The 106,367-nt window shown below is 30.6% G+C and overlaps 4 protein-coding genes across 7 annotated transcripts; 3 read left to right on the forward strand and 1 right to left on the reverse strand.

Moving 5' to 3' along the window:
• Positions 1-10,204: 10,204 nt before the first annotated feature.
• Positions 10,205-32,908, forward strand: Ppt2 (palmitoyl-protein thioesterase 2). Of its 3 annotated transcripts, XM_075357339.1 has the most exons (6): positions 10,740-10,852; positions 12,101-12,539; positions 13,080-13,221; positions 26,161-26,268; positions 30,142-30,415; positions 32,586-32,908. In XM_075357339.1, the coding sequence occupies exons 3-6, from the start codon at positions 13,143-13,145 to the stop codon at positions 32,782-32,784; spliced, it is 660 nt and encodes a 219-aa protein (XP_075213454.1). In that variant the 5' UTR covers positions 10,740-10,852; positions 12,101-12,539; positions 13,080-13,142; the 3' UTR covers positions 32,785-32,908. The 3 variants fall into 3 exon arrangements, with proteins under 3 accessions (XP_075213455.1, XP_075213452.1, XP_075213454.1); XM_075357340.1 differs by lacking the exons at positions 10,740-10,852; positions 12,101-12,539 and adding an exon at positions 10,205-10,442; XM_075357337.1 differs by lacking the exon at positions 12,101-12,539 and having other exon boundaries at positions 10,487-10,852.
• Positions 32,909-43,958: 11,050 nt separating this feature from the next.
• Positions 43,959-69,055, forward strand: Prx6a (Peroxiredoxin 6a). Of its 2 annotated transcripts, none has more exons than XM_075357341.1 (5): positions 43,959-44,137; positions 46,480-46,636; positions 63,334-63,551; positions 65,760-65,832; positions 68,090-69,055. In XM_075357341.1, the coding sequence occupies exons 1-5, from the start codon at positions 44,052-44,054 to the stop codon at positions 68,216-68,218; spliced, it is 663 nt and encodes a 220-aa protein (XP_075213456.1). In that variant the 5' UTR covers positions 43,959-44,051; the 3' UTR covers positions 68,219-69,055. The 2 variants fall into 2 exon arrangements, with proteins under 2 accessions (XP_075213456.1, XP_075213457.1); XM_075357342.1 differs by lacking the exon at positions 43,959-44,137 and adding an exon at positions 44,359-44,905.
• An 11,116-nt stretch (positions 69,056-80,171) lies between these two features.
• On the reverse strand, positions 80,172-86,686 carry RpL35 (Ribosomal protein L35). Its single transcript, XM_075357344.1, has 4 exons — positions 86,530-86,686; positions 84,829-84,965; positions 83,628-83,709; positions 80,172-80,372 (listed from the first exon to the last, which is right to left on the reverse strand). Exons 1-4 carry the CDS (start codon positions 86,530-86,532, stop codon positions 80,223-80,225), a joined length of 372 nt encoding a protein of 123 aa, XP_075213459.1. The 5' UTR covers positions 86,533-86,686; the 3' UTR covers positions 80,172-80,222.
• Positions 86,687-86,897: 211 nt separating this feature from the next.
• On the forward strand, positions 86,898-90,735 carry Arpc5 (Actin-related protein 2/3 complex, subunit 5). The gene is made up of 3 exons (XM_075357343.1): positions 86,898-87,169; positions 89,451-89,523; positions 90,315-90,735. The coding sequence occupies exons 1-3, from the start codon at positions 87,024-87,026 to the stop codon at positions 90,552-90,554; spliced, it is 459 nt and encodes a 152-aa protein (XP_075213458.1). The 5' UTR covers positions 86,898-87,023; the 3' UTR covers positions 90,555-90,735.
• Positions 90,736-106,367: the final 15,632 nt, after the last annotated feature.

Below are 106,367 nucleotides of genomic sequence, written 5' to 3' on the forward strand. Positions count from 1 at the left end.
ATCAGTTGTGCATTTTTTTGTATAATTGAGATAAATGTTGGATTTTAGAAAATCTTAAAGTAAGAATAAGAAAAGCTCAGTTTCTCAAAACTGCAAGTTCAGAAAAAACAAAATTATGTTAACAAAGTGGCATGTTGTAGCATATTATCATCAGTGATGCACTTCATTAGTGAATCATAGCAAAAATTAAGATTCAGAATGATTATTTTTGTATTTCCATTACAAAAGGAAAGAATCTCAAGATAATTATTATAATAATTTATCAAATGTTTACCGATAAATTAATTTTCAATATAAAATTTTACCCTTTTAATAATAAAGGAATAAACATTTTGATGATTAGCAGGAAAAGTTATATTATGTAATATTGTATATACTACACGAAGGAATTAATATAAAGTGCAATTGATTTATATATCTATGGAATGAAAGAAGTCTTGTTAAGTGAGGTGATCTTAATACAAATAATAATTTAATTATATCTTATCCATCTATGTTAACAGATCAGCATATTCTGATGTTAAATTCCTTTTTTAAATGTATTGTTAACAAGCAGAATCATCTTTGTGCTTTTTAACCTTAAAAATTTTATTTAAAAAGTCTAAATTATGTAAAAGTTAATTCCATCCTGTGCTACTCATTCAAAAACAGGGTTTTAAATCCAGGTAAAACCTTTATCATATTTTTATTATTATAATGCTATATTTATCATCTGAGTAGCAACTAATTCTATTGCAATGCCTTTAGACATTTACGTCTAAAGAATGAAATTAATGACCAAGTTATGTTCTGACAGTCAAAGAAATCAGGCACTTTGTAACAGTGTAAGATTTGTAGAAATATTTTTAAGATAAGCTCAATTTTTTATCACTTCATTTTTCCATCTTTTTGATTAAAACTGTTTGGCGTAGCTGTGTAAAAAGATTTCTTACTATCTTCAAATTCCTTTTTATTTTTTGTATTATCAACTCAAGTTTCTCTTCCACATCTCATTTATCTTAGTTATTCCTCAGTGGAAGAGATCTTTTCAAATATACTTTGTGATATGCTTTCTTGTTCTTCATGATTAATTTTTAATTGTTTTTTAAATAATATAAAATAAATATATTATGATAATAAAATTGATTGTTTAAAAAATAAATTAAGTAATTATGAAAAAAATTTGTTGCTGAAAGATTCTATGCAGCTGGTCGTGCTTGGCCACAAGTCAGCAAACAAAAATTATATCGAAACAGCCATGCATACAGTTGTATTAAACACTCAATGAGGAAAATCTCTTCATTGCAGACAACACCACTGCTGTCTGAAACCACCTCTGCACATCAAGTGTTGCTACTGAATTATCAGTTCAATAAATTCTTACTTGGTCAAAATTTTTATTACTTTCTACTTAGTAACTTTGCAGGATCTGGTGATTTTGGTACTACTTACCATAATTACATCATTTTGATTACCAGATTATGGTTAGTCCTTTTATATTATAACATTATTCTTTAAAAAAATTCATATAAATAATTTCCAAAATATCTGACCTATAATTTTAGGTTGCTCATAGTCTGCTAAAGTTATTTAATTGTGCACAATATTTTGTTGAAAGTCAATATTATTTTAGGTATGCTAAAAGTATGTTGGAATTTACATTACCAAATAAAACAAAATTCTTGTTTATTTAAATTTGTGCATTTCTGAAAAAAAAAATCATTTTATATTCATACACACATTTAATTTTAAAATTTAAATCTTACTGATAATTGGATATTATTAACTGTTTCTTTATTTTCACATAATAAAAAAAGAAACTTGTTTATAAAGTTGACCTGTGTACTGGAATGATAGGATTTCTATTTTTTTCTGGAAGGTCTGGGTTTGAATCCCGATTAGGTTTGGCATTTTTCATGTACTGTAAATTCAATTACATGCACAACCTTTTATCCTGTTTATTCATTAAAAAATTGTTATTGTTTATCAGAAGTACAGGAGCTCTGGCTACTTTCAATATATTTGATGAATACATTTTATGTTGCCAATTATAATTATTTTAATCAGAAATGTTTTAATGATCTGAATAATGTTTGTGACTTTATGCTTAAGTATATATGTTGTGGAATACATATGTATATAAGACTTTAAAAACAATATCTTCAGTTAAAAAATGATTGCTGATGATAATGTAAATTTTGTTATTATGTGATTAATAATTTATAAACCCAAACTATCATCCATCACAGATATTAAAAAAAAATAATAATGAAATTTTTTTTTTGTTACGTTTGTTGATAATGTTCGTGAAACATAGATCTATCCCACCATAAAAATAGCCATGGAAATAATTAAATCCATAACCTTGAAAATGCTAATAACATAGTTAAAATAGTTATAATTAAAAAAAAAACTTGATAATTTTTCTAAACCTTCATCATATCTCTACATGTTTCACACATGAAAAATATTTACTAGAATAGTTTAAAAGAGAATAGATTTGATAAACATATGACTGTATGGGAGGCCATTCTAGCTCTTGGACTAACCTAGGAAGCAGTATTGCTTCCTAAGTAACATTGTTGTACAAATAATAACAATAATTTCACCTTTTCTCTAGAGCAATGTTTCTCAACTTGTGGGGTGCACCCCCCTCCCCACCGGGGGGCATGATATCACTAAATAGGGGGCACAAGAATATCAAAAAGGAAATATTATTAAAAAAATTTATTAATTTACTGAAAGGAAAGTAAAACAAAATACATTCTGACATAATAAGTAATAAAATAGACATTTACACTAATATAATACACTTATAAATAGCATTGCATCATTACTGCACAATGTTTGTAATAATTAACTTATCTAAATCAAAAACTAATTAAACTAAATTAATTTAACTAATTAAATACTAAATCAAAAACAAGTTTAATAATTATTAGTGACTCTCTTGGGCCTGTCTTGCACAGCAAAGTTTTTCGAAGGAAGTTTTAATTCTAGAAATAGACACCCTAAGTTCTTTTTCTTTATTTAGCAGAGATCTATATTTTGTCTTCAAGGCAGCCATAGCAGAAAATACAGTTTTGCAATGGTAGGATGTTGAAAATGGTAATAGTATACGAAATGCTCTTGATTTCAGTGCAGAAAACTCATCATCCACCCCTGCCCAAAATTCAAAGAGTGATTTATCACTAAATTATCTTTCGATTTCGCCACTTGCCATGAAAATTTCTTATTTGGCAGTTGAGAGCCCTTCGGGAGTATTTTGAAATGGATCCCTTACCCAATCATAACTTGTTACCAAGTTGTTGTCAGCAAGAAAATAATTTTTTTAATTCTTTGCCAGCATAGCTAAATGATTTTCAGTGGCTACAAAAACAACTTTCACGTGTTGTTCTTCATCCTTGTAAGTTTTAACACATTCATCCACATTTGCAAACATTAATAGGTTTTTTGCTTTAAATTTCTGTTTGCAGTGTTAGTTTTGTACACACTCTATCTAACAAAGTACAGAAAGAGAATGAATGCAAAGAATTAACGAAAATGGTACAGGCTTTGTCAAACCTAGTAAAATCGCTCACATTTGCTATTGCATCAGTGAGTACAAGCAAGAAGGTTACTCTTGCTAGAAAGTCCTAAAGTGGCTCATTGAAAATCACAAACAATCCACCATCAAAGAAAATTTCTGCTGCACACACAACACGGCAAACTACCAAGATCCCTATGAAGAGATCTACTAAAACCTTTTCGCCTGGTAAGGTGTCTCCAGCCTTCCCAAGTCCCCAGCACCTTACCGAGAATATGGAGACTGAAGAAATGAAGCACTTTTAAACTGTTATCAACAGCAAAAAGAAAAATTGGATAGTGTTAGATAAGTAATCTGCACACAGAGTTTTTTTTATTTATATATCATACTAGCTGCAGGGTGTGTCTATGGCATGCCTCCACAACTAGGTCCTGCGGGCGGCGTCTCGTAATGGGTGTTATGCAATTTTTTCTTAAGCGTGTTTGCCCCCTCCCCCCACTCTTTGGGCCATTCATCACGCATAAGAAAACATTGGCTAAAACATCAAATTTTTAATTTGAAGTCCTCGTTACTGCACTATTTGATAGAGCGAAAACGTTTGGTTACTCTTTAGGTCAGGTTCACTAACACCAACCTACCGTCCTGAGTTTATGAGGTATAAGTTGTTGGTAGAAAATGCTTTCTCTTGTCAATTACTACTTTGATCTTAGTATAATGAACAGAACACAAATCCAGTTATTTTGCAAAACAAATTTTATAACATTACAAACAGCCTTAATCCTGATGCTACAGTTTATTGGATGGCTCTAAAAATGTTAACTCTGTGGGCTATACTTTTGTGGTTGGCAAACATGTATGTTTGGCCTCCCCAACATCACCAGTATTTTCATCACTGAGCTCTTTGCTATTAATAAAGCTTCAAATATAATTAATCCAACATTTCAATATGTACTTGTTTGCTCTGATCCACGAGAGCCTTACAGCCAATTAGTGACATGTATTCTAAACAACCCCATTGTCTGTGAGATTCTGCGTGTTATTTCGCAAATGAACCACTTCAATTTGAAGTGAGCTTCTGCTGTATCCCCAGCCGATTGGGATTTCAGGCAATAAGCATACTGATAGTGTGGTAAAGGAGGCTTATTTCCAGCCTCCTTTCACCAATCGCGTCGCTTAGAACGATCTTATCTGTTTCCTGAAGAGAGTAGTTCATGATGAGTGGCAAAGTGAATGGAATACTACCATCAACAATAAACTTCACCCAATTAAGAACACTGTGTCACCGTGGACCTCCTCATGTAGAAATAACCGTCGAGAGGATGTTATTGTCGGCCGTTTGCGAATAGGGCATACTAGGATCATTCATGGATTTCGGATGACTGAAACAGATGCATCAGTTTGTGCTCGTTGCAACTGCCAACTAACAGTGTACCACATCCTTGTGGATTGTACCTGTTATGCGGCATTGCATTGCAAGTTTAAACTGGGGATTAATATGCAAACTATTCTAGGGGATGATGAAATGTTATCTTATATTTTACGACTTCTTAGGGCCATCCGTTTATATTTAAATATGTAAATTATTGTAGTACGTTCCAATTTTTCATGGTATTTGCTGTAAAGCAATGATAATTTTGTTATTTTGAGATATACAGAGTGAGCAACATAAAACGAAACAACATCAAATGCAAAACGAAATAGGCAACCTTCCATTAGGACTCCATAAGCAATTGCCGATATCGAAAGGAGAATTATTGCCAGTCCAAAAAAATCACTTAGCAAGTTATCCCAACAATCTGGTGTTAAATACACATCTTGTCTTAATTCTTCATGTATTAAAATTGGAACTACACTGCGTTACAACTGTGCAACAACTGAAGGAGTCGGACAAACCGAAACGACTTGATTATTGCAACCGACTTCTCGAAAATATTTTGTTGGCAGATAGAGTTGTCTACTTGCGATTTTTTCCTTTAGAGCTACTTAAAGGAGAGAGTTTATGCATCTAATCCCCACAATATTGATAAACTGAAGGTGAACATTCAACGAGAAATTAACGCAATTGATAACAAAGTTTTGCGTTAGGCGACTCTCAATATGATCATTCGAGCACAAAAGTGCATCGATGTTGGGATGGTCATTTTGAACATTTTTTGTAACAATAAGGTAAATAAATGCAACATAATTACATTTTATGTTATTCTTATTTAATGTATTCGTATCATTTATAAAATTTTATTCCAACATAACCTACCGATTTTGCAGCGGTTACGTTATGGGTTCGATTTTATGTTGCTCCCTCTGTATAAGGTGATATATCTTTGTTTTTATTTCGCTTTTGGGATGCGTACAGGCTTTTTACTTTGAAGATTTATTTTTGCGTTTCTGGGTTTTTAATTTTTAATTAACTATTTTTTACCACTATATCATGTCCAGGCAATGATAACACGAAAGCGTTTTTCCCAGAAAAAAAAATGTAAATCAAAATTTGAATATATTTATCTAAGCAAATCAGTAAAAAAGAAAGAAAAAAATGAATAGTACCCAAAACTAATGTTTTAAGTGAAATACTTAATGAATTTCAATAAAATATTTTAAAAAATATTATAATTACAATCATAATAAAACTTACTATCTCCAAAAGATATTACTTATACACTTTTAATCTGAAGGGGAGAGAAATTCATGGTTGAAAAATATAAAAAGAAGAACTACGTCATGGGGGCATTATTTAAAAGAGATTTATTTAATTTTAATAGAAGTATATATAGAAAATAAAGAATATAAATAAAATAAACACTACTAGAAAATATAAAACTCATAAATGAGATGTAGTAACTTTGTTGAGATTTAAAGAATATCTTGAAACAGGAATTTATACTAGAATAGCATCATACCAGCACTACTTACTGATGACTTGGAAAAACGTTTATCAGTTTTTTTTTTACTCGTTTCATATTTAAGATTATTAAAATATGATTCTCTTTTGCATATTTTGAAAATATCTGAAGGTTACTGTATACATTATAAAACGTAATAAAATGATTAAGGAAAGCCTAGTTTCTGTTAATTCTGAGTGCTCATTTTTTACTGTAACTATTTAGTTACTTGCTGAGTCATTTCTTTACCCATTATAAATATTTTTCAGAAACTATACCTACATGAAAAAAGCAGTTTCTAAGTAATATATGGGTGAAAAATCCCAATCTTAATATAAATAATAAAATGAATATAGATAATAACAAAAACTGCTAGTAAGCATTAGCTAAGGCTTTATTGAATGCAGAAAAAATACTTTTAAAATTGTATATTTAGAATCCATATGTAGTCATTTTTTATATGAATTTTTTTTTCATATAAAAAATTTTCCTCCTTTTATTTTCTGGAAAAATCTTATTACTGGACTAACAGAAAAACTTGCTCAAAAAAATAAAAATAGAATCATTAAAATCAATCTACTTGAATTAAAAAACTTTATTATATATAAATTATAGACATAAAATTAAAACTGAGAAAAATTCATTTGTTTATCTATTTATTTTGAAGTGTGTTAAAAATAATGGTTAATTGTATTATGTAGCAAAGTAATGATAAAAAAACTGTTATGTGAATAGGTTTACTATGGGTACAGTATCATACACACATTTCATTAATACTAATGTGGCAATTAAATACATCACAGTAAAATAATATAAACTATGAAAAATTTATTTTATGTATTTTATAGAAGAAATCCAAAAGATATTCTTATGGGATTTGTATGAAATAAATATGCAGTAATTAACCAATTTTAAAACTTTGTGACCTTGGTAATCCCAGATTAATTAAATAAACATTATAAGAATTGCACGTTTTGAGATTGAAATTTAAATGTTGTATTTAAAAACTAATGTAAGAAAAAGACTACATTTTAGTAAATAATTTATTTAGTTATTAAGTGAATATTTCTTTATACCCAACATTTCAGTGTTTGTTATATAATTTACATGACAATTTTATGTAATTATTACATAGTTAAAAACTTACTTTATTTCTTTTGTAATTTTTGTAACAAATTGTTATAGCATTTGAGCAAACTACCCTTGAATTTGTTACCTGAACTTAATTATTTTACAAAAATTTTATTACAGTTTACAAAAATAACTTTATCTCTTCATTTAAATTAAATAGTTTTAAAATATGTAGATTTTATGTCTGTTTTTAGAACATTCTTAAGAAAGTATACTTTTTTCTTTATTTAACGATAAATTATAATTTTATAAATCAATTTTTTAAACTAGTCCTTATCTCCAAGTAGTTTGAGTAAACAGTGCTTGAATGTATCTTGAAAGCAAATGGAAATTACTAATATACTTATGTTCTAATTTAACCACTGTTTATTTCAGAATATATATATGTATAAAATAATCTATCATGTGAACAAACAATGACAAAAATTAAAGTTACATTGCACCCAGTATTGTTTAACTTCATATTCTATAGTAAAACCAACAGACTGCTTTACTGAAATGTGGGTTTTGTTACTTTATCCTTTGACATCCAGACTGCTATTCTCTAAGACATTCAAAAGTGTTTGCAAAACTGTTTATAATGGAACAGAATGTAAACTCGTATCTTATTAACATGAAAACTCGTGTCTTATTAAACATTAAACTCATATTGGTAATACATATAACATGGAAAATTGTCATGCACAATTGAAAAACATTATTACAGAAAACCCTTCTATTATTCAATATTTTACAGTTTGGACTTCAATAGTGCAAAGGCAATGTCAGTTTGTCAGTCCAAACAAGTATTTAACAATTCCAGTATAAAAAAAAATCACTTTCGGCACGCCAGATGGTAGAGGTAGATTTCACCGATGCTAAGTAGGGGATAAAAATGATTTCCACTTTAAATTTAAGAAAAACTTCAATTTACTCAATATGAAAGTGATTCCATGTGAAAAAAGTTTCATATTTAGCATACGACAAGCCCCATTTTCTTACAATTCCAGCAACATTTTGGTCATCCCTTGTCATAAAGGTTGGTTATATCAAAAATTGTTTTAGACAAAAGTTTTAGGTAATGTTTAGAGAACTAATGACCACTTTAAACCGATTCGATACTGTCCTATTAAAGGAGGTATGATTCTTTTTTGTCTTCGAAACCCTATTTTTTCAACCCCCTGGCTAATAGTTGTTGAAAGTGGCCTCCATTTGCATAATGGAGGCCACTATGTAAAGTGCATCTTTACATAATTTAATGGCATGCTCTTAAATATATGTTGTAACATTTGTTAAGGAATTTCAGCATTACATCATTCAACTTTGCTCTGCAATTTAGGAATGGTGTGAGGATAAGTTTTGTAAGCAGAATCCTTAAGGTATCCCCACAAGAAAACGTCAGGAGGGGATAATCAGGAGACCAAGGGGGCCCCTTCGAAATCACTTGTCCATGAAAACACTGATCCAAGAAAGTCATAGTGTGCCATATTTCCCCAATTAAACCGGCAATAAAAGAAGGAAACGTTCTTCCATAAGGTTATGTCACTTTTTGAACAGTGTAATTAAAGTTGAATTTCTCAAATTTTTTTTTTTATCATTCTTAACCACCCCGGGGGTAACTGGCATCACCTTGCGGCATTACCTCACGTTACACCCACGTACACGTCACGTAGTGACGTGGAAGCAGATTCCACCCCTGGCTTGGCCTATTCAGGCCCCCATCGGGGTCCTCCGTGCATCCTCGAATCATCCGAAACTCCGCTTGTGGATGGTCCCGATGGCTCTCCGCAGGGAGGCTACCCATCCCGTCCCTAACCTATCAGGGTCCAGACACGCGTTTCGCGAGCCCTTCCCCTTTTTCGCGCCCTCTCACACCTTCAGGGTCCATCTTGCCATCATCAGAAGCAGCCCGACCCCGAATTTCTCAAATTTGGGTTGTCTAATTTTAACAAACGTTACTTACATAAATTTTCTCAGAATTTTATTCTCTAAAAAGTTAACTAGAAATTTCTATATGTTCATTGGTAAATTAACGAAGTTATTTTATCCGAAATCTAAAAATTTGTATTTTCCGACAAAACGTTTTCGTGTTTTACCCAGTTTTTCTTAAAATCTAAATAAGATAGAGGTCTGGGAACACTTTTACCCAGATGAAAACCCATAAGAAAGCACCAAATTTACCGATCGATTCGTGCCCCAATAATTTTAATTAGGTTTTATTTCACAGGGGGAGCAGAGAGCAGTGCTAAACGTTTGGCGAGCCAAAACTCTCTAACTAACGGTTTTCTGACCCATGTTTACATCAACATTTTTCTTATTTTTGGTTGTGTATCATCTCCCGAGAATTTGCTATTCAATATGAAATCACTCTATATATATATATATATATATATAATAAAATTTCTTTAAGTGAATAGTATTTTCGTACTTATCATACCTCAAAACGAAAAGAAAATTCAATTTTATCCCCCAATCACGCCGTGCGACCGAAAGTAATGCCGTACTTTTCTTCGGAAAGTCAGTAAATTATATTAATTCAACAAACAGTCTAAGATTAATTCAACATATGGGTTGATAGAAATAAAGAAATATTAATATTTTTTTGAACGAATATTTTTAAAAGATATTTTGTAAGCAAATTTTCATTTTTCATGTACTAAGAAAGCGAGTCTGAAATTATTTTCAGCTCTGTAAGAATATCGTTTGGTATATTACTGATTAAATGAAGTAGTGAAGAGAGTGCATTTCATTTCGCAGACATCAGATTTTTGAGACAATTCATATTATAAACAGTTAAAAATAAAATTACAAATGATTAAAAACATGCAAAATTATTCTTTATTAATTAATTGAGTCCTAATGCGAACAAGGAAAATAAATAATATTGTAGGGCTTATGACCTTAGAAGTCGGTGGCCATACATCTAAAAAAAAACATTGCTTAACAAGGTTAGTAATTTACTTCAGCTGATACTTGGTAGTATTAATAAAGAATTGGTACACCTGTATGTCATACTTATCGTTACATTTAATATTATAGTTACTGTTTTTACTTGTAGTGTTATGTGATGACAGCGCTGGTTTTAAAAGTGTTTGTGGAGTATTAGAAATTATAACATTTTTTTTATAAATAATACATTTGTCCCATGTTTGTGTTTAGTACTGATTTTTTTTCTTGAAGAAACAGGTCGTTAATAGTTGTTTGCATTAACTTTCTAAAGAGAATGCGTTTATTTCCATTGTTAAGTTTAATAAATATTATTTACGTCCACTGTAGTGGTTATCGACCTGTTGTGATCGTACATGGCATTATGACAGGAAATCTGACACTATTGCATTTGGCTTCAAAAATCAAATGGGTAAATTCATTCGTAATATTTGTTTATTATACAATATTAATATTGTTTTTCCATGAAACGTATATTATTCTCAAAGTAGTGAGAATATAAATCATCTCGCTGTTTAGAGATGATTTATCATCTCTAAACAGTTATAAATGTTATTTAATTAGATATTTATTATTACATTGTAATTATGCAGTTTCCAGTTTAAATATTTTTAAAATACAATATGTGATGCTGAAATACTATCAAACTCCTACAGTCCTACTTTCAAAGAAGTTGTGCAATACTTCAGGCAATTGCAAGCACATTTTCATCTACAGAGATACTTTCTATAAATTATTTAAATGTAATTATTGATATCTTATGGTAATATATGGCCCATTAATTTGTAATATGATGTCAATTAAAAATGTTAGGTTACATAAAATTTTAGCTGTACTGTAAATCAGATATTTTGTTAACAACATATCGAATTTATATGTTGTAATTAACATTTATACAGATTCATAAAGTCACACACTCACAAGTAAAAAAAATTATATTTATATAATGTCAAGTGTAATTTAATTATATGATACAGGAAACTAAACAGACTGTATTTTTTATTTTTTGCTTACATGCCACAGTAAATGTGCATAATGTCTACCATGAGTTGATGCAAATATAAGCTTGTTTCTTGTTGTTCAATGCACTTTCCCTAGAGTTGCTGCTCTGATGTAAAACATAATCTCTTCAATATTTTCTTTCAATTTATCGAAAACGTGAGGATTGTTCTTGAAAACCATAACTTTCAGATGACTTCATCCATTGAAAAATTCATGTAACAATTGCATAGTTGAATTGGGAGCATGGAATATAGCACCATCTTACTGTAACCAGCAGTTTTGCTTTTCACTTTTAAGCAAGAGTGTAATTTGTAATAATTCTGAATTATGTCCTGCAGTGGTTTTGTGAAATATTTGGTTTTTCCTTGGGAAATTGCACTAAACACTATTTTTTGAGAATGCAGTAACTTTTTGTGACAGATGTGAGGATTCTCAGAACTCCATTGTTTTGTTGGTAGTATTTTGACAAAGATAAAATCTTGCATTATTTGAATAAAAAACATTATTCAAAATACACACATCATCTCAAATGAAAATTTGAATCACCTACATTACCGAAGTCATCTGTTAAATTTAGGTTCTTCAAATTCTTGCTCTACCCAAATTCAGTACAGAAGTACAGAAGTAACTTAAGTTTTTTTTGTAATCTTGTGTACAGCCCCAACCAAACATCCAGTCTGCTGAGAAAGTTTCTTGGGTGACTCTCTGGAGAATGTATTAGCGACTTTTGAATGTTGTCCACACTGTCATCACGTAACATTAACAGATGGCCACCACACTTATGATGAGCTACATTTTCTGTTTCTCAAAATTTAGACATAAAGCAAACAATGACTGTTTATTTGGTTCTGCTTTATCAGAAAAATTAGCCTTTAAAATCTTCTGGCATTCAGAATAAGACTAAGTGATTAAATAATGATTCACAATAGACATTAACATTGGGCTTATGAAAACAGCATGCTTGTTTTACTACTGTGAAATTAATGGCAGAGACAAAGGAGTGAAGAGTCATATGATCTATGCTTTTTGACATAGTTTAATACAGTCGCAGTAAAATATCTGTCTCACCAAGAACCATATAACAAAAAAATTACAAGGTTAGTATCAGCATATTTTGGTTTGGGTGGTTTTATGATCACATTGTATATTGCTTTATTATATATTGTAATCTAGGGCATGAAAGGAAATTATTAAGAGTCCATGTGTTACAAAACCATTATTTCAAGTTGATTGCACTCAATACTAATATGGTCCATTGTATACCATTCAGTAAATTAACATTTATTTTAGTTTGTTTAGTTTATCTTGTGTTAAAACTAAAGAGAAGATATTATGAACTATAAGATATTATGATATCTTATAGCCACCCAGAAGGCATCAATCTCATTGATATTCTCAAATTCACGGAAGCCTGATAATGTAATTTAATTAAACAAATTAACATGTGGAGGCACAGCTCTTTCAGTAGTTGCATTAACATGATGGCTGACTAACGCTTGATATGGCTTAAGTAACAGAAACTTAAAGTTCTGCATAAAAGCTGAAAGTAATTTTAAATTACTACTTAATTTAATAATGCTAAACAACATTTTATTAATTTTCTATTCTGACAAAGAGTTTTTATTTTCTGTTATTAGGAACATCCAGATACCAAGGTTTATGTACCTGAGAGGTTTGCAGGTTGGTCAAGTCTTTTACCAATGTGGCGTCAAATCTTGGAATTAGGAGAAGATATTATGAACATATCTTATAACCATCCAGAAGGCATCAATCTCATTGGTATTCTCAAATTCATGGAAATCTGATAATGTAATTTAATTAATTTTAAAGATTTTTTAAAATGATTTTGTGTATACTAAAAGAAAAATTCTTATGAGATGTAAGCAATTGAAGTAGTGGATCAGAATCTTTCCTGATCTTTTTCAAACAGTAATGCTGTTCATTCATCAGTGGTAATACAAACAGTAGTACCAATGGTGAAAGAATTGTATTATACTTTCAAAAATATTTAGAAAAGTGTTTTTCCTTACTGGATACAGCAAAATGATCTGACAGTTTAGCTGTAACTACAAAAAAAATTACAAAAATCTATTTGATTACATATAAAAAATTATTTTTTAAAAAAGCTTTTATTTAACTAGTATTAATATTAACATTAATAAAAAAGGAAACAAATTAGAAAAACTCTCTAAAAAGTAAAAAAATAAGAAATAAATCAAATTGAGAATTTTAAACCAAAAAAATATAATATATTAACAAATATAAAAATGCACTGAAAAGTAAAAAATAAATTATGTGAATATCTAATAAATAAAAAATAAATAAATGTAATAATTATTAAATTTTAAAATTAACAGTAATGAAAATATTTAGTTAAATAAAAGCGTGGTGCAGTTTTTATAATTTATTTAAAACAACATAACATTTATTTTTACAACAATTAATTTTCATTTTCAATAACGACGTGAGGAGGTGGAAAGGTCTGCTGGAACCTCTCCAGTTGAGACTGACTAGCTACAAGTAACAATCTGGGAAAATGCACCCGCTCGCTTTCTTTGTATGTGTTCTCACATAGTTGAAGTTCATCTTCGAATTCTGCTTGTAATCTAAGCTAAATTGAATGCACTCTTTCCAGTATAAGTTTCATTTTAATAATTATGAATTTTTATTTAATGAATTCATAATTATGATTACAATTATAATGATAATAATTAAGAATTTTTCAGATTACCGTCAAAATGTAATAACTTTGTGCAAGATTTCTAAATTTAATTTTTTAAACTTATTAACCCTTACCATCTCTGTGCAAATTTGAACCATCAAAGAATTAAAACTTGAGTTATTTTATTACAGATAAATAAAGTATATTTATATACTAAACAACCTCATTAAACAAAAAGTATATTTTAAAATACAGCAAATGTCTATAAATACTTATTCGAAAACATTGTTATAAAAACTGCGCCACGCTTTTTTTTAACTAAATTTTTTCATTACTTTAATTTTAAAATTTATTAATTATTACATTTATTTATTTTTTATTTATAAGTAATTTATTTTTTACTTTTCAATGCATTTTTATATTTCTTAATATATTACATTTTTTTTGTTTAAAATTCTCAATTTTATTTAATTCTTATTTTTTATTTTTTTAGAGGGTTTTTCTAATTTGTTTCCTTTTTTTAATTAATGTTAATATTAATATTAGTTAGATAAAAGCTTTTTTAAAAAATAATTTTTTATGTGTAATCAAATATATTTTTGTAATTTTTTTTTTTGTATTTTCTTTTCAGACTAAAAAAAAGTAAAAATATTTATTTTTACACATCAAAGTTATATACGTGTACCAACCAAATTTCAATCATTTTCATACAATACTTCATGAGAAATGAAAATTTTCAACTAAATGCATGAATTTAGCGTAGGGGTCGCGTATAGGTGGGTCATACCAAATTCCGATGCCATAGTGCTGTATTGTCATCGAAGTTACATATGTGTACCAAATTTCATTGATTTTCATACGACAGATCAAAAGATGTAGCAGTTGCAAGATTTGATTATTCCTGAAGTGAGTTAAATAAAAGCTTTTAAAAAATAAACGAGTTATTGTCATATTTTAATTTCATTATATTACTGAGCAATTAATATAGTTTTAATTATAATTATTTATATTGTTGTAAAAAATTACACCACAATGTAAATTTTCTATTTTTTTCACTCGCACATAAGCATCAGTCTGAAGTTTCTCATCACTCACCGGGTCATTTCTTGTAGTATTGTAGCAATTCTTGCTGAATGGTAAATTTAGATTCATCAACTGAAATCACAGTTTTGAATTTTATGCCTCATAATCGCATGCATATCCTCCATGAAGTGGTCATCGATGAAGTTCCTGTGAATTTGTGTTGGCCATTAATAAAAATTTCTCACACCTGAAATGTAAAATTGAACTTCGTTACTTTAATGATCGAGTAACAATTTTTTGTGTAGGAATATCATATTGAAACTTTGTACTGTATGAAAATGTCATGATTTAAAATTGCTATGACATGAAATTCACCAGGATTTGAACTTGAGACCTTCCAAGTAAAAGACTGAGACCACAAGTTTCACATGATGCTTGTGAGAGATAAAACTAAGGGGGTTTTTAACTATTTGTAAGATAGGCAGATTAAAATCAATACTACCAGTAGCTCAATTGAAGAAGATTGCGCTATTAGCTCTGGAAGTTCTTTTTGTAGAACAGTTTCCATATTATATAAAACTGTACTGTTATAAATTTTTATTAATTGTAAAGCATGTAAACTTTCACATTTATTGTGCTAAATATGACAGCCAATATGATAACTACATTGTTTATTATTGTACTTTCAATTGTTTAAATTATAACAAAAATAAAAGAAATTGGCTAGAAATTAATCTCGAGTCCTGTTTGTGTAAAAAACATCAGTGCAAAATACACCAGCATTATAAGACAGAACAAAAATATTTGCTTAGAGTCAAATCATTAATTGGAGCAACCTAAATTTCAAACATTGATTTTTTTAAAAATTAAAGTAATTATAATTTAAGTATTTTATTGTTTCTTTGTGACTGAACACGAGCAATTAATAGTTAAATGATTGTTTATTGTGTTTCCTTTGGTGAAATATTCTATTCACCTGCATTTACATTAGTTAATGATGTTACTAAACATCAGGTTTAAGCATAATCCATATTTTGTTTATTTTAAGAAGGCCAATATTTTTGATTTTTGATGTTGGATTAGGTAATGAAAATTAGGATTTTTTGTTTAATTATTACAAATGTTGATGATGACAGTGATTAATTTATGGGTTAATAAGTAATAAGTGGAAAAATATTAACTAAAAATAAAAGTTAGTAAGTAGTCTTCAATTGGAACGTAAACCCCAACACTAAGAGAGTTAACATTAATTAATATATTAGTAATCAGTTTAACTAACTACTCTTCATATTTGTGTTATTTATTGTATCATATTATACCAAGAGTGTTTTTGTCTGTTACTTGTGTCTTTATTTACTTATTGTATTTTTTAAATTTCTTTGGTTAACAGTAAACATTTATATTTGTTACATTTTCCCAAGTATACTCATTACACAAGTAATGATAGGTTAGTAATATTAAAATGATTGAATTTAAAACTATTCCTGGATGAACAGATGTTAGATTTAAATTTCAATAAACATTCAAAATAATCAATATCCATTGAGGTGGATATAGCAAGTTATAAATAATTGCATGTATTATTTTTTATGCTTATTTTATAATTGTAATGTTTTTAGATGTAAACTGTTTTGTCACTTTTGAATTAGAAATTAAAGAAAGATTAGATCAGTCAGTTACACTGCAACATGGTGAGTAGCAAGGGCACTAGAACATCGTTTTGATTCTGTTTTTTGGGAAAAATAAAACATTGTTCTTTCACATAAAATTTGGCCTACATTTTATTTTAACATTAAGTATTTCTTAATGAAAGTTATTATCATTTCCTTAAATGGTGTGTGAAGAATTTGTGTTATGAATGTTCATGTATTAAATGTTTTGCAGTTATTAAAATCATTTGGTTTAATTCCTAAGCGTCACTTCACTTTTATTTGAATCCTCACATCACACCAATATTTGTAGGCAAACAGCAACAAAATAAGTAGTTAAAATTATAATTCAAGAAAAGGGTTAAACATTTGACATGAAAAAGATAAGTTTTGCTTCTTATCAATGTAAACATCACAGTGAATGTGAATTTTTCATATAGCCAGCTGCCTGTGTCTGTGGATCATATACTTGTCGTCTATTATAATACAAAATCAAATGTTCCAGTGTTGGAGAATTTATGTATGCACCTCTGGTGAGTAGCAGTGTGAAACTATACAAGTTTCACATTTTTGCTGTTCTACATGGCTTATAATTTTGTGTAACTGTGATTCAAAAGTATTTCTATTGGCAGTGTAATCAAACTATGTTGACTATTGCTTATAGTAGTAGAAACATTAAATGATTTCAAGTATCATTCCTTATCCAGTTACCACTTTTAATTTGGCTGTAGTCTTAGTAAAGATCAATCTTCCTAAAGATTCTGGCATACTGATAGGAGTTCGGTGTTGAATGTTTAATTTTGTTATGTAAGGAATGTTTAGTTGTTGTATGTCACTAAACAGAACAGTATCATAGATTTGGGTTTGTATGACATGTCTTACTGTCTGTTATTTTCTTTCCCTTCAGCTTGCAAAACCATCGATTATCACTGTTTGTATAATCCATTGCTGCGTAAGTCTAATACTACACGTATAATCTTGTGTTGCTTTTATGATTCCAAGAAAGAAAAAAATGATAAATTAAAAAATGCAAAGGCTGTTATACTCTCTTATTTTGTAATAACCTACTGATTTATCAAAATATGATGTTGCCATTTCTTTCTTGGATCATATGACATAATAAAAATGAAATGTTACCAGCTCATTGCAATGGAAAAAAAATCATTCATGTGCCATATATGTAGTTCTCCCTCATAGTTTAAGACTCATAATTTAAGACTTGATATATGTTAATATGTATTTGGATGCTGGATAATATACTTAGAAAGAATAGATTCTTTCATACCACCCACTAATCTCCCCATTTCATCATCATGCCTGTCATCAGTCCATGATCATCATTTCTTTATTGTTGATCCCCTTTTATCCATTATCTGTTCTTCTCCATTACGTTCCATTATCAGGTCCATCTTACCTTGGTAGTTTCTCTGTGCTGACGATTCTTGGAGGACCAGAAGAGCCAGTTTATCCTATGTATCTATCTAGATGTAGTAAACATTCTATAAACCGTGTTTATAGAATATAGACTTGGGGAGTTAGTTTTCTGGTCAGTGGCCACACAATAAATCAGATGACTAAATTGTCTATACAGTAAAATGTTGGGCCTCTTAATTTCACAAAAAAAAAAAATTGAATACAGTACAACCCTGTTTAACCGGACTAGATGGAGCTGAACATTGTCCAGATGAACGAAAGTCCAGATAATCTGGAAATGTATAATATACCTACACTACAGCTTAATGAAATCACTATATTATTAATGTAAGATGTTGAAACTTAAAATCAATGTAGTACATATTAACAAATAACTTATACAGTAATTGAAATACAAATTCAAACTTACTTAACAGCTACATCAACATTTACTTACTTTTAAAAAAATCTTTATAGTTTTTTGCTTTAATGATGATTCTTTGTGTTTTGTTGCTTGATCTTGTAAACACTTTAGGGTAAGCAGTTGATGGGCAGACTTTTCATTTTGATTTTCAAAATACGATGGCGGCTTTTTTAGCATATCAGTAGCAGCTTCTCTGTGAGAGATCACTTGCATTTCTTCCTTGAGGAATTCATCATCTGAACTGTCTTCTGTGTTTTTGCTATCGGGATGTGGATTTGAAGAACATGCTTACACGATATCATCATCGCTATAGATGCTGGTGATCTACATCATTTTCATTGTCCATCCATTCAGCTACATCTTCATCTTCGGCAGCACATGAATCTTCTAAACGATGAATAAGTTGTTTTAAGGAACTGTTGTTTATTTCAGAAGTCGTCTCCATGTTGGATTCAGATTTCATTTCTTGCCAGATTTTGTTCCAACAATTTTTCAAAGTAGAAGCATTAATTTCGTTCCGTGCTGAAGCACACTTGTAAATTACTGTTAGAATATTAATTTGTTTAAGTTAATTAAAACTCCAGCTTCCTCACCATTTCTTTCAATAAGTTTTATAAGTAATTTTTTTCTGCAATGTCATTTGAAGGCTTCTATTACACGTTGGTCTAAAGGTCGGATCAGTGCTGTCGTTTGTATGAGTAAAAATCTTACAAAGATGTCATCATCTCTCAAGTCATCTGCATCTAGATGATAAGGAGCATTGTTGATAAATAAAACAGCTTTTTGTGGTTGCTCTACTTCAGGGACGAAGAATGAAGAAAACCATTCTGTAAATATTTCGCAAGACATCCATGCTGATTTTTGTGACCTGTATATGCAAGGAAATGCATTCAAATTACTAATATTCTTCAGTACTCGAGGTTTAGCCTATATTCCTAACACAAGAAGTGGGAGCTTCAGCTTGCCTGACGCATTACTGCATGAAAGAATTGTCATCCTTTGCTTACAAACTTTATGCCCCTTAGCAGCAGAGTCCAATTCTGAGGCGAGAGTTTTTTTAGGTAGTATTTAAAAAATAATCCAGTCTCGTTAGCATTGAGAATCTGAGATGGTAATAAATTTTCTTTTTTTATAAATTTTGAAAATGTCGTTTTATAATTTTCGCTAGCAGCATGATGCACTGATAAACTCTCCCCTGATACACTTAGATGTACTCCATGGTGAGCCTTCTCCCCACCTAACAAACCTGAACTTGCTGTGAATGACGGATCATAACCTAATTTGTCATTTAAAATTAAAGCCTGAGATTATGAAATGGCACCTGATGTAGGAACCCCGTGCTCTCTGTCTTGGGTAAACCACATAAATAAAGCTTTGTCTAGCTGACTATTTTTTGCTGTTCCGATAGTCACCTCGTTGCCTAAACTATCTTTAGCCACCATTTTGTAACAAAAATTTTCAATCTCTTTTCTGTGTTTTTTTTTTTTCAGTGTGAAACAGTTTGATTTCCTACACCTAATTCATCACAGTTATTTTTTTTACAGATTCCCTTTATCTATACAAAATAGCGAATTAAGTTTTTCTTCCATGGAAATGACTACTCTCTTTCATTTAGTAGCCAGTCCACTAAATTACACCGCACAGAACACAAAATTTCAGTCACAATCACTACTGTAGCAAACTACACCTTACAATCACAATGTTCAATGAATACTGGTACTGTACTGCTTTTCTAAATAAAAGTTAACTAAAATAGAGCACGACAGAGTGTATAGTCCTATACATCCGGTCATTAACATTATATCACCCTCATTATAACTACTGTACAAAAATATTGCACGACTATTCTCAGAAAAAGTAAATGTACGGTAAGCAGTACATGAGTTATCTAAAACCGAATATGTACATACGTATTTTTAATAAGTACTACTGCCAGTAAAATGGAAACACTATACAGTATACTCAATACAGTAGGCCTACTATTGTATTTCTTTATTTAATATATTTAAAAAAAAATTAATTTACTACATACTACTGTATTACAGTACATATTTTATTTTAAAAAATTAAAAATGCCTTTCTCGATATCGGTCAAGATAATCTGGAAGTCCGGCTAAACGGGGTTGTACTGTAGTAATATTTCACGTACATTAGACTGTCTTCTTATAAGAGAATCCTTCTTCTCCATATTAGACTTGTTGTTCCGTATGTGTGTGTTCTGGGAACTATCCCAGAACAATCAGCAGAAATTTCAACAGAAAACTTGGAAATTGCTATTGTTTTCCTTTGCAACAATGAAATATTCTCAACTAATGACAAGGAGTAATTTGTATTAAACATTTATCATTACATTCATCATTTACATTCAGATAGTATGACTAGTTGTAAAATACTTAAAGAAAATATATCTTTTACTCATTGCAAATATTTTTACAATTTTTAGGAGATAAAAAAATTAATGTTTTCAATATTTTAGCTTCTAAAATTCCATTCTCAGTTGTTTTTTTTGGTTATATTTATAAGTGCCTTCAGTTGATTTTTTCTAATTTTTTTTATTTTACTTTCCTGTTACAATGTACAGTACTGTATAATAAGGGGAACTATTACAGTGGATCAAAATTTGGTAACCAGTTTTCATTTCTCCTCGTTTTGAGGTTTCCTATGTCCAAAAAAGCAAAAAAAAATATGAGTGAAAGTTTATATATATGCATGTTTACAACTATTTTGTTATCTCTGAAATGGGTGAATATATGTATAAAACCATGAAATTTGGCATGATGATGACTCATTTGTGAAGTACATTGATACTGACCCCTAGGGGAAGATACCCACCACAACCCCTTCCGTACCTAGCCCTTATGGGCTTTACCAGAGATCATCTTCAAAACCACAGCTTTTGACAGATTTCAGTCTGCCTCAGCCAGGATGCCACTTTTCACTTAGCTAATGCCACAAGTGATATTCCCATCGGTGTACTACTATCTATAAAGAACTCATTAGACAACACATCAACCAAGTTTTAAACAAGACTGAGTGGATTAAATTACATCGAAGGAACTGAACTACCTACCTGAAATAAGTAAAGTTGAGTCCAGCATGCAATGTCAACTGCTAATTTTGTTTATAATCAGAAAAAGAACTGGGTGGTTCACCTTCAACTTGTCATGAGGATAAATACAACAGAAAAATTTGTAACCACATTCCCAGTTTTTTTCTATATTGTTTAATATAGAATTTATATTATGATTGCTTAGATTTAAACAAAAATAGAAATCACTACTTTTTTTTTTGTCTTCAGTCATTTGACTGGTTTGATGCAGCTCTCCAAGATTCCCTATCTAGTGCTAGTCGTTTCATTTCAGTATACGCTCTACATCCTACATCCCTAACAATTTGTTTTACATATTCCAAACGTGGCCTGCCTACACAATTTTTTCCTTGTACCTGTCCTTCCAATATTAAAGCGACTATTCTAGGATGCCTTAGTATGTGGCCTATAAGTCTGTCTCTTCTTTTAACCATATTTTTCCAAATGCTTCTTTCTTCATCTATTTGCAGCAATACCTCTTCATTTGTCACTTTATCCACCCATCTGATTTTTAACATTCTCCTATAGCACCACAATTCAAAAGCTTCTAATCTTTACTTCTCAGATACTCCGATTGTCCAAGCTTCACTTCCATATAAAGCGACACTCCAAACATCCACTTTCAAACATTTTTTCCTGACGTTTAAATTAATTTTTGATGTTAACAAATTATATTTCTTACTGAAGGCTCGTTTCGCTTGTGCTATTCGGCATTTTCTATCGCTCCTGCTTCGTCCATCTTTAGTAATTCTACTTCCCAAATAACAAAATTCTTCTACCTTCATAATCTTTTCTCCTCCTATTTTCACATTCAGTGGTCCATCTTTGTTATTTCTACTACATTTCATTACTTTTGTTTTGTTCTTGTTTATTTTCATGCGATAGTTCTTGCATAGGACTTCATCCATGCCGTTCATTGTTTCTTCTAAATCCATTTTACTCTCGGCTAGAATTACTATATCATCAGCAAATCGTAGCATCTTTATCTTTTCACCTTGTACTGTTGTATCTTGTATGTTGTAATCTAAATTGTTCTTTAACATCATTAACTGCTAGTTCCATGTAAAGATTAAAAAGTAATGGAGATAGGGAATATCCTTGTCAGACTCCCTTTCTTATTACGGCTTCTTTCTTATGTTCTTGAATTATTACTGTTGCTGTTTGGTTCCTGTACATGTTACCAATTGTTCTTCTATCTCTGTATTTGAACCCTAATTTTTTTAAAATGCTGAACATTTTATTCCAGTCTACATTATCGAATGCCTTTTCTAGGTCTATAAACGCCAAGTATGTTGGTTTGTTTTTCTTTAATCTTCCTTCTACTATTAATCTGAGGCCTAAAATCACTACTATAATTACAAAACTATTGTGATACATTTGGATAAAACTGAATGTATATAGATATTTTTTTTTATAGACGTATCATTATTTTAGATAATAATCCTTCATTATTGTCAGTAAAGTAACATAAATTATTTTTATCATTGCTTTTTTTTATGAATATATGTTTGTTGTTTGTTTAGAGTTCCATTGTTTATTGTATTGTAAAGATTAGTAAAGTACTTCATGCTGAGAGTATTTATTATATTCACACACATCCACATTTATTTACACATTTCATTTAAACTGTTTTGTTACATATTTCCAAATAAAAATCAATAAAATGAACCGATAAGATTATTTTGTATTTACAATGTAATTCAGTGAAAATTTAAAAAGCTGTTTATTTAACCAATCATATTATTTCACATAATTACAAGGACGAAATATCCACTTTGTTATGTCACCAGTTAGTTACAAATTATAGAAATAATTAATTTTAAAAAATTTATTTGTGATGAGTAACATGAATAATAAATATTTAACAGAATTTAAAGAGTAGAAAAAATATTGTACTACATAATAACTGTCATCAAAATATTTCTGGAAATTACTTCTTATAATGTGTTCTAACTAAAATAAATCGCTTAAATTATTATTTTTTATTGATCAATATTGCAAAACAATTTTGTTTAAAAAATTTGTGTAATTATTCCTCATTGTATTATTTAGAAGTATCATATTGCATTTTGCTTATTTCCCTGTCATTTACTTCCTGAGAATTCCTCTATTAAGTTAATAGCGAATGTGTCTACTTTTTTCAGAAAGCAATGTGTAATAGACATAAATAGATTGATGCTGTTAATATATTAATAAAATAGGCTTCAGACGAAGAGAACTTTTAAAGATTTGTAACTTTATCTCCTTTTCAGTTGCTACAATTTTTATTTTGTTGATCCCTACAGAAGTAATCCATTGATCTCAAATTCAACTAAAAGCCCTTCAAGATATTCCAGTCTTTAAAGACAACATCCAAAAATGTTTTTGCCTTATCAAAAATTTGGTGCAGTACTGTGACAGTATTGCACAATTGATCATGACTTTTGCATTGATCAATAAAATTGATTACAGAAGTAAAAAAAAGGTCAAAGTTTGGGTTTGCAATTTTTTAACATTGAAACAAATATCCAGACAAATATTTTTAAGAATAAGAATGTCTTTCTAATTCTCTGATCCATATTTGATCATAGCAAACCTTTTAGTTGGATGAGAGCTCTTCTTGGTTGTTCCAATCTGCATCTTCTATCTTATTTCATCTGTCCTTTGTAATTTTACTTCTTAAACAGCAAAATTTTCTGAATTCTAATATATTTATTATACTCACCTTTCTTAATATTTAATTACTCAAAAAAAAAAAAAAAAAAAAAAAAAAAAGGAAATCTTAACACTTAAGTTTTTTGTTCTGTTTTTTATTTGCTTCTTCATACAATTTGAAACGCAATAGGGACAAACCATATCCTTGTCTTCTCATTTCTGAAGCACAGCTCACCTTTCTTCATCACTGATATCTTATTAAGGTAAAGATTATATATAAGGTTTGTTTCTCTATATTTCAAGTTAATTTTCTTTAAGATGTTAAATGTTTTATACTATCTTATGTCATCAAGTGTTTCCTCTAGATCTACAAATACTTAGTAAAGTGGTTTATGCTTCTTAATCCTTTACTTATTCAGCTGTGTTTACCAGGTGAATGCACATCCGTCCATAATTTACTTAGTGAGTAATTTTTGTGCATGGGATGTTAAAGTTGGTAGTGTAATAATTTTCAAATTTATGTGCTTGTTTTTTTTATGCAGTGACAATTACATTATTTTTAATTTAGAGGGTATTACTCCACTCAAATTTTTCATATTGATGTATGAAGCATCCATCATACATAGAATTCATACAAAAAAGGATTAAAGCTACTTCTTTCAGATAACATAGTAATTCTTATAACATATAAACAGGTCCTGTTATTTTATGTTTCTTTAAATGTTTTAGATCTCTATTAAATTTCAGATCCTGGTATACTGTCCTTTCAGATAACATTTAAATTGTTAACTTATTTTGTAAACAACTGGTAGAATGAATAGGAACATGATAGCTTAAAATTGAAATCAGTGAAGGGGTTAGGTGTTACAATTTTCCTATATTATCACCCTGCTAATATTCTTCTTCACATGAACTTTCTTACTTTCAGTGTTTTTGGAAAATATGTGTAAAGTTTTGATTAAGGCTGTCTACTCATATATGTTAGAAAGTTTTTTTATGTTGAGAAAAATATATATATGTTATAAATAGCGAAGTGTGAGTTGACAAATTGTGGCTCAAACATTGCTTTGCATGATCGCTTAATAGGATTATTATTTTTCAAATTTATCCCACTTGATTTTTTAATTTGAATTACTGGTTATCTTTGTTAAAAAAAATGCATAATTTATTTTAGACATTCTTCATCAAGAATTGTTTGTTTTTTCTATGGCTAAAGTGATGATTGTAGTAACCTGATGATTTCAGTTATTATTATATTTTTGTATTAAATAAAATCAATTGAATGTTGAGCTAAAAAAGTTCAACATTACAGAAAAAACTGTAGATTGAGAAAAAAATACAAAAACAAAATTTTTGATTAAAAGGTTCCAGTAGGTAAAAAGAAAAACTCAACAAAGGAGAATGAACTGAAGAAAGAAGAGCTAAAAAGTCTGAAAGAATGAAAATTTTCTGGAAGAAAAAGAAAGAAACTACATAAAATGATATTTGCGTTGTCCTTGAAGGCCTATATACATTAAGAAAAAAATTAATTGAGAATATTGTTACAATGTGTAACTTATATTAAGCGTCATGACTTTTTGTATAATATTTATGCATGACTGTTACAATGTTATATTTAACATTGAGTGAATTTTTTTATAATAGTTATTTTTATTAGATCATTTTTTTATTCATAGTATATTTAAAAATATCATGTAACAATTTTTTTCCATAATTAATGCATTCAGCATGTTATTAAATTAACTTCAGTCTTGTTCTCATTCTTATTTTTTCCTCAACTGTTATATTTTGGTATATTATAGTGTGTCTTTAAAATTTTTTTTAGGATATTCACAGGGAGGTTTGATTGCCCGAGGAATCTTGGAAGCATTTCCTGATCATAATGTTAAAACATTTATTTCTTTAAGTGCACCTCAAGGGGGACAGTATGGCAGTAAGTTGAAATTAATTTTCAGTCTTATGTTAATTTATGTAAAACTGTTATGGGTCTTTAACTATGTTTGTTTTTTTTTATCCAAGACAATTCACAATAAAAATGATTTAAAACTATAAACTTTTTAAATGATAGAACTTGATAATTCTAATTAATTGATAAGTTTTTAAACATCCTTGATGTTTTACTTGAATACAAAACAACACTTTAACTTATCACCTTAATACGTTCAGACATTATAAAATTTATTAGTATATAGAAACATGAAACAGTGGCATACCGAATGAATAGACAATTCAAATCCATCCAATTTTTGACCACACTCTGAGTGAATACATGTCTCCACAGTCACTGAAAATTGCTACAAGATCTAAAACATGAGATAAGTTTTGAATGTTATACTTATTGAATTTAGTTCATTACTTAAATAATTTTTTTATGTCTTTGTATTTATAGTCACAATTAAAGTCATTAACAACTGGAGTGTAACTGTAAATGTATCAGTGAAAATGTAATCTTGATCAGATTCAGGCCAACCATTCCTGAGAATTGTGGTTAATTGAACCCCAACCACCAAAAAACACTAGTACCCTCAATCTAGTATTCAAATTTGAATAAATGAATAAAAGTTACTACCTTTACTAGAATTTGAACCTAAAAACCCTCGACTTCATACTGTAAATCTAATTTACTTTTTGTTTTTTTTTAACTTGTAGTATAAAGTATTTTATTAAACTGTAATAAGAGGTCCTTAAAATATGCAGAAATACATTTTTTAAGTTCATTTGATTGGTGTAACCATGTATTGCTGTAGTTGAGTTAGTTAAGTTATATAACTGTAACAATATGTATTGTGTATTATAATATCTAGAAGTAAAATTTTTTTCAGTTTTAATAGTTTAATATTTATCCCATTATCATATATTTTTAGTTTTGGATAACTGACATCAAAAATGTTTTTGCCATTTGTGATTTAGTTTGTATAATTTAAATTCTGTACTCCCCTTTACTATGTTATATGGGACTTCAGATCCAGTTCAAAATTTAATTATGCCTTCATAGGTAGTTAAAAATATTTTTTTTTTTTGTCGTCAGTCATTTGACTGGTTTGATGCAGCTCTCCAAGATTCCCTATCTAGTGCTAGTCGTTTCATTTCAGTATACCCTCTACATCCTACATCCCTAACAATTTGTTTTACATATTCCAAACGTGGCCTGCCTACACAATTTTTTCCTTGTACCTGTCCTTCCAGTATTAAAGTGACTATTCTAGGATGCCTTAGTATGTGGCCTATAAGTCTGTCTCTTCTTTTAACTATATTTTTCCAAATGCTTCTTTCTTCATCTATTTGCCGCAATACCTCTTCATTTGTCACTTTATCCACCCATCTGATTTTTAACATTCTCCTATAGCACCACAATTCAAAAGCTTCCAATCTTTTCTTCTCAGATACTCCAATTGTCCAAGCTTCACTTCCATATAAAGCGACACTCCAAACATACACTTTCAAACATTTTTTCCTGACATTTAAATTAATTTTTGATGTTAACAAATTATATTTCTTACTGAAGGCTCATTTCGCTTGTGCTATTCAGCATTTTCTATTGCTCCTGCTTGAATGTTCTTGAATTATTACTGTTGCTGTTTGGTTCCTGTACATGTTAGCAATTGTTCTTCTATCTCTGTATTTGAACCCTAATTTTTTTAAAATGCTGAACATTTTATTCCAGTCTACATTATCGAATGCCTTTCTAGGTCTATAAACGCCAAGTATGTTGGTTTGTTTTTCTTTAATCTTCCTTCTACTATTAATCTGAGGCCTAAAATTGCTTCCCTTGTCCCTATACTTTTCCTGAAACCAAATTGGTCTTCTAACACTTCTTCCACTCTCCTCTCAATTCTTCTGTATAGCATTCTAGTTAAGATTTTTGATGCATGACTAGTTAAACTAATTGTTCTGTATTCTTCACATTTATCGCCCCTGCTTTCTTTGGTATCATGACTTTTTTTGAAGTCTGACGGAACTTTGCCTTTTTCATAAATATTACACACCAGTTTGTATAATCTATCAATCGCTTCCTCACCTGCACTGCGCAGTAATTCTACAGGTATTCCGTCTATTCCAGGAGCCTTTCTGCCATTTAAATCTTTTAATGCTCTCTTAAATTCAGATCTCAGTATTGTTTCTCCCATTTCATCCTCCTCAACTTCCTCTTCTTCCTCTATAACACCATTTTCTAATTCATTTCCTCCGTATAACTCTTCAATATATTCCACCCATCTATCGACTTTACCTTTCGTATTACATATTGGTGTACCATTTTTGTTTAATACATTATTAGATTTTAATTTATGTACCCCAAAAGTTTCCTTAACTTTCCTGTATGCTCCGTCTATTTTACCAATGTTCATTTCTCTTTCCACTTCTGAACACTTTTCTTTAATCCACTCTTCTTTCACCAGTTTGCACTTCCTGTTTATAGCATTTCTTAATTGTCGATAGTTCCTTTTACTTTCTTCATCACTAGCATTCTTATATTTTCTACGTTCATCCATCAGCTGCAATATATCGTCTGAAACCCAAGGTTTTCTACCGGTTCTCTTTATTCCGCCTAAGTTTGCTTCTGCTGATTTAAGAATTTCCTTTTTAACATTCTCCCATTCTTCTTCTACATTTTCTACCTTATCTTTTTTACTCAGACCTCTTGCGATGTCCTCCTCAAAAATCTTCTTTACCTCCTCTTCCTCAAGCTTCTCTAAATTCCACCGATTCATCTGACACCTTTTCTTCAGGTTTTTAAAAATATGGATAAGGTTAGAAATATGGAAAATAAATTTTTTTCTGGTTTGATGTTATGGTACAAAATCGAAAATATATAAAGTTGCTATTTTTTGCTGTTAAATATATTTTTTTAAATTTTATATATATATATATATATATATATATATATTTAGACCAGTAAATTATTTTTCATAATCTTATATTAGGGGATCTTAAGATAAAGGCAAACTAAAGTAACTGTTATAAATAATATTAAGTATCTTAAAATTATACTGGATATCAATTATAGCAAGATTGGTAGCAAGATCTCTCACAGTGAGCAAACTGGGGTGTGTCAGCAAAAGTACATTAAATTATATGGAAACTTCTGTTGATTTGTTGAAATATGTATTGTTGGATATTACAAGTTAATCAATAAATAAGTAATGAGAAATAAAGGAAATTGTATCAACTACATTAGGTCTAATTGATATTACTGAAAAAAAATGAATTTCTGGGTTTATTCACTATTACAGTTTTATATCCATAACATCGTTTTCATCCAATTTCAATTTTGTTTTAGAGCATATGATAGTGTAGTAAATAAATTTGTTCCATCTGTCAACTTATTTTCTGGAAGGTTTTAATTTTACTCTATTGATTTTTTAACAAATTGTAGTTGAGAAAATTTCAAGAATCTAATTATAAATTTTGTGATAAAAACAATCAGAATTAATTTACTATATTATTATTTTTAATATTTTATGAATTAAGATTCTTATTCTCTCACCGGTACTGTCTGCTTCTGATAAGAACATTTAGTAACAATAGCAGCCTGCTAAATCCATTGTAATCATATTAAAACTGGTTTATACAGGGTTATTACTTCCAGCTTATATTTTTCCTCCAAATTTAATAAATATTCTACACGAATTATTATTAAGAGATTACCTATACCGTATAAAATTTATTTCAAAGAAATTTTATGTAATGTATGATTTGTATATTTGTATTTTATTATATGACTGGTCAATTAATGCGTTATGCTTTTAGAAATAGTTATAATTGTTAAAAAATTATCTCTATTATATAATAGTTATTTTTTTTACAGCTCAATTTCTTCATTTATTCTTTAAGAACATGACTAAAAACACTGCCTACAGATTATTTTATTCTAAACTTGGTCAACATACATCTGTTGGAAATTACTGGAGAGATCCTCACCATGAGAAATTGTATCTTAAATATAGTAATTTTCTTCCATTTGTTAATAATGATGAAACATGTCCTGATACAATGTATTTCAAGTTAGGAATTACAAATTTAAAAAAATTGGTTCTTATAGGTGGGCCTAGTGATGGGGTTATTTCACCATGGCAGTCTAGGTAAGATATATCTAGAAAAATGAATTAATTTTTTCTTATATATTTAAAGTAGATTAACTTTAAACATTTATGATTGTTCATAAATTAAATTAGGTTAAAAATATTTTTTTTAGATTTTATTTAAAAATATTACCCCATTAATAAACTTTTTGATTTAAATTACTTCCTGTTGTAGAAAACTGGTGTTTTATCTTGCTGATCCACATATGAATTGATGATACAGTCTGGAATACTTTATATTAGCTTAGTTTTAATCAGCAATTTCGAATGATATTCTTTTATTATTACCAAGGTTTTATGTACACATTTTCCACTATCTGTAAACTTTTCCATAAAAATTAAAATGAAATGAGATACATATCTTTATTAAGTTAGTAAAAGTAGAATTTACTGCCTTAGTACATTTTCAATGGCTCTACCTTCATCAGGATGTTATTTCAAAAATAAACATTACAAATATACTTATAAAAGAGAATAATGTTGCTCTTTTGGCAAAAAAATTAAAATTGATTATCATTATTAGTTGATGACTACCAGTCTTTTATATCATAATGGTTGGCTAATGTTCTGCCAGTATCTCTCACATCTTTCATTTTTAATATCTATTATTTTAATTTTTTCACCAATGAAGATATAATATTTTAGTCTATCAACTAAAATATTATTCTACTTTTCAACTTAATAAAGGTGTTTTTTTTTTTTTTTTTTTTTTTTTAATTGTAATTAGTATACTAAAATAAGCTGCAGGATGAAGATTTTCAGTTTTTCATAACAATACAGTAATGTAATTAAGATAATTAACCAGTTATGAAATCCTTGAAATTCAACAGTTAATCATTTTAAGGACTCCCAGTTAGAATTTTCAGCAGACAAAATTAAATGTTGACTCAAAAAATGTTAAAGACATGGAAATAATTTTGTACTGTGAAAATTCAGAAACTGTCTTACAAAACTTGTTTCATATTTTATTTACTTTTCTCCTGAAATTTTTTGCTAAAATATATCTCCTGATTAATCAGAAAAGACCTGCAACATAGGAAACGCCATTAGATTTTTTTTAATTGTAAGTGTTCAAAATTCATTTGCTTTTTTTATTGCTTGAATTTTTTCACAAAAATTCATCCTCAGTTTTCTTTTCATTCTGTGGAAACAGTTTCATCAGAAGGAGAATGGAACCTCCTTCCATTTTAATTAGAAAACCTTCCAAGAAAAGCTGTTTCAAATTTTATGTCTGTTAAATTAAAATAGACATATTACATTTTAGAAGTTATTTACTGAATTGCATTCTTATCAAATACAAAATTTAACATTCAAAAGATGGCAGGGTTTAATTTTTTGTCTTATTCATTTTATTTATTTTTTTTTTTTAAAGTACAATCGTACTGAATAAATTTCAAAAGTTAATTTTTTTGTTAGGAGAGAGCTCACTGGTAAATATTTCAGTTTCGGCCCACATATAAACTGGGTTCTGGGACAGTGTAGTAGTAAAAATATATAACATAGTAAAAAATTATAATAAAAAAATCATGCCATGCAAGTATTTATGAAAATGAGAAACAATAGTTTCTATTAAATCTTTGTTATCTCACAAATAGTGACCATATTTTAATAAATCAACTACCAAAATAAAATTCGGTCTGGTTTTTAAATTTCATTTGCAGGAACATGTTAGCTACTGTTTACAGATTAATAAACTACTCAACTTGCTAAACTAGAATAACTTGCTTTGGAAGCATTTATTAAACCTTATTTTCAATTTGAAAAAATAAACATGTGAAAATAGATTTGCATTCTAACTCTAGAAATATGTTTGCAAATTTTTTTTAACTTTATTTTCAGCTGCTTCATCAGTGGTGTTATAAAAGATCTGGAAGTACAGGTACATTTCTTCTTAGTTAGAAAGAGATTCATTGTTTATTTTGATTGTTACTGTAATAAATTCAGAAGAGAAATACTTGATATAGTACAATATTAATATTCATTCTTGTAATTCATATAACTAACTTTTATAAATACCAAAGTAAGCTGGTTTTTATGTAATTATTAGTTATATTAACATTGCCCTGTTATTTTTTTAGAATTTTTTATGAAAATTTAAAAAATGTGTATTACTTAATTTTTATTATTTTTAGCACTATTTGTGTATCTTTAACATTACTCTTTTTTCCAGTCATTTTGGTTACTATGATGATGATGAAAATGTTCTTGAATTAAAAGATCAAATATCATTCCAGAATGATGTTCTAGGATTGAAAACACTAAATGATTCTAATCGTTTAGAAATAATCTCAGTGGATGGAGTTACTCATTTTGATTGGCATTGTAATGATTCTGTTATTGATAATTATATTATACCATATTTGGATTAAAATATGGGACCTTTATATTTATAAGAATGAAGATTAAGTTTAATCAAAAGATACATTGTTAAAATATTTTGACGATGAAATTAAAATATGTAATTAAATGTTTTAAATATAAAATAATATATAATTATGATTTTTTTTTATCTTACCTTTATATTTGTTAAAAACTATTATATTTTTTTATATTATTAAGAAGGTCTGTTACTTTGTAGAAATTCAACTATGCATTGAGAGTGCTTTAGATTGTAGGAGGCATAAAAGATCCAGCTCTACTCCTATAAGTTCCTCATCCACTACTTCAGTTTTTTGCAACCTCTGAAAGTCCCACAATCAGAAAAACTAATCTTTAGAGAAACAGACCCCCACCACTCTATTTCTCTCTAAGAAACAGCTGTCTTGCCAGCTATTATATGGCCATTCCTATGTAAATGAATTTTTCAGAAACAAGCTCTAAAAATTAAAGAAACTACAAAATTTTATTTATTTATGGACATTTATTTCAACAAAGATGAATTAAGTTTACATTTAAGTCAAATAGACAAATGAAAGAATGACTGAACAGTAACAATATTTCACTAACTAAAAATTATTACAGCTATTTAGTATAAATGGAATAAATATTATGTTAATTATAACAATATACCTCAGTGAAAGAATATAGCCATTTTTAAGTAAAAGTTGTAGAACTATTTCATTAATAATCATATTTATTGATTGGAAAATATAAAATTGTAATAGAGTGTGTAACAATTATATATAAAAATAAATAGGAAACTTTTAAGTAATAACCACAAATTATAAATAAACAAAACATCAACAACATTTTAAAAACTGAGACTGACTATATACCAGGTTTATAATCTAGACTTCTTTAAACAAATTTTCCCTGCTTTAGGCTTAGAAAATTAGTTCCATCTATGTGTTTTTTTAATACAGCTAAAATGGAATCAATACCTTTATTGCTCCTAAGTTCATAACTGTGATTATTATTCCTTACAGTTTGGCTAAAATTATTATAAAGTTATGCAATAAAATATATAGATTAAATCATAAAGATAATGTTGTTATAATTGATAAAGTTGTTCATAATTTGTTCCAGTTGTTATTTATACTATCCTTTTAAAATAAAATACATTATTGTGTAGTAGACAGATCAAATTTATAACTTCCAAATCATATGACTTTGAAATAGTCATATACAAATACCAATTTAATTACATTCTTTTAATTTAATGCACAAGTGTAGCATCTACTGAATCTGAAGCTTCCAAGAAGTTCTTGGATGAAGATAGAAATCTAGAAACTTATCTTTATAATTTTATTTCATAAATCGGGCAAAAGATAATCTGATTTTTACTGTCATTCAATCCCTATTTATTTATTACATGTGAGGTCTAAGAAAAAAAAAAGATTATGGAGGTAGAAGAATTTTGTTATTTGGGAAGTAGAATTACTAAAGATGGACGAAGCAGGATCGATATAAAATGCCGAATAGCACAAGCGAAACGAGCCTTCAGTAAGAAATATAATTGTTTACATCAAAAATTAATTTAAATGTCAGGAAAAGATTTTTGAAAGTGTATGTTTGGAGTTTCGCTTTATATGGAAGTGAAACTTGGACAGTCGGAGTATCTGAGAAGAAAAGATTAGAAGCTTTTGAAATGTGGTGCTATAGGAGAATGTTAAAAATCAGATGGGTGGATAAAGTGACAAATGAAGAGGTATTGCGGCAAATAGATGAAGAAAGAAGCATTTGGAAAAATAAAGTTAAAAGAAGAGACAGACTTATAGGCCACATACTAAGGCATCCTGGAATAGTCGCTTTAATATTGGAAGGTCAGGTAGAAGGGAAAAATTGAGTAGGCAGGCCACGTTTGGAATATGTAAAACAAATTGTTAGGGATGTGGGATGTAGAGGGTATACTGAAATGAAATGACTAGCACTAGATAGGGAATTTTGGAGAGTTGCATCAAACCAGTCAAATGACTGAAGACAAAAAAAAAGTGAGGTCTAATTTTAATTACATTCAGTAATAGAGAATTTACAGGTTACCAAAGTGGTTCATCCACATTTAGCACAGGTTTGGGTCAAGATGTAATTTTAAGCCATAGATAATTATAAGTATTGTAAGTCACACACCACATTTAATCTCCTTTATCTAAGAAAATTCACAATGTCTTGAAAATTCAACTCTTGTCTTCATTAGTAAGGTAAGATTATTTTTTATCAACAGTCATTTGACTAGTTTGATATTGTAATCTTTATCCCTTTTTATTCTGTGCCAGTCATTTGATCTCAGCATAATTATTATTTCCTACATCATTTCTTGCCTATTTTATATATTCCAATATTTTATCTTTTTCTACAGTTTTTATTCTCTAAACATCTCTCCATTAATAGATTATTCAAATCTAGTACAAGAAGATATCAACTGGTTGTACATTTTTAATTCTCTTGTAGTGAATCTACTACAGTACCTTATTAGATTAATCATTGAGACCTTTGAAAATCAAGTTCTTTTACTAATGACTGCAACTTAAGGTAATCTGAAAGATTCCTATTAAGAGATAAAAAATATGGTATTTTCTAAAGTATATTTCTCAGCTAGCTATGAATGAAATGTTTTCAAATTAAGATATAGTTAAAGATAAAAGACAGTTGTAGTTACCCTGCTTATTATTTTGTTAATTTTATATTTTATTTTAACATTATGGAGTTCAATACTTCCCCAACTTCACTATCTTTTTCGGAAATTTAAGAAGGAATAAAAACAGGAAGACTTCACTGAACTTTTTTTAATCAAGATAAATGAAAATCACAGACTTAGTGATGAGTTATATGCTCTAGAAAAAGGTGATGGAGCAAACTTGCAAAAAACATTTGATAACTTGCTACTGGTTAATGTGCAACCTAGTGTTATTTTGTATAAACACATTTGGTGAATCATAACAGCTCACACACTCTAGGTTGTGCATTGGTACAAAATGAAGCCAAATGAACATAAAAGAACTCTGACAGACTTTCCTATATAGATAGGTCGTTTGGACTAAATTAAAAATAATATGCAGTCATATAATATTGTTTCTTATTATTAGACAGTAATTATTATCCAAATTGGACAGAAATAATGATGTTTATTTATGCCTAAATTAAATGATTTTTTTTTTTAGTCTTGCTAACATGTTATTGTGGTACTAAAATTAAAATAGAAATAGATTGTTTACCATAACAATAGTTTTTTTATTCATCTGAAAAAAACTTGGTTTCTTTTCTTTTATCTTTAGGTCTCATTATATGTAAAATACTTTTTTATGACTTAACATTATAGACCATAAAATAAAATAATTATAATAAAAAATCATATAATAATAATATTGACAAAAAAATACAGTTTGGTTATCAACACTTTTGCCCCAAACAGAGTAATAAGTTGTGTGTTATGTTTGTTTATCTTTATTTATTTACATGTTTTAGAAGTTTTTTAATTTATATTCATGAAATTGTTTTTAATTGAGACATTTAACAGAGAAACATGCACAAAACCGCTGAAAATTTAACATTTCATTTTTTCCTTCATTACTTTTATGTAAGAAAATAAACTAATACAGTAATATAATAACTAAGAAAGTTCAAGTTATTTTTATTACAAATAAGTTTCACTTATCTGTTACAAAACGTTGAATGCAAATTACATAAACAATTTAAACATAATTTTTTTCTCTAAACCATCAAATTCATCTCTGAAATGTGTATTGTTGGGGTTAGATTACATAATTAATTTGTAAATAACTTTTATATGAGATATTTCAGTTGCAAACAAGTTGTTCGAGTCGTAGGAAAAATAAAATAACAAATGCTTATAAGTAGACTATAAAAAGTTAAAGACACATTTATAATCACTTTTACATCATAGATCTGGTATCCTTAAAATATTATTTTGAGTGTTGTTCTTGTTGCTGATAATAAACCTAACTCTAAAATGTATTGTAACAAATCATATTTTGATTATAATAGTGTACTGTTATAAACTTTCTACTTTAATTCTGTAATCTAATTTACATTAATCCTGTAACAGTTTCATTTCTTAAATCCTCTTCAGACAGGATTAAAGAAGAAAGGGCATTTACACGAGAAATACAAACAATAAAAGGAAATTTGTTAGAGGGAGTGGGATTTTTGTAGTTACATCAGAAGGGTCAGTAGAAGGAGTAAAGTGAAAAAGAAGTATGAAATTAATAGGTGAGGTGAAGATTGAAAACTGTAAAGGGATGAAGGAGAAAGCTTGGAACAAAAATTGATGTAGACAGCAGTGGCACAGAAAACCTGTTACCATGCAGAACACCACAATGTATATGGTAATGTTGTAAGTATTCAGAACGATAGTATATAACAAAAAAAATATGGTACTGTATTCTTTAAGTAATCTGAAATTGAATTTTACTAATAGAGATAATTTTTAGATTATCTTTTCTAAGAATAGGCCAAACTTCAGGATTAAAACTATACACTAATCAAAAGAAAAATTGAGAGGGGAACTAAATGGAGAATTATGAACAATATAAGGAATAAAAAGTAGTGGAAATCAACAACCAAATGATCATTCTTTACAGTCCTCATTGGTGGGAAGTATAAATGTAGTAGACATTTTTGAAAGTATTCCTGCATGTTCCCAATCTGTATGGGAGATGTCACTCGGAGATGTTTCATTAGTGCTTGGTATCAAAGATTCTTCCAAAACAAATGTACTTCTAATTGCCTGAAGAATTGATATTTATTTAATGAAATAAAAAAATATACAGAGTGGTGCACGAAATCATCCAATATTTGTTTTTGTTAAAAAATATTTATTTAAACAGAAAAGTAAAATACTATGTGTTTAATATATACCTGGAGATTATGTTCTGTTTATCACACATTCAATATGACCACCATCACGTCTAGCAGCTTCTTCAACACGAACTCCTATGTTGCTAATAACTCAACAACACATATCTTCAGTTATCTTGTTGCACACCTCAATGATCAGCACCCGCTGTTGCATCACTATATGATGATATGTAGGAAAAATCTTTTCCTTTAGAAATTCCCAAAGAAAATCATCACTTGAATTCAAATAAGGACTGTTCGGAACCAATTCTGACCACATGCAGAAAGTCTAAAATCACATTAGCTGTGTTTGGGCTGGCTCCATACTGCATGAACCACTCATTCTCTAATTGAAATTATTTTGCAAGAAGCTGAGGAACAAATTATTAAACAGCATGTTTAGATAATGGGGTAATACCCTATTACACCGTGACTTGAGATAGCGGCCAGTACCGTAATTCATAACCCACCGGGTTGGTCTAGTGGTTAATGCGTCTTCAAATCAGCTGATTTGGAAGTCGAGAGTTACAGCGTTCAAGTCCTAGTAAAGCCAGTTACTTTTTTTACACAGATTTGAATACTAGATCGTGGATACCGGTGTTCTTTGGTGGTTGGGTTTCAATTAACCACACATCTCAGGAATGGTCGAACTGAGAATGTACAAGACTACACTTCATTTACACTCATACATATCATCCTCTGAAGAATTATCTAAACGGTAGTTACCAGAGGCTAAACAGGAAAAAGAAAGAAAGAAAAGTACCGTAATTCATGGAGCGTGATGCCACATTTTCATGAAGCACGTGTAGATTTTCGGAAGCCCAAAAATGCACATTATGTTTATTAACAACCCGTCAAGTGAAAATATGCCTCATCTGAAAACCAAACATTGTTCAATAATATTTCTCGGTTCACAGCCCGTTCAGCGAATGCCATTCATTGATGTTTGTTGTCAACCATTAATTTAGGCATCTCTGTTATTTTGTACGGATACAAATGCAAATAGGTTTTTAAAATTCGCTGCACAGATCTCCTGGAAATCCCAGGTTGTGCTGCTGCTTTTCTTGTTGATTTGCCCGGGCTCCTCAGCAACGCTGTTCTGACATCTTCGAAATTCTGTGGAGAATGAAAATCGGCAGGTTACTCTCAAACACTCCATCATTATTACATTTTTCGTAAAATCTACGTATTGTTTTAAATGAGGACAACCATCTAGTTTGAAAATGTGCACGAAACGGTCTTTGTGCAAGTACCAGACTGTTCGTTTCATTCAAAAACAAAACAGTCAGCCGCCTTGGAACGATACTCAAACAGCGTACACGGAAAGAGAAGAAACTAATATTCATGAACTGCTGGCACTTCTGCCAACATAAAACACATTAATAATTCAATTACTGCCAAAACAAGTGTTACATCATTTCGTGCGCCACTCTGAATGTGAAAACCAAAATCCTTTGATAGAAGTGATATTTAAAAAAGAAACTGTATACCTAATTCAGTTAGCTTTAGAGTTAAAGTAAACAGACTGCGCGTACGAGTGTTCAAGTGGCCGATTCAAAACATGTAAATCCTGAAGCGTATAAAAAAAAACTACTCGACGTTAATATTCAGTAACCACCTGCTATAATGTACAAAAATTGTATATTAATATTTTTAATTTAAATAAATTAAGATATGTTAAATGATCAATAAATATTTATTACCTTGTTTGGCACAACTAACTCATGAGTATTTTATTTATTAATAATTTTTCTTGTTACATACTTTCCGTGTGTTTTGTAAGAATTATGAAATTGTCCACTGACAGTAAAAATTCATTAATATTTTAGATTAAATTTCTATGATAATAAACAGATAATTCAAGTCAGTTTTCATCACCTGATTGTAAGAAATGCGTAGGTCTGACAATATTAAGAGATACAATAAAAGGTTCAATTTTATTTTCTATTATATTATCCAGCTTCCAATAATTTGGTTTAACAGTATCAGTTACATGTTTATAAAGTTTTCCGTTCCTGCTTACCCGTTTTGTCAATGGCTATTAAACAAAATTTTTAACATCAGATAATTTAAAAGCAGTATTTTCTGACGCTACGTAACTTTTGATTGTCCCAAAATTATTCAATTTGGTTGAGTTTTATTTTAAGCAGTTCGTTTGGAAAATAAAATTCATATACTTTTTTTTTTGAATTAGCCTTTTTATCGAAATCGTCAACTTTTTCTTCAATTGACCTGCGGGGTTTTGTTTTCTTAGGAGACCGTAATTCATTAGTAAATTTATACTCGTGAATCACATTGTACAGTGAAGCTGTTACAAAATAATAATAGACAAAACTTGAAAAATTAGACTCGCCAATTAAAAATAAACCTTTAAAAAAAACACGCCCGATTAGAATCATCCAGCAGCAAAGGACTCTGTCCAGGTTCTGCGATTTGTAAGGAGAAATAAACTCCCGCCAACTTTGCATTCCATTCCAGTGAAGCAGCACAACTTCCACATATGTTAGCAATTTTATCAACGACATCCGAAATCAACGCTATTGGATTATTTTGTAATTGGCTTTTGTAAGCATTTAAAATGATGTGTTTTCCGCATAATTTAAGTGCTTTTTTTCGGAGGGAATATCAATAATCGTGCATTATTATCAGCTGAAACGGTATCAGACTTGGTTTTAAAAATAGTGGTATAACTCAAATCGTACAGGTACAAACCTAGGAATAAATTACATTCACGGTCAGTAAACTTAAAAAAATGTATTAAATAATGTTATTATTTAATTATTATTTATTGAGTATATAAATAAATAACAGAAACACGAAAACAAAAGAATGATCATATTAAAAGATTAGGGGTTTTAATAGAACTGAGAAGACATTATAAAGGTTTGATTAAAGTGTTGCATATAGATATGGCAGCGTTTTGAATCGGCACTGATACCACGGGACTTGACTCAGCTGAATCATGACGAACTCACTCGCACAAACCCAACGTATGTTTATTCTTCATTCTATAAGCTAACTGAATACAGTATAGTTCTCATTCAGATTCTGAATTTGTGGAGAATTAAAAACGATCTGGTCAAACTGTGAAAGTGGAGTTGAATTTACCTGGGGTGGAAAGTGAAACCCACCGGGTTGGTCTAGTGGTTAACGCGTCTTCCCAAATCAGCTGATTTGGAAGTCGAGAGTTACAGCGTTCAAGTCCTAGTAAAGCCAGATATTTTTACATGGATTTGAATACTAGATCGTGGATACCGGTGTTCTTTGGTGGTTGGGTTTCAATTAACCACACATCTCAGGAATGGTCGAACTGAGAATGTACAAGACTACACTCATACATATCATCCTCATTCATCCTCTGAAGAATTATCTAAACGGTAGTTACCGGAGGCTAAACAGGAAAAAGAAAGGGGTGGAAAGTGAAAACGAAGCCCACCGGGTTGGTCTAGTGGTTAACGGGTCTTCCCAAATCAGCTGATTTGGAAGTCGAGAGTTACAGCGTTCAAGTCCTAGTAAAGCCAGTTATTTTTTTACACAGATTTGAATACTAGATCGTGGATACCGGTGTTCTTTGGTGGTTGGGTTTCAATTAACCACACATCTCAGGAATGGTCGAACTGAGAATGTACAAGACTACACTCATACATATCATCCTCATTCATCCTCTGAAGAATTATCTAAACGGTAGTTACCGGAGGCTAAACAGGAAAAAGAAAGGGGTGGAAAGTGAAAACGAAGACCACCGGGTTGGTCTAGTGGTTAACGGGTCTTCCCAAATCAGCTGATTTGGAAGTCGAGAGTTACAGCGTTCAAGTCCCAGTAAAGTCAGTTATTTTTACACGGATTTGAATACTAGATCGTGGATATTGGTATTCATTGGTAGCTGGGTTTCAGTTAACCACACGTGTCAGGAACGGTTGAACTGATACTGTACACAAGACTACACTTCATTTACACTCATACATATCATCCTCATTCATCCTCTGTAGTATTATCTGAAAGGTAATTACCGGAAGCTAAAAAGAAAAAAGAAAGGAAAGTAAAAACATGTGTAGAAGATGTAAGAATCTTCTACATCTGCTTTCAAATAAGCATAAAAAGTTTGGGCTCTGAGTGTGGACTCTTTTTTTTACCATGTATGTCACTTTTTCTGCAGACCCAGGTTGTGCATTTTTAATTTTTTATGTAAGCAAACAACATATATTACATGCATCAGAAGCCAGAAACCTGAACCATACATTGAATTCTTGGTTAAAAATTCTTCTAAATATTGACCCACTTACTTTCGTTTCCTCAGATGTCAGATCATTATTCTATCCCACAGTTTCTTAATAGACAAATCACAGCTTAAATAGATTCTTTGTTTTTTTTCTATTGCAACTCTGTTCCTCTTAGACGTCTGATAAACTTCCTCATATGTTGCTTTTTTGTGAAACTAAGGTGACTTTTCCTATCACCCTTTCTTTTCTCTTCAATTGGCTTGCCAGAGTTAACTTTTGTAACAATATGTTTTAGTTTAGTAAGACCATTTCCTGAAAGAAAAGATTTTTTTCAGACTGGAACTTTACCAAATTGCTAAGTAGATAAAAATAAGTTTCATTGTAATCATGTTCTCTACTAGGTTTTTAGTGATTGTCTAGTCCTATCTTGTTTAACTGGACAAGTGCTGATTAGTATCAATAATACTATTTTATCTGATTTTTGAGACCTCCAGATGAAAGGCTGAGATGCTACCACCACTTGCGCCACAGAGGCCAGCAAACTGCCAGCCAACATTAGTCCCCAACATGTTTCCAACATTAGTCACCAACATGTTTCCAACATTAGTCACCAACAAATTCACTTCCATCTATATAAGTCATGTCATATACAATTATTTCAATTAACACACCTTAAAAGGTAAAACAATATAACCTTAGTTCAACAAACATGACAATTTACAGGACAGTAAGTTAGTAACAGTTTCATTTGTGATGAAATGTGCAGTCAGTTGATTGAAAATGAAGTGTGCCATTGTTAATTGGAAAATCACTATGAATGAAACTTTGTTATGGACAAAACGCATTCTGTTTGAAACTTAACGATTTTACATTGAATTATTATAAAAAAAGGAATCTATGATCGAATAATGTTTCTCAGGTAAATTCTAATAATGAAGAATATGCACACGTCAATAATCTGTTTTGAAAAAATGGACAAAGCACAGTTTGAATGTTACCTCCTCAAATACTTATACTGTATGGTTTTTTGATGCATAGAGTTTGTTTACTAGTTCTTCCCAGACTCAAAACTGAATTGAAAGCTCTGTGTCCTATTGGCCAAAGCACGTTTCTTTCCTTTTACATGACCATAAAGGCACCAATTCCTTTTAAGCTTAAAGAGCTTTTTAATTCTTACCTTATAAAGTATAGAGATCAGAGGTCTAGATGGAAAACCAAACACACCACCAGGTTGGTCTAGTGGTGAACGGTTCTTCTAAATGTTTCTTCCCAAATCAGCTGATTTGAAAGTCGAGAGTTCCAGCGTTCAAGTTCTAGTAAAAGGCAGTTACTTTTATGCGGATTTGAATACTAGATCATGGATACCGGTGTTCTTTGGTGGTTGGGTTTCAATTAACCACACTTCCCAGAAATGGTCAACCTGAGACTGTACAAGACTACACTCATACATATCATCCTTTTAAGTAATACCTGATGGTGATTCCCAGAGACTAAACAGGAAAAAAGGTGAAAATCCATTGTAAGAGCAAAAGAAAAAGTTAATAAATAATCAAAATATTCAAGTATTAAATAATCATCAAAAATTTACATCGGATTTACAGGGCTTTAATTATAATTAAGAAATGAATTTTTTTAGGGCTAATATCATATAGTAATATCAAGTATAACAGTTTATAATATTATTGATATTTACAGAAAAATTTATATATTTTGATGTAATTTCACTAAACAATTTCTATAAAAAAATTTACACATCTGGAAATTCATAAACTCTTGAAAGGGTACTAACAATGAACATCTAAGCCATTTTAATTGTTCCTGCTACTTTTTTAATACTAGAATACTAAAATTATTGCGCTGGAATCTGTTATACGTAACGTTTGCTCTAGCCGATTTTCATGTTACCTTCTTTTAAAAATTTACTAGTTGTTTTTTTTATGCAAATTTTAATAATTGAAACTAAATTCAATTATTTTCAATTGTTTTTAATTTTTCATTTTTTGACAATGCACAAAAAATGGGGTGGATATTTTAAAAATATCTCAAATAGGAAGAGTGGCAACGTGGTACGTTGTAGTTTTATACGTTACATTTTATAAACAGTAGTTGTCACACAAGTTACGTACTTGAAAGTTGTTGTCCCGGTTGTTAGGCTATCGAGGCTGTTAGATCATTAAATTAAGATGGTTAACTTGGGTGATGAATTTCCTAATTTTGAAGCTGAAACAACTGTTGGGAAAATATCTTTCCATGACTGGCTTGGTGATTCGTAAGAATTTTTTTAGTTTTTTTGGAACTAGTTTCTAACATGACATAACCTCACTTTTCTTGTTGTACATTGCTTTTTTGTTTATTAATAATATTGTCATTACTGTTTTTTTAATTAATCGATTCCCCAATTTTTAAAAATTGTGTACTCTAGCAATGTGATGTATAAGTTTATGTGTTAATTTTTTTACTACTGCCTATCTATTTTAATTGTACTGGATTAGGGAGAACTGATTATTAGCCATATTAAAATGTGGTTGGGTGATCCAGTAAGAATACTTGCCTCATAGGATTACATATGTTTAGGAGTAAATTATTTTGCTGTTTGTTTTATTTATTGGTATTTCCATAACTATTCAAGGCCACATTATGATATTTACCAATGGCTAATACATCCTTTAAATGTATTACAGGGGCTGCCCAGATTAAACTTGACTGCTTATCTTCTGCCTCTTAGATTAGAGGTTTTCTTCCAGGATTTTCTCCTTTAGGCTTTTTCTCGCTCTTGAACACTATGATTTCTCCTTATTGATAACTATCTGTTTGTCAAGTATAATGTTAGAGTGGCACAAGATCCTTACTTGGAGAGAATGATGAACACAAGAATTCCCAAAGTTTGGATATATAAACCATGAGAAATTAAAGATCTATGTAAAGATGAGCTGATGTGATGTTGGGAAGGCTGTCAAGTCCAACCAGTACACTAAAGAAATAATATGTTTTTTATGAAGAGAGTAGTAAATTGGACAATAAAAATTTCCAGAAAAATGTAAGATAAATTAATATGTATTTTCATGTTATAATTATTTGAAAAAATATAACTTCCCACATTTGCTAAGTTTCTTATTTTTAACAGTGTGTTTTATCATATTTCCTAAATAACTTTAAAATTTAAGTAACAAAATAAATAACTCTATAATGAAACAACATTGTAAAACAATTTTCTGAAAATACCTGGAAGAAGAATTTTTATATAATTTTAAAATTAGCCAATTTTTTTATAGGACTAAAAGATATGATTATTTATTATGCTTTTACATTATTTTCATGATTTGAATGGTATTATCATGTACTTCCCAATTTTTCTGAAGCTCAGTTATTACACATATTTGGTGAATGGGCTGTTTTTCCATTTCTACTTATTTTTTTTTTTATTATAAAAAAAACATAACTGACAATTATTAAAAGATAATTGAAGCAAAGTACTTGGTTATATCATATGTTGTACACCATTTCTATACTTAATTAGGATTCCAGTCAACAGTGTTTTAATTTTATTAAAAGTAATAATTTAAAAAAAAGAGACACATTTTATTCAAGCTTTCACAAAAAAATTATCTTCAGATTATGAAAAATATACTTTTATCACTTTAAACAGATTTTGTAATGTCAAAAAGCAGTCCTATTGAGAAAAGATTTCTACCAAGTTTTGTATTTTTTTTTTTTCAAAAAAGCATAGGATGATTATCTTCTAACAAAATAATTTGTCTTAAAAGATGTTTTGGCGTACTTTACATCATTTAAATAAATAAGCTTTGGAATTTTAGTGTAGTAGAAAATCAAAGATCATAATTTAGAAAATTACATTTCCAATATGAACAAAATTCTTTAAAAAAATATCTTCAGACCCTAAAAATGATCACAATATAGGTCAGTTTACCTCGTCTTCATAAATACACTGATGTTTTAATAAAAAATGTTTTACTTTTTATAGAAAATAATAAGATATTTCTCCAATTTTGAGAAAATATCAACTATAAATCAATAATCAACAAACCATGCCTTATGGGATGATTTTTTAAAGTTTGATATATTACAATTTTTATAATTCAAAATAAAGTCTATTCACACCAAAGAACACCAAGAATGTCCCATGTAAGAACAAAACCATGTCAAAGAATTAGTTCAATAATAGCATGATTTATTTTTTAGATTAAAGGATGAAAATTATAAAATTAGGGAAATTCTTTTTTTACTGTTGTACATAATTTTTAAATTAATCTTTTTATGTTTAAAATTTGACAATTCTGTTTTTATTTAGGTCATTAATATTATTTTTTTTTTTTAGAATTGTGAGGAGTAAATAATTTGATGTATTCAAATTGTTATTACCTAATTAAAAGCATTAAAGATTAATTTACCAAATAAAATTTCTACCCTAATTAATTTTAAATGTTGTTTTAAATTAATAATATAAATTAGGCCATAAAAAAAATATAAAAATGCATTTGAATTTTCCTGGTTTTTTGTTTTCCATTTGTATTTTATTTTGATAATATATTTGACATCGTAGTTAAGATATTATGTTTATTTAATTCTGCTACTTTATTTTATTTTTTTCAGTTGGGGAATCCTGTTCTCTCACCCATCTGATTTTACACCTGTTTGTACAACAGAGCTTAGTCGTGTAGCCAAGTTAGTACCTCAGTTCGAAGAGAGAAATGTTAAACCAATCGCTTTGTCATGTAATTCCATTAGCTCACATTTACAATGGATTGATGTAAATATATTTATTTTATACTATTGTTTCCTTACTGTGTTATATAAATATTTTAAAATAGAAACTTCTATTATAAATATTTTATAATAGTTACTTCAGTATATCTTGAAAAAAATGCATTTGCCTGTGTATGTGTGCATGTGCGTGCTCTATATAGCTCATGTTTGTGCATAAATTTGTAGAAGTGTCTCGCAGAAGAGTTCAAAAATAAGCTTTGGAATTAAGAGCTGAAATACAAAATTTAACATTTTTTTATTTATTGTATTTTTTCGATCCTTTCTTATCTAATCATAACCTTAAACAGAAAATATGAAATATAGTCTAATGTAGAATTTATTTACATTCATTTTTTTGTTATTTATATCAGTAAGTAAAATCTTGTTCCTTTTTTCTTAAAAAAAAAGAAATTTGTTTTTGAGTTTTTTCTTATATTTCTTTTTAAAAGTTAATAATCTTGATTAGCTTATTAGTTGTAAGAATTTAGAACTTTTATAGCTTATTTTCATGCAGCCATATACATCATAAATGTTTTTCTTAATTGGCTGATTGAAATTTGAGCTTTTAAAGAGGGAGATACTCAAACAACTTAATGAATAGGAAAAATTAAATGGAAACTATGATTATTTATCAGTTGAAGTGGCCTTTCCACCATTTTATCTGTATTACTTTATTCTTGCATGTTTAATGATTTTATCAGTTTCAGTATATCTGCCATGTTGTTCGTGGAATCTGCCACAAACCTAGATTAAATTTTTCTCTATTGTTTCAACATTTAATTTTGTGTCTTATATGCATTTAAAAGATTAAAATTTAGGTTTTATTAAGAAATTATAATTATAAATTAATTTATAATCAAAATTACGTGTGTTATATCGAACTAATACTAATAAAATCATTAAATACATAAGAATAAAAAAATAAAAATAAAATGATGGAAAGGTCACATCAACTGATAAATAATTTTTAATATCACTGTTTCCATTAAATTTGTTATCTTTTTCAATAAGTAGTTTGAGCATCTCCCTTCTCAAAAATTTAAGTTTACAAAGACCCATATACAATCAGCCAGTTAAAAAATGTTTTTGTCATTTATGGCACGCACACGCACACACACAACACAAGCTGATTTACACTGTGTTACTAATGCTTTCTCAGCTCATTCCACTAGCAAAAATAATGAAAAAAGTTCAGTTAAACATTCGTCTGGAAATGCTCTGTTAGTGAGCAATGGCTAGTGAAAGATTTTGCCTTGATAGTAGATATAGATGACCGCCACTAGCATAGTAGCCAATCAGAGAGCAGCATTCAGATCACGTGACTTAAGCCGTGCACACTATTTTAGAGAAAAAGTTACATCTATGCTGTCTTTTACAGGCAAAAATCACATATTTCGCACTCTTTTGCAATCACAGTTGTCTCATTACGGGATTCCCTAATCTTTTACAATGGTTTGATTCTTGGAATCCTCTATCTTGCGTTTGTAATGTATTTATTATAGCCTGTCGATGATATAGAATTTATTTATTATATAGAAGTGATGTATGGTAAACGTGTGTGTTTAGTTAATGATTGCGCAACCGCTAAAAAGCGATCTAGATTAGCTGTCTGTGACGCGAATTCTTTCACAATTTTAGTAAGGCGTTTAAAAAAAATTTAATTACATATTATTATAAAAATGAAGACGAAACAAATAAAGATATATATTTATTTATAAACAGTATGAGAAATTGCGTTCTCAACATCTTAAAATCACACGTAACAACGGACGCTGTAAAATTTAATATATTGTTGGAATGTACATATGAAAAAAGTCGGGGCGACCAAATCGATAATCAAGACATTGGTTTTAAAACTAAGAATACACCCATATAATAAAATAAATATAGTAATACAACCCATGTGCACGAACCGATGAGTTACTGTTTGTATTTCGTCTGTCACGAATCGGTTTAAATAAAAACAAACATTGTAAATAAAATGGTGTAAATAAAACAAGTCCTCCCACAAGAACCTGTACTTTATAGAGGCGAAAAAGCGGCTGAAAATTTCATAAATGTTCTATCCGATCTCGCGAATCAAGTTGCCGATGAAATGATACACGTTGCAATGACACTTCTTTCCGTCGTTGAACAAAGAAAATTCGACAACGCTAAGCGATGTGAAATGTGTCATGCAGGATTCGGTTTAAATTCCAAAAAAGTTCGCGATCATTATCACTTAACCGGTCGTTATCGAGCCGCGTTATGCAATAGCTGCAATTTACGCAGACAAGCGCAAAATACGATACCGATATTCATTCACAATTTAACCGGTTACGACTCGCATTTTATTGTAAGACAGCTGGATTACGATAGAGAGGATATAAACATCATACCTAAAACCACCGAAAAATATACAATGTTTACGAAACGGATGTCTGACGTTTTTATGCGTAAAATTCGTAGACACTTTTCAGTTTATGGCCTCGAGTTTGGAAAAATTAGCGTCCAATTTACCAAAACAATCATTTAATCACGTCAAACAACACTTTGCAGCTGACGATTTACCAATGGTCACGAAAAAGGGCGTGTACCCTTACGAATATACTGATTCGTGGTCGAAATTGTATGAAACACAGCTGCCGTCGAAAGAAAAAATTTACAGCTCCCTCATCGATTCGCATATTACCGACGATGAATATGAACATGCGAAAATAGTACGGGGCCATTTTAAATGTAAAACGTTGGGCGAATACAGCGATGTATATTTAAAATGCGATGTGCTGTTGTTGGCTGATGTTTTTGAGAATTTCAGATCCCTATGCCTACGAGAATACCGCCTTGATCCCGCGCACTATATTTCAGCACCCGGTTTAGCTTTCGACGCCATGCTATATAAAACCGGCGTTGAATTGGAACTGTTCACAGACGTCGACATGTACATGTTTATCGAATCCGGGATCAGAGGCGGCATTTCAACTTGTGTGCAAAAACACGCTGTGGCAAATAATAAATACCTCGAAAACTACAACCCCGACGCCCCCAGTAAATATATAGCTTACGTTGACGCCAATAACTTATACCGGTTCAGTATGAACCGCCTTTACCGTACTGCCTTTACTGCCGAACTGCCTTTCTATAATGAATTAGATTGAACTAGATTCTATAATGAATCATCCTAACGATGCGGATACAGGCTACATATTCGAAGTCGATGTAATGTACCCGACAAACTTGCACGATCATCATAACGATTTGCCGTTTCTACCGGTGTCGGAAGCACCGCCCGGTTCAAACTGTAGAAAATTATTGACCACTCTCGACGATAAAACAAACTACGTCTGCCACTATGTAGTGTTCAAGCAGGCTATAGCGACCGGGTTGATTGTCAAACAAGTGCGCAATATATTGTCCTTTGATCAGAAAGCGTGGCTCAAGAGCTATATAGATTGGAATACTGATCACCGAAAAAGAGCCGCAAACGATTTCGAAAAAGACTTTACCAAATTGATGAACAATTCCGTGTTCGGTAAAAGTATGGAAAACGTGAGAAACTACAAGAATTTTAAACTGTTGGTCGACGAAATCAAACTGAGAAATTTAATTGCGAAATCCACCTTTATAGACAAGATAATATTTTGAGTTTTTAGTCGGCGTACAAATGCCCAAAGATACGGTGCATTTAAATAAACCGATTTATGTGGGCTTTACGATATTGGATCACAGTAACACCGTAATGTACGATTTTCATTACAACGTTATGAAGCCAAAATACGGATCGAAAATCTCTCTGCTGTACATGGATACGGATAGTTTCATCTACGACATTGAAACCGATGATTTTTACGCCGACATTCGAAGTGATGATCTGTTTCAACATTTCGATACGTCAGATTATCCCAAAGACCATCCGAATTATTCTGTGAAAAATAAAAAAGTACTAGGTAAATTTAAAGACGAAGTAAACGGTAATCAAATCGTTGAATTTATCGGATTGAGATCGAAAATGTACACATTTAAAACGGCAAACGAAAAAATTACGGAAAAAACAAAAGGTGTAAAAAAATATAGTCCAAAAACGATTATAAAGCATGTTTGACGATTCAGATTTGGAAACTTACAAGACGATGACGCTCTTCAGAACGAGTAAACACACCGTAAACACTATAGTTAAGAATAAATTAGCGGTTAAACTACGATGACAAACGGGTGGCCACAGATAACATCAATACGCTGGCTTGGAGTCATTGCAATATGCCGTTAGAATTGAAGCGTTTATATGGAAAAAATAAAAACTAGTCTACGTCTATTTTATTATCACAATCGATTTTGTTAATTAGTTTAGTTTTTTTAATATACGTTAATTTAGTTTCCTTAGAAATACTGCAATTTGATCGTATTTTATTTTTTTCAACAACGACTCAATTACGCGATACAGTTCTAAATCTACATTTCATACAAAACGAATACATTACATCTCTAAAATATGTACTACTTAATATGCAATGTCAATACCGCATGCAAACTCTGTCATGATAACTGTGTCCATTATTCATTTTCTTTAATCCGTTATATACTATATAAAGTTCTTTATTTTTATTGATTTCGTCGAAATCCGATTCTGTAAGATTATTAAATGTTTGTGGTAAAAATATTCTTCCAAAACTTTCAATAATCGCAATAATCGATTTACCGTTTCTAGTATTCATAAACTTAATTCTGTATTGCTTATTACAGGTCAATTCACCAATATTTTTAATAGTATTGCTATAATTTAACCTATTCAATTTATCGAAGATATTAGACATTTTTATGAATCTATATATAAAAGTAATTAACCTTAAAATTAGTATTTTATTGATGTTAAAAAATATTTGTTTAAATGTGAAATGAGTTTGTTACGAACAGATAAATGACAACTATTTGGTGATTATCGATACAAATACCAGTTTTTTGGCTTTAATACGTTATTATTTATGTTATTTTTTTCTTCTTTTAAGTAAGGGCATGTCCATTAATGCTGTTTTGGCGAAAGAACTCCACAAGCCTGCCAGACGCAATTATCCAACCAGAAAAACGGAATTAAAAGGTCTAAATGACTGACTAAGTCATTTAGACTTAGTCTAGCAGACTAATGTCCTATGTAGTCCTAGCAGACTTATGTCTGCTAGGACTACTAGCAGACATAGTCGAAATGATACCTTATTCACGACAAAACAACGGCTACAAGTACTTTTTGACGGTTATCGATTGTTTTATTAAGTTTGCATACGCTATACCGTTAAAGAAGAAGACGCAGTCGCTTTGCATCCGATATTCGCAAATCATAAGATGAAACATTTTCAAACAGATCAGGGAAAAGAATTTTATAATCCGCAAGTTAAAGCCCTTTTGAAACAGTACAACATAAATCACTATTCTACATATTCAGATAAAAAAGCCGCCATAGTTGATCGTTTTAATAGGGCGTTAAAGACGAAAATGTTGACCAAATTTACAGAAAACGGGAACTATAAATGGATTAATATGTTGCAAAATCTCGTCGATGAATACAATAATACGGTGCATTCGGCTACAAAATTTAAACCGAAAGATGTAAATCCAAAAAAATGAACAGCAAGTTCTCGCAAATTTAAATAAAAAATACGACAGGAACCCGAATATTGTAAAGATTAAATTTCAAGTCGACGATCCCGTTCATATAAGCAAACATAAAAAGATATTCGACAAGGGTTATTTGCCCAATTGGACGAATGAAATATTCAAAATACACACTGTTATATCGTAACTCGGAATCTCGACCTGTAACCTATGAACTGATCGATTCCAGAAATGAAATTCTAAAAGGTCGTTTTTATCAACACGAATTGCAAAAAACAAAACACTAAGACATATATCTAATTGAGAAAATTTTCAAACGAAAAGGCAACAAAGCCTACGTAAAATGGTTAGGTTTTGATAAATCTTACAATTCATGGATAGATTTGAATGATGTTGTAGTGTGAATATATTGTTACATGGAAAACATTTTGTTTTCATAATATAGATTCGATTATATGTTGGAATTTATTGTTTTGGTAATTTTGATTTTACTGATATTTTGAATATGATTTTCAATATTTCATGACAAATGAAATGATGTTGTATATATATAGATGCCTCCATTTCGCATAAAAATCCATATGATTTTGACATAAGATAACAAATTTCACAATAATTTTATCATAAGTCACCGAAATTGATGCGAGTTTAACAAACTAATAGTCTGTTAAAAATTCATAAATATTTTTACAAGAGAGAGAGATATGAAGGAAGTGCAACAGAAAACAAAATTTCCCATCATGAACGTAATGAAGGGATACGGATTCAAAAAACGAAGTAAGCGCGGTTCCCACTTGCCAAACACTATCATGTATTGTATGCGGCCCATCGAATTGCGGTAAAACAAATGTTGTTTTCAGTCTTTTAGTTCAAGAAAACGGAGTACGCTTTCAGAACTTGTACATTTTCTCTAAATCTCTCCATCAACCGCTATATAGAATGTTATCAAACCTGATAATGTTGAATCCAGAATTGGGATACTATGAATACAGTGAAAACGATCAGGTTCCACAACCGGAAGCGATTCGACCACATTAGATAATGGTATTCGACGATGTAATCAAACAAAAGCAAAACAATATCGGTGATTATTTTTCGAGAGGTCGTCACAATAAAATTGATTGCTTCTATCTGGCGCAAACGTATTCGAAAATACCAAAACAACTCGTGCGGGACAATTGCAATTTTCTAATTCTGTTCAGACAAGACTGTTTAAATTTACAACACATTTACGATGAACACGTAAACGTCGACATGTCCTTTGACGATTTTAAATCTCTATGCGAACATGTTTGGAACGCGAATCGGTATGGTTTTCTAGTTATCGATAAAGAAAGCGATAAAAATAAGGGTCGCTATCGGAACGGTATGGATAAATTTATCATCATCGATTCACGCAGCGATGCTATATTAAACGCACCGTTGAACGCGAATAGATTATTTGTTTCAATTTTTTGTTTTTTTTTTTATATATAGAACAATGTATAAGAAGGAGAATCAAATGATAGAAATTGATAGATTGAATTTTTTTTCCTTTTTTGTCTTCAGTCATTTGACTGGTTTGATGCAGCTCTCCAAGATTCCCTATCTAGTGCTAGTCGTTTCATTTCAGTATACCCTCTACATCCTACATCCCCAAAAATTTGTTTTACATACTCCAAACGTGGCCTGCCTACACAATTTTTCCATTCTACCTGTCCTTCCAATATTAAAGCGACTATTCCAGGATGACTTAGTATGTGGCCTATAAGTCTGTCTCTTCTTTTAACTATATTTTTCCAAACGCTTCTTTCTTCATCTATTTGCCGCAATACCTCTTCATTTGTCACTTTATCCACCCGTCTGATTTTTAACATTCTCCTATAGCACCGCATTTCAAAAGCTTCTAATCTTTTCTTCTCAGATACCCCGATCGTCCAAGTTTCACTTCCATATAAAGCGACACTCCAAACATACACTTTCAAAAATCTTTTCCTGACATTTAAATTAATTTTTGATGTAAACAAATTATATTTCTTACTGAAGGCTCGTTTAGCTTGTGCTATTCGGCATTTTATATCGCTCCTGCTTCGTCCATCTTTAGTAATTTTACTTCCCAAATAACAAAATTCTTCTACCTCCATAATCTTTTCTCCTCCTATTTTCACATTCAGCGGTCCATCTTTGTTATTTCTACTACATTTCATTACTTTTGTTTTGTTCTTGTTTATTTTCATGCGATAGTTCTTGCGTAGGACTTCATCTATGCCGTTCATTGTTTCTTCTAAATCCTTTTTACTCTCGGCTAGAATTACTATATCATCGGCAAATCGTAGCATCTTTATCTTTTCACCTTGTACTGTTACTCCGAATCTAAATTGTTCTTTAACATCATTAACTGCTAGTTCCATGTAAAGATTAAAAAGTAACGGAGATAGGGAACATCCTTGTCGGACTCCCTTTCTTATTAGGGCTTCTTTCTTATGTTCTTCAATTGTTATTGTTGCTGTTTGGTTCCTGTACATGTTAGCAATTGTTCTTCTATCTCTGTATTTGAACCCTAATTTTTTTTAAATGCTGAACATTTTATTCCAGTCTACGTTATCAAAAGCCTTTTCTAGGTCTATAAACGCCAAGTATGTTGGTTTGTTTTTCTTTAATCTTCCTTCTACTATTAATCTGAGGCCTAAAATTGCTTCCCTTGTCCCTATACTTTTCCTGAAACCAAATTGGTCTTCTCCTAACACTTCTTCCATTCTCCTCTCAATTCTTCTGTATAAAATTCTAGTTAAGATTTTTGATGCATGACTAGTTAAACTAATTGTTCTGTATTCTTCACATTTATCTGCCCCTGCTTTCTTTGGTATCATAACTATAACACTTTTTTTGAAGTCAGATGGAAATTCCCCATTTTCATAAATATTACACACCAGTTTGTATAATCTATCAATCGCTTCCTCACCTGCACTGCGCAGTAATTCTACAGGTATTCCGTCTATTCCAGGAGCCTTTCTGCCATTTAAATCTTTTAATGCTCTCTTAAATTCAGATCTCAGTATTGTTTCTCCCATTTCATCCTCTTCAACTTCCTCTTCTTCCTCTATCTTCCTCTATAACACCATTTTCTAATTCATTTCCTCCGTATAACTCTTCAATATATTCCACCCATCTATCGACTTTACCTTTCGTATTATATATTGGTGTACCATCTTTGTTTAACACATTATTAGATTTTAATTTATGTACCCCAAAATTTTCCTTAACTTTCCTGTATGCTCCGTCTATTTTACCAATGTTCATTTCTCTTTCCACTTCTGAACACTTTTCTTTAATCCACTCTTCTTTCACCAGTTTGCACTTCCTGTTTATAGCATTTCTTAATTTCCGATAGTTCCTTTTACTTTCTTCATCACTAGCATTCTTATATTTTCTACGTTCATCGATCAGCTGCAATATATCATCTGAAACCCAAGGTTTTCTACCGGTTCTCTTTATTCCGCCTAAGTTTGCTTCTGCTGATTTAAGAATTTCCTTTTTAACATTCTCCCATTCTTCTTCTACATTTTCTACCTTATCTTTTTTACTCAGACCTCTTGCGATGTCCTCCTCAAAAATCTTCTTTACCTCCTCTTCCTCAAGCTTCTCTAAATTCCACCGATTCATCTGACACCTTTTCTTCAGGTTTTTAAACCCCAATCTACATTTCATTATCACCAAATTATGGTCGCTATCAATGTCTGCTCCAGGGTAAGTTTTGCAGAGATTGAATAAAGAATTTAAACGTAAACACGCGGCTTTCGTGTTGGGTTTAGCCAAAGAAGAAACTTTATTCGCTAAACGTTTCATACCGATAATCGAACCGATCCAAGAAATTAGAGAAAAAATAGATAAACCAAAACCAAAACCGCCTCCTCCACCTCCGACCGATGGAGGTGGAGGAGGCACTCCATCTACACAAATTTCTGAGACGCAAGAAACAATTATAAGTGAAGATTATTCAGAAGGTATAAAACCATACATACAAATGTTGAAGACTGGTCCAAAAGTATCTCTAGATCATTTATACGGTGAGAAATATGATAAAAATACAGATAAGGCTACATTGGGCGGTATTAAAATTGAATTTGTCGGTGATAAAATGCATTTGGGAGAGATGATATATTCGGCCACACCGGGCGTCCTCGAGGTGTTGTTCAAAAATCCTGATCTGATAAAAGTTCACACGGCAGATATGCAAACTTATGGTGAAATGTTGAAGCGTACCGGTGCTTACTTGACGGACGCCGGCGCAGTAAAAACGAATAAATCTTCCAAATACAACGAAGTCATCAGAAAGCTGTTCCCTTCGAAAAGACCCGTCAGATCAATTTCTCCATATAAAACATCATCGACATCGTTCAGCGGCACCGGGTTGTTGCACGCGCAACTCAATTATAATCCGGTCTGTTTATATTGGCACGATCCAAACGATGTGGTAGCTAGATTGCATACTCTTGTAGGCGAATATGACGCCGAAAACAAGGGCGTTTCTAACGAACTGATTTCCATAATTAAAGAATTGAAACAAGTTGAATTTGAAGAATAGATTATTTGTTTTTAATTTTTATTTTTGCAAATATAGAAATGTCACGATTAAGATTAGGTCGTAATGGACGTCGAACAGCGGGAAAACGAAGGCCTCCCGGGGAAGGTTTTTCGTTGACTGGTGATGGAAATTATGATATAAATCACCATACATTGTGCAACGTGTCCGATCCTATCGGTGATTCGGATGTGGTGAATTTGAAACATGCCAAACAAATGTCGTCGGGTTTCCCCATCACAACCGATGGAATTACGATATAAAAAATCATAGGTTGTGTAACGTGTCCGATCCTATCGATGATGCGGACGCGTTGAATCTGCGTCGAACCAAAAGTATGTTTGATGAATACACAATCAATCTCTATGAAAAGTTTACAGGTTTGAAAAGATTAAATGCAAACGATGCGGTTATTAGAAAATACATAGAGGATAAAGTGGAAACGCTTGTTAAGGATACTATACAATTTATAAATGATAAAAACATCAAGCTTAAAACAAAAGTTGATAGATATATAGGTGAAGCTATAGAGATGGCCGTTAAGGAAATTTCGGAAGCGATTTATAAAAACAATAATGATGCCATAAAAATAAATTTGGTTCGTCATGATGAATAATTTATTTGAATGAAAAAATAATTTTTTTATATATAGAGATATGAAGGTGAAGAAGAAAAATATTTCCAAGAAAAAAGGGGTACGCGGTATAATCGGGTCAGTAATCAATAAGGCTGTAGATTTATTACCGTTTGAAGCTCATATTCTAGGTTACAATTATTGCGGTCCGGGCACGAATTTGGATAAGAGGTTGAAGCGTGGTGATAGAGGCATAAATAAATTAGATGAGGCGTGTAAACTGCGCGATATAGCTTATTCGAAATATTCAGTCGGCAAAACCAGATCTCAAGCCGATAAAGCGCTTGCCGAACGGGCGTGGGAACGTGTGCTCGCACCGGATAGCAGTTTGACTGAAAGAACGGCTGCCTACGCAGTAACTAACGCGATGAAACTTAAATCCAAATTTGGCGGTAGACTGAAAAGTGGTGGTCGATTGAGATTGAAGAAAGGCGGCGGTACGGCTAAGAAAAAAAAAATCGATTAATACCAAATCGCGCTTTGTACGATCACGAAATGATTGAATACGCGAAAAAATTGAAAATTCCACACTTCCGCGGTGTTTTTATGTTGGACGCTTTACCGATAAAGATTTTGAAAAATGAATGCTCGATAGTGAATTTAGACACTTCAAACGGCTGCGGTACGCGTTGGGTTTGTTTCCGAAAAATCGACAAAAACGTAGATTACTTTGATAGCATAGGCGATGCACATCCGCCTCCAGAACTGATGAATATTTCAGAAACTTCAACGTAACGTACAATTATATGTTTAGAATTTTTTTCCGAATAAATTATACGTTTTTGTTTTTTATTTTTTCTAAATAGATATGTCGTGTCTATTATCGATTGCTGGTAACAGTTCGGTGATAAAAAAAATCATTTTTTCCACCGATCGACCTTTCAAAAGGCCAATACGAATTGGGTTTCAAATGGTTGATGACCGCCGACACTATCCCGAACGTCGAGGAACGCAAATATAATAAATTTTGTTTCGCTTTGGAAAAGGAGGTCAAAAAATACGAAAATAATAATTATGTGTTGACAAAAAAGCAATACATAACAATACCGACGGGCAGTTGTGAAATTGAAGATATCAGTAACTATATACAGAATAAAATGAATAAAATTAATCAAACCATCACATTGCAAGCAAACCCAAATACGTTACAGTGTGAAATTAAAAGCACTGTATGGATAGACTTTTCGGATACAGATTGCAGTATCGGCAGTCTGTTGGGCTATGGGCCGAGAGTTCTGAAAGCGAATACGACGCATCTTTCGGATCAAATAATAAATATCGCTCCCGTGAATGTAGTACGTGTGAAATGTAACATTATTTCGGGCAGTTATAGAAATGAAAATTAAGACCGCATTTCATATAAGTTTCCGCTGAGTGGCGATATGATTGAAGAATATCCCCCTTATATTGAATTTCTACCGGTAGATGTGAGAGCAATTTACGATTTAGTTATATCGTTGACCGATGAAAATGATAATTTATTGAATTTGCGCGGCGAACGAGTAAACATGATGTTAGTTTTGAAAGAATCAAGGACCCATCGGAGTTTCTGAATAGAATATTGTAATTTGGATTTTTATATTTGTTATTTTAGAAAGACATGCCACTAGTATTTGAAAGTGATGATGAAATTGATGTTAAAAAACGTTACAAATTTACCGAAGAAAGCGTTAAAAAATTAAAATCTTTAGGTTTTGAAATCGTCAACGGGAAACTTAAAAGCAGCATTACGTTATTGAATTAAAAAAATTAAACTTTGTCTATAGAGATGAATTATTTAACAGTTAATAAAGTAGCACGTTCAGATGAGCCCCTAACATATAATCAATTTCACAATCATTATTCCTTAGCGAATAAAATCGAAAAGGAGATTAAAATCCCTATAAATCAACCGGACGTGTATACCGTTCCGGGTGAAAGTAATTTGATTGTTTCCGGCAAACTCGTCGGAACAGACGGAAAAAATCTACTACTTCAGAATTAGTTAATTTTGGTGTAGCCTTCTTATTCCAGGATATACGACAGCTTATTAACGCGCAAGAAGTAGCTTCGGTGAGAAATGTAGGCGTGACAACGGTTATGAAAAACTCTCTTTCAATGACAAATTCTATGTTGACATCTGCCGAAATAGCAGGATGGATTAGTGGAAAAAATAAATTCGATTTAGATGAAAATGGAAATTTTAATTTATGCGTACCCTTATCGATGCTGTTGGGTTTCGCCGAAGACTATAAAAAAATAATCATAAACAACAGACAGGAATTGGTATTGAGACGTTTTGATAGCGATGTAAACGCGATACGCGCTACGGTTCCCGACCACAAATCTAAGATAGAATTAACAGACATCGTATGGGTTGTCCCATACTTCAAGGTGTAGCACCCGAATATGAATTGGAATTAGCTAAAATAAGAGATCAAAAAAAGAAGTGCGTATGGCTTTCAGAGCGTGGGATCATGAAAATACAGCGATTCCTCAAACGAATTCTTTTATATGGAATGTGACAACGTTGTCGCAAATAGACAAACCGCGCTATGTTATTGTAGGTTTTCAAACCAATAGGAAAGATAAAGCCATGAAGACGCGTCAGAATTCAATTCTTGTAACGTTAAAAATATTTGTGTAATGATTAATTCGAATAAATATCCGTATGAATATTTACAGGGGAATCAAAGCGTTGATGTATAGAATGTTTATTAATTTTCAAAAATCATATTATAAAAATATAGATTCGCCGTACACGTTTGCCGATTACAAAACCAAATATCCCCTATATGTGATTGACTGCTCGCGTCAAATTGAATCCGTAACGATTGGTGTAATCGATTTGAAGATTAAAGTCGAAGCGGAAGAGAATTTTAAACCAAATACAGTAGCATATTGTTTATTGATGTACGATAATGTAATCGCGTATTTTCCGCTGACGGGTAAAGTGATAAAGTAAGAATAATAAGTGAAAGGTTGCAGATATTTTTATTTTTTTTACCATCAATAGATTATTAGTTTTGTATTATTTATTTTGTGTGAACAAAGGTCAATGCTACAGACGAGGGAATCCCCATGATGTCATGCACACGCTTTATTATGTTATTTGTATGAATGACGTACATATAGATACATTTCTGCCGTTTGATCGGTATTTTGCAACATCTCACAAATCTGAAGGAACATATACAGTAAATAAATATATAATTTTTTCCCTCAATAAATTATAAGTTTTGTATTATTTATTTTCTAAATATAGACATTTCAGATGGAAGTTTTTAAAATTAAGAAATTGAATAATTTCGTTGATTTTCCTAAATACGCTACCGAACAAAACGCCGGTTTAGATTTAATTTCAACGATCGATACAATTTTAAAACCGGCCGAAATAAAAATAATCGCGACCGGCATTGCTATATTGCTGCCTAAAAAGTATGAAGCGCAAATAAGACCTAGATCGTGTATGGCGATGAGATATGGCATTACAGTTGTGAATTCGCCGGCTGATTATCGCGGTGAAATTAAAATCTGTATTATAAATTTGGGCGATAAAGATTTTACGGCGCAGAGGGGAATGAGAATCGCGCAATTGGTAATGTCGAAATACAAACGCATATCGTGGACGGAAAGCGAAACATTAGATGAAACCGAACGTAATGATAAGGGTTTTGGTTCGACTGGTCTGAAACAATAATCTGTATGAACCAAATCTGTATAATCTGTACTTAATTCGTATGAATGACCTATGTACAGATAAATTTATCATCAAGGCCGCGCTATTAGATAATTTAACATTAACAACGAATATAATGTTTACTTATATAAAACTATGAATATATTTTATTTTTTCGTTATATTCCACGTATATGAAATTGCTTTTGCAAATGTTGTTCAGTAACGAATCATTAATGAGAAAATTGTGATTGCAAAAGAGTGCGAAATACGTGATTTTTGCCTGAGAATGCTGCATGATATGTAATTTTTTTCTAAAACGGTGTGTGCACGGCTTAATTAAGTTCATTAATGATGACATCGATTGAAGTTGCAAACTCTACCGCTGCATAGGTGTCGGCAGGCCTGAAAAAATTAAAATATAAAAATATATTTTTTTTTTCAGGCGGCTAGGGAACGGGCCGAACCTTTCGCCGATCGCCTGCGGCCAACAGCTGCCGCAGGGACACTCTTTATCTGCCTACCGGATTCAGCCCTATATTAGAGGTTGTAGAAAAAGCCAATCTGTATATGCAGCAGTACGAATCAAGCCGCATATCGTATGCTCACTAAATCGCTTCGATGTTGTATTAGTTTGTATTTGATTGCGTGTGGTATAAAATGTTCATTTACTAGATGGTAACGTAATCGTGTATTCTCCATTGACGCCTCTACTAATTATTAGTTAATTAGATAATTAATTATTTAATAATAATAATAATTTAGATAATAATTATTAGAATCATTAATGAGAAAATGGTGTTTGCAAAAGAGTGTGAAATATGTGAATTTTGCCTGTAAAAGGCAGCATATGTGTAACTTTTTCTCTAAAATAAAGTGTGCACGGCTTAAGTCCTGTGTTCTGAATGCTGCTCTCTGATTGGCTACTGTGCTAGTGGCGGTCATCTATATCTACACGTGATTTTTGGGCAAAGAGCGAAGTAAAACCATACTGAAATTCTAGGAACTCAAATAAAGTAGTTCATTTGATGGTTTCTTATGGTTTTTGAATTGATAAATTGAATACAACAGATTCCAGAACCATATATTTCATAGTTTTTATAATATTCAGCATAAAACAGAAAGATATGTAGTCTAAAAACATTGTTAAATGATTAATAAATTCATAAAATTTATTTTGAAAACTTGTAGAAAATTTAATTTGATGTTAATGTAAAAAAATGTAGAGGAAATTGATGTAAAATAACCCATTAAAAACTAATACAAGTTTAAGAAATCTGATTCTATTTCTAACATTTACTGTACGAAAACAAAGGGATTACATGTACAAAGCATGATGTTTGCTTTCCTGCAAAGTGCAGTCATACAAAAAATTGTGTTGTATTAAAAATAAAATAAATTCTAGACTCCAACTTTCTTTATCATTACTTCCTTTTCTAATGCATAGAACCTGTTGTTTATTTTCAGGTAAAATTATTTAGGGTTCACATTTCCTTTTTAAGCCTTCTTACACAATTGTTCCTTTTTACATATTTATACTACCATTTATATATTTAATATTACCATTTCAGTCATGCTGTTCAACTATTTTAAAGATGATTATAAAAATATTTTTAAAATAAAATAAAATTAAAGAACAAACATCACAGGTACTCAAACCCCGAGGTCTCTCAAATATGAAACTGGTATACTTGCCAGTCTGCTACTGCTCCTCCTGCTCTGACTGTAGATGTATAAAGAAGATATACACGAACCACCCTAAAATCCTTAAATGGTGGTTACTCCAAAATGGAACCAAGTTGAAAGCTACCATTTTGAATTTAAAGTAGAGACCTCTCATTTACCACCCTGCGAAAGGGTACAGTAAACTATATTATAAGCTGACAGCCTGCCCTTTTTAGCCACATTCTTTTCTTTATATACACTTCACATCAAGAAACTGTAATGCCTGTGAACTGTAAAACTGTGTAATGCCTGCGATTATTTAGTAGATGCTTTAACTATTTGATTTCTAGTTATTCCATTTAGGTATGTGTATGTTTTGTTGGTTGTATTACGCTAGAGGTTGAAGGTGACATTTTTTTAAATTCCAGAGATATTATTTTTTTCCTACTATTCTGCAAATTGTTATTGTTAGTTTGGAAGAATAAGAAAACTGAACAAGTTAATAATTTATGCACATTTTGTTCAGATTAGTTATAATTACTAATAGTATACTGTTAATCTTTTTATTTTTAATAATATGATTTCATAAATTGTTTAACAGGATATTAAAAGTTACGGAGGTCTTTCAATTAAAAATTTTCCATATCCTATAATTGCTGATGAATCAAGGGATTTGGCAGTACTTTTGGGTATGTTGGACCCAGTAGAAAAAGATAGTGATGGATTACCCCTGACCTGCCGTTCTGTTTTTATTATTGATTCTGCCAAGAAATTACGATTGTCTATATTATATCCTGCTACAACTGGAAGAAATTTTAAGTAAGTTTAAGAAATTATTAAATGTTTATTAGTATTTATTTAAATTATGTTTTTTTTTAAATATTTTTTATTGTAAGTAAATTTAAATTGAATATTTTTTTAACTTATGTTTATTGTATTCATTAATAAATTTTGTATTGGATTTATCAGTGTTAAATAAGAAGAATTTTAATGACAAAATAAATGAATTAACATTAAAACTGGCGTACATGATAGTACTAGTCACAGATCTCAGTGATCAAGAGTATCCTTAGGAAACACCAACAGTGTAAGTATTTATTTACACAGAATTAAGGAAAAGTATCTTCATATATTAATGCAAAAGTAAAACAATACTTTTGTATTACAAATGAAATTTATTAAACCAAGTGTGTGCAGTTTTTATCGACCAACTTTTGTCATTTTTTAAGTAAAAATCATAAATCCATCACTGTAGAACTTCTGTATTTCTGGACTATTAAACCAAATATGTACCAAGTGAACTACACAGTCCTGCACTTCAGACAGCTTTAGTTCACTCACAATTAGCAGAATGTTTACTTTTTTCTCTACATTTTTTTTCAGTGACGTTTTTCATTTGGCAAATGTTCTATGTATGCTTATGTAGACTTTAAATAAACATACAACCAATAAAGTAAAATAAAATAATTTTTAAAAAATTAATTAAAAAACTTCATAAATTATTCTGATAAGTAAAATATAAATGCTGTTTTTGATTCTTTAAATTTTAGAGTTTTAAAGACGGTGCCAAATTAAGGGCTAGTAAGTTTTTTATAGTTTTAAAATTGGTTCAGAGTTTGAAAAGTCAAAGCTTAATTTAAATAACGAATTACTTTTTGGAATGGCGTGTTTGCAGGCTGTTTATTTATTTTTTATTTTAATAGGCAATATTTTCTATTAATGAAAATGTAAGCACGCTTTTAGTTGGCATTCTTATGACAATGCATTGTACAAGATTCAACAATGTGATTAACAACTCAAGTAGGCAATTTACTTTTCATTATGTTTTTAATTTTTTTTCTTATTTTATTAACATTATTATTTTCCTCTTTTATATTTATTATATTTTAATTTCATTAATTTATTTTATTTTATTAATATTAATGTTATTAATTACAACTTACTTTTTTAAATGTTATCGACATAATCATTTTGCATCTAGTAATGATGTTATTTTTACAATGGTGTATTACTAACTAGATATTCTAATTTGTATAAATTTACTAAGGAGTTATGAATTTTACAATTTTGCTAATTATTTTGTGTTTATATTAAGCATTACTAGCAATATTATTGCTACAAAAATTAAAACTAGGTAGGAATTGAACATTTATCAGTATATCCCACAATGTATTACGGTAGATTTACTGTCTTATTGTTAAAAAATAAATACAGAAAAATAATAAAATAACTTTTTACACTATGCAAATATCTGATATCTAATCACTGTTATAATTGTCAAGAAAGGTTTCTTGGAATGAAAGTGTTGTGTTTATTGTAGATGGTTTTGTTTTTATTTAATGAAAAAGTTTAGCAAGCTTGCTGCTGTAAGTAAACTATTTTAATTTAATTCAGACCATTATTATACATTATGGATCCTTACAGATCCTTTCAGTTACGGATAAGTTTGCTACTCCATATATACAAATAAAGGAACTGTTCCAGCATTTGAACATGCATGAAGATGGAGTAAATAAAACCATGACTAGAACATTGTCACAAAATACAAAGTAATCATACATTAAGTAAATGAAGTGGTTAAGTCTACATTAATAAAGTAAATATTTGAAATAATAGAAATTGTAATATGTTAAGACAGTGGAAATTATTTGAGCAAGTATAAAAGGAAATCTTTTAACTTAATTTTAAATAAATTTTGATAAGATCTTTTAAATGGTGTTCACTATTAAAAATCCATAATAGGATTTTTTTGTAGGCCAAAGTATAGTTACATGAAGATGTTTGTTATCTAGCTTGATAAGGGTGATATTATTACTTTTTAACAGTAAATGGCTTTATTGTACTTTCAAAGTGTTATTCTGTGTTAGTGTAATTTTTTTTTTGTAAAATAAATTATATTATCTACTGGTAAATTTAATGGAAAAATTATGTTTTAACTACTGCATTAATGGCTGGTTATTTACTTTTATAATTTTAATCTTAATGCATTAATTAAAATTTTTTAATGTTTTTTTTTTTTTTTTTTAGTGAAATATTAAGGGTAATTGATTCACTACTTTTGACTGATAAGCATAAAGTAGCTACTCCAGTTGATTGGGAAGTAAGTACAATGAAAGTTAACAAAATTGATTTAAAAAATAAATAGTTTTAGGTAGATTTCATAAGAAAGCTAGCTACCTATTGTAATGGGTATCATGATTTGACTTCTGGAAAATTTTGACATATCTTCCTGTTTCGCATCCCCCAAAACCATTGTTAAATCAAAAGTATATATATATATAAATGTCACTTTCTTGTGGACACGATAACTGCTGTAATTTTGTGCCAATCACTTTCAAATTGATACATAAAATATAACAATCCAAAATCTTGGTCGAGTATAATGGGCAAAATTGGACCATGCGGAGGGAAATGGGAGGCTTTTTAAGGTGGAAATATTTTTTATTTCTTACTTAGCACCTCCTCTAAATGAAATCTACCTCCATCTTCCGGTGTGCCGAAAGAGATTTTTTTAGATACATTTATATTTGGCTGATAAATTAGATTTTACTTTTTTAAGTATTTGAATTTATTTAGTTTTCCCTGTTGTTTATATATGTGTCAGGATGAATTTTGTCCCATCATAACAATGACTGTCTTTTCTTTTATAATCTATTTTCCTTATCTATGCATGCCAAACCATGAATGCTTCTTCATTTGAATCATTCTATTCACAGATATCACTATAATTTTATCAGCTTCAATCAGCTACCCACTAGTTTCTTGATTTTATCTATTGCAGAAAAAATTGTAAATAATACTTTCTGTAATCTTAAATCTGTTATTGAAAATCTTTTCTCAATCCTATATTATTTTTTACTCTGATATGAATATATTTGTATAGATTCAATCTGTAATGAAGTCAATAAGATTTTAATTTCTCTGTTTATACTGATGATTTGGGTTTTTGAATGGTAGGAAAAAATACTTAACGTCTTTCAAATTTTGCTAAGTTCATTTAACTTTGCAATACACTATTCTTTAAGTAAATTGTAAATGTCAATTAATTTTTTTTAATATATCAGAGTCAGTAAAATTACTGACAGATTCTCCATTAATACTGAGATACAATTCAGATCTTTTTTTGAAGTTTCCTATTTGTCTGATTTGTAACAAAACTCTAATTTACATTCCTTGTTTTAAAACAATAGGTCTCTCAGATGCCCATATCTCGAATTTCTCAAGTGGTTCTGACTATTGGCTTCTGTTGGTTTCAATAATCGGTCATATTTGATATTTGTCCTCTTTACCAAATATTAAATACTCACTAATTTAATCATAATCTCATCACAAAAAAAGTATGAGATGATGACTAAATAAATTAAACATAAACATACTCTTGTAGTACATAACATGTTATGGTATATTACAAAACTGGATGAACATCTAATAAACTGACAGATGACATTCATTCACAACAAATATCAGTGCCATCTTATTCAATTTTAAATATACATAGAGGTGTAGTACATTATGGATTATTAGTGTTTGAATAGCAGAAATTGCTCAATGATGTCATAGCAATTTATTTTAAATTATCCTCTCAGTCGGTAAACTGAATAATTGACTCAGATTATGAGTTTGATTTTATTGTTACAAACATTTCACTTTAACATTTCAATAACAGACACCTTTTTGTAAAATTTTAAATATGGCTAATCTTTTAATTAATCATTTTAATTTGTAGCTTTTTACAGAAAGACAGTCATTATCATTGCTGTTCAACAAAACCTACTGTGTCAGTTTTAAAGTTTGTCAGCTCTCTTTAAAAAGGTTTACATAAGTTATCGTGCAGTTTCTTTGACTTGTAATCTGTAGCATAGTCTTTACATTGTTGATAACTATTCTTAATATGTCATTGGTAGAATCTGCATGTAAAATTGACTGTTAATTAAATAACATTTTTAACTTTTAAGAAGTTAAATGAATCCAGAAAGGCTTCAATATTGATTGTATATGAAAATATGTGTTTTAGGTAATGAAAAATTATTTTAAGTAAAATTTTGACAAACAAATGAACAAAGTTTTGTAATACTATAATTTTTAATCTAAACAAAATAATGTGCATTTTGGCAGTCTCTCTAATATATTGCATTGTTGGTCGTTTGTTGATTGTCTTTTATATCTTATGGTATAAGCACATAGTTTTGTTATTCCACTTTTTACATGTAATTGTTTTTATTTATTTTTCAATAAAGTATATTATGCTTGTAAGTTCTTATTTAAATTTTTTTTATTTTCATTACAATCAGTTATTGAATAATTGTGTAATTATTTGTTACTTACTATTAATAGAGAATGTTTAATTGTGTTTTTAGAAAGGTGGAGATTGTATGGTACTTCCACATATAAAAAGTGAAGAGGCCAAAGAATTATTTCCTAAAGGATTTTCATCAGTCATTGTGCCTTCTGGTAAAGCTTATATTCGTATTACACCTCAGCCTTAGACTGTTATATTATGAAAATATAAGTACTAGTTGCTTATAAATCCTATAATGTTTAATTGTTAACTCTGTATTACAGTAAAATCTCATTAATCTGGATTTACAGGGGGAAGAACAGTGGTTTGAATTGAATGTAACTACAATATAGTATAAGTTACTAAAACGCCTAGGTTAAAAACAAAGTAAATATGCTATTTTATGTACCCCTTACACAGACATAAGCCTGTCGTCCCACTATCAGGAAAGTAAAAACATGTTTTTTAAATTTCAGTGTTGCAAGTCAGCTATTTCTCCATTTGTAATAAAAATTTTACATTTTTTGTTTATGAAAATGTATAAATAATATTTCATATTCAAATAATCTACTTTTGTATTGATTTTTAGTACATTAAAAAATCTTTTTTAAGAAAATTTTCACTTACTTATAAAACCTCATTTTAAACAATTTTTAATGGTAGTTTCTTCCAAAATTTTACTTACAGATAAATCATGCAACCTATATTTTCAGTCTGCTGAAAATATATTCAACTTCTTTAAACTACTCTATTCCCTCTCCTTTTATACAATATGTGCACAAATAATTTTTTTCCTGAAGTTTAACCGATTAATGAAATCTGGGTTAATAAGTTTTTACTATTCTTTTCACTGTTATTAAAAAATTAAGCAAAAAAGTAATAAGTATTTAAAACATAAAGTTAAGTAATTTTTTTATATATCTTTAAATATAATTTTTCATTTTGTTAACAGAAATATAAGATGCAGGTGGAAGTATAGATTATTGTTTTAATTTTTTTTTTTTGTTTAAATATTGTTAATAAAACTACATAATAATTTATTGTTGTTTGTCTGTGAATTTTTTTAAATGTGTTCTATCATTCTCTAGATGAATGTGCATCTAATTTGGCAGAAGTTCTGTTTAGCACCTTAGGTTTATGCATTGTTACGCTTTAGTTTTAATGTTGTATAATCTTGTGATTTTTTAAAGCAATACCTTTACAAATTTTTCACTTTATTCTGTATTAGTGTAAAATGTTGCCATTTAAGTAACAGCGAAACTTCATCTCTAGTTATTTCAAAACATGAATTAACCAGAAATTCAAAAATGGTTTCTATATATATGCAGGGTGTATTAAATAAAGTATGGAAATGACTTCATATTTTAAAACTGAGAAATACCAGGATCTACATAGTTACAAGATTACTATTTTATGATGTTTGGATTTCTGTCTGCTGTCTTAGATTTGCAATACTGAATCAAAAAGTTTTTTTTTAAAGGAAGGTAAATAGACATGTGATACTTGATTTTAATGTAAAAGTTTATGAGAAAAACAGTGGTAAAATTGTTTAAATTCAGTAAATACCTTGGATGTAATTCTGAAGGGGTAATACAAAATAAAAAGATTACTATGGGGTGTTTTACCTAGTTTATTACTACCACAATCTTTCAGTTTTTGCAAATTTGATTGCTTATAATTTGAAAATAAAGGCATTCATCAAAAAACTGTTTTCATCATCATTTTTCTCATAAACTTTTACATTAAAATTATATATCACATATCCATCTTCCTTTAAAAAACAATTTGATGCAATATTGCAGATAAAAATGTCAAACACTATAAAGTAGTAACTTTTGAACTGTGTAGATCCGCACTTGTTTCTAACTACTATTTTCCCTTTAGTTTTGAAATATGCCATTATTTTTATACTTTAATATCACCTGTATATGGCTGTTTTATATATAAATATATATTTATTTATATTGTTACAAAAAAAAATAATAAAAATTTGGAATGGAATTGCTTTGAAGTCTTTACTTAGTCTTTGCTACAATATTAATAAAGTTTAGTTAATTGTAGAAATGAGGCCATGTAACCAAATATAGTATTTAATTATACAATACTAGAAATTAAGCAGATTTAATTTATAAATGATGATAGAGATTCTGTCTTCATTTATTTTCAATCCATCCCAAAATTTACCCAAATGTGCGAATTGTATTTGAATGCAGTAATTTTTAGATGACCCCATACATAAAAAGATTGGTGGTAAGAGACTCAGGGAGCATGAAGGCTATAATTCAAGAGAAATTACACAGCCATCGAAAAATTCATTAACAACTCCTTAGTCAAATCGGTTGTCCATCATGTAGCACCATTTTGCTCTTTAGTTTCAAGTAAGGCTGTAAAATTTTTAATAATTTCCAAATAACGTTCTGCAGTCAATTGAATGTGAAATAAATGAATTGAATACTCTTCATTACAAAATCGCACACCAAATACCAACATTTTGAGAATGCATAATCCTTAATGAAAAATATGAGTATTCTCAGAACTCCATACATTATTTTTGTAGTTAGTGTGTCTTGAAAAATAAAATCATGCTTCCTTTGAATAAAAGAACATTGTTCAAAGAACACACTACTTCTAATGAAACATTTGAACCATCTACAGTACTGAAGTCATCTGTTAAGGTCAGGTTCTCTGAACTCTGCACTACCCTAATTCATTATGTAACTTGAGTTTTTTTAGCCTTGTGAACACCCCCCCCTCCTCCAAAAGTATATTCTGTTCAGAAAAGTTTCAATCTTTTCTGGTAAATGTAAAACCGAATGATGGTCGTGCAAACTCTCATGCAACACTGACAGACAACCACTAAGTTTATGACATTTCCTGTTTCAGGAAACCTAGAATTAAATGAAAAATAATCAGTAAAAGTAATCATTAAAACATTTTGATGTTCAGAATAAGACCGAGATTAAATAATTTTCCACAATAAATATATATCGGACTTGTGTAAATGGCATATTTATCAAGTGACTTAATAAAATACTAAGCATTGTCATTATATTATTATGCTTAAGTATATTTACATCTGAAGAATATTATTTCAGTGGGGTTCTATCAAAAAGTCAGAATGAGTTTTCAAAATATAATAATGGGCCATCAGATTATTGTTTGGCATCCATAAATATTAATCATGTTAGACTGATATTAAGAAAATTAAAAATATTAACATTATACAAGGGTTATTTTTTTCAAGGTCTGATCGGTCATGAAATAAATACTCGTGCAAAAATCGGATGAACCTTTGCGCATATGTGTTGCGCAGCATCTCTAGTATGGCCTTCAATCACGCCGTGTCACTTCGTTTAGTTCTGAACACACAGCTAGCATGTAAACATGTCTACAACAATAGCATCTCCCGCCAAGTGTGAAGTGCGTGCGGTAATTCGATTTCTTCAGGCTGAGTGGTGTAATACAGCTGAAATTCATCCACGAATAAGTAATGTGTACGATGAAACTTCAATGAGTGACAGCAAAGTGCGACAATGGTACAGGAACTTTAAAGCAGGACGTACAGATGTTCATGATGCAGACGGTCAGGGAAGGAAGCGAATGTCAACCAACAATCTCGTTGAGCGAGTGGATGAGGCAATTCGAGAAAATCGTCGGTTCACAATTTCTGTATTGAGTGATTCATTTCCTGAAATTTCAAGGTCAGCTCCTCTACACCATTGTGAGTGAGAGACTTCAGTACCGCAAACTGTGTGTGACATGGGTTCCAAAAATGCTGTCCGACCATCACAAAACAATGAGAATGGATGCCTCCCTAATGTTTCTCCAGCACTGCCATAATGAAGGTGAAGATTTTTTTAACAAAATTGTCACAGGGGACGAGACATGGGTCCATTTCAAAACTGAAAAAACAAAATCCAAGCAGTGGATGCATTCTCATTCTCCCAGTAAACCAAAGAAGTTCAAGCGAACCTTCTCCAACAGAAAGTGTATGGCTACTGTGTTCTGGGACCAGAATGGAGTTCTCTTGGTGGAATTCATGGAACGTGGCACGACCATCACTGCAGCCCATACTACGTGACTCTTCAACGTCTACAAAGGGTAATTCAGAATAAGCGGAGAGGAATGTTGTCATCAGGCATTGTCTTTCTCCATGACAATGCTCGGCTGCACACTGCAGCTGTAACTAAGAAGCTCCGCAAGCTTTTTCATTGGGAAGTGTTTGACCACCCACCATACAGCCCGGACTTGGCTCCATCCGATTTTCACCTCTTTGCTCACATGAAGCGCCGGCTAGGAGAACAACATTTTGTTTGGTTGGCGCAGACCACCGTAGAAACATGGCTGAAACACAGGCAGCTCTGTTCTATGACGAGGGTATTGGAAAGTTGGTACCACACTATGACAAATGTGTAAATCGGAGTGGTGACTATGTAGAGAAATAGTGTAACTATGTAAGTACTTGTTACAAATAAAAAATGTTTTATTTTGCACAGTGGTTTTAATTTCGTGACCGATCGGACCTTGAAAAAATAATAACCTTTGTAGTTATAAGTATACAATCTTTGCTAAAAGGAATCAATTGCTAAAACTACAAATAAGTACTGCTAAGAGAGTCACTTATTCTTAAAAAATAAGTTGTAAATTGGTGGTAAAGAACAAGGGACATCATGGTCAGCCATAATGAGTAGCCACAAACAGAGAACTGAAACCAGGCCCAACTTATCTTAATCATAAAACACGCCTCTATAAAATGTAAAGCACAACTGAAGCACCCGTGGAATAGAACTGCTGGAAATATGTTAATACACCAGGCACATAAGTGACGCCGTTGATCTGTGAAATGACTGAACGATGGGCGCCAAGGACACATGTGTGTCCTTTGCACTGAATGTGTTTCAAAGAACTATCATAAATATTAATCTTTATTTTTTCTCCTTGGATAGTTATTTCACTCCCAAATTTCTTTCAATTTCTGTATTGATTTTTCAAAAGCCAACTGCAAATGAGAAATGGTAATGAAAAAAATGGTATTAAACCAATGCAACAAAATTAATGGACAAAAATGACCTTATTTTATTCCAAGAGAACATACTTTTCTCTAACAAGCAGCCTGTTTTGTAGGCCTACTTATATGAGGGTGGATCAAATATAAGACTTTTCATTCTGAGTGCGTAAGTTCGAAGGGAGAGGGTGGCCGTTTCTAGAGTCCATTGGTGGAGATATCACAAGTGGGGAGACCAGTGGTGTGTGGTTCAGACCAGTTTGGCAGTAGCGCTCACAATGTCAAACCAACAGGTGCATGTTTTCACTGCGCAATGCATTTTCACTAAATTTCTTGCTCATGAAGACATAAAACCAGTAGAAATTCTACAGATTAACTGCATAGTTTGGGGATCAAAAACTGTCGCAGGCTCGCGTGTTTACCTGGCATAAGGAGTTCAAGGAAGGACGTCAATTGGTTGAAAATGAGGAATATGATCGTCTTGCTTGGCCCAGCAAAATGAACTTTCACATGATTTGTGACCTTATTGAAGACTATCGACATCTGACTAGTTTTTGCTGATTGGTGGTATCCAGCCTAGGCATTTATCCAGATCCCTAGAAAACGTTTCCCAATTAGCCTTTTTGAAGTTCCATCTAGGGCGGGGTACAGAGGTCATGAGTGTAATTTGGTTACCTACCTCTATAACAACTGGACGGTGCTGGCTGTGGGGAAAGTCGCAGAGAACTTTTCAGGCAACTAGCTACGACCGACTTTCGCTCAGTTGAGGTGAAACATAGATCCAGGTTATACTCCCGCCTCCAAGCCACCGATTTAAAAGTAAATTGGTCTTTAGCATCAAAGACAAAACTAAGATTCTCAGCCTCACCGCTCGCATCACAATCCCCATATTTCCACTACCCACAATGGCTATTAAAATCACCCAAGTAGACCGCAGGTTGAGGTTGTATCTGGATTACTGAGGTTAGCCATGAGACAGTTAGTGGTTTATAGATATTGGACAATGTTATACTTCCGATTTTAACTAAATTATGAATTTCATTGCCCTTGGAGGTGGAGATGAGAATGACATTTTCTGTATCACGTCTAATGTAAGTAGTGACACCACATGCATTTTAGTATGTGGAATCAAGTAATTCATATACAGGTATTTTGCCCCTTTTCTGTAATTTTTCCTCAGTGTTTCCTGGACTGCAATCAGATCAATATTGATCTGGTCACAATCCAGTTCTTCAGTAGTTTTGATACTCTTAGAATAATGTATGCTTTCTATATTTATGTGGCAAATTCAGACTGAAGGTTCAAGATTTGTTGTCAGTAAGTCCCCAAAAGGACTGTTGGGTATATCTGGCAACATGGTCTGCAGTTTGTAATTCTATAGGCTCGTGTCTGCGTGGTCAGAACCTATCTTACTGGTTTGTCTGACCACCAGTATCGGCAAACTAGCTTTACACCCCTGTACATAGAGTAATATCTTTATATACAAAGATAAATAGAGAATTAATTTTTTTTTCTGGGAAATGTTAGATCATTCTTTAATTCATGTAGTAATACAAAACACAAAAAAAAATGATACAAAAATTTTGTAGCATATTCAATCTCTTGAAGTAGTGCAAGAACTTGCAGAATTAGTCTTAATCTATTTATTCCAAATTTACAGGTTCAACCCTTAAATATAAAATGTGGACAGTTTAACAAAAGGTCTTGGTAAGACATAGTGTACAAATACCATGATAACGTTACTAATCAAATATTTTGTTTAAAATACCATACATAATAAATTTAATTAATATAATACAAGACAGAATGTATAAATTAAAATCTACAAATTTATATGTTATTTATAGTTAAAATAATCCTATAAATGATATAAAAGTATCCTCATCTAAGTTAAAAGTAAATATTTTGAAATGAATTAATCACATTACCGGTCATAGTCATTATTCATACTGGGAATTATTGCTTGTATTGGTTATGTAGCAAGGTATGGAAAAAAGAAACGTATTTCTGAGCATCGTACTAGGAACATAGAAGCCAATGTCACTTGATAGTGAAGGTGTATAAACTTTCCCATTTAGTATTTTATACAAAGATGTATATATCAGAATATATTCATTTATTTTCCAAAGTGTTTAGATAAGTCAAATTTAGGGCTAAAATATAATCATATTCACTATAGGTCATTTGTTAGCCCAGTGCAACACATACAATACCTTAAGAAATGATGCCAAATCCTTTCAACTAACATAGTAGAATTATATTTTTCCATAATTTTAAGATAGATCTAACTAAGATGGTATGTATGTGATATTAGTATTGTTCTAATTCCTAGAACATATCATACAAAGCAAAATGTGCAACTACCTTGCATTGTGATAAAGTTCTTTAAAACTTAATTTACAATCCAGTAAGATAGCTAAATCATGAACATTATCTTGGACAATATCACATCACTTACTATAATGGCATTGAAAAGAAAACCTCTTTCTTGTGTATGTAATGGAGTAACATTTATTTACATTAAGACTACAACAATATATTCTGTCATCTTATAACTTGCAGGAATCTTCAAAAGACTTAATTTACAAAAACAATTTTACATCATCTGCGTATAGCAATATATGAGCAAAAAGTACAACTTCATATATTTAAAGATACTTAACAGCAGTGGACCAGTGTGAAATACTTGCAGGGCACCCAATAAAACAGTAAAGAGCTTAGAATAAAAATTTTCAGTTCCACATATCAAGTCTTATTGCATAAATATCTAAAAATCCACTTCAATAGGATGCAACAATCCATATTTATACAATTTTGATAAATGAATATCATGGTTAACTTTGTCAAAGGCTTTACTGAAGTCAGTATGGATGACATCTACCTGACCACCATTATCTGTTGTATTAATTATTACTGAATATACGTACTAAGATTTGTAACCGTAGATTTCTTCTCAACAAAACCATGATGACACAGGAGTGATACTCCATCACACAGTTTTTTAATGTTGAGATTATCCTTAATCTAAGAAAATGTTCTGAATTAAGATTATTCTGTAGTTTTTAACATTGGTCTTTAGTCAACGCAGTTCAAACATTTCATTCAAGATTGTGCGAGTGCTTAGAGGATTTTTTTTATTTAGATTAAGCACGGTTTCACCATTCTAGATAAAACCACAATACGGTAAGGAGTTCTGAGAATTCTAACACTTATAATGCAAGGCTTTCAAAAAAAGTATTCTCAAAAAATTGGTGTTTGTTGCATGATTTCACAATAAAGAATGATCAGACTTTTTTTTTATAGCATTACCTGCAGGTTATTCAGAATTAAAAATAACATACTGATATACAAATTTTATAGCCCTGTTCAAAATTTAAGAGCAGAACTACTGGTAACAGTTAGATGTGTTACATGCTACCCTGCCGATTAGACTATATGGTTGTTGCCTGAATATTTTGATAAATGTATAATTTTCAGTGACTATGATACAGTCCCTTCCAACCTTTTGCTACTAAATTTTTATTTTTGGGGCCATCAAAAAAAGTAACTTTTCAAGAACCAGCACACAACCAAGTCGGCGGTTTTCTGTTGATTCTGGCGTTTTATAATTTCTGTATCAACACTTATTTCTAGTAAATCTTTCGGTTCTTCGCAGTTCAAAAGCTTCTGCAAAGATTTCCGCGTTTTCTTTATTGTTATGTGCAATTTTACCAGATTTATCCTTAAGCATTAATGTTAGAGCTTCGTATTTTTGTAACCGATTATAAAACAGTTTATAGCAACTTTTAGAATTACTTTTATTAAAGTCCTGTTCAATGTGATTAATTAAATTATTTTGATTTTCTCTCTTTACATTACGATATATCACTTTATATATTAAAAAAAAAATAAATAAAATCGCAATCTACATTTTATTAAATGGTATGAATGTTGGGAACACACCATATTAATTTATATATTTGAATATAAACGGATGGCCCTAACAAATTTAAGACAGAAGAAAACATCTCATTATCCCCTAGAATAGTTGGCATAGTAGCACCTAGTTTTCAACTAGTGACACAATGCTGCATAACAGATACAATACACAAGGATGTAGTGGTCATTTTCAAAAAAATTATATAAACAAAAATAAAGTTTTTTTTAACAATGCTTGAATAGTAACTGAACAATGATCATATCTCAAAATTTCTTTTACTGGTATTTCAGGGAAGAGTTTAAAGTTTTGCTGTAATGTAACTCTCTTATCCATTTTTTTTTTTGTAAAAAGAAAAAAAACTGCAATAATTCAGTTAAATTATCATTTTTAATTAGAAAGAAGAAAAATGCAAATAAAGTTGTTATTACTAACCAGAAACACATTCAATGAAACAAAGTATAAACAAAACCACCAAAAAGAAGAAAACTAAATTCTATTACACAGGAGTGTATCAAAAAGTTCTCCCTGGACTTATTCTACTTATCTTACACAATTTGTTCAGAATTAATTCTTTACACATTTTGTTTAAAAGTAGTTTAAATGTGTTTCTTACACATTTAACAAAATTATTGTGTCAAAAAAAAAACAAAACAAAAAATTGCAGTTTTTACCCCATTTACTGGGTTTCACCCCAGATTTTTCAAATACTGCTGCAGATACAGTTCTGGGACCTATTTTATTCGATTTTCAGGTCAAAAACCATAAGAAATTACTGATTACACTTCTTAAATAACATCCTAAAAATTTCAGTACAACCTCATTTCACCAGTATAGCTGAAATCAGAACATAATCTTTCACTAGCTGTAATTCACAAACGAAGCATTTTATGACACGTGCTTATATTAACTTTTACCATTATTTTCATTAGTAGAATAGGTTAGAACTTCGTAATAGTCTGTAAAAAATATAGTACAATTTAAACAAACACAACTTTTACTAAAAAAAACTTTGTAAAAAAGGACAACCACAAGCTAAACACAGCTCTTGTAAAAAAAAGTTCAAGATAGTTAAAAACAACTTAAACCTAAGAGGAAATTTAACAATTCTAATATAATCTTAAATTTGTTAAAGGACGAAAGGTAAAAATCAAAAGGAAGGCAACATCTTCTACAATATAAAAATAGGTATCTATAAATTAAATGAAGGTTAGGGTAATTTCAGTAAAAGAAAACAATAACAAAAATGATAATAAACAGCCTAAAATGATAAAACAGCCTGATAATTTTCTGGCATCTCTTTATGGAAATTTATAAAACAGAAACTTTATGTAAAAAAATAAATTTTAAGAAGTTATAAATGATTTTTAACTAATATAAAAAACTTTTTTATATAACAAAAAGGAATATATTTTTTGTTTAGATTTCCAAAATTGACTTTTTCCTCATTTTTAATATACATTAAATAAAATTATGTAATTTAGCAGTCAGAATGAACTAAACTTCATAATTTTAGAAAATTTATAAATAAGGTGTTAAGGTAAATTAGCAAAAATGCCTGTGACAATACATAAGATGTGTCATTAGACTGAATTAAAAATTATTTATGACTTGTAACATACATGTGTAAATTAATCCCTTTGCCTGCTTCTTGTTTTTTATCATAGTGGACTTAATGAACTGTGCATGGCTGTGAGTTTTCCTTCCTGCTATGGAAAACACTACAGAAACTACTGTTATGTTGAAAACAGCTTTGGAAAAAATACATTGATTGAGACCAACCTCATTCTGGATGTCCTTCAACTTCCCAAATGGGAAAAATGTCTAAAAAATTTGTGTAATTGTGCTTGAAGAGTGACGACGTAATATTGAAGGAATCAAGATGCTATCGAGTAACTTTGAGCTGTTCAACAAATTCTATTGGAAGATTTGGTAATGAGAAGAAGTTGCTACAAAGTTTCTACCTTGATCCTGACTGCTCAGCAAAAAAGAGGGTTGTTTGGAAGCATGCCATGCTTTGAAAGAATAATCCCAGATTTCTTTTCCAAGATAAAGAACATTACTGGTGAAGAAATCATGGTGCTATAGTTATGACCCTCAAACCAAATAACAGTCAAACAATCAAGCTAATTAAAAACTGCAACTGTAACAGTGCCTTGCCCAAAAAAGCTTGTAAACATTAAGACAATGCCCATTTGTTTTTTGTTGCGAGGGGTGTTGCATTCAGAATTCGTTCCACCAGTTAAATCAGAGTGTTAACCAGGGTTTCTACTTGCAAGTTCTGAGAAGATTGTGCAAATATGCAGCAAAAAAGACCCAATTTGTGGCAGACAGGTGACTAGGTTTTCCATGATAATTCACCAGCTGAGTGCCAATTTTTAACAAAAGATGGCATGAATCCCTTGCAATTTTTTTCTCACATGATTTAACTCTGAGATTACCATTTTTATTCCTGTGAATGAGGGAACTGGAAGGAAAGCATTATGCTAGTGTGGGATGAGGTGAAGAAAAATACAAGGAAGATGCTATCAGGCATCACAATGAATGAATAAAAATGTTTTGAACAATGGAATAAAAGACTGAACAAATGTATTTTGAAGGAAATTGAAGTATTTTTATAAAAAAAAAAATTCCAGTTATTTTCAGGTATCCCCTCATATTTTAACAGATAGGAAATTGCAAATCCAAAAAAAAGCATAAAACACTTTTAATGTTATTTTTTTTCTAAAATTTAATGATTCATTTTTTCTTGCTGTATAATCAAAATTCCTGATAAAACATCAGCTTTAATCTTTTTTTTGTTTTTTTTTTTTTAAATTCAACCACAAAGCAGGAATTCTAAAATTTGGTTTAACAAATATTTATCTTAAATTTGGTATATGTAAGACTTGCATTATTACATATATAAAAGATTAAGTAATTATCTTGTAAAACATCAATAATAATCCCACAAAAAATAAAATTACTTAAATAAACCAAATTTCTTATTTTTGCTTATACATCAGATGCTTAGGCACGAATGCAGATTCAGAAAATCTTCTGTTATATTCAATTTTGAATTCAGCAAAAGAATGTTTCTAGTTGGACCTTAAAAAGTTGGTATAATTTTTCTAGATAAAGCTTGTTGTTATTCAATACAGTATGATGTAAATAATAAAAGAAAAAGTACAAAGTATTTTAAATTTACAGAAGAAACAAACTGATTACAGTTAGTTCTCAAAAAGGAAATAAATTAATAGGTTTATGTTAATGAAGTTTTATTTTAAAACATTTAGAAATACATAAATATAATTATGCTTTAACAGCAAAAATCCTTGGAGGGAATGTCTGTCTCTTCCGTATTTCTTTCATTGTCTTCAGACGGCTTTCATGTTTTGTTAACTGTCGCCTGATTGCTCTTGTTTTCTTAGGTCTTAAGTCTAATGGTTTGTACTTCTTTCCCTAAAAGAAAAAAATTATTAATAAAAAAACCAATACAATTTTTTTTTTAAAGTAAAAAATTGAAGTTTTGGACTATAAATTCTCTATCACATAAAATTAATTCACTCACCTTGACTGTACTTTAAAAGTAATCAATTTTTCCATGAAAAAAAAAAGAATAAGATATATGACTTGGAAACGTTATTTTAGTCAAGGCAGATATTTATGCATAGTACAGTTTCTGATGCCTTGACTCAGTTGATATCAAAAAGGCAGGGTATACAGCAGTAGATGGAATGACCACTGTATTAAGTAGTTGAAGATATGAATTAAAGGTTCAACAAGACCATTGGAGAACTCAACTTTATATTTGCTTCTTTGTAATAAATTATTACAAGTACTTAAAATATGTTTGGTTGTAATAAAAAAATATGTTTCTAAGTACTAGGTTTCCCTGTTGAAACACTGCTCCTTTGGAATGCCTTAACCACATAGCAGCCTAGAGCAAATGTCCTACAATAAACATTTAAAAATAACATTACGAAAATCCAGAAACATACTATATTCAGAAACTCAACGTTGTGTTGTAACCTCTGCATGTTATCAGTTCTTATAAGAGGAATCTATCAGTATACATTTTTTCTAAATGTGCCTTAAGAAGTAAATTATTGGGTTCTGAAGACACAACGTAAATTAGAATTAGGATTTTTCTCAAGTGTCAAGTGACTGACAGAAGTTTTGATTAACTTCTGTCAATCACATTAATGATCTTACAAGAACAGGTGCATAAAAATTTAAGAAATTGGTGAAATATGTAGTGTATCAGCAGCATTCACTTCATTATATAAACTAAATTACCGCAAAACAAGTTCAAGGTGGATTCCAAGTCAACAGTCTCAAAATTACACACACTAATTCACATTTATATAAAACTTTTTAGTTTTTAGCAGAGCTCAATGGTTTTTTTAATCTGTATAATATTAAGTAACTAGTGATGAAACTTTTGATTCATTAACTTGAGCCAGAATCCAAACATCAAGACATTTTCCCCCACCAGGGAAAAATTAAAAATCAACCTGGCAGCAGTGATGCTAATAGTGTTTAGGGGCTATAAAGATGTGATTATTTATTTTATAACGATGTAATACTACTGTGACATACTAGATAAAGTAAATAAGGGAGAAATCCTTTCTCTTTCAAAAGGTTCAATTCTTCTACACGATAAATCCCATCCCCATACTGCTCAAAAGACACGGGCAGCTATTTAAAAGTTGGGTCAGAAGGTGTTACCACAACCACCTTACAGTCCTGATCTCACACCATTAGATTTCTGTTAGTTTGGTCCTAAGAGCTTTTAAAATGGCACAGATAAGCAATAATGACCTGGACACCGAGGTGAACAATTCTTTACTACTAGAATAAGAAAGCTCACAGAATGAGTCCAAATGTAGCCAGAGATTATACTCAAAAGTAGCGACAATTTCATTGTCACAGGATAAATAGTAATTTTTCTAGTTATTTTCTTCAATTATTGAAAGACCTTCATAATATATATCAGGCAAGCATGCATCCATCTCTTATCTGCCGTGTTTAACTACACGGGTAAAATTTGTGCTACAACACCTGGGACAATAAAGAAATAGTTTTACTTGTGTAAATTGCACCAAATTTTTTGAAAAATTAAACATTTTTTCATATAATTAAATTAATTAACTATGCAATTGCTCGTTCTTTGCTAAATTATCACATAGAGGTTTGGGGAAAGCATCTGATACTCACTTAAATAAACTTTTTACTGTCCAAAACTATATTCTCAGAGGAGCCTTGAGTAAGTGTTGCCTATATTCCAGTAAACAAATTTTTGAAGAAATGGGTGTCTTAACAATTAGACAAATATATGTGAAGAATTTAAGTATATTAATCTCATCAAAAAAGAATCTTTTACAAAAAAATTATTGTCATTTACAACAGGTAGTGTGTTTTCATGATTATATATACAGGAAACAGTTTCATTAAACATGACACAAACTGGTTAACCTAATACCTACTGAATTTATATTTTTGAGGTTAAGTAATTTAGCATGAAAATAATGTAATGGATAAATTTTATAAATGAGTCTAATAATGATGCAGTTATTCAATCTTATACTTACATATTAACGCCACCGCAGCTACAGCTGCTGTTTAGGTTATGTTGATTTCGTATGTATATATTGACTTCATGTACTGACAAATCGTACATATATCAAAATAACCTAACTATAACCTATGCTCGCTTCGCTCGCTAACCTCTTATAATTAACATTATAATATAATTAAATTATAATAATATAATATAATTATAATTAAATATGCATAATATATACAACTTATTAATAATATAACCTTAATGTTATAGCACCGAAATCCAATTAATGTTAATACACCGAAATCTGATTGACTACTTTGTTTTTAAATAAAGATGTAGCTGCTGTGGCGTTAATATGTAAGAGGTTAGTGAGCGAAGGTTTTATTTAGTTAGGTTATTTTGATATACGTACGATTTGTCAGTACACGAAGTCAACATAACCTAAACAGCAGCTGTAGCTGCGGTGGTGTTAATACGTAAGTACCTTCAACCTATATCTATTTTGAATGCATTTATCGTTGTGCAAAATCAAAGCCTAGATTGTAGAACGATATTATGTTTATAATTGCTTTACTCATAAGTAGTTGAATGATTCATTCCTTTAATTCAATGCAAGTCCTATGATGAACATTGTAATAAATTCTGTAAAACATTACCATTTCAACATGATCAGCTCCTCAATCTACTTGCCAATTACCAAGTCATACATCTATGAAACATTTTTCTTCTACATTTTAGATGTATCTTAACAAAATATCTACATTTTTTTTACAGTAAAATTATTCAATTAAATGGCTAAATGAACAGGTTATAGTAATCAAAGTAAAAACTGTAATCCCTACTATTTTTTTTGTTTTTAATATATAATGCATTCTATTCAATCAAAAAAACATTCAATATATAAAAAAATCTTTGAGTTCCCAAGAATAATTTATTTTCTTAAAAACTACCCTCTCCTAAAAAAGGCCTTTTCAGATTTTCTAATATTCAACACTTAAGGTTTAAAAAGTGTGTAATTTTGAATAGGTATATATAGAAATATTTTTTTATTAAGAAATTGTCATTAAAAAACAAAGCAATAAAAAATTAGCCACTTAGCTGAAGAAATGTGAAAAAAATTTTTTTTTACTTTGAATAATTTTTCATACCTTGAATAATTTCCTTAGATTTTCTTTCTGCTTTTGGTGCATAACAATATACACTCTGGCAATTGCCTTCCGAACAACACGTCTAAACAAAAGTTACACAATATACATATTTTTATAAATTAAACATAACTCATTAACTTAATATAAAGAAGTTAAAAAATACTAAATATGAAAAATGTCTGACATCACATATGATGAGAAGGAATTTTACATGCTTGGATACATTCATAAATATAAGATAACAGTAAAAGCAAGATGCAAAAAATTAATTTAAAAACTTCATTTATAGGATCACATTCTTTACTTGATGAATGTAGGCTGCAGCATACCAACTGTCAGAAATATTCATCTCCATCTTATTTCTCTTAACAGAAAACATTTTTAATAACAAAATATACTGTACGGGTTGCAATATATATGTAAGTCAAAGAAACAGCAGGTAACAGATATATGCAGTTATCTAAGTGATACACTGGAGTATCACTAGGAACACAAGATATCAGTGTAACCCAGTGTGTCTCACTAGCAATACATTTAATGTTCTATAACTTCATAGTTTGGTATGGTCAACCAAACTCAGGAAAGTACAGATCTCTGATATACTACTGTGGACTGATGTTTCACTAAGGAAATACAATCAAAATGTACTTTCAACTTAAGTAGTTACAATGGTTCATTTATTGCCTGGGATTAGTATCTAGAAGGACATTATCTCAGTAGAAACTGTTGTATTGCAGTTCAGAACAGAAATAGGCAGGGAATATCTGAAATAAATTATTTAATTGTATAGTAAAAAAAGTCAAATATTTAAGCTCCCAGAGTAACCAAAAATTTCTATCTAATTTAAATGATGTATTCAGGAATTATCAGTTCTATTAATTTGTATAGCATGGAAAACCAGTTTACAATAAATTTATCATTACACAATTCTTGAATGAATCAAAAAGATTTTGTTTACTTACTGTGTCTTATGTAATTACTGAGGAATTTGACAATACAAATATCAAAATTTATAATTTGGAAGGTTTGACCTCATCAGACTTCAAATAGCAAAATTTTATTTTGATCTATTCCGTAAATCTATTAAAAAGAAGTCATAGGTAAAAGTTACATAATACTTTCTTATTAATTTTTTCAAAACATTTCTATTTTCACTAAGAAAACAAGGATGGAAATTTTCTTAATTTATAACAACACTTACATCTTTGAAAGTTTAGAAGCTGCACCTCCAGTTACTTTGGCAACTCTAAGATTGGTTAGTTCTGTTTTAAGTTCATCAAGTTGTTTAACGAGATCTTTCTTCTCTTTATTACGCAGTTCAGAACACTTAACCTTACCCTGGAAAGAGGAAAATCATAAAATTATAAATTATTATATTACCACCATCAATATGATATTTAAAGAATTTAAAAGAAATTTAACATGCAGTTATAGAAATTGCATGTTAATATAAATGCTATTATTAACATAATATATAACATATTTTGTTTTACACACACACACACATATATATATATATATATATATCAAGCTTATTTAGGGTTATAACTTTTGTAGTAATAAATAAAAATTCTATAACAAAAAAATTTAAGCTTAACCAACATTCAAATCTTACTGAATTAATTGGAAGAGGAAGTCTTAAAAGACATAATTAAAAGAGGAAGTCTTCAATTTTTTAAATGATAAAAAGCAATTTCAATTACAATTTCAAAATCAGTAGTACTATTTTATTATTTTAATATGGCCAGATTTCACTGAATAATACTAATATATATATCACTAATCTAATCTAATATTACTAGTCTTGCATCACATGGTAACTTACAACAACCAAGCAAAGAGAACTGAATTTTGCCATGACAGGACTTTTCCATAAAATTAATTTTAGGACCTAAGTCATAATGAAGAAGTAATTATTCAGAAATTGATTAAATAAGCCAGCGAGTCATGTAATTGCAAATACATGAAAATAAGGTGCGTACATTTCAAAATGCATGACAAATAAATGGAATAACATAAACATCTATCATATGTATTTAGTTTGAAATCTGTAATAACACCACATTTTTAAACAAATCAGTCAATCCACCATTAGCAATAAATATTATGTTTTTACAGTGCTTTTTAATTTTTATTCCTCAATTGCCTTTCAAGAAGTTCAACATGTATAAATTTTATAATTTTCAGCTAGTGTAAATAGTCATTAAAAACAGGACAAAAAGTATAATTGTAACGCTACAATGGTGACATGACTACATCACTAATTACGTGGATTCATTTATCATATGGGACTAATAAAGAAACCAATGCAATGGAACACAATCTGCATCAAATCTCAGATATCAAAAAGGTGCAAACAGGTAATTACTATGTAAAATAATATGAACAAAACCTAACCAACAAGTTAGTAAATGTATGTAATAATGTAGTAAGTTATGCAATTCCCGGCCATTTACCGCGAGGTTAAGCATAAAGAAAACATAAATATATTACTGAATAAGTAACCATTTCAACAAGATATCTTAGACGGGCAAAATATGTCCTTTCTAAAACACATACTGGAGGAATTTTACATAAAACTCATAACATCATTTACTTCGTAACTGCTAATTAAGATACACAGGAGCGCATGGAAGTTTAGAATTACTTATATAAATCAGTGATACTTGAGAATAGCTTAAGAAAATAAAAATTCAACTTTTACATTAAATTATTTACATATAATCGAGTAATAGGTTAAAGTTCACCAAAAGATCCATTCAGGTAATATTAAAAATAGAAAATGAGAAATAAAAAGAAACCAATAAGTTTATATATTAAAACACTCATAAATTTCAATATAAAAATAAATGAGGATGAATAAACAATAAATGGATAAATACAAATTCAGATTTATACATACCATCTCGGCACTGACTAAACTCTTCAGACAGGAAAAGGATGCAGTATGGTAATCAAAAACTTTTCTATCGAGTTAGTGGTGCAGATTTTTCTATAATCATCTGAGTATTAACTTTATTTCACTCTAAAAATATTTTTAATAGAATTTTAATATGCTTTTGAATTGTAATTTCTCTTTATTAAAACATTAAAAAATTACCTTTATACTCTTAAGAACTATAACATACATATCTCAAATTTAAATAATTATTTCCATTTATAAATATATTTTTATCTAAATAAATATTTTTGTATTAGACACTGCTACTTTAGAATTAAATCTTAGTCTGATTTTAAAGTCATTATATCTCTCAGCTTAGTCAATTAAATCTCTCACTACTGTTGTTATTCCACGAAAGGCGTATACTTGCGAGTTATCGTTATCGTTGTATAGGTTAGTTGTCTTCAGAATATGTTATAATAATTTTCACTGAAGTTGTCACATTATATGTAATTATGGCTAAAAACACATCAAGTTCAGCTTTTAGAAAAATAGATGTTGATCAGTACAATGAAGATAATTTCCGTGAAGAAGAACAAATAGAGTTGCAATCACCTCCTGTGGGTCCTGATGAATCTGAAGTGTCTATGTTATTGAATCAGTATCCTTTAACGTTTATGATAAATTTGTTATAAAAATTATATCATGTCATTGACAAGTTAGTTGTAATTACACAGACTACGTCGAGTCAGTATATATTTTCTGTATCATAGACAATTAATAGTGTCATAAATTATTTGTCAATTGTTTTGTATTAATCTAACATTTAAATTGATTTAATGTATTTCCCACATAGTGTAATGTAGTTTTTATTTAATTTTGACATTTCATTTGTTTTTCTTGAATTGTAGAATCAAAGATCAGACTTCTGGAGAATCAGGGGTCAAGGTTTTACTTTTTATGCATAGTGTCTTTCTGAATGTTATAATAATGATACATTAAAATCATTCAGGGAAAAGGGCTGCAAGCACTGCTCCTCATATTTAATGTGCTAGAAAAGATTGTTTTTCCTTAAAAAAAAAAATTGTTTCACTAAGAGTTGCTTTCTGTGTGCTTATTAATGTAACAATCTCTAGTTTATTAATTCTCTGATTTGTGAAATTAAAAATTCTGAAAAAAGTTATTTTATTCACAACCATTCATTTACTTTTAATTGCTTTGCACTTTCAGTCAGAAAATTTAAAGTGTAGGTATCTGGCTGTTGCTTTTACATTATTTTTCTTTAAAATAAGTTTCTTAACGAATAAATAATAACTAACTGTACTAATGTAAGGCACTAAATATGTGTATAAATATATATCTTTAGCATATTATATAATTTGTGAATTTAGACTTATCATTTTACTACAATGGAGCGAATTCACTGTTATAATAATGTAATAAATAACAGTGAATTGTTATTACAATATACAATAATAATGTGATTGCCTCCCTTCATAGTCTTATTCTACCCTCTTGTGAAAAAAATGTCAAAAAATCACAGTATATTAAAGAGATTTAACAGATTCTGACAAAAAAACTGTTATGATTGGATATTTTTTATGCCTGTAACAAAAAAAAAAAAAAATTGAAACTACAAAAATTACAATAATTTAATTGCAAAATTTTTTTTTGCGTATTTCTACCGCGTTTTGTGTTTATGAAACGTTGTTTGCTGATTTTAAAAATAATAATTTCAAGCAAATCGGTTGAAAATTGGGCAAAATATGATGAAATTTTAAAATTTAAAATGTGTTGTTGGTATTGAACTGTTTCAGTAGCTTAATTAAGAAAGTCGTTCTTTCAGTTATTTAACCCAATAATTTTATAGGAAAAATTACTACAGCACTCTATATATTAATCTCTAAAGAAAAATCTGGTACTTCAATAGTTACCAAAGTTTGGGTTTACTTAATATCTTCTTGCAAACCGCTTTGTATAAAATAATTGAGTCTTTTCTTGTTAGATACTGGTGTCGACTGCTTTTATTAGTTTGCCTTAAATGGAAATCTGTAGCATATGAAAAATGCCATGCCTGACTGAGATTTGAACCCGGAACCTTTGGATGAAATGCTGAGACTGTTACCACTCTACCACGGAAATCTGCATTTTTATACTTTTGAACTCTTTTATATACAATTTTACGTTATACTTTGTTCTACCCTGCATTATTCCTAAAATGGAATTTATTTTAAGAAAACTTTAGGAATCCTGGTAAATCGTATAAATAAAGTATTAATTTTTTACCTGTTTTCCCAGTAGTGTATTTTAATATTTCATAGCTTTATTAAGAGATTATCTATAAGATTATTATTATTACTCTTGAATATATCACAAAGTTTCATCAAGCAAACCAACCAAACAATTTTTTTAAATTTAATTTGTATACTACAGTTTGCCCTGTAATTATAAGTAATAAACTAATTTTATATCACTTGTTAAGTTACAGAACATTAAAATTGTGCATCTGGAAAAGGAGATAAAATATTAAGAACTTTTTTCTATCATTATACTGTAGATTTTGTACTATTCTTCTCTATGATAATTTGATTTGATTGTATATTCTTCTGTGATAAGCATTTCTTTTGTGATGTATGTTATAGTTGAATATGTTAGATGCTGCTAAGTAGATGAATCTTTTTCTTGTTATATATTCATGTTATAGTATGTAGTAGATATATTGTTTTAACTTTTAAGCAGAGTTATAATGATTTTGGAAAATTGGTTTTATTACTATTTTATAATAAACTTAAATAAATTTTTTTCCTAAAGTGATCCTTATTTTTATTTTGGAAACTATGCAAATATTGCCAGTTAGAATGTTATTTTAGAAAATTATTCACTCACTAATTTGTTATCTTACTTTCAGTTTTTAATATATTCTTTAATATTAATTTTAATAGAGGAAAAAATGTTGATGCATTAAAGACAGTACTTCGTAGTGCACCACTTGAATCGAAAAATCAGCAAGTGAAGGTCAGTGAAATTTATACATTCATTAAGTAATTCGTATAATTCTCTGTACTAGTCACGCTACATCTCTGCTGATGAATTTGGATAACTGAATTTAATAACTCATTTCATAATAATGGTAAAATGTTGTGCGTGGTTTTAATTCATTCTTTAATCATTTTTCTGTTAACCTACCCAGTTTCATTTCATTAATGGAATTAGTCTTCAAAAAACTGGAAAAAGGACAAAAAATTTTATAAAATTCTTTTTATATTCATTTTTAATGTAACATGCGTTTATGCATATTAGAAACATGCAAAATTAATTTTAAAATTTTATCTGATCCACTGCCTGATAATCAATATTTTCTTTTGTTTATTACATTGTATATTTGTTTTATAGTGTAAACGTTTTTAAATGAAAAGTTGGTTTTGATTTTTATTACATTTACTTTAAATTTCTTCTATTTCATACAACTAGGCATCAAAAAGTACTGTTTCAAATTTTTCTAAGGAAAGTTTATAAAGCTGTTCTTTGATTATTTTTTTACAAGCCACGATATTAACTAACAACAAACATGCCTGTTCATGTCAGTTATTTTCACTTATAATTTCCACAGATGATTGCAAAACTTAAAATTTTTATTACAGGAAAATTAAATTAAGTGTTATCAGACAAGAATAAATTCAGATTAATTTCTTTTAAAGGAAACGCCAACAAATTACGTTTATCAATAAATTAACCAAAAAGTTATTTTTATTATTTATCTGTATATAATTTACTCGACATATTGTTCCATTTTTTTTTTTTTTCAGGATAGTGCACTGAATTTAACCATGAAAGTTTTGCTCTCAATAAAATCATCTCAAATAGAAGAAGCTGTTTTAAGTCTAGAACCTGATTTAATAGATGTTTTAATGAAATATATTTATAGAGGATTCGAAATGCCTTCAGAAAAGAGTAGTGGTCATCTTCTTATGTGGCATGAAAAGGCTTATGCTGTCGGTGGTGTAGGAAGTATTGTACGAGTGTTAACTGACAGTAAGCGTGCCTAGTCATCATGCCAATTACTTTATAATTACCCTCATAATTTATACAGATGATTGATAAACTGTGTAAGAATATAGATTCTTCCCAACAATTATTGAAATATATTTTAGGTTATATTAAGTTATTATGCTACAAATGTTACATAATCTTATGTTATTTTAAATAAATGATTAATTTTTTTTATAATTGACGCTTTTAAATTTGTAGAATTATATGTAGGATTAGTTAATATAATAATATCATCACTCCTGAAAGTATTTTTTACATGTTCTATCTGATATTCTTTACCATAGCTTTTAAAAATCTTAATTTCATCATACGTAGAATTTTCTGATGAAACTATAAATCTACATTCCAGTTTTCAACTAAGTAAATAAAATAAAGTCAACACAAGTTGTAAGGGAGTGGTAATTCTAGGATAGATTCTTAGTACACATTTATTAGAAAATAAAAAAAAACATGTTAGGCCTATTAAATTCTTTGTTTTCTTCAACAATGTGGGTGAAAAGAAAAACCACATGGGTAGATAATTACTGTATATGCACAGTCAAATACCTACAAAAAAGGAAAAAATGTCATTACAGTGTGAAAAATTATATATTTTGTTTTTACTATTGCTTTTCATTTAAAAATAAGTGTTCACTGTGTTTGTGTATATCTCTTTAGTTTTGAGAAAATACATCTAATTTATCACAACAGTTCTAGCTAATGTATTTTTTCTCCTGTAGATTTGTTCCTTGGGATTTTGACTATTTTTATTCAATTTTAATAAAAATATAAAAATTTCTAGTTTTATTGTTGCTGGTCTAATTTAATGTTGAACAAACTTATTTACTAGATTCGGTTCATTTGAACGTAATGTAAGTTAACCTATTTTGATGCGTTGGTTATATGTGTTTCTCTTTTTTTTCAGTATGTATAAAGAATATGTTCTCTTGGGTCATTTTTTTTTTAAGGCACGCTTATATTTCATTATTTAATCTCATTTTAACAAATAAAAAATTTCTAGTAAAATTGATCAGGATTAGATTGATTAATTTTTTGTCACTAAACTCTGTACTTTATAAGTTTGTTGTACTTTCAATTATATAATTTTAGGATTACATTTTTGAATTAAAAAAAAATTGCAAAAAATCTTTAAAATCTGGAACCTCTTCAACACAATCTGCATATTATCAGAAAAAAAATTGAATGTATTTAATCACTTTGTTCATGAATAATTTAAGTTTCTTTTAAGTTCAGTAATAAATATTAACATTACTTTAATATCTACAGAATGTGAAAATTCATTTATTGTTACCTTCATACAAAATATTGTTCATTCCGTGTTTTATGTTAAGACTTTCTCTTGTAAATTATGTATAATGGAAAATTGTCCTATTAATTTAGAACCTACAGTATTGAATTGTAGAATTTTTGCTTAAACCATTAACTGCAATAAAAATTGCAGTGTAGTATAGTATTTTATCAATTAAGTGGCTGGTGTTATTAAAAATTATATCAATTCATAAAAAATAACTTAAAATACTATTCATTATTAATGATAACACTATAATTCATGGACTGGAAGAAATGAATAATTCTCTCTACCATTTCTGTTGCTCCTGATTTTCCTTACATTTTCTTTTAAATTCTACCTAAGTAAAAAAAATATTAAGTATAATCTTAAGCTTTACAATTGTAATTGTATGATGCGGAGTATTTTCAATGGTTTGTTGCTCACAGATGTAGTTTTTGTTTGCGATTTTATGCTTAATATCTTTCTTCACTTACATTAGCATTAATTATGTTATTGTGCATGGTAAACTTCTGTTACTTTTTCTTCCAATATTTCAGTACATTTTATTACAGCTGAATTTCTTAAAACAATTAATGATGATTCATTTTAATACTCCTCATCTCTGATAAATTAATTGCAACTTGTAATTTGTTGGTGTTTATCTAAAATTTGATCTATTACCAGTTATTTAAAATTTCATTTTAGATCTTAAAAATTGTTAATTAATTATTAATAATAAATATTAATTATTACTTTTAAATATTTGTTAATCATCTTAAAAATTATTAATTACATTGTAAATTATACTGTGTGACATTTAATATTATCTATTTTGAGTTGGCAATACTGCTTGTGAGAGGGGTTGCTGGCAATGGTGGTAGAATTCTAATTGGCCTTGGATTCAGTGAATAGTAGAACATTGGTCTGTGCATATGCTGTGCAGAACAGTTTTTGTTAAGTAAGTTGATCTAATCTGTGCATCAAAAATTTCATCAGCAATGTGGAGCTGCACTTTGATAAAAAATAATCCATCAATGATGGTGTGAGCCTGGATCTATACAGAATAGTCTGTATTCATCAAAACACTTTCCAACTGAAAATATTGAGTGAGAACAGCCTGGGAGTTGAGTCCAAATCAAATAGTGTGTGAACATTTCCAAAACTTGAATTTGCTAGACTAAAGTGTGTGACAATTTTACACCTTGATTTGCAAATCATCCAGGAATCAGCTGCTGTGCCCAAAGCCCTTCCACATCCATTGTGCCAACAGATGGTGCATGCAGCTGCGTTACATGCACAGTCTTCTCAAGAGGTGCCTCATCATGAGAGATGAAACAATATTCTTGCTCTGTATACAAACTAAATAGTCTACACTGGGTGCCTACAAATCCATGCCAACTCCACAAACTGCTGCTTTATAATTCCACAACTAGATATTGTGAGAGCCGTGATTTCAGCACAAAAGTGCTACAACTTGCACGGCATCACTCTCAATCAACACCTGTGGTACATTTCCTGGGTGACGTCTCTCTCAGTTTGGTGACTTTCATTGGCCCTTCCATTCAGTCAGCCTTACTGAAGCAGTCTTTTATGGGGGTATTTAAAGTTCAAGTTGATTTGCTTAATATTGTTTAATTGTTAAATTTGTTATCCTATTTTCAAAATGTAAATCCTGTATTACATTTATAGATTATTTTAATTTGATTGCAAAAATTAAAATAATGTGTTTCATCTTTATAGTGAAAAATTAAGTTTTTAGCAGATTTTATGGAAACGATTTTGTATAATAATAATTTGTTTTTAATTATTTTTATTTTGTATTAAATGTTCACATCAAAATCTTTTGGTTTTGGAAATTTACTAGAACAAATAATACTTTTTATTAATAGAAATGTTGAATTAAGCATATTCCTAGTACCAAGACCTTTTGTAATTTAGACCCTTCCAAGTCAAATTTTTATCTTTTATTTTTTTTAAATTGTTTTGTCATTTGATTTACCATTTGCTGTCATTAATTTCATTTTACTTTTTTCATCTTTGTCTTATTTCAATATAAAAAAAAATTACACGCACAAGGTGTATATAAAAACCATTTCAAGATTTCAGGGTTTGGTCCTCCACATTGAAACAAAAAAAAACCTTATCAATATTATGTCTGGAAATGCTTAGTTTACCGGCTATCTGCCATTTTCATAAATTTTAACAAAAATTTATTTCTGAGGAATGGCGAGTCATAATGAACTGAAATTTTTCTACACTGCTAGCATACTTTGAGGTTTACTTGTATAAAAATAATGAACCTGATCTCTCAATACATCTCAAAATGGTGGCTATGTAAACTCTTTTAATTGTTAATATCTTTGCAACCGTTGGTTTATTTAAATGTTAACTTATTAGAAAAAACATCAAGGATTTTATGAAAAATAAGACACCTTATCTATTAAAATCTGATGTGGACACTACATGACTTCCTTGTACACCTATGAAATTAGATATACACATTTTTTTTAAAATGAAAAGTATTTAACGTTTTATTTCATTAATAACTTCTGAATTTTTTTTTATTGCTATTATTTATTGTAAAAATATTTTTACAATCAGCAGTTAATTAATAAATTGATATATTTAAATTAAAGAAATAAAAGGAAAATAAAGTTGGATTTGAACCAATTTGTCTTCCCCTTTTATGATCCAAATATTTCATTAATTAAAATTTTATTTGGCTATAACTCTGGAACCAATGAAAATAAGTACCACTTATGATAAATTGTTTAAAAGCTCTCAATGAGGGCTTATTACTGCAGTTAAAAAAAAATCCAATAACTAATTTTTTAGATTTTGGGCCTTTTTGGACACTTTTGGTCCAGTTCAAGGTAAGGAAGTTTTAGACCAGGTGTTACTATTTTTTGAAGTGTTAATATTTTTCACAAGATTTAAAATTGTGGTATATATTTTTTATTCTAGTGCCGAAGAATTATTTTAATGTATTTTTTTCTTTTAGTTATGATTTTGTATCTGAGAAGGGACCTTTATACCCCTCTGAGACTTAATTAAATTTATTGATATTTATTTAATTTTTATGTATTTTTTTTACTTCGTTTCCTTTTAAATAAATTTTACCTTATTAAGTTACTCACTGTGATATTAGTAATTCATTTTTTTGTGATATTAGTTTTAAGTTTATTAGTAATATTTTATCTGTATTGTAAGTTTTAGTTTTTAGCCTAGGTTTAATTTTTTATGTTAATTTTTTGGGCTTCCATTATCCATGTTGGGGCTCTTTCCACCCCTCCTGGACTTTATCAAATTCTTTTTACGTTTGGTTAAATTTTACATTTATTTTTAATTTTATTTTTATGGCTGATATTAGTTGTAAGTTTTTTGTTTAATTTTTTAGTTTTTAAGGTAGTTCTAGTTGTTTTTTTGTTATTTTTTTCTTAGATAAAATTTTATTTCAGGCGATTATAACGCCAAAACTTTTTTCACCCACAAAAAAAACTTTTGATCCAGTCGATTGCAATCAAAAAGAGAGGTGCACAAATAGATTTTACAACAGTTCTATATCCTAAATTTCAACATCCTAAGGCAGTTTTTGAGTTATGCAAGATACATACATACAGGCGTCACGCCAAAACTAGTTAAAATGGATATTTTCATTGATATCTGAAAACGGAAATTTTTTATGATTACAATACTTCGTACAAGGAAGTAAAAAGTTATGGGAAAATTCTTCAAGCAAGTTGCTCTAGATTAAAAAACCAGTTTTCATTTCCTCCTAAACAAGATTAAATAACTCAACAGTAATAATTTTGTTATTGTTATGTTATAAATTAAAGTAATTTAATATATTACAATAATAAAATATTATTGAAATCATGAAAATATAATAATAAATAATATTGAAAAATAATTTGGATAATATGTTGTTTTTTTTAATGAACAGATACTGGTTATTAAACAATCTTTTTTTTTTTCCAATTAAAATTTAACAACTAAATTATCGTACTAGATAACATTAATAAAGAAAAAACTATAAGCAGCTGTTAAAAATGGCGATTCATTCAAAATACATCCATCTAGGTAGTTTTTTCATCGACTGCCAGACTCTTTTTCAAAGATGCCAGGTGTGAAAAATCCTCTCAATCCCACTTAGAATTCTTGTACACAATTCTTCATGATATCCATGGAGGTGTTGGATACGTCTTTAAATGGCTCCATAAGAAAAAGTCAAGAGTATTGAGATCGGGAGACCTTGCAGGCCATCTTGCTCAACCAATCCATCTGTTTGGATATGCCTCATTTAGTGATCTGTAATGAGCCAGAACCAAAATGTGGTTCAACATGAACCACATTTTGTTGTATATTAAGTGGCAAATCTTTGTAAACTGGAAAATCAGCCATCAAGAAATGTGAATATCTTTCAGCAATGAGCATTTTAGGTAAAAAAACAAGAATAAGTAGTCACACAGAATACCAACCTGTATATTTACAGAAAACTGATATTTGTGATGGTTCTCTTAAATGGCCTGAGGGTTTTAAGTTGACCACATATGCATGTTAAGAATGGATTCTCTTGTAAATCTGGCTTCATCAGTAAAGAAAATATTCTAAAAATTTGGATTAGTACATTTTCATGTAAGCCTTTTGACATTGCTGAACACAGCGAGTAATCTCGAGGTAAAATAGCTTGTACTCATTGGTAGTGATAGACATGGAGTTGCTGCTCATGCAAAACCTTCCAAACTGTTGCATTACTAACATTGAACAAGGCCACCTTTTTTTTTTTGTTGAGATTGTTAGGTATTTCATCTAACACACCCTCCTTAAATTCAGGTGTACATATAGAACATGGTCATCCTGATTACCATGTTTTTTCAGGTTTTAAGCTTCTTGTGTATCTGATAAGATAATGGTAAAAAAAATAACTCAGAGCATAGAAGTGCGGTCAGTAGCAAAAGACAAACTAGTTATTAATTTTTATTTACATTACAATAATGCCTTGTTAATTAAATTTGTTTTAATGCAAATTATTTTTCAGTGTTAATATTATTTATTATTATAATGTTTTCATGATTTCAATATTCTACCTTATTGTAATATTTTCAATATTATTAAATTATTATAATTTATTATGTGATATTAATAAAATTATTCCAGTTGAGATTGTGTTATTCAATTTTATTTGGGAGGAAATGAAAACTGGTTTTTAATTTAGTCACTCATTTGAAGACTTTTTCCCATAACTTTGTCATTTATGAACAGATTTGAATAAATAATAATAATAATAATGTGTCATTTTCTTTGTAATAAAACACTTTTTTGTAATAACCTAACATTTAAAAAAACTAGCGGTTGCAAAAATATTAAAAATTAAAACGTTTACATGGCTGCCATTTTGAAATGGATTGAGAGATCAGGTTTATTTTTTTTATACAAGTAAACATCTAGATACCCTAACAGTATAGAAAAATTTCAGCTTGATACGATAAACCATTCCTGAGAAATAAATCTTTATGTTAAAATTATAAAATGACAGATAGCTGGTAAACTAAGTATTTCCAGACATACGTTGATTAAAGTTTTTTTCTTTATTTCATTGTGGGAGATCATTCCCTGAATTCTTTAAACGGTTTGTATAAACAGCCTGTATATACAAACTACTTCAGAATCTGTATCGTTCTGCTTATTAATCTTTGAAAAAGTTTTTATTCAAATTGTGTTGTACATGCTATAAAAAAAGCACAAGTTTTTGTCTCATCATTTCAAAAGTTGTATTTTGAGAAGTTACAAATTATTTTTTACGAATTATGCCACACTATTAGAATCTTAAATGACAAATAGATGTTTTTTCTAACATTTTCATTCACCCTTATAACCATCTTCAGTGACTGCTGCTGGTGCAGTACAGTATTTTGATTCCTGCTGGTTTTCTTGGCCTGAAATCAGCTGACATTGTTAATGGTTTTCGTGAATTAGGCAGATATGTATTTTTAGAACATGATCAAAAAATGTGTTGGATTTGAACTGTGTCTGCTCCTTTAGTTTACCATTGTTGTATTTATATATTTCAGAATGTTCAAGGGTATTAAGATGTGATCCTTTTGTGCAGAATATTTTTGTTACTGTTTGCAATTAGTATCGATGAGATGGTTGGTAAATGTTACAGTTTGTAGGGCCATGAATTTGAACATCTGAACTTAAAAAACTTGTTCAGATGCTTTCTGATCAAGTAGCTTCACTTACAGCCACTATCTCAGAGCTGACAAAGATGAATAAAACGTCTTTCGTCGCAGTTACTGAATCCAACAGTGATACATACGAAAGTTCCTGTTCCCAAAGTCGTACCGGCACGAGTAGAGACTATCACAGCTGGCAGTAAGCCACCTAATAAGCTCCCCGTAAAGGGAACCCACATAACCACCCCCTCTGGGATGTTAACTGCAGCATCCCATTCAAATAAATCTCCTCTACCATCACCTCATATACTGTAGGATATGGTTGAAGAACCATCCGACCCTGGGGCATCGAGGTTCTTTAAAATAAAAAATACAAAAAAGAAAAACCGAATCACGTACAGCTAATTTTTATATAATTTCTGAAATTTAATTTTTTTATTTATTTTTTTTTTGCACATGAACATTGTTCAATGGAATTTTGGAGGTATTCGGTCCCGCATTGAGGATGTTAGAGTACTAGCGCACGCCCATGATTCACTAATCATGTGTTTCCAAGAAACTCACCTTCTACAACATGACCCAATTACACTCAGAGGATACTTCTGTGGGAGATACGACTGCCTAGTAGACAGTAGGGAGAGTGGTGTAGTAGCAATTTTCATGAAGAATGGGGTGTCATCTACAAGAATTCAACTAGCCACTGTCATTCCTGCTATTGCAGTAAAGGTTACCTTTACCTTTATTATTACCTTCAAATTGCATATCTGCAATCTGTATCTCTCACCGAACACTGAGTTCAGTGCTTTAGATGTCTCAAATCTCCTCACGCAAATACCATCTCCATCGTTAATAGTAGGAGACTTCAATGCCCATCATATTTCCTGGGGCTCAACCTTCTGCTCCACTCGAGGAAATATGATAAACAGATTGGGACAAGACTTTGACCTTTGCCTACTGAATAATGGATCACACACATTCATGTCCTTATCAACTGGTACTGTATCTAACCTTGATCTCTCCATATGCTCACCGAATGTGCTCCCTCATTTTAATTGGTCTGTTTGTGATGACTTTCACGGCAGTGATCATAGACCAATTATTATTGGTTTCGGTGTAGACTGCGAGATTAAAGGAAGGCCACGGAAATGGATTGTTGAAAAGGCGGATTGGAACGGATACCATAAACCATTCCAATCGCTGTATGACGATGGAGCCAACATCCTCGACCAATATTCTTCTTTTACGTCCATGATACTTGAGAATGCCAACAGATATATCCCACAAACATCGGGTAATCCTAGACGTCCTTTCGTTCCATGGTGGAACGATGATTGCAAATATGCTGTTAGGAATCGACGGCAGGCACTACGCAAATTTAATCGTAGGCCTACAGCAGAACATCTAAATTTATACCGCAGGGCTAGAGCGGTGTGCCGTCGGGTATTCTTGGACGCTAAGAGGAATTCATGGACGAAATACGTGAGCACTATCTCGCGCACTACTCCCACGTCTACTGTATGGAAGAAAATTCGTGCAATTTTCGGATCACCGAAACAATCTATTCTCGGTCTTATTGATGAAGGAGAACTCCTTTCATCACCGTCTGAAGTGGCAAATAGTATAGCAAAATCTTTCCGCTCGGTGTCTCTCACCTCATCATATAATAACGATTTTCAAAGGTTCAAGATACAAATAGAAGTATTATCGTTAAACATTGGTGATTCGGCTGGTGAATTAAACACTCCATTAGTATTTAAGGAATTGTTACATGCACTTAAAAACTCACGGAACACCTCCCCTGGACCGGACAACATTCGCCTTTCCATGCTTTCACACCTTCCTAATTCGGCACTACAACTTTTGAATATTTTCAACGGTTTATTCTCCGAACAAGTCTTCCCACCCGGCCTGGTCAGACGCATTTATTATACCAGTACTTTATACTATTACTGGACTGCGGTATGTTAGCAATTTCCTCTTTGATTATTTCTTGAAATTTCTCCGGTTCTATGTTTTCACAGTTCCTAATCCCATTTGCCGCATTATTTGACATCCGGTGTATCTGGAAATCCGTTAATCTAGAGATAATATTATCCTGCCTTACCCGCCTTGGACAATCTCTGATGTTAACCAATACGGCCTTGTGATCACTACCAGTTTCTTCGGTAAGGACAGCAAACTCGACGGTATCTGCTCTAAACCTACTATCCACAATTACCAGGTCTATTGTTGATTGGTGACCTCTTGCGCTGTATGTAGGAGCCCCATCATTTATACAGCACGCACCCGTAACCTCCAACAAGTCCTCGAGAATTCTACCTCTAGCATTTGTAGAATTGGCACCCGCTACAGTAGTTTTACAATTAAAATCTCCAAGGACTACTACTCTTTTCCGCGATCTGGTCATGATCTGCTGTAGGTTAAATATCTGGTTTTGATAAAACTCTATAGTGCAATTGGGGCTGATGTATGTACCCACAATAATCGTGTCACTTAATTCAATAGCTATTATTCCGTCTTCTCTGCTGTACAAGTTATAATCCACTCTATCGAGTATTCTTCTGAAGGCCACAGCCCCATTCCTGTCGGGTATCCATTGACCTCTGGCAGCCAAATACACATTAGGCTCCGTAGACACCAGAAAGTCGACATTGTATCTTGTGGCTATTTCCAGCGTCAGGTCTCCTGATAGTAGGCTTCTATTATTATTACTTAATAATATTTTAATCATTATGTTTATTGCAGCTCACACTCCCGGTTCTGTGTTCTGTACTTCTGCAATCGAGACACTTCATTGCTTGCCTACAGTCTTTGATGAAATGCCCCGTATTACCACAGTTGAAACATAAGTTGGTGCGGTCAGGGCCCCTGCATTCTCTTCTACCGTGCCCATGCTCCAGCACCGGTAACATTTTTCGTTTTCGATGCGGATATATGCCCTACAGCAAACCCAGCCTACTCTCAGTCTTACTGTTATTAACTTTGTTGCGCTGCGTCGAGTAGTAATTACTGTAGCATTTTTGGTACTACCATATGCGTCTCTCATAGATGTTATTTGAAATCTCTCACCCGTTCCTAGGACCTTCTCAATTGCCTCTTTTAGCTCACCTTCCGTAGTATCTCCAAGCATGTCCTTAATGTGTACAACTGTTCTACGGTCTCCCTTGTTACGTATATCGACCTGAAGATCCCCTGCTCTATCCTTCACCATTGCAGAAAACTCCCCTGCCTTCTGTACTCCACTTACCCTAACTTCTAGCTGTTCATCTCTACCCTTTCTTATAGAAAGAATTTCTCCAGCCTCCTCTACTTTAACTTTCTCTTTCATAGTTTTTAATAGATCAGCGTATGTTTTCCCTTGTGCTTGTACAACAATGGTTTTACTCTCGGTGACCGGTGGGGTTCCTCGCCTTACAGACGCCGATCTGGATCTTGGTCTCGCATTGTCACTTGAATTGGGGAGGACCATCCTTGGTAAGGTCTTCCCCTTCCTTAAAATATATATTACTATTTTCCTATTGAAAATGCCTGGAGGGCCATTTGGTATCACGAAAACTGAAGACTCAGAGTTACCCACTACTCTTCTTAGTGCCTTAAGTACGTGTGATGCCATTTCCTTATCCCCGCAACTGGAGTCATAGATGACTGTGTATCTTGTACCGTTAGTTGTGACCTTACTGTCTTCGAGTATTGTTGATTCCTGAAGAAACATTGCACCAGGCGTTGCTCCTGCATATATGCTGTTTGGTCTTATGCCATTCAAGTCTACAAAGTGACAACTATCCTCTCCAGGTTTTGCTGCGTTAACCTGAGTGATCCTGTTCATCACCCACCTTGACCATCTGGAGGGCAGTCTCTCTATCAATTGCTCGTCTGATAGATCAACATCCAAAATATCCGACATCTCGCTGTTATAATGACCTTCAGTCTGAGTGGTCTGATTACATGTCTCCGCTTTCTCTTCACACAGTCTTTGTAAGTCTTCATATATTTCTTTAAGTTCCCTTTCATGGGCTTTGATTGCAGTTTGACTTCCCTTGCCAGTCATGTGTCTCAGTTGTGTGATTGCATTACCTAATTTGTAGGTAATTTCCTCAAGAGTATGAGGGGTTTCTTCCTCCTCCGAAGAACCTGCTCTAGGTCTTTTGGCTACTCTGCCCACGGTTTCCCTCCATTTATTCTTTTCCTGGGTGCTCACCGTAGTATCCATACCTTCAGTGTCCACTGTGCCACTCTCTCTCCTTCCAGTTGCTCCCTTCGAGGGTCCAGCCCCTTGCGAGGCTGTATCCTCAGATGGGAGGGAGCTACGACATCGCATGTCTCGAAATTGTACTTAGGGGACAATTCCGCATCCAAATACACTAGCTTGATAAACTAAGCTACAGCAGTCTATCTTATCAAGAGATAACAACAACCGAAATTAATTAAATTAATTCCAATATCAAAAGTTTATCACTTGAATAATAATAAACAATATTATCAGTCGATGCCAGTTACAATTGTCTATGCCATCCACTACAGATAAGCTACACCCGAATTGAAAACAACTCAAGGTACACCACTACTAACTCACACTAACCACTGCGACCAGCAGTCAACTATGAACCTTATTGCCAATAGCAATAAGACTACTCAGATAAAAAAAATTCAATAAAAAGGTCAGTCCGCAACCAAAAATCACCAAATTATATTAAAACACTTCCGAAAATTTTCCACCGTTGATTCCCAATTCCAAAAATCAGATATAAAACCTTTAATCCGAAAAAAAACAGTATAAGACTAGAGCGCACAACAATACGTCCGACCGCAACACAAGCTTTCACTCGACTTGCTAAGTCGACTGAAACCTGGTAAAGACCAAACCAACCTCTCAAGCTACCGCCCTATTTCATTAACAAGCGTTTTGTGTAAAATAATGGAGAGAATGGTAAACCGCAGACTTACATGGTACTTGGAGAAACATGGCTTTCTATCTCCAGAACAGTGTGATTTTCGACAAGGACGATCTTCTATTGACCATTTAGTGTCACTAGAAACAGCCATACAAAACGCTTTCCTAAATCGCCAGCACGTATGACACAGCCTGGCGACGTGGTATTCTTAACACTCTCAAAGAATGGGGAATCAAGGGCAATATGCTTGCTTTTATCCGGGGATTCTTAAATCACCGAACGGCTCGTGTTCGTGTGGATGATTCGCTCTCAGATAGTGTCATCTTGGAGAATGGAGTGCCCCAAGGTAGTGTATTAGGTGCCACCTTATTTTCTGTAGCCATAAACGATATTACCAAATGTGTGCAGGCTCCTGTCACATGTTCTCTATTTGCTGATGACTTTGCTATTTACATTGCGAGCCGTTCAACACCTACAGCGGAGATACTACTGCAGAACACTATATCTCACCTTGAAGCTTGGTCCAGGATTACTGGTTTCACATTTTCATTCGAAAAAACAAAATGTGTAGTTTTTTCTCGGCTACGAAACCCTTCTATTCCGCAAGTTTTTCTGAACGGAGAGACTATTACTATTTCTACCTACGTCAAGTTTTTAGGTTTATTTTTTGATAGCCGACTTATTTGGGTCAAACATATAAAAGAATTAAAAACAAAATGTTCCAAACTTCTAGATTTGATGCGAGTCCTTACTAACACCAACTGGGGAGCCGATAGGTCATGTATGATACGTTTTTACTATTCCTTTGTTCGCTCCCGTTTAGATTATGGTTGTGCCGCCTACTCTTCAGATCGTCAAACCGTGCTTAAAATGCTGGATAGTGTACATCATGCTTTCCTTCTGCTTGCCACAGGCGCGTTTAGATCAAGTCCTGTCGCAAGCTTACTTGTAGACTGTGGTGAACCATCACTTTGGGATAGACGAGACCAGCTTTTATTATCTTATTTTGTTCGTCTCAGAGGACAACCAAATCACCCGGCTCTTGACTCTTTAGAAATCCTAATCTAGGAAAGTATGAGGACCATCCACGTCGTTCTGCACCTGTAGGTGTCCGTACCCGGCGTCTGCTGCAGCATATAAATGTTGACACACCGTCATTCTTTCCTACATATCCTTGCTCATATCCTCCATGGAGAAGAAACCTTATAAATTTTCATTTTGACCTTACGACAAACAATAAACAATCAACACTACCTATTGTCTTCCAGCAAATGTTTCAGTATGTTCTCTCCAAGATGAAACCAGACGCGGTTGTATACACTGATGGATCGAAACAAAACGATACAGTTGGCTGTGCATTTGTTGTCAATGAAAGAACTTATATGTTTGGTCTACCCGGTATTACGAGTGTGTTTACCGCTGAACTATACGCTATAAATAAGGCTCTAAACATCATTAACCCTAAATATAGAAAAATTCTTATTTGCAGTGACTCGTGTAGTGCTCTCCAATCCTTAAAAAACTTTTATTCCAAACATCCTAACGTCATTGAAATTTACAACGCAATCGCTGAGTTGAATAATCGCAACACAGAAGTAAGTTTTTGCTGGGTCCCTAGCCACGTAGGGATCCTAGGTTATGAACATGCAGATTCCGCTGCCAAAGAAGCATGTAACCAGCCTCCTTTCACCACCCGAGTTGCTACTTCTGATTTCATTAACTATGTAAAACAATCACTAAGAGCAAGGTGGCAATGTGACTGGACGGCTACCGTTGATAATAAACTCCGTCGGATTAAATTTTCTGTGTTACCATAGGACTCCTCATACAGAAAACCCCGGCGTGAGAAAGTAGTTCTCTGTCGATTGCGGATAGGACACACGACTGCCTAATGACAAGAGGACCCCCTATGCACACGATGCAACTGCCCCATGACTGTGCACCATATACTCGTGGATTGCATATGTTTTGCGGCGTTGCGTCGTAAATTTAATCTACCTAGAAATATCCGTGGTGTCTTGTGCAATGATAATGAAATATTAACCCGTATGTTTCTATTTCTGCGTAGTGCTGGGTTAATGCAAAAAATGTAATATTGTTGCTTATATTTTTTAATGCTTTTAGTTTTTAAATAAGTTTTTTTTTCTGAGTTTTTGATTTTTTTTATCCGATTAGGAGCCTTTTACACTCCTTATCGGAATTTGTTAAATTTTATATAGTTATTTTTTTTTAAATATTTTAAAGACTGTCTGTGATATTAGTTGTAAGATTTTAGTAATGTTAGTTTTAAGTTTTATTTCAACTTTTTAATTTTTATTTTTAACCTAGTTTTAATTATATAATTTGTGTTAGTTCTAAGTTTTATTTAATTTTGTTATTTTAGTTTTAAGTTTTATATTAGATCTTTTATGGTTTTTAGTTTTTTTTTAGTCTTTTGTTATCCAAGAATGGGCCCTTTACACCCATCTTGGACTTTGTAAAATTCTACTTACTTTGATCTTATATTAGTTTTTACCTTTGATATTAGTTGTAAGTTTTATTCATCTTTTAGAATAGTTTTAAAACATTTAATTTTCGATATAAAAAAAAGGATCGATCCGGGCGATGATAATGCACAAGCGTTTTTCGCCCTCAAAAAAAAAAAAAAAATAAATAACACCTAATATTACCTTTCCTGTTTGCAATATAACTACCCTAAAAATTTATGAATGAATTTAATACTTTTTCCCTTTCACTAATTGTCTGTCAGTAACTCACCATACTACTTTCTGCATTCACCCACTGTCCACTCTGGAATGCTTGTGATGTAACTTCTATCATGTCAAACATAACTTACTTGCTTATACTCCGTACTATGCTTATATTCACTTCTTACTCCTCGCTTATCCTTTGTCTCAGCAGCCTTATATATCGTGACCTGCAGAACCAACCATATTCATTAACTGTTGAAGAGTGAGAATTATCATCTGCACCCTTACATTTTCCCATAAATTTCTACTCTGGTCCGGTAACAATTATCATTGAACAGCTGTTGGAGGTGTGCCATTGACAGTATTACAAAGAACGATTGTTAAATGGTCCTGTTGCCTGAGAAAAGGAACCCTTCTAGATTTCTTTCATTGTTATTTTCTCATACTTTCTTCTGGGTAACAGAAGGAATCCGTTATATTGGTTTTGTTACAATATATTTATTTTCTGTGTTGAAGGAAGCTTTACCTGAGTTGCAGGAAATAGGAGAAAAAGATGATTTATAATTTTTTTGTGAGTTTTTTAATAATATTTAGAATGTCTATTATTTCTGAGATGATATTCTTTTAGTATTTTATTAGTTTATTTTGAGAACAAACTAAAATAATAATGGAGTGTGTTTTTCTATTTCTAATTATTTGATACCGTTGTTTAGTTATGGAGTACATTGATATTGTATTTGTTATATTGTACTGTCCTTTTATGTTTAGTATTTTCTGATGT

This window comes from Lycorma delicatula, chromosome 2 (genome assembly GCF_047948215.1).
Source record: "Lycorma delicatula isolate Av1 chromosome 2, ASM4794821v1, whole genome shotgun sequence".
In the NCBI taxonomy this organism is placed as follows: Eukaryota; Metazoa; Arthropoda; class Insecta; order Hemiptera; family Fulgoridae; genus Lycorma; species Lycorma delicatula.

Coding starts and splice junctions, on each gene's coding strand:
- Arpc5 (XM_075357343.1), top strand. CDS start 87,024: ATGGCTAAAAACACATCAAGTTCAGCTTTTAGAAAAATAGATGTTGAT. Junction 87,170..89,450: donor GTGTCTATGTTATTGAATCA/GTATCCTTTAAC, acceptor TAATTTTAATAG/AGGAAAAAATGTTGATGCAT. Junction 89,524..90,314: donor CGAAAAATCAGCAAGTGAAG/GTCAGTGAAATT, acceptor TTTTTTTTTCAG/GATAGTGCACTGAATTTAAC.
- RpL35 (XM_075357344.1), bottom strand. Junction 83,710..84,828: donor GCTTCTAAACTTTCAAAGAT/GTAAGTGTTGTT, acceptor ACTTTTGTTTAG/ACGTGTTGTTCGGAAGGCAA. Junction 80,373..83,627: donor ATCTAAGGAAATTATTCAAG/GTATGAAAAATT, acceptor TTTTTCTTTTAG/GGAAAGAAGTACAAACCATT.
- Ppt2 (XM_075357337.1), top strand. CDS start 10,718: ATGCGTTTATTTCCATTGTTAAGTTTAATAAATATTATTTACGTCCAC. Junction 10,853..13,079: donor TGGCTTCAAAAATCAAATGG/GTAAATTCATTC, acceptor TTCTGTTATTAG/GAACATCCAGATACCAAGGT. Junction 30,416..32,585: donor ATTTCACCATGGCAGTCTAG/GTAAGATATATC, acceptor TCTTTTTTCCAG/TCATTTTGGTTACTATGATG.
- Prx6a (XM_075357341.1), top strand. CDS start 44,052: ATGGTTAACTTGGGTGATGAATTTCCTAATTTTGAAGCTGAAACAACT. Junction 46,637..63,333: donor CACATTTACAATGGATTGAT/GTAAATATATTT, acceptor ATTGTTTAACAG/GATATTAAAAGTTACGGAGG. Junction 65,833..68,089: donor CTACTCCAGTTGATTGGGAA/GTAAGTACAATG, acceptor TTGTGTTTTTAG/AAAGGTGGAGATTGTATGGT.